This window comes from Oncorhynchus keta, chromosome 21 (assembly GCF_023373465.1).
Source record: "Oncorhynchus keta strain PuntledgeMale-10-30-2019 chromosome 21, Oket_V2, whole genome shotgun sequence".
NCBI lineage: Eukaryota > Metazoa > Chordata > Actinopteri > Salmoniformes > Salmonidae > Oncorhynchus > Oncorhynchus keta.
The window spans coordinates 38,641,938-38,763,833 of record NC_068441.1 but is presented as its reverse complement, the minus strand read 5'-3'; the positions used below and the strand labels follow the sequence as shown (position 1 = coordinate 38,763,833).

Sequence of the window (121,896 nt, the reverse complement as noted above, 5' to 3'; positions counted from 1 at the left end):
ATTAAACTTTGACATAACATTACTGACATAGGCTGTAGATTAGTGAATCACAGCCTACGTTTGGCATGATATAGGCGTAGGCTACTACATAATGAATACATTATGCTGCAAAAATAATAGTAATAAAACAAATAAATAAAATATACTATTTATTTTGTGTATTTTTTATTTTATTTTTTGGGGAAAAAATGTATTTCCAAGCATCCAATAGCCTTAATAATTACAGGCCTATTGATAATATTCGGTTATTCTTGCAATATGTTTCTCAACAGGTCAACACAGAGTCACGTCCTCAAAGGTGTCTGTAATGATCTGTTGCTCTTGGATTAAATCCCCCCTTTGAAATGTTGACTGCATTCGTATTTACCGTCATCACCTAGTTTATGTCGCCACATTGTGCTGTGTGAGTGCTCAGAGCGCGTACGGTTTGCACACAAAACCAGTCGGTCGCGAAGCGCAGCGCGGATTGGTGGGCTCTGCTCGAGCACCTTTGGGTGCACGAGCTCTGTGCAATACTCATGCAATGACTTCTTTTACCAGTGATGAAAGAAGACTTTGGGCGGGTTTAGGGTCGTGTTGAGCTCCTCATCACACCTGTTTCTACATCCCATGAAGAAGAGCTTGAACGTGTTGCTGTGCAGAAATACATTAAAATGGTCCAAAAGTGGATGCAGACACTTGTTTTACTGTTCTTTTGTCAAGGTAAATCAGACTTTTTCATATTACTATACTGTAGTACGTTTATTCCCTTCAGATTACCTTTTTTAAGTAATCGATTTGATGTTGCCAGAATACTTGAACTCTCACAGGCCTACTTCATACAGTGTCGTTATATAGGCTTGCCTTATAGCATTTTATATTCTATTTTAATTTCAATTTGAATGGTAATTTATTTGTTGTCCAAATTAATTCAGTGTTGTAGTTGTCTGGAGTGTATTTTTAAAGTAAAAGTTATTGTTTAGGCTATAGCCTGGTAAACCATCATAAAATATATCACATTCAGCAATTTCACTTTTAATTAATGACACAGTGAAGCAACATATATAGGCACAGACACATGTATACACACGATAACATACACATGTACAGGTAGATTTGGTACTGTATATATGTGGTAGCGGTGGAGTAGGGGCCTGAGGGCACACAGTCTGTGAATGTATTGTAATGTTTTTAAAATTGTATAAACTGCCTTAATTTTGCTGGACCCCAGGAAGAGTCGCAGCAGCTAATGGGGATCCATAATATACAGTGGGGTGAAAAAGTATTTAGTCAGCCACCAATTGTGCAAGTTCTCCCACTTAAAAAGATGAGAGAGGCCTGTAATTTTCATCATAGGTACACTTCAACTATGACAGACAAAATTAGGAGAAAAAAATCCCGAAAATCACATTGTAGGATTTTTAATGAATTTATTTGCAAATTATGGTGGAAAATAAGTATTTGGTCACCTACAAACAAGAAAGATTTCTGGCTCTCACAGACCTGTAACTTCTTATTTAAGAGGCTCCTCTGCCCTCCACTCGTTACCTGTATTAATGGCACCTGTTTGAACTAGTTATCAGTATTAAAGACACCTGTCCACAACCTCAAACAGTCACACTCCAAACTCCACTATGGCCAAGACCAAAGAGCTGTCAAAGGACACCAGAAACAAAATTGTAGACCTGCACCAGGCTGGGAAGACTGAATCTGCAATAGGTAAGCAGCTTGGTTTGAAGAAATCAACTGTGGGAGCAATTATTAGGAAATGGAAGACATACAAGTCCACTGATAATCTCCCTCGATCTGGGGCTCCACGCAAGATCTCACCCCGTGGGGTCAAAATGATCACAAGAACGGTGAGCAAAAATCCCAGAACCACACGGGGGACCTAGTGAATGACCTGCAGAGAGCTGGGACCAAAGTAACAAAGCCTACCATCAGTAACACACTACGCCGCCAGGGACTCAAATCCTGCAGTGCCAGACGTGTCCCCCTGCTTAAGCCAGTACATGTCCAGGCCCGTCTGAAGTTTGCTAGAGAGCATTTGGATGATCCAGAAGAAGATTGGGAGAATGTCATATGGTCAGATGAAACCGAAATATAACTTTTTGGTAAAAACTCAACTTGTCGTGTTTGGAGGACAAAGAATGCTGATTTGCATCCAAAGAACACCATACCTACTGTGAGGCATGGGGGTGGAAACATCATGCTTTGGGGCTGTTTTTCTGCAAAGGGACCAGGACGACTGATCCGTGTAAAGGAAAGAATGAATGGGGCCATGTATCGTGAGATTTTGAGTGAAAACCTCCTTCCATCAGCAAGGGCATTTTTTTTTTTTTTAACCAGGCAAGTCAGTTAAGAACACATTCTTATTTTCAATGACGGCCTGGGAACAGTGGGTTAACTGCCTGTTCAGGGGCAGAATGACAGATTTGTACCTTGTCAGCTCAGGGGTTTGAACTCACAACCTTCCGGTTACTAGTCCAACACTCTAACCACTAGGCTACACTGCATTGAAGATGAAACGTGGCTGTGTCTTTCAGCATGACAATGCTCCCAAACACACCGCCCGGGCAACGAAGGAGTGGCTTCGGAAGAAGCATTTCAAGGTCCTGGAGTGGCCTAGCCAGTCTCCAGATCTCAACCCCATAGAAAATCTTTGGAGGGAGTTGAAAGTGTTGCCCAGCAACAGCCCCAAAACATCACTGCTCTAGGGGATATCTGCATGGAGGAATGGGCCAAAATACCAGCAACAGTGTGTGAAAACCTTGTGAAGACTTACAGAAAACGTTTGACCTCTGTCATTGCCAACAAAGGGTATATAACAAAGTATTGAGATAAACTTTTGTTATTGACCAAATACTTATTTTCCACCATAATTTGCAAATAGATTCATTAAAAATCCTACAATGTGATTTTCTTGATTTTTTTCTCATTTTGTCTGTCATAGTTGAAGAGTACCTATCATGAACATTACAGGCCTCTCTCTTTTTAAGTGGGAGAACTTGTACAATTGGTGGCTGACTAAATACTTTTTTGCCCCACTGTATGCAAATATAAATTAATAAGACATCTTCAATAAGAAATAAAGTAGTTAGTAATTTATTGAATCTCTAATTTGTACTTTATTTCACAAACAATATCAGAAACTCTCCAACGGAATGATCTAACAGAGAAAAGGGATGGTGACCATGCACCTTGCTTGGCCAGGTGAGTAGGCTAGCTTGGTACATTACATAAATCAATTGTATCAGAATAATAAAGTTCTAAACATCAATGTTTTTTTAAATCAGAGGTTCTTTATAGCCTATTAACAGTCTGAAAGTTATCCATGCTAACACATTGACTTTTTAGCCCCCATGACAACAACAACCACAATTACTGCACCAATGACCACAACCATAGAGCTAACCAACTACAACTGCCAAGTCGTGCAAAGGTAGAATATTTGACATCGTCAAGATCACAACTATTCTTATCATTATATAAATGCCCTCATATCTTTGACAGGGTTTATTTGGATAATCAAAGTTGAATTTTCCATTATTGAATGGGGTTGAACATTGTAAATAATTTATCCCAAATGTATTCCGTGTTTGACTTGTGTTTTTTGCAGTGGGAAAGGTGGAACCTAGTGCTCCTGTGATTGTTTGAGCCCCATTTGGCTGCTGGCTGTGGCCTCCTCTTCAACATCACCGTATCCCATTGCAACCCTGAGTCCTGCATTCACTCACCAATATAGCCCCATGTACCCATGAAACACACACCCAACAAACAAAACAAGAGTATTGAACCAACTGATGTAAATATGCTGCCTTAATTTTTCTGTTAGAATGTACACTCTATGACCAAAATAATGTGGACAGCTGGTCGTTGAACATCTCATTTCAAAATCATGGGGATTAATATGGAGTCGGTCCCCCCCTTTGCTGCTACTCTTCTGGGAAAGCTTTCCGCTAGATGTTGGAACATTGCTGCGGGGACTTGCTTACATTCAGCCACAAGAGCCTTAGTGAGGTCAGGCACTGATGTTGTGCGATTAGGCCTGGCTGTAGCGTTAAGATTTCCCTTCACTGGAACTAAGGGGCCTAGTCCGAACCATGAAAAACAGCCCCGGATCATAATTTCTCCAACACCAAACATTACAGTTGGCACTATGCATTGGGGCAGGTAGCGTTCTCCTGGCATCTGACAAACCCAGTTTAGTCCGGTGGACTGCCAGATGATTAAACGTGATTCATGTGCTTCCACTGCTCCAAAGTCCAGCGGTGGTGAGCTTTCATATAATTTCCACCACTCCAGCTGATGCTTGGCATTGGGCATGGTGATATTAGGCTTGTGTGGGGCTGCTCGGCCATGGAAACCCATTTTTGGAAGCTCCCCACGAACATTTATTGTGCTGACGTTGCTTCCAGAGGCCGTTTGGAACTTGGAAGTGAGTTTTGCAGAAATGTTGCAACACTCACAGAAGTGTTTCAGAAATGTGACAAACTTACTTTTTGGAAAGGTGGCATCCGATGACAGTGCCACGGTGAAAGTCACTGAGCTCTTAACGCCATTCTACTGCCAATGTTGGTCAAATGAGATTGCATGGCTATACACCTGTCATCAACGGGTGTGGCTGAAATAGCCAAATCCACTCATTTGAAGGGGTGTTCACATACCTTTGTATATATAGTGTATTAACATTTTCATATACATTTCCATATTTACATTTTAAATTAATTATAAAAAATATTAAATCTGTAATATTAAGTCTGTAAATTAAACCAAAGACAAAAGCTCTGCAGTGAAACTTCAATAAAACCAAGGTAACATTTTCTAACTCAAATGTCGTATTCAGTTTCTTCCTAGACTTCTATGAATGTTTGGTAGAAATGTGCCATATAAAGCAATATTTTTGAATATTTGAATTATTGAACCATAGTGTACGTAATTGTGTGTGTTCTTGTTACTGTAGGACCATGTTAGAGTGAACCTCTATCTTACTCTTACTCTCTCTTATCTCTATTAGTAACCTCTTACAAATCTGAAAAAAAAGACAGAAATGGTGAAACCACATCGATTTTTATTATGTTTTATTTACGACACTCAAATTCTACTCCTCAGGCACAAACAAAAGACACAAAAAGAAGACTTGAGTCGAGGTTGAACACACATTCCAAAACTCAAGGTTGAAGGAGCTTTGTAAAATCAAATTAAAAACACCTGCGCTGCTTTGTACAAGCGAAAGATGGTCCTAATATTACATGTGAAAATATTTCTAAAATAGTATAACTTTCTTCCCTTTAACTGCAACACAGATATACAGTAAGTTCCCTATACCGAAAGACCCTCTTACACAAATGTATTATAATACTGTCATGTCTTGTTATAGGCATTCATTTATTTATTGGCAATGTACATTTTAGGTTACCCCACGTTAGCTACAAAAAGTATTTTTCTGTTTTCGATTGTTGAGGGTGGCACAAGGAGTTACTCCAGACACATGAATGCTGAATACATACAATACAATTATTATTTGTATTTATTTAATTAGAATTCCCATTTCCAAAATATCTCTCAAGTTTTAAGTTTGAGACCTGCACCTAAATATGTATAATTCTGTGATACCATGTTGGGGAAATAATCCACAAAGCGTTGGACTTTTTGACTAGAAGTGATAGCCCTTTAGACTGTGTAAATGACAGTGTCCTCATATCTAGAGCAAGTCTTTACAGTATACAAACAAAGACAGTTTACAGACATAGTGACTGCCTAAATTAACTTCTGTGTCCACTTTCTGAAACCAATAAATGCTTTTATAAGGTAAAGTTCACACATATATAAACCCTTCTTAATAGATATTGCTTTACAGAAAGTAAATGTATAGAATTGCTCACAGATGCATCCATATCAAGCAGATAATTTCCTGTAAATCCTTTTATATGTTTCAATATTGAGCAGACTGTGCTGTACACTAGTGTATTATGGTGGGTGTCCACTTAAGAGAAAACTCACTCTTCTGTGTACATCAATATTGGACAGACATCCCAATCCTACATAACCCCTATATACTGTTCCTAAACACATAACACTCACTATTACCCCCAACGCTGTAGCAATGTTGCAGCAACATCACTGCAACGTTGGGGCAATGCAGACAGTTAGCTAGGATGGACAGTCAGTCAGACCACTTGAAAGGCAAAGCCTAGATTTAATTTTCCTTACAGGATTGGACAGATTCTCTGTTCAATCCTGGGAAATAAGTCAGGACAAACTCCCTCCCTCGCTCGCTCTCGTTCCCTCTCTTTATTTTGCTCTCCTCGTCTCAAATGAAAGAAACCAAAACTAGTACAATCTTCTGTCATGTGCGAAACCAAGCAGGAAAGACGTTGCACACTGTGGTGCGTGTGTGTGTGTACATGCGCATGTGTGTAAGTGTGTGGTCATGTTTGTTTTTATAATCCAGTATATGTTCTCCACCATTTAGAAAAATAGAATCATTCACAGCAGCTCCCTCGAGTGGCGCCACCGTGTGGCAGGGGACATGTAGTGCGCTAGAAACCTGCAATATATCAGAAACGTACATCAGTCAATGTCACAGGAGAAGAATCAAAAATCTGTCATAATAAGTATGCCAGGCCAGTAGATTCAGACTAAAAAGTATGTATGCAGTACTTTAGGGAATAAGAGACATGCAAGCATGGATTACAGTCACATTGTCTCCCAAGTGGCGCAGCGGTCTAAGGCACTGCATCTCCGCTAGATGCGTCACTACAGACAACCTGGTTTGAATACAGACGGTATCACAACCGCCTGTGATTGGGAGTCCCATAGGGGGCGGCGCACAATTGACCCAGCGTCGTCTGAGTTTGGCCGGTGTAGGCTGTCATTGTAAATAAGAATGTGTTCTTAACTGACTTGCCTAGTTAAATAAAGTTTTAAAAATAAATAAAAACTGTTTCAATAAAAATGGTTGAGTCTTGTAGTCCTTACATAGATGTCTAGCTCTTGCCATCCTTATTTGTGGATGCTGACACTACATCTGAACTCAGCTGTCCAGACAGATGGTCTATGGATGACGGATCCTCCTTCCTTTGTTTCTGAGGCAAAAGTTCAAGTCAATTAGAGGACATTGATATCAAATCACATGTATCTCAAATTATTATTAGGATCTAATTTCATTCATGTTTTCTATAGTATCCTTACCTTTGACTTTGACCTTGACTTGCTCTGCAACAAACAAAGTTGAGACCTTGGTCAGAGTGGTTTTAACTTCAGGGGGCACCATGGTCATATGTGATATGGGAGACTTGTAAGAAGTCTGGTTAACACTAGAGGGCGCTGTAAGACAATCAACAACGACTGTCTCTATAACCAAATAATCAATGGTTAGACTAGGTTTCAATTAAATCGAGGGTTATAAGCAATGTATTTTAAATGCAATGTCTGATTGAGCTGACATAAGCAGCTTTTGCCATGAATGCAATCGCGACCGCAGGAACATTGCCTTTTAAAGCTGAATTGCCTATAACCCGCAATTGGATTAAATCTCGCCCTTCGTTTGCTTTTCCTAAACTAGGAGTCTGCATTAGAAAAATGTGTTAATGTTTTGAGACATAACTAATATGAAAGCCACGGAGACATACAACTACAATGGTAAAATGTTACAATTTTGACATAATTATTCTAATGAGACCATGTTGCTGCTAGATACCCTCCTCACCTTTGGCTTGTCTCCCTTGGATTTGAACTCGGGGGTGTCTGGGAGCAGGGTGCCTGCCAGGTCATCCAGGACAGGGGCAGACATGGGCTGGACAGAGAAACACAAACAGCCAGTCAATTCATTAACCTGCCTACCAACAGAACATCTCAGGGTCTGTATTCAAAAAGCGTCTCAGCGTAGGAGTACTGATTTAGGATTAGGTCTCACCCCTGTCTATATAATCTTATTCATTATGATCTAAAAGGCTAAACTGATCCTAAATCAGCCCTCCTACTCTGAGACTCACTTTAGTGGTCTGTTAGGTTGTTAGTGTGCAGTAGAGTAGGTAAGTACCTCCAGTCGGGGCTGTCTCTGCTCTGTTGTCACGACTACTGAGGCTGCAGCTGGACCAGTTGAGGAAGACAAGTCTCTAGACAAGAGGTCAAGGGCCTCGCTGTCATCCATTGACGGCTGTAAAGAGAGAGGAAGATGGTCACTTATGTACTGTACATCTGGTTTACATGACTTAAACATGACCTTTATGAGTTGCAACACAGTATGACATGGAATATGACTTATCTGTGCATTTATAGATACAATTGGACAGAAACCTCACCTGCTTGGGTCTAACATCAGCCTGGACTTTGGCCTCTGCCATTGCCTTTGAGAATAAAAGAAACATAACCTTATACAGCCTTGTTTACACCCTATATCCACCTCACATAACTTATTGGCACAGGGTAAACGGTTTTTTATTATTTAGTCCAAAAGTGATCTGAATGGTAGAGTACTATTTATGGTTTATTGCAAAATGTTCTGGGTGTGTAGTGGAGTGTAAATTCACAAAGGTTGTTTACCCATTTATTTACACACCTATTAGCATTTATGTTAACATTAGCACATTAGATTAGCATGTTCAGGATTCTCCATTTTATTTCCTACTACAACTTTGGACATGTTACCTTTCGGTCTTTCTCTGTGGGCCGGTACTCAGCTGGAAGGCTGTCATCCCTCTCCCCCACTTTGGTAAGCTTCTCCTCTATAACCTTTTTCTCCTAGGATGAGCAGAGAGCAGACTGATGTCAAATAGCCAATATGAGCTAATGCTATCTGTTACAGGTTTAGTTGCATTGCGGTAAAGCTTCTATTTTGACCAAGGAATAATCTCGAAAATGCAGATTATTTAACCTTTGTGCAACAAAACTGCCTAAGGCAATTTTCCGTCACACTTTAAACTAAGTATATCTTATGTAGGCTTAATGAAGCATGCATAAACCCTTTATAAAACCTAAGTACCTTGACGATGTCTCTGACTGAGACAGGAGCAGGCTCTGGGATAGGAGCCTTGTCCATCAGGGAGTCTGACAAGGTATCCAGAGCATCTACTGTCCCTCTAGATAGCTACACACACATACACTGACAAGTTACAATGGGAATCTGACTGACCCGATATCTTGGACGTGAATGAAGCATAAAACAACAATGATGTCACATGAAGTGTGTCTCAGTACCTGGCGGTCAACAGCAGATTTGACTGCAGGAGCAACAGCTGGGGCTACAAAGTCCCCTGCCAGGGCATCCAAGGCAAAGTCATCTGAGGCCTGGAGTCAAAAGAGAGAGAAATGAAAAAACAAGAACACTGCATGTACATGTTAATTAAGCTGTTATACTACTGATAATGAAAAAAATGAAGAGACGTAAGCAGCTAGACATAAAAACACATATTGGATGATCATAGATCTATACAGAGCAGACCAATCAGTGGATGGTTTTATAAGTGAACGATCAATCTTAGAGAGTGTTGTTCACCTGTGTGGGAGGAGCTGGGGGGCAGAGGACAGGAGCATGGACAGCTGGAGCCACACAGGAAGACATGAAGTCACCTGACAAGATCTCCAGAGCCTCACCAGAGTCCATGGAGGGCTGGGGGGAGAGAGAGAGAGAGAGATTCCCTCGCTTCAAAAATTCCTGGTTCTCTTTAGTGCTGGTTCCTTCTGGTTCTTCTAAAAGTGATACAGAATGTGTCCTCTTATCTCCCAATGACTTGCATTCTGCCAATATGAGACTCACCTCTGGCTTCAGAGGAGGCAGGTCTTTGACTTTGTTTTCTGTGAACCTGTACTTTGGTGGGAGTGTGTCATCTCGCTCACCCACAAAAACTCCCTTCTTCGATGTGAGTTTGCCCTCCTGAAGAGCAGAAATTAACACAAAATAATGTCACACACAAGTTTCGCACCTGTGGCCATACGAGATACCACATTAACTCTATCTGTCACAGCAGGAGTTTCTGTCATCTTCAGGCTAAACAATTCAGCTATGAGCCCCATAAATAAAGAATAAAGAAAGGGAATACAAGTCCGTGTGAGTATACCGTGACTATGTCCTCATGTCTGATCTTGGGAGGTTCAGGTGCTGGTTCTGGAGCAGGCAGAGAGTCTCTCAGAGCACTGAGAGCATCCAGGGACATGGAGCCACCCTGGAGACACACAGACAGAGGGGGGCAGAGGGGACAGAGAGAGAGACACACAGACAGAGGGGGGGCAGAGGGGACAGAGAGAGAGACACACAGACAGAGAAAGGAACACAGAGGCAGAGAGGGGGGAAGTGGGACATAGGGAGGGAGATTAGATCATGTGATCAACAGTACACTGGATGGTGCATAGAACATGAACAACTGCAATGCATCTCTACTGGTCTTCCGTAAAATACTAGTATTTCATTGGTTGTTAGATAGAAACTTTAGCCCTCAAATGACAAACCCCATCTGTCTTGGGCTTGGTGGCCAGTGGGGAGTCCAATCCTGACATCAGAGAGAACACAGCAAACTGGAACACAAACACAAGTTAATAGATAACAGCTTCACAACCCGACATAAGTATAACATAGAATAGTTGAAGAGTTTGTTGTCTATTTGCATGAATATAGCATTTTTGATGACAAAGTACTCAACACAACAGTAGCACAGCATCAGCTGCAACATTGGACATCCCAGTTTAACACGGGACATAAGCGTTTGTCACTGTTTATTGTGTATTATGCATGGCTTATGTTATGTAGTCATGCAGGATGTAGGACCTTTGGTGTTATTTACCTTTTCCACATTAGCTTTCTTGTCAACAGGGGGAGCAGGACACTTGGTCACAGGTGCAGACTTAAACTCTTCAGCTTTCTAGAAAAAGAGAAAGATTATTTGGTTTGTTAAATACTGTTTCTTAGGTTCTAGTTGAGAGGAACAGGGGACAGCTAATTTCAAGCTTTCACTAGAAAGCAGTCTTTACAGAACGTTAGCATGACATATCAGTTGTCATAAGCTATTACAGCTCACACTGTGTTAAAATTATATGTCATGGTCATCTTGTATGTATCATAAATACAACATGGCATTAGCATTAGCAGTAGGTGGCTAGCAAGTTCGCTGTCCAACAAGATAGGCTACATTGTACTGTGTCATTATGACTGTGCTATGTCAGTTGACATTGGTTCTCATAACAGTTTACCATCTCATGCTAATGACAGTTCTACGATGAAGGGTTGAGGAACAATAATTATCAGTCTTTCTTTACCTTGATGGGAGCGGGTGGAGGTGGAGCAAAGTTTGAAAAGCCAGCAGACAAGGCATCAACGGCAGCCAAATCCTCAACTTTCTGTCAATAGATGAAATATTATCGAGTTATAATCACATCTCACTTTAGGGCTGGGCGATACATTAAATTCATTCGATTTTTTGTTCTTGCGCGATATTCCAAATGCCTGTACCGCAAGAATCGAGGTTATTTATCTTTTTTTAAGAGCGTTTACATCCGCTTGTTCTCGTGTTGTATTTTTGGTCTCGTCTCTTTCGCTCTTTCTGTGCGGTGTGCATCTCCCCATTTACACGAGAGGTCTATATATAATGAAGAGATGCACGTCTCTGCCTTAACAAGCTTAGGTCCAGAATAAACCCATAGAAACGCATTGATTTGGCTTATATTGGACAGATTTGATCAAGAGCGAACCCTTTCGCTTTGCCTCTCTCTCTATGATTTACACACCTGTCCTCTCACGCCAACAAAGTTGAGAGATCACATCTTCCTCTCTGACAGGCGGTTTCAACTCCCTATTTGCATTTTAGTTTTGGTGCAATAGAATCGGTCATATGGACACCAAAACACATTGAAACATTATTTTACTGTCATAGGGGATAAGTTAACTTTTCTAATGATATCCTTTTATGTCTCAACTACTCAAATTGCGCGCAGAGCCGACACTTCTAAAACTAGAGTATGAAAGAAATGGATTGAGCTCACGCATTGGGTACCGCTAGCAGCATTTTAGCCACATTCTGTGGTCTCGCCAGTGTTTTATAAATGTGCAATAAGCAAAACAAACTATTATATTGGCCATTCCTTCTCATTCTGAGAAATAAGGTAGACCACCTGAATTCAACATCTGAACAAAGTGGACAGGCTAACATGCTTTTAAAAAGGTTGGAGACAGACAAAAGGGTGTGTTCATAACAATTAAACTGTTCAACCTTGTTACCTAGCAAATAGATCCAAGCTGGCTAAACTTGAAATATAAAAGATTAGCTAAATATTAGATATTGAGACATGTGCTCATTTTATATAGCCTAATGCCTACTACAAGAAGTTAGTCATTATTAGTGAATGTGCATTATGCTTGGTTCTACTTACATTTGTAACAAAAAAGGGCATTTTCACAGACAGACTTGAAAGCCAGAACAGTAATTATAGCAAAAAAAGCAGGTTAAACTATTTTGATAAAATAATTAAATGATTAATTGGTCTTATGGTTGTGGAAGGCTTATATACTATATACAGTGCATTCGGAAAGAATTCAGACCCTTTGCCTTCTTCCACATTTTGTTAAATTACAGCCTTATTCTAAAATGGATTACATAATTTCTCCCCTTATTAATCTACACACAATACCCCATAATGACAAAGTGAAAACAGGTTGTTTTTTTTGTTGCTAATTTCTAAAAATCAAATACCGTATTTACATAAAAATGTAAAATGGTACAGTAGACATCCTTCACTGCGTCCAATGTACTTTGAGTCTCTGTTACTGTGCCCATCTGTTAATTCATGATCTTGGATACATTGTGTGATAACAGCGAAAAAATTACAATGACACAAACAAGTGATCAATGATAGCCCCCTAACCCCAGGGATAGCCCCACCCTCAAGAGCCTTGTACTTCCTTCTGTAGCTCAGTTGGTAGAGCATGGCGCTTGTAACGCCAGGGTAGTGGGTTCGATCCCCGGGACCACCCATACGTAGAATGTATGCACACATGGATAAAAGCGTCTGCTAAATGGCATATATTATTATATTATATTATTATTATTAATATTATTGTACTGTAGCGTGGTTAATACACCAAAGTAAACTGGAGTCTACCTTAGTCTGTGGCCCCTTCAGAGAGGCATCTCCAGCCGCAGCAGCTGGTGCAGCAACAGCCGTAACCAACTTAGCAGGATCCTTTTTAGCCATGTCAACTTTGCTTGATGTGGTGGGCACACTCTATAAACGCATATGGTTCAAGCCATTAGACGAGGTGCAGAGAAGAGTTCAGAGTGCTGCGCATAATTTCACAGTCAGTTTACTGCAGTGATAGGATGATTATTAGCAGCCTGTCTGTTATTGGTAATGTAAAGGAAAGGAGCCATGAGAAGAGAAGTGCCTGACCAGAATTTGTTTTCGCAGTTTAGTTGAGTAAAAGGAAGGTAAACAAACCGCATCAACCTAAACCAGGTAAACAAACCCTGTCAACCAAAACCAGGAAAACAAACCCAGAAGTAATATTAGATATGGTGTGCTGCAACCAGAAGAAAAAGGAAAAGTGGAAATATACTGTGGCTTCTCTGTGGTGACAATAGATGTGACAGACATGGTTTGTCTTGACGTGTTGAGCGCAACAAAGTGTGGGCATGCTGGGAAGACTCAGTCATAGAGCTTAAAAGTAAAAGTGCCTGTTCACTTCCCACTTAGACACACAGACACCTTCTAGGCCAGAAGTAAAGAAGCCCAAATCAGAGATATGTTTTGAAATATATCGGCAGAGAGAAGAGGGAGATAGAATACCATATAAAGGGGTGGAAGAACGACTAAAACCTCAAGATCACGGGAGAGATGAGGAAGACATAACACATGGAATAATGACCCAGGAAGAGTGTGTTGAATGGGGAAGTGAGCGTAAAGAGAGCCAGGTCGGGTAAAGAATAAAGATCCAAAGAGAGAGGCCCCACACTCCTCGACTGTCTGCCATCTACCTTGGCTGTCTGTTCCGGAGACTCTTGAAGCTTTGGTACTTCAGCTTTCCATGGAGTTGCTGCCTCCACTACAATATTGCCTCCTCCCGTGGTAAGAGGTGTAGCTTTGGCTGGGTGCATGGGTGCTGGCTACAATCAAGGATGAGTTAATACTCAATGTATACAACAGAAAAAGAGCAAATTCAATGTATTGACACCCTGTAACAACGGTTAATGTAATAACTTATCGAAATGTAATAAATAAAGAGGTTTAATGTAATAAAATTGGTACATTTAATAACGAATAATAGAGAGAAAAGCGAGAGATGTTTTACCTCTTTGGCTGCCTTAGCTCCTGGGGGAACTACTTCCACCTGTACCTGTAACCCAGAGCAGGAGAGGTTAGTGAATACAACACTAGGCTACTATCTGTGATACTGCTCAGCTCCTATACCCAACTGAGCTTCTGGATGGCTGTGGGCTCAATTCAACCAAACCTACATAGGTAGAACTCATGCTGGAACAAGAGCACCCTCTTTCTAATGTAGTCAAAAAAATTGCAGAATGGTAAATCAGGTGGCAGGTAGCCGAGCGGTTAAGAGCTTTGTGGCAACTAACCGAAAGGTCGCTGATTCGAATCCCTGAGCCGACTAGGTGAACAATCTGTCGATATGCCCTTGAGCAAGGTACTTAACTCTAATTGCTCCTGTATGTCCCTCTGGATAAGAGCGTCTGATAAATGGCTAAAATGTAAAATGATACAGTAGACATCCTTCACTCTTTCCAAGATCTGTGAGTCTCTATTACTGTGCCACTCTGTTAATTCATGATCTTGGCTACATTGTGTGAAAACAGCGAAAGAATGACAAGGAAACAAACATGTGATCAATGATAGCCCCCTAACCCCAGGGATAGCCCCACCCTCAAGAGCCTTGTACTGTAGTGTGGTTAATACACCAAAGTAAACTGGAGTCTACCTTAGTCTGTGGCCCCTTCAGAGAGGCATCTCCAGCGGCGGCAGCTGGCGCAGCAACAGCCGTAACCAACTTAGCAAATCAAATCAAATGTATTTATTAAGCCCTTCTTACATCAGCTGATTTCTCAAAGTGCTGTACAGAAACCCAGCCTAAAACCCCAAACAGCAAGCAATGCAGGTGTAGAAGCACAGTGTCTAGGAAAAACTCCCTAGAAAGTCCAAAACCTAGGAAGAAACCGAGAGAGGAACCAGGCTATGAGGGGTGGCCAGTCCTCTTCTGGCTGTGCCGGGTGGAGTATCTCTTTGGCTCTACCACTCCTGCTGTCTCTAGAGAGTTGAAAGCAGCATGTCTGGGACTCCAGTTTACTAGAGTGATAGGATGATTGTGAGCAGCTTGTCTGTCATTGGTAATGGAAAGGAAAGGCGACGTGAGAAGAGAAGTATCTGACCAGAATGTGTAGTCACAGTGTAGTAGAATAATAGGAAGGTAAACAAACCCCATCAACCTAAACCAGGTAAACAATCCCAGAAGCAATACTATATCTGGTGTGATGCAACCAGAAGAAAAAGTGGAAATATATTGTGGCTTTTCTGTGGTGACAACAGATGTGACAGACATGGTTTGTCTTGACCTGTTGAGCGTACCACAAATGTGGGCATGCTGGGAAGACTCTTAAAAGTAAGCATAAGAGTGTCTGTTCACTTCCCACTTAGACATACAGACACCTTCTAGGCCAGAAGTAAGGAAGTCCAAGAGCTTTGGGCAAGTAACCGAAAGGTTGCTGATTCGAATCCCTGAGCTGACTAGGTGAACAATCTGTCGATATGCCCTTGAGCAAGGTACTTAACTCTAATTGCTCCTGTAAGTCCCTCTGGATAAGAGCGTCTGATAAATGGCTAAAATGGTTCAGTAGACATCCTTCACTGCATCCAATGCACTGTGAGTCTCTGTTACTGTGTCACTGTTAATTCATGATCTTGGCTACATTGTGTGAAAACAGCGAAAAAATGACAAGGAAACGAACAAGTGATCAATGATAGCCCCCTAACCCCAGGGATAGCCCCACCCTCAAGAGCCTTGAACTGTAGCGTGGTTAATACACCAAAGTAAACTGGAGTCTACCTTAGTCTGTGGCCCCTTCAGAGAGGCATCTCCAGCCGCAGCAGCTGGTGCAGCAACAGCCATAACCAACTTAGCAGGATCCTTTTTAGCCATGTCAACTTTGCTTGATGTGGTGGGCACACTCTATAAACGCATATGGTTCAAGCCATTAGACGAGATGCAGAGAAGAGTTCAGAGAGCTGAGCATAATCTCACAGTCAACTTACTGGAGTGATAGGATGATTGTTAGCAGCCTGTCTGTTATTGGTAATGTAAAGGAAAGGAGCCATGAGAAGACCTCAGTCTCACCCAAAAGACTATGGGACAAATAATCATTCTGTAACCTTATGCATGTTTTAGGGAACAGGGCTCTAATTGATTTATAAGTGATTATAACCTGTTAATAGTGCAAAGTCTCACCTTCTCCTGTTTCTGAGGGATGGGAGGCATAGAGGTTGTGAACCCAAAGGACAGGGAGTCCAGAGCCTCATCGGTGCTCATAGGTTTCTGATATACAAGTAAACAAACAAGCAAACAAATAACCTCAGTTATACACAAAGCATTACAGTAACAGTTTTGTCTTCAACTGCACCACTAGAGGGCGAGTCAAAATAACTCCAACCATTTAAAAGAGACCAGGAGCAAAAGAACCGACACACCCACCAATCACATTTCCTAGAATCTAAATCACAACAAAGCATTCCGCAAAGGACTCTGTGCAGAATCTCTTTACAAAACATCAGATTTGGCAGGAAGCCTAGTGGTTAAGAGCATTGGGCTAGTAGGTTTTAAAAAAAACGCTTCATAACCAAACGGGCAACTTTAGACAACTCACTTTTATTTTTTTTGACAACTCACACAACATACTTCAGGGGTAAAAGAGAGTGCCTTCTGTCCTAACAAGCTCTTAGAAGCAGAGGTATACTACACAGAGTACTGCAGTACAAAACAAGGTGTGGCCCAGAGGGTGAATGTGTGTGCAAGTGTATATAAGTGAATAGGTGTGGAGTAATGAGTGATTGTGTGTTGACTATTTATCTGTTGTTAGTGTGTGGGTGTGTTTATAAAGGATGGGTTTAGCAGAACTAGAGCCAGCTGGTTGAGGTGGGTCTAATGTTGTTTGCAAATCCAACACCCCACAGTGCAATGCAACATTCCACACTGTAGGAGGTACCCAAAACTGTCAGCAGAGACCATGGGATGGCCTATGGTTTGTTTAGTGTGTGTGTGTGTGCACGCACATGCATTAGTATGTGGGTATGTGACAAAGATTGAGAGGAGAAAGTCAATATCTCAATATTTCTCCCCAGCATACAGTGTATTCCCTAGCAGTAAATACAATGACTTACCGGGACATCTTTTGGCTTGACATCTGCAACTGGGGACTATTAAAAGTAAAATATACATTTTAATTCAATATAATAAAAGTTCATTAATGACATATTTTAATTGAGTAAGCCTAGATTTAAGTAAAAGCTGACCATTTTCTCAAAATAATATTAAAGAGTGGTAACTATATACAGGCCTAGTCCAGAAACAAACTCTAGTCCAAACCCTCTAGGGTTAAAGCCTTATTCTGAAATTGATTAAATAATTTTTTCCCCTAATCAATCTACACACAATACCCCATAATGACAAAGTGAAGATGTTTTTAGATTTTTTTGCGAATGAAAAAAACCCAGAAGTACCTTATTTACAAAAGTATTCAGACACTTTACTTTAAGACCCGAAATTGAGCACAGGTACATCCTATTTCCATTGATCCTCCTTGAGATGTTTCTACAACTTGATTGGAGTCCACCTGTGGTAAATTCAATGGATTGGACATGATTTGGAAAGGCGCACACCTTTCTATATAAGGTCCCACAGTTGACAGTGCATGTCAGAGCAAAAACCAAGCTATGAAGTCAAAGGAATTGTCTGTAGAGCTCCGAGACAGGATTGTGTCGAGGCACAGATCTGGAGAAGGGTACCAAAACATTTATGCAGCATTGAAGGTCGCCAAGACCACAGTGACCGCCATCATTCTTAAAATGGAAGAAGTTTGGAACCACCAAGACCCTTCCTAGAGCTGGCCGCCCGGCCAAACTGAGCAATCGGGGTGAGAAGGGCCTTGGTCAGGGAGGTGACCAAGAACCCAATGGTCACTCTAACAGAGATCCAGAGTTCCTCTGTGGAGAAGGGAGAACTTTCCAGAAGGACAAGCATCTCTGCAGCACTCCACTAATCAGGCCTTTATGGTAGTGGCCAGACAGAAGCTACTCCTCAGTACAAGGCACATGACAGCCCGGTTGGAGTTTGACAAAGGGAACCTAAAGGACTCTCAAACCATGAGAAACAACATTCTCCGGTCTGATGAAACCAAGACTGAACTCTTTGGCCTGAATGCCAAGAATCACACCTGGAGGAAACCTGGCACCATCCCTATGGTGAAGCATGGTGGAGGCAGCATGCTGTGGAGATGCTTCTCAGCTGCAGGGACTGAGAGACTAGTCAGGATCGAGGGAAAGATAAACGGAGCCACGTACAGAGAGATCCTTGATGAAAACCTGCTCCAGAGCACTCAGGACCTCAGACTGGGGCAAAGGTTCACCTTCAAATAGAACAACAACCCTTAGGACACAGCCAAGACAATGCAAGAGTGGCTTTGGGACAAGTCTCTAAGTGGCCCTGCCAGAGCATGGACTTCTACCCGATCAAACATATCTGGAGAGACCTGAAAATAGCTGTGCAGCGACGCTCCCCATCCAACCTGAGAGAGCTCGAGAGAATCTGCAGAGAGTGGGAGAAACACCCAAAATACAGGTGTGCCAAGCTTGTAGCATCATACCCAAGAAGATGGTCAAGGCTGTAATCGCTGTCAAAGGGGCATCAACAAAGTACTGAGTAAAGGGTCTGAATACTTATGTAAATGTAATATTTCTTTTGAAATGTTCAAACATGTTTAAAAAACTGTTTTTTCTTTCTCATTATGGAGTATTGTGTGTAGATTAATGAGGGGGAAAAACAATTTAATCAATTTTAGAATAAGGATGTAACGTAACAAAATGTGGAAAAAGTCAAGGTTTCTGAATACTTTCCAAATGCACGGTATCTCTCTATTAGAAGACCTGATAACCAAGGGGTTCCAGTCAAATGTCTCATGTCAAAGGGAGTACTGCAGTACAAAGCTAAAGATACATGCAAACTCAAAGCTCTCGAACAGCAGAAGGCTGAGGGTTGGATTAAGATGCAGAAGTGATGATGATGATGATGATGATGATGAGGAAGAAGAACACTGGAGGGGGAGGGTGATTTAAAGACTGACCATGTCTTCAAATCGGTATCCTGGGGGCAGTGGGCAGTCGTTCCCCCCACAGATCACTCCCTTCTTTGAGGATAATCCATGCTGTGAGACATATACAACAACACACACTGTTTTACATGGTGACCGGGTGCACACACACAACCCAATCCAAATTGCACTGTGCACACACACACACTCTGTGAAGGTTCTGTACCTCTATCACCTCTGGCCCGGTGTATACATGGGCTGCAGGGGCGAAAGACTCTGATGAGGGTAAGGAATCAGCCAGGGCATCAAACGGGTCCACAGCAAGCTCCTACACATGATGCAACAAAACTCAAACACAAGCAATGCAACTCCATGCCAATCAATTTAGTGCAAAATCAAACCCACATACAAAAGATACATGGATGTTTTACCTCTTTGGCTGCCTTAGCTCCTGGGGGAACTACTTCCACCTGTACCTGTAACCCAGAGTAGGAGAGGTTAGTGAATACAACACTAGGCTACTATCTGTGAAACTGCTCAGCTCCTATACCCAACTGAGCTTCTGGATGGCTGTGGGCTCAATTCAACCAAACCTACATAGGTAGAACTCATGCAGGAACAAGAGCACCCTCTTTCTAATGTAGTCAAAAAAAATTGCAGAATGGTAAATCAGGTGGCAGGTAGCCGAGCGGTTAAGAGCTTTGGGCAAGTAACCGAAAGGTTGCTGATTCGAATCCCTGAGCCGACAAGGTGAACAATCTGTCGATGTGCCCTTGAGCAAGGTAACTCTAATTGCTCCTGTAAGTCCCTCTGGATAAAAGCATCTGCAAAATGGCTAAAATGGTTCAGTAGACATCCTTCACTGCATCCAATGCACTGTGAGTCTCTGTTACTGTGTCACTGTTAATTCATGATCTTGGCTACATTGTGTGAAAACAGCGAAAGAATGACAAGGAAACGAACTAGTGATCAATGATAGCCCCCTAACCCCAGGGATAGCCCCACCCTCAAGAGCCTTGTACTGTAGCGTGGTTAATACACCAAAGTAAACTGGAGTCTACCTTAGTCTGTGGCCCCTTCAGAGAGGCATCTCCAGCCGCAGCAGCTGGTGCAGCAACAGCCGTAACCAACTTAGCAGGATCCTTTTTAGCCATGTCAACTTTGCTTGATGTGGTGGGCACACTCTATAAACGCATATGGTTCAAGCCATTAGACGAGGTGCAGAGAAGAGTTCAGAGTGCTGCGCATAATCTCACAGTCAGTTTACTGGAGTGATAGGATGATTGTTAGCAGCTTGTCTGTCATTGGTAATGGAAAGGAAAGGTGCCGAGAGAAGAGAAGTACCTGACCAGAATTTGTTTTCGCAGTTTAGTTGAGGAATAGGAAGGTAAACAAACTGCATCAACCTAAACCAGGTAAACAAACCCTGTCAACCTAAACCAGGTAAACAAACCCTGTCAACCTAAACCAGGAAAACAAACCCAGAAGTAATACTAGATATGGTGTGCTGCAACCAGAAGAAAAAGTAAAAGTGGAAATATATTGTGGCTTCTCTGTGGTTACAACAGATGTGACAGACATGGTTTGTCTTGACGTGTTGAGCGCAACAAAGTGTGGGCATGCTGGGAAGACTCAGTCATAGAGCTTAAAAGTAAAAGTGCCTGTTCACTTCCCACTTAGACACACAGACACCTTCTAGGCCAGAAATAAGGAAGTCCAAAGCAGAGATATGTTTTGAAATATATCGGCAGAGAGAAGAGGGAGATAGAATACCATATAAAGGGGTGGAAGAACGACTAAAACCTCAAGATCACGGGAGAGATGAGGAAGACATAACACATGGAATAATGACCCAGGAAGAGTGTGTTGAATGGGGAAGTGAGCGTAAAGAGAGCCAGGTCGGGTAAAGAATAAAGATCCAAAGAGAGAGGCCCCACACTCCTCGACTGTCTGCCATCTACCATGGCTGTCTGTTTCGGAGACTCTTGCAGCTTTGGTACTTCAGCTTTCCATGGAGTTGCTGCCTCCACTACAATATTGCCTCCTCCCGTGGTAAGAGGTGTAGCTTTGGCTGGGTGCATGGGTGCTGGCTACAATCAAGGATGAGTTAATACTCAATGTATACAACAGAAAAAGAGCAAATTCAATGTATTGACACCCTGTAACAACGGTTAATGCAATAACACTGTAATGTAATATGTAATGTAATAACTTATCTAAATCTAATAAATATAGATGTTTAATGTAATATAATTGGTCAATGTAATAACTAATAATAGAGAGAAAGGCAAGAGATGTTTTACCTCTTTGGCTGCCTTAGCTCCTGGGGGAACTACTTCCACCTGTACCTGTAACCCAGAGTAGGAGAGGTAGGTGAATACAACACTAGGCTACTATCATATCAAATCAAATTTTATTTGTCATATACACATGGTTAGCAGATGTTAATGCGAGTGTAGCGAAATGCTTGTGCTTCTAGTTCCGACAATGCAGTAATAACCAACAAGTAATCTAGCTAACAATTCCAAAACTACTACCTTATAAACACAAGTGTAAGGGGATAAAGAATATTACATAAAGATATATGAATGAGTGATGGTACAGAGCGGTATAGGCAAGATACAGTAGATGGTATTGAGTACAGTATATACATATGAGATGAGTATGTAAACAAAGTGGCATAGTTAAAGTGCCTAGTGATACATGTATTACATAAGGATGCAGTAGATGATATAGAGTACAGTATATACGTATACATATGAGATGAATAATGTAGGGTATGTAAACATTATATTAGGTAGCATTGTTTAAAGTGGCTAGTGATATATTTTACATAATTTCCCATCAATTCCCATTATTAAAGTGGCTGGAGTTGAGTCAGTGTGTTGGCAGCAGCCACTCAATGTTGGTGGTGGCTGTTTAACAGTCTGATGGCCTTGAGATAGAAGCTGTTTTTCAGTCTCTCGGTCCCAGCTTTGATGCACCTGTACTGACCTCGCCTTCTGGATGACAGCGCGGTGAACAGGCAGTGGCTCGGGTGGTTGTTGTCCTTGATGATCTTTATGGCCTTCCTGTGACATCGGGTGGTGTAGGTGTCATGGAGGGCAGGTAGTTTGCCCCCGGTGATGCGTTGTGGAGACCTCACTACCCTCTGGAGAGCCTTACGGTTATGGGCCGAGCAGTTGCCGTACCAGTCGGTGATACAGCCCGACAGGATGCTCTCGATTGTGCATCTGTAGAAGTTTGTGAGTGCTTTTGGTGACAAGACAAATTTCTTCAGCCTCCTGAGGTTGAAGAGGCGCTGCTGCGCCTTCTTCACGATGCTGTCTGTGTTGGTGGACCAATTCAGTTTGTCTGTGATGTGTACGCCGAGGAACTTAAAACTTACTACCCTCTCCACTACTGTTCCATCGATGTGGATAGGGGGGTGTTCCCTCTGCTGTTTCCTGAAGTCCACAATCATCTCCTTAGTTTTGTTGACGTTGAGTGTGAGGTTATTTTCCTGACACCACACTCAGAGGGCCCTCACCTCCTCCCTGTAGGCCGTCTTGTCGTTGTTGGTAATCAAGCCTACCACTGTTGTGTCGTCCGCAAACATGATGATTGAGTTGGAGGCTTGCGTGGCCACGCAGTCGTGGGTGAACAGGGAGTACAGGAGAGGGCTCAGAACGCACCCTTGTGGGACCCCAGTGTTGAGGATCAGCGGGGTGGAGATGTTGTTGCCTACCCTCACCACCTGGGGGCGGCCCGTCAGGAAGTCCAGTACTCAGTTGCACAGGGCGGGGTCGAGACCCAGGGTCTTGAGCTTGATGACGAGCTTGGAGGGCACTATGGTGTTAAATGCCGAGCTGTAGTCGATGAACAGCATTCTCACATAGGTATTCCTCTTGTCCAGATGGGTTAGGGCAGTGTGCAGTGTGGTTGAGATTGCATCGTCTGTGGACCTATTTGGGCGGTAAGCAAATTGGAGTGGGTCTAGGGTGTCAGGTAGGGTGGAGGTGATATGGTCCTTGACTAGTCTCTCAAAGCACTTCATGATGATGGAAGTGAGTGCTACGGGGCGGTAGTCGTTTAGCTCAGTTACCTTAGCTTTCTTGGGAACAGGAACAATGGTGGCCCTCTTGAAGCATGTGGGAACAACAGACTGGGATAGGGATTGATTGAATATGTCCGTAAACACACCAGCTAGCTGGTCTGCGCATGCTCTGAGGGCGCGGCTGGGGATGCCGTCTGGGCCTGCAGCCTTGCGAGGGTTGACACGTTTAAATGTTTTCCTCACGTCGGCTGCAGTGAAGGAGAGTCCGCATGTTTTAGTTGCGGGCCGTGTCAGTGGCACTTTATTGTCCTCAAAGCGGGCAAAAAAGTTATTTAGTCTGCCTGGGAGCAAGACATCCTGGTCCGTGACGGGGCTGGTTTTCTTTTTGTAATCCGTGATTGACTGTAGACCCTGCCACATACCTCTTGTGTCTGAGTCATTGAATTGAGATTCTACTTTCTCTCTATACTGACGCTTAGCTTGTTTGATTGCCTTGCGGAGGGAATAGTTACACTGTTTGTATTCGGTCACCTTGCCCTGATTAAAAGCAGTGGTTCGTGCTTTCAGTTTCACGCGAGTGCTGCCATCAATCCACGGTTTCTGGTTTGGGAATGTTTTAATCGTTGCTTATGGGAACGACATCTTCAACGCACGTTCTAATGAACTCGCTCACCTAATCAGCGTATTCGTCAATGTTGTTGTCTGACGCAATACGGAACATATCCCAGTCCACGTGATGGAAGCAGTCTTGGATTGTGGAATCAGATTGGTCGGACCAGCGTTGAACAGACCTCAGCGTGGGAGCTTCTTGTTTTAGTTTCTGTCTGTAGGCAGGGATCAACAAAATGGAGTCGTGGTCAGCTTTTCAGAAAGGAGAGCAGGGCAGGGCCTTATATGCGTTGCAGAAGTTGGAATAGCAATGATCCAAGGTTTTTCCAGCCCTGGTTGCGCAATCGATATGCTGATAAAATTTAGGGAGTCTTGTTTTCAGATTAACCTTGTTAAAATCCCCAGCTACAACGAATGCAGCCTCCGGATATATGGATTCCAGTTTGCAAAGAGTCAAATAAAGTTTATTCAGAGCCATCGATGTGTCTGCTTGGGGGGGAATATATACGGCTGTGATTATAATCGAAGAGAATTCCCTTGGTAGATAATGCGGTCGACATTTGATTGTGAGGAATTCTAAATCAGGTGAACAGAAGGACTTGAGTTCCTGTATGTTGTTGTGGCAACACCACGTCACGTTAACCATGAAGCATACGCCCCCGCCCCTCTTCTTACCAGAAAGATGTTTGTTACTGTCAGCGCGATGCGTGGAGAATCCAGCTGGCTGCACCGACTCCGATAGCGACTCTCCAGTAAGCCATGTTTCCGTGAAGCAAAGAACGTTACAGTCTCTGATGTCCCTCTGGAATGCTACCCTTGCTCGGATTTCATCAACCTTGTTGTCAAGAGACTGGACATTGGCAAGAAGAATGCTAGGGAGTGGTGCGCGATGTGCCCGTCTCCGGAGTCTGACCAGAAGACCGCTTCGTTTTCCCCTTTTACGAAGTCGTTTTTTGGGGTCGCCGGCTGGGATCCATTCCGCTGTCCTGGGTGAAAGGCAGAACACAGGATCCGCTTCGCGAAAGTCATATTCTTGGTCGTACTGATGGTGAGTTGACGCTGCTCTTATGTTCAGTAGTTTTTCTCGACTGTATGTAATGAAACCTAAGATGACCTGGGGAACCAATGTAAGAAATAACATAACGTAAAAAAACAAAAAACTGCATAGTTTCCTAGGAACGCGAAGCGAGGCGGCCATCTCTGTCGGCGCCGGAATGTATCTGTGATATCAAATCAAATCAAATTTATTTATATAGCCCTTCGTACATCAGCTGATATCTCAAAGTGCTGTACAGAAACCCAGCCTAAAACCCCAAACAGCAAGCAATGCAGGTGTAGAAGCACGGTGGCTAGGAAAAACTCCCTAGAAAGGCCAAAACCTAGGAAGAAACCTAGAGAGGAACCAGGCTATGTGGGGTGGCCAGTCCTCTTCTGGCTGTGCCGGGTGGAGATTATAACAGAACATGGCCAAGATGTTCAAATAATACTACTGTGATACTACTCAGCTCCTATACCCAACTGAGCTTCTGGATTGCTGTGGGCTCAATTCAACCAAACCTACATAGGTAGAACTCATGCAGGAACAAGAGCACCCTCTTTCTAATGTAGTCAAATAAAATTGCAGAATGGTAAATCAGGTGGCAGGTAGCTTATCGGTTAAGAGCTTTGGGGAAGTAACCGAAAGGTTGCTGATTCGAATCCCTGAGCCGACTAGGTGAACAATCTGTCGATATGCCCTTGAGCAAGGTACTTAACTCTAATTGCTCCTGTAAGTCCCTCTGGATAAGAGCGTCTGATAAATGGCTAAAATGGTTCAGTAGACATCCTTCACTGCGTCCAATGCACTGTGAGTCTCTGTTACTGTGTCACTGTTAATTCATGATCTTGGCTACATTGTGTGAAAACAGCGAAAGAATGACAAGGAAACGAACAAGTGATCAATGATAGCCCCCTAACCCCAGGGATAGCCCCACCCTCAAGAGCCTTGTACTGTAGCGTGGTTAATACACCAAAGTAAACTGGAGTCTACCTTAGTCTGTGGCCCCTTCAGAGAGGCATCTCCAGCCGCAGCAGCTGGTGCAGCAACAGCCGTAACCAACTTAGCAGGATCCTTTTTAGCCATGTCAACTTTGCTTGATGTGGTGGGCACACTCTATAAACGCATATGGTTCAAGCCATTAGACGAGGTGCAGAGAAGAGTTCAGAGTGCTGCGCATAATCTCACAGTCAGTTTACAGGAGTGATAGGTTGATTGTTAGCAGCTTGTCTGTTATTGGTAATGGAAAGGAAAGGTGTCGTGAGAAGAGAAGTACCTGACCAGAATTTGTAGTCACAGTTTAGCAGAGTAAAAGGAAAGTAAACAAACCCCATCAACCAAAACCAGGTAAACAAACCCCATCAACATAAACCAGGTAAACAAACCCCATCAACCAAAACCAGGTAAACAAACCCCATCAACATAAACCAGGTAAACAATCCCAGAAGCTACTATATATGGTGTGATGCAGCCAGAAGAAAAAATTGAAATATATTCTGGCTTTTCTGTGGTGACAACAGATGTGACAAACATGGTTTGTCTTGATGTGTTGAGCGTACCACAAATGTGGGCATGCTGGAAAGACTTAAAAGTAAGCATAAGAGTGTCTGTCCAATTCCCACTTAGACACACAGACACCTTCTAGGCCAGAAGTAAGGAAGTCCAAAGCAGAGATATGTTTTGAAATATATCAGCAGAGATAAGAGGAAGATAGAATACCATATAAAGGGGTGGAAGAACGACTAAAACCTCAAGATCACGGGAGAGATGAGGAAGACATAACACATGGAATAATGACCCAGGAAGAGTGTGTTGAATGGGGAAGTGAGCGTAAAGAGAGCCAGGTCGGGTAAAGAATAAATATCCAAAGAGAGAGGCCCCACACTCCTCGACTGTCTGCCATCTACCTTGGCTGTCTGTTCCGGAGACTCCTGCAGCTTTGGTACTTCAGCTTTCCATGGAGTTGCTGCCTCCACTACAATATTGCCTCCTCCCGTGGTAAGAGGTGTGGCTTTGGCTGGGTGCATGGGTGCTGGCTACAATCAAGGATGAGTTAATACTCAATGTATACAACAGAAAAAGAGCAAATTCAATGTATTGACACCCTGTAACAACGGTTAATGCAATTACACTGGTTAATGTAATAACTTATAGAAATGTAATAAATATAGATGTTTAATGTAATAAAATTGGTACATTTAATAACGAATAATAGAGAGAAAAGCGAGAGATGTTTTACCTCTTTGGCTGCCTTAGCTCCTGGGGGAACTACTTCCACCTGTACCTGTAACCCAGAGCAGGAGAGGTTAGTGAATACAACACTAGGCTACTATCTGTGATACTGCTCAGCTCCTATACCCAACTGAGCTTCTGGATGGCTGTGGTCTCAATTCAACCAAACCTACATAGGTAGAACTCATGCAGGAACAAGAGCACCCTCTTTCTAATGTAGTAAAAAAAAAATTGCAGAACGGTAAAGCAGATGGCAGGTAGCTTATCGGTTAAGAGCTTTGGGCCAGTAACCGAAAGGTTGCTGATTCGAATCCCTGAGCTGACTCGGTGAACAATCTGTCGATGTGCCCTTGAGCAAGGTAACTCTAATTGCTCCTGTAAGTCTCTCTGGATAAGAGTGTCTGCTAAATGGCTAAAATGGTACAGTAGAAATCCTTCACTGCATCCAATGCACTGTGAGTCTCTGTTACTCTGCCACTCTGTTAATTCATGATCTTGGATACATTGTGTGAAAACAGAGAAAAAATGACAATGTCACAGTTTAGTAGAGTAATAGGAATGTAAACAAAACCCATCAACCTAAACCAGTTAAACAAACCCCATCATCATAAAGCAGATAAACAAACCCCATCAACCTAGAAACTGAAGCCCTCATATGACAAACCTGTTTCTTAGGTTCTAGTTAAGAGGAACAGGGGAACGTTCATTTGAAGGCTTCACTAGAAAGCTGTCTTCACAGAACATTACAATTACATCACAGTTGTGATAAACTATTACAGCTGACACTGTCAAAATGATATGACATGGTCATCTTGTAAGCATCATTAATATGTCATGACATGATAAGCAGTAGGTGGCAAGGAAGTTAGCAGTCCAACAAGGTAGCATACATTGTGCTGTGTCATTATGACTGTGTTATGTCAGTTGACACAACTTGATATTGGTTCTCATAACAGTTTACCATCTCATGCTAATAACAGTTTTACAATGAAGGGGTGAAGAAAAATATGATCAGTCTTTGTTTACCTTGATGGGAGCGGGTGGAGGTGGAGAAAAGTTTGAGAAGCCAGCAGATATGGCATCAATGGCAGCCAAGTCTTCCACTTTCTGTCAACAGATGAAATATCATTGAGTTATAATGACACCTCACTTCTTATTTACAGTATCACTGGTCAGGACCTCAGTCTCACTCAAAAGACTATGGGACTAATAATCATTCTATAACCATATGCATTGTTTAGGGAACAGGGCTCTAATGGATTTATAAGTGATTATAACCTGTTAATAGTGCAAAGTCTCACCTTCTCCTGTTTCTGAGGGATGGGAGGCATAGAGGTTGTGAACCCAAAGGACAGGGAGTCCAGAGCCTCATCGGTGCTCATAGGTTTCTGATATACAAGTAAACAAACAAGCAAACAAATAACCTCAGTTATACACAAAGCATTACAGTAACAGTTTTGTCTTCAACTGCACCACTAGAGGGCGAGTCAAAATAACTCCAACCATTTAAAACAGACCAGGAGCAAAAGAACCGACACACCCACCAATGAAGAAGAGTTTGTTGTCCATTTGCATGAATATAGCATTTTTGATGACAAAGTACTCAACACAACAGTAGCACAGCATCAGCTGCAACATTGGACATAAGCGTTTGTCACTGTTTATTGTGTATTATGCATGGCTTATGTTATGTAGTCATGCAGGATGTAGGACCTTTGGTGTTATTTACCTTTTCCACATTAGCTTTCTTGTCAACAGGGGGAGCAGGACACTTGGTCACAGGTGCAGACTTAAACTCTTCAGCTTTCTAGAAAAAGAGAAAGATTATTTGGTTTGTTAAATACTGTTTCTTAGGTTCTAGTTGAGAGGAACAGGGGACAGCTAATTTCAAGCTTTCACTAGAAAGCAGTCTTTACAGAACGTTAGCATGACATATCAGTTGTCATAAGCTATTACAGCTCACACTGTGTTAAAATTATATGTCATGGTCATCTTGTATGTATCATAAATACAACATGGCATTAGCATTATCAGTAGGTGGCTAGCAAGTTCGCTGTCCAACAAGATAGGCTACATTGTACTGTGTCATTATGACTGTGCTATGTCAGTTGACATTGGTTCTCATAACAGTTTACCATCTCATGCTAATGACAGTTCTACGATGAAGGGTTGAGGAACAATAATTATCAGTCTTTCTTTACCTTGATGGGAGCGGGTGGAGGTGGAGCAAAGTTTGAAAAGCCAGCAGACAAGGCATCAACGGCAGCCAAATCCTCAACTTTCTGTCAATAGATGAAATATTATCGAGTTATAATCACATCTCACTTTAGGGCTGGGCGATACATTAAATTCATTCGATTTTTTGTTCTTGCGCGATATTCCAAATGCCTGTACCGCAAGAATCGAGGTTATTTATCTTTTTTTAAGAGCGTTTACATCCGCTTGTTCTCGTGTTGTATTTTTGGTCTCGTCTCTTTCGCTCTTTCTGTGCGGTGTGCATCTCCCCATTTACACGAGAGGTCTATATATAATGAAGAGATGCACGTCTCTGCCTTAACAAGCTTAGGTCCAAAATAAACCCATAGAAACGCATTGATTTGGCTTATATTGGACAGATTTGATCAAGAGCGAACCCTTTCGCTTTGCCTCTCTCTCTATGATTTACACACCTGTCCTCTCACGCCAACAAAGTTGAGAGATCACATCTTCCTCTCTGACAGGCGGTTTCAACTCGCTATTTGCATTTTAGTTTTGGTGCAATAGAATCGGTCATATGGACACCAAAACACATTGAAACATTATTTTACTGTCATAGGGGATAAGTGAACTTTTCTAATGATATCCTTTTTATGTCTCAACTACTCAAATTGCGCGCACAGCCGACACTTCTAAAACTAGAGTATGAAAGAAATGGATTGAGCTCACGCATTGGGTACCGCTAGCAGCATTTTAGCCACATTCTGTGGTCTCGCCAGTGTTTTATAAATGTGCAATAAGCAAAACAAACTATTATATTGGCCATTCCTTCTCATTCTGAGAAATAAGGTAGACCACCTGAATTCAACATCTGAACAAAGTGGACAGGCTAACATGCTTTTAAAAAAGGTTGGAGACAGACAAAAGGGTGTGTTCATAACAATTAAACTGTTCAACCTTGTTACCTAGCAAATAGATCCAAGCTGGCTAAACTTGAAATATAAAAGATTAGCTAAATATTAGATATTGAGACATGTGCTCATTTTATATAGCCTAATGCCTACTACAAGAAGTTAGTCATTATTAGTGAATGTGCATTATGCTTGGTTCTACTTACATTTGTAACAAAAAAGAGAATTTTCACAGACAGACTTGAAAGCCAGAACAGTAATTATAGCAAAAAAAGCAGGTTAAACTATTTTGATAAAATAATTAAATTATTAATTGGTCTTATGGTTGTGGAAGGCTTATATACTATATACAGTGCATTCGGAAAGAATTCAGACCCTTTGCCTTCTTCCACATTTTGTTAAATTACAGCCTTATTCTAAAATGGATTACATAATTTCTCCCCTTATTAATCTACACACAATACCCCATAATGACAAAGTGAAAACAGGTTGTTTTTTTTGTTGCTAATTTCTAAAAAAGAAATACCGTATTTACATAAAAATGTAAAATGGTACAGTAGACATCCTTCACTGCGTCCAATGTACTTTGAGTCTCTGTTACTGTGCCCATCTGTTAATTCATGATCTTGGATACATTGTGTGATAACAGCGAAAAAATTACAATGACACAAACAAGTGATCAATGGTAGCCCCCTAACCCCAGGGATAGCCCCACCCTCAAGAGCCTTGTACTGTAGCGTGGTTAATACACCAAAGTAAACTGGAGTCTACCTTAGTCTGTGGCCCCTTCAGAGAGGCATCTCCAGCCGCGGCAGCTGGTGCAGCAACAGCCGTAACCAACTTAGCAGGATCCTTTTTAGCCATGTCAACTTTGCTTGATGTGGTGGCCACACTCTATAAACGCATATGGTTCAAGCCATTAGACGAGGTGCAGAGAAGAGTTCAGAGTGCTGCGCATAATCTCACAGTCAATTTACTGGAGTGATAGGATGATTATTAGCAGCCTGTCTGTTATTGGTAATGTAAAGGAAAGGAGCCATGAGAAGAGAAGTACCTGACCAGAATTTGTTGTCAGTTTAGTAAAGTAATAGGAAGGTAAACAAACCCAATCAACCTAAACCAGGTTTTAAAAAACCATGTCAACCTAAACCAGATAAACAAACCCTGTCAACCTAAACCAACCTAAACCATCAACCTAGAAACTGTAGCCCTCATATGACAAACCTCATCTGTCTTGGGCTTGGTGGCCAGTGGGGAGTCCAATCCTGACATCAGAGAGAAGTCATCAGCAAACTGGAACACAAAGTCAATAGATAACAGCTTCACAACCCGACATAAGTATAACATAGAATAGTTGAAGAGTTTGTTGTCTATTTGAATGGATATAGCATTTTTGATGACAAAGTACTCAACACAACAGTAGCACAGCATCAGCTGCAACATTGGACATAAGCGTTTGTCACTGTTTATTGTGTATTATGCATGGCTTATGTTATGTAGTCATGCAGGATGTAGGACCTTTGGTGTTATTTACCTTTTCCACATTAGCTTTCTTGTCAACGGGGGGAGCAGGAGACTTGGTCACAGGTGCAGACTTAAACTCTTCAGCTTTCTGGAAGAAGAAGAGAGATTATTTGGTTTGTTAAATACTGTTTCTTAGGTTCTAGTTAAGAGGAACAGGGGAACGTTCATTTGAAGGCTTCACTAGAAAGCTGTCTTTACAGAACATTAAAATTACATCACAGTTGTGATAAACTATTACAGCTGACACTGTCAAAATGATATGACATGGTCATCTTGTAAGCATCATTAATATGTCATGACATGATAAGCAGTAGGTGGCTAGGCAGTTAGCAGTCCAACAAGGTAGCCTACATTGTGCTATTGTAACAGTATAACTTTAGACCGTCCCCTTGCCCTTACCCGGGCGCGAACCAGGGACCCTCTGCACACATCAACAACTGACACCGACGAAGCATCGTTACCCATCGCTCCACAAAAGCCGCGGCCCTTGCAGAGCAAGAACTACTACTTCAAGGTCTCAGAGCAAGTGACGTCACCGATTGAAAAGCTATTTTGCGCAAACACCGCTATCTAGCTAGCCATTTCACATCCGTGACACTATGTGTCATTATGACTGTGTTATGTCAGTTGGCACAACTTGATATTGGTTCTCATAACATTTTACCATCTCATGCTAATAACAGTTCTACAATGAAGGGTTGAAGAAAAATATTATCAGTCCTTGTTTACCTTGATGGGAGCGGGTGGAAGTGGAGCAAAGTTTGAGAAGCCAGCAGACAAGGCATCAATGGCAGCCAAGTCTTCCACTTTCTGTCAACAGGTGAAATATAATTTGGTTATAATGACACCTCACTTCTTATTTACAGTATCACTGGTCAGGACCTCAGTCTCACCCAAAAGAATATGGGACTAATAATCATTCTGTAACCTTATGCATGTTTTAGGGAACAGGGCTCTAATAGATTTATAAGTGATTATAACCTGTTAATAGTGCAAAGTCTCACCTTCTCCTGTTTCTGAGGGATGGGAGGCATAGAGGTTGTGAACCCAAAGGACAGGGAGTCCAGAGCCTCATCGGTGCTCATAGGTTTCTGATATACAAGTAAACAAACAAGCAAACAAATAACCTCAGTTATACACAAAGCATTACAGTAACAGTTTTGTCTTCAACTGCATCACTAGAGGGCGAGTCAAAATAACTCCAACCATTTAAAAGAGACCAGGAGCAAAAGAACCCCGACACACCCACCAATCACATTTCCTAGAATCTAAATCACAACAAAGCATTCCGCAAAGGACTCTGTGCAGAATCTCTTTACAAAACATCAGATTTGGCAGGAAGCCTAGTGGTTAAGAGCATTGGGCTAATAGGTTGCTGGTTCAAATCCCTGAAGTGGACTAAAATGTAACTGTAATAAAATAAAAAATGCTTTATAACCAAACGGGCAACTTTAGACAACTCACTTTTATTTTTTTTGACAACTCACACAACATACTTCAGGTGTAAAATAGTTTGCCTTCTGTCCTAACAAGCTCTTAGAAGCAGAGGTATACTACACAGTGAACTGCAGTACAAAACAAGGTGTGGCCCAGAGGATGAATGTGTGTGCAAGTGTATATAAGTGAATAGGTGTGGAGTAATGAGTGATTGTGTGTTGGCTATTTATCTGTTGTTAGTGTGTGGGTGTGTTTATAAAGGATGGGTTTAGCAGAACTAGAGCCAGCTGGTTGAGGTGGGTCTAATGCTGTTTGCAGAGCCAACACCCCACAGCGCAAAGCAACATTCCACACTGTAGGAGGTACCCAAAACTGTCAGAAGAGACCATGGGATGACCTATGGTTTGTTTAGTACCTTTAGTGTGTGTGTGTGTGTGTGTGTGTGTGTGTGTGTGTGTGTGTGTGTGTGTGTGTGTGTGTGTGTGTGTGTGTGTGTGTGTGTGCGTGTGTGTGTGTGTGTACGCACATGCATTAGTATGTGGGTATGTGAGAAAGATTGAGAGGAGAAAGTCAATATCTCAATATTTCTCCCCAGCATACAGTGTATTCCCTAGCAGTAAATACAATGACTTACCGGGACATCTTTTGGCTTGACATCTGCAACTGGGGCCTATGAAAACGTGATTTAACATTGTAATTCAATGTAATAAAAGTACATTAATGATATATTCTAATTGAGTAAGCCTAGATTTAAATTATACATTAACATGTTCTGACAAAAGAATGACAAAATAATATTAAAGTGTGGTAACTATATACATGCTTTTTTGGCAAAGTCCAGAAACAAACCCTAGTCCATCATATAAACCCGAAATAAATGGATAGATATGGTAGTAACTTCATCTTGTCATCTGATCAGCTTGGGCCCATATTGCTAAAACCTATCCATTCGTCTCAGATTAACACAAGTGTCCAGGGGATAGGACATGGTCTAGGGCACATATGTCAGAGTCAAGGCCCGCGGGCCACATCCGGCCCGCGAGAAGGTTTTTTACGGCCCCTGGGATGATCTTGATTTATTATTAGAACCGGCCCGCAGACCGCAGCAAGCCGGCAGCCCGCAGATCTTTTACACGCACCAATACTACATTTCCCACAATGCAACGGTGACGCACCGAGCAGTAGGCTGCTTCATTTCAATATTTATTGGCACAGCAGTTGTCAGCATCACAGTAAAATTAACTTTCAGATACCCATCAAAAATGGCAAAACGGAAGGTGGACACTGAGAACCGGGGTTTCAAACAAGGTGGGAGTCGGAGTATTTGTTCACGGAGGTAGCTGGAAAACCTGTGTGTCTTCTGTGTGGAGAAAGTGTGGCGGTACTGAAAGAGTATAATCTGAGACGACATTATGAAACGAAACACGCGGACAAAAACAAGAATATGGACATGGAACAAAGGCTACAAAAGGCAGAGGAATTAAAAACGAGGCCTCAAATCTCGACAGGCTCTGTTCAAAAAAGCCAAATCACAAGGCCAGGCTGCTGTCAAGGCCAGTTTTATTTTGGCAGAAGAGATCGCTAAATCAGCCCGGCCATTTACGGAGGGGGATTTCATCAAAAACTGCATGATTAAAGTTTGTGACGAAGTTTGCCCAGAAAAAAGGCAACTCTTTTTAAATGTGAGTCTGAGCAGAAACACCATTGCCGAGAGAGTAGACCAGTTGTCCATCAATCTAAAAGAGCAGCTTGTGAAAAAGGGAAAAGATTTCATTGCATATTCCTTGGCTGTGGATGAGAGCACCGACATTTCTGACATTGCCCAGTTGTCAATTTTCATCCGCGGAGTGGACTCCAGCCTAAGCGTGACAGAGGAGTTTTTGGCTTTACGTCCTATGCATGGCACAACTACGGGGCATGATTTGTATGAAGAGGTGTCAAGATGTGTAAATGAGATGGAGCTGCCTTGGGAAAAACTCGTGGGTTTGACAACCGACGGAGCACCTGCGATGTGTGGACACAGGAGCGGACTGGTGGCGAAGATACGGGAAAAGATGCAAGAGGAAAACGCGACAGGTGAGCTGACAGCTTATCATTGTATCATACACCAGGAAGCGTTGTGCGGTAAAGCCTTGAAAATGGAGCATGTAATGAGCATCATCACGCGCACAGTTAACTTTATCAGAGCCAAAGGTTTGAATCACCGCCAGTTCAAGGCATTTCTGACGGAGTTAGAAACGGAGCATGGTGATTTGCCTTATCACACAGAGGTGCGATGGCTAAGCCAGGGAAAGGTGCTTCAAAGATGTTTCGAGCTTCGTGAGGAGATTTGTCTGTTCTTGGACAGCAAATGGAAAGACACAACACAACTCCGAGACGAAATGTTTCTGTGTGAAATGGCTTTTCTGTGTGACATTACGAGTCATCTGAATGCAATGAACTTGCAGCTGCAGGGTCGGGATCGTGTCATCTCTGATATGTACAGTACAGTGAAGGCATTTAAAACCAAACTGACTCTGTGGGAGACGCAGATGCGGAAAGAAAATTTGAGCCACTTTCCCAGCTGCCAGACCATGAAAGAGAAGCTCTCTACCAGTGCGTTCCCGAGCGCACAGTTGGCTGATAAAATAGGTATGCTTGCCGCTGACTTTCGACGCCGATTTGCTGACTTTGAAGCACAAAAAGCAGGTTGGAACTGCTCGGTAACCCATTTGCTGTTGACGTGGAAAGCTCACCACCAAACCTCCAAATGGAGTTGATTGACCTCCAATGCAATGATGCACTGAGGGCAAAATATGCGGCAGTGGGTGCTGCGGAGTTCGCCCGTTTCCTCCCCGACACAATGCCCCAGCTGCGCATCCAGGCTGCTCAAACGTTGTCTATGTTTGGCAGCACATACCTGTGTGAACAACTGTTTTCTTTGATGAACTTGAACAAAACATCACACAGAAGTCGACTTACTGCTGAACACCTCCACTCAATTCTGAGGATTTCCTCAGCTCAGAGCCTTACCCCGAACATTGATGAACTTGTGGAAAAGATGGGACACCACCAAGTATCACCCTCAACCTCAAACAAGTGAACATTACTGTGCAATCACATATTTAGAGTTTTTACTCAGTTCAAGTTTAAAAGTTAAAGTTTAATATTTGTTTTCACTGCATGTTACTTCTCCTTAAACAAAGTGTTGTTTTTGATTAATAGATTTTTGCACTTTATTTTATTGTATTTCAATCCAATTATATTTTTAAAATATTTCAGTTGAGTGGATGATAGAAAATTGCTATTATTGTTTTTTTCTTTGAAGTAAATTTAGCCCACTTTTGCTAAAATAGAAAATATAGGCTACTGATGGTGCCTTGAATACCGGTTTCTTTCATTTAATGTTCATGTTATGGGGATTTTTATATAAAGGAAATTTGTCTTTTGTGTCTGTTGAAAATTAAAGATTACTGACAGAGCCATAAGAAAATATTGCTTTATTTATCTGATCATATTGGAATATATTTGTTAGGTTTTCAGTAGGTTCAATTAGGTTCACTAGACTATATGCGTCATTTAAAAATTTTTCAATGAACATTCGAACAGTCCGGCCCTCGGCTTGTAGCTAAATTTTTTATTTGGCCCTCCGTCCATTTGACTTTGACACCCCTGGTCTAGGGGCTGTTTCTGGATGGGGCGTATCTCTCTGTTGGAAGACCTGATAACCAAGGGGTTCCAGTCAAATGTCTCATGTCAAAGGGAGTACTGTAGTACAAAGCTAAAGATACATGCAAACTCAAAGCTCTCTAACAGCAGAAGGCTGAGGGTTGGATTAAGATGCAGAAGTGATGATGATGATGAGGAAGAAGAACACTGGAGGGGGAGGGTGATTTAAAGACTGACCATGTCTTCAAATCGGTATCCTGGGGGCAGTGGGCAGTCGTTCCCCCCACAGATCACTCCCTTCTTTGAGGATAATCCATGCTGTGAGACATATACAACAACACACACTGTTTTACATGGTGACCGGGTGCACACACACAACCCAATCCAAATTGCACTGTGCACACACACACACTCTGTGAAGGTTCTGTACCTCTATCACCTCTGGCCCGGTGTATACATGGGCTGCAGGGGCGAAAGACTCTGATGAGGGTAAGGAATCAGCCAGGGCATCAAACGGGTCCACAGCAAGCTCCTACACATGATGCAACAAAACTCAAACACAAGCAATGCAACTCCATGCCAATCAATTTAGTGCAAAATCAAACCCACATAGAGAAAAGATACATGGATGTTTTACCTCTTTGGCTGCCTTAGCTCCTGGGGGAACTACTTCCACCTGTACCTGTAACCCAGAGTAGGAGAGGTTAGTGAATACAACACTAGGCTACTATCTGTGAAACTGCTCAGCTCCTATACCCAACTGAGCTTCTGGATGGCTGTGGGCTCAATTCAACCAAACCTACATAGGTAGAACTCATGCAGGAACAAGAGCACCCTCTTTCTAATGTAGTCAAAAAAAATTGCAGAATGGTAAATCAGGTGGCAGGTAGCCGAGCGGTTAAGAGCTTTGGGCAAGTAACCGAAAGGTTGCTGATTCGAATCCCTGAGCCGACAAGGTGAACAATCTGTCGATGTGCCCTTGAGCAAGGTAACTCTAATTGCTCCTGTAAGTCCCTCTGGATAAAAGCGTCTGCAAAATGGCTAAAATGGTACAGTAAATCAAATCAAATCAAAATTATTTATATAGCCCTTCGTACATCAGCTGATATCTCAAAGTGCTGTACAGAAACCCAGCCTAAAACCCCAAACAGCAAACAATGCAGGTGTAAAAGCACGGTGGCTAGGAAAAACTCCCTAGAAAGGCCAAAACCTAGGAAGAAACCTAGAGAGGAACCGGGCTATGTGGGGTGGCCAGTCCTCTTCTGGCTGTGCCGGGTAGAGATTATAACAGAACATGACCAAGATGTTCAAATGTTCATAAATGACCAGCATGGTCGAATAATAATAAGGCAGAACAGTTGAAACTGGAGCAGCAGCACAGTCAGGTGGACTGGGGCATTGTGTCAGGTAGTCCTGGGGCACGGTCCTAGGGCTCAGGTCCTCCGAGAGAGAGAAAGAAAGAGAGAATTAGAGAGAGCATATGTGGGGTGGCCAGTCCTCTTCTGGCTGTGCCGGGTGGAGATTATAACAGAACGTGGCCAAGATGTTCAAATGTTCATAAATGACCAGCATGGTTGAATAATAGTAAGGCAGAACAGTTGAAACTGGAGCAGGAGCATGGCCAGGTGGACTGGGGACAGCAAGGAGTCCTCATGTCAGGTAGTCCTGGGACATGGTCCTAGGGCCCAGGCCAGTTGAAACTGGAGCAGCAGCATGGCCAGGTGGACTGGGGACAGCAAGGAGTCATCATGTCAGGTAGTCCTGGGGCATGGTCCTAGGGCTCAGGTCCTCCGAGAGAGAGAAAGAAAGAGAGAAGGAGAGAATTAGAGAACGCACACTTAAGATTCACACAGGACACCGAATAGGACAGGAGAAGTACTCCAGATATAACAAACTGACCCTAGCCCCCGACACATAAACTACTGCAGCATAAATACTGGAGGCTGAGACAGGAGGGGTCAGGAGACACTGTGGCCCCATCCGAGGACACCCCGGACAGGGCCAAACAGTTAGGATATAACCCCACCCACTTTGCCAAAGCACAGTCCCCACACCACTAGAGGGATATCTTCAACCACCAACTTACCATCCTGAGACAAGGCCGAGTATAGCCCACAAAGATCTCCGCCACGGTACAACCCAAGGGGGGGCAACCCAGACAGGCCGACCACAACAGTGAATCAACCCACCCAGGTGACGCACCCCCAGGGACGGCACGAGAGAGCCCCAGCAAGCCAGTGACTCAGCCCCGTAACAGGGTTAGAGGCAGAGAATCCCAGTGGAAAGAGGGGAACCGGCCAGGCAGAGACAGCAAGGGCGGTTCGTTGCTCCAGAGCCTTTCCGTTCACCTTCCCACTCCTGGGCCAGACTACACTCAATCATATGACCCACTGAAGAGATGAGTCTTCAGTAAAGACTTAAAGGTTGAGACCGAGTTTGCGTCTCTGACATGGGTAGGCAGACCGTTCCATAGAAATGGAGCTCTATAGGAGAAAGCCCTGCCTCCAGCTGTTTGCTTAGAAATTCTAGGGACAATTAGGAGGCCTGCGTCTTGTGACCGTAGCGTACGTGTAGGTATGTACGGCAGGACCAAATCAGAGAGGTAGGTAGGAGCAAGCCCATGTAATGCTTTGTAGGTTAGCAGTAAAACCTTGAAATCAGCCCTTGCTTTGACAGGAAGCCAGTGTAGAGAGGCTAGCACTGGAGTAATATGATCACATTTTTTGGTTCTAGTCAGGATTCTAGCAGCCGTATTTAGCACTAACTGAAGTTTATTTAGTGCTTTATCCGGGTAGCCGGAAAATAGAGCATTGCAGTAGTCTAACCTAGAAGTGACAAAAGCATGGATTAATTTTTCTGCATCATTTTTGGACAGAAAGTTTCTGATTTTTGCAATGTTACGTAGATGGAAAAAAGCTGTCCTCGAAATGGTCTTGATATGTTCTTCAAGAGAGATCAGGGTCCAGAGTAACGCCGAGGTCCTTCACAGTTTTATTTGAGACGACTGTACAACCATTAAGATTAATTGTCAGATTCAACAGAAGATCTCTTTGTTTCTTGGGACCTAGAACAAGCATCTCTGTTTTGTCCGAGTTTAATAGTAGAAAGTTTGCAGCCATCCACTTCCTTATGTCTGAAACACATGCTTCTAGCGAGGGCAATTTTGGGGCTTCACCATGTTTCATTGAAATGTACAGCTGTGTGTCATCCGCATAGCAGTGAAAGTTTACATTATGTTTTCGAATAACATCCCCAAGAGGTAAAATATATAGTGAAAACAAGTGGTCCTAAAACAGAACCTTGAGGAACACCGAAATGTACAGTTGATTTGTCAGAGGACAAACCATTCACAGAGACAAACTGATATCTTTCCGACAGATAAGACCTAAACCAGGCCAGAACATGTCCGTGTAGACCAATTTGGGTTTCCAATCTCTCCAAAAGAATGTGGTGATCGATGGTATCAAAAGCAGCACTAAGGTCTAGGAGCACGAGGACAGATGCAGAGCCTCGGTCCGATGCCATTAAAATGTCATTTACCACCTTCACAAGTGCCGTCTCAGTGCTATGATGGGGTCTAAAACCAGACTGAAGCATTTCGTATACATTGTTTGTCTTCAGGAAGGCAGTGAGTTGCTGCGCAACAGCCTTCTCTAAAATCTTTGAGAGGAATGGAAGATTCGATATAGGCCGATAGTTTTTTATATTTTCTGGGTCAAGGTTTGGCTTTTTTTCAAGAGAGGCTTTATTACTGCCACTTTTAGTGAGTTTGGTACACATCCAGTGGATAGAGAGCCGTTTATTATGTTCAACATAGGAGGGCCAAGCACAGGAAGCAGCTCTTTCAGTAGTTTAGTTGGAATAGGGTCCAGTATACAGCTTGAAGGTTTAGAGGCCATGATTATTTTCATCATTGTGTCAAGAGATATAGTACTAAAACACTTGAGCGTCTCTCTTGATCCTAGGTCCTGGCAGAGTTGTGCAGACTCAGGACAACTGAGGTTTGGAGGAATACGCAGGTTTAAAGAGGAGTCCGTAATTTGCTTTCTAATAATCATAATCTTTTCCTCAAAGAAGTTCATGAATTTATCACTGCTAAAGTGAAAGTCATCCTCTCTTGGGGAATGCTGCTTTTTAGTTAGCTTTGCCACAGTATCAAAAAGGAATTTCGGATTGTTCTTATTTTCCTCAATTAAGTTAGAAAAATAGGACGATCGAGCAGCAGTAAGGGCTCTTCGGTACTGCACGGTACCGTCCTTCCAAGCTAGTCGGAAGACTTCCAGTTTGGTGTGGCGCCATTTCCGTTCCAATTTTCTGGAAGCTTGCTTCAGAGCTCGGGTATTTTCTGTGTACCAGGGAGCTAGTTTCTTATGAGACATTTTTTAGTTTTTAGGGGTGCAACTGCATCTAGGGTATTGCGCAAGGTTAAATTGAGATCCTCAGTTAGGTGGTTAACGGATTTTTGTCCTCTGGCGTCCTTGGGTAGGCAGAGGGAGTCTGGAAGGGCATCAAGGAATCTTTGTGTTGTCTGTGAATTTATAGCACGACTTTTGATGTTCCTTGGTTGGGGTCTGAGCAGATTATTTGTTGCAATTGCAAACGTAATAAAATGGTGGTCCGATAGTCCAGGATTATGAGGAAAAACATTAAGATCCACAACATTTATTCCATGGGACAAAACTAGGTCCAGCGTATGACTGTGACAGTGAGTGGGTCCAGAGACATGTTGGACAAAACCCACTGAGTCGATGATGGCTCCAAAAGCCTCTTGGAGTTGGTCTGTGGACTTTTCCATGTGAATATTAAAGTCACCAAAGATTAGAATATTATCTGCAATGACTACAAGGTCTGATAGGAATTCAGGGAACTCAGTGAGAAACGCTGTATATGGCCCAGGAGGCCTGTAAACAGTAGCTATAAAAAGTGATTGAGTAGGCTGCATAGATTTCATGACTAGAAGCTCAAAAGACGAAAACGTCATTTTTTTTTTTGTAAATTGAAATTTGCTATCGTAAATGTTAGCAACACCTCCGCCTTTGCGGGATGCACGGGGGATATGGTCACTAGTGTAGCCAGGAGGTGAGGCCTCATTTAACACAGTAAGCCATGTTTCAGTCAGGCCAATCACATCAAGATTATGATCAGTGATTAGTTCATTGACTATAATTGCCTTTGAAGTAAGGGATCTAACATTAAGTAGCCCTATTTTGAGATGTGAGGTATCATGATCTCTTTCAGTAATGACAGGAATGGAGGTGGTCTTTATCCTAGTGAGATTGCTAAGGCGAACACCGCCATGTTTAGTTTTGCCCAACCTAGGTCGAGGCACAGACACGGTCTCAATGGTGATAGCTGAGCTGACTACACTGACTATGCTAGTGGCAGACTCCACTATGCTGGCAGGCTGGCTAATAGCCTGCTGCCTGGCCTGCACCCTATTTCATTGTGGAGCTAGAGGAGTTAGAGCCCTGTCTATGTTGGCAGATAAGATGAGAGCACCCCTCCAGCTAGGATGGAGTCCGTCACTCCTCAGCAGGTCAGGCTTGGTCCTGTTTGTGGGTGAGTCCCAGAAAGAGGGCCAATTATCTACAAATTCTATCTTTTGGGAGGGGCAGAAAACAGTTTTCAACCAGCGATTGAGTTGTGAGACTCTGCTGTAGAGCTCATCACTCCCCTAACTGGGAGGGGGCCAGAGACAATTACTCGATGCCGACACATCTTTCTAGCTGATATGCACGCAGAAGCTATGTTGCGCTTGGTGATCTCTGACTGTTTCATCCTAACATCGTTGGTGCCGACGTGGATAACAATATCTCTATACTCTCTACACTCGCCAGTTTTAGCTTTAGCCAGCAACATCTTCAGATTAGCCTTAACGTCGGTAGCCCTGCCCCCGGGTAAACAGTGTATGATCGCTGGATGATTCGCTTTAAGTCTAATACTGCGGGTAATGGAGTCGCCAATGACTAGAGTTTTCAATTTGTCAGAGCTAATGGTGGGAAGCTTCGGCGTCTCAGACCCCGTAACGGGAGGAGTAGAGACCAGAGAAGACTCGGCCTCTGACACCGACCCGCTGCTTAATGGGGAGAACCGGTTGAAAGTTTCTGTCTGCTGAATGAGCGACACCGGTTGAGCGTTCCTACAGCATTTCCTTCCAGAAACCGTGAGAAAGTCGTCCGGCTGCGGGGACTGTGCCAGGGATTTATACTACTATCTGTACTTACTGGTGGCACAGACGCTGTTTCATCCTTTCCTACACTGAAATTACCCTTGCCTAACGATTGCGTCTGAAGCTGGGCTTGCAGTACAGCTATCCTCCCCGTAAGGCGAGCACAGCGGCTGCAATTAGAAGGCATCCCAAACAAGGGCACTGCGTTCATCCACCTCTGGCCTGCTCGCCTCCCTACCACTGAGGAAGTACAGTTCCGCTCAGCCCAGTCAAAACTGTTCGCTGCTCTGGCCCCCAATGGTGGAACAAACTCCCTCACGACGCCAGGACAGCGGAGTCAATCACCACCTTCCGGAGACACCTGAAACCCCACCTCTTCAAGGAATACCGGGTAAGTAATCCTTCTCACCCCCCCAACAAGATTTAGATGCAAGGCATCATGTTAATGTTAAAACTACTTAGCTTCGGCTGTTGGAGGTCCTGACGAATCGTGTCCAGATAAAGCGTCCGGAGTGAAAAAGTTGAGGAAAAAATAAATAAATATATGAACGGTAATTAAAAAGTGAAACCCGTAAAGTTGTCAGGTAGCAAAATAGGTTGGCAACAAAACGCACAGCAATTCGAAAACAAGCCTGCAAGTTGTGACCGGAAAATAGTAGACATCCTTCACTGCATCCAATGCACTGTGAGTCTCTGTTACTGTGTCACTGTTAATAAATGAGCTTGGATACATTGTGTGAAAACAGCGAAAGAATGACAAGGAAACGAACAAGTGATCAATGATAGCCCCCTAACCCCAGGGATAGCCCCACCCTCAAGAGCCTTGTACTGTAGTGTGGTTAATACACCAAAGTAAACTGGAGTCTACCTTAGTCTGTGGCCCCTTCAGAGAGGCATCTCCAGCCGCAGCAGCTGGTGCAGCAACAGCCGTAACCAACTTAGCAGGATCCTTTTTAGCCATGTCAACTTTGCTTGATGTGGTGGGCACACTCTATAAACGCATATGGTTCAAGCCATTAGACGAGGTGCAGAGAAGAGTTCAGAGTGCTGCGCATAATCTCACAGTCAGTTTACAGGAGTGATAGGATGATTGTTAGCAGCTTGTCTGTTATTGGTAATGGAAAGGAAAGGTGCCGTGAGAAGAGAAGTACCTGACCAGAATTTGTAGTCACAGTTTAGCAGAGTAAAAGGAAGTAAACAAACCCCATCAACCAAAACCAGGTAAACAAACCCCATCAACCAAAACCAGGTAAACAAACCCCATCAACATAAACCAGGTAAACAAACCCCATCAACATAAACCAGGTAAACAAACCCCATCAACATAAACCAGGTAAACAAACCCCATCAACATAAACCGGGTAAACAAACCCCATCAACCAAAACCAGGTAAACAAACCCCATCAACCAAAACCAGGTAAACAAACCCCATCAACATAAACCAGGTAAACAAACCCCATCAACATAAACCAGGTAAACAAACCCCATCAACATAAACCAGGTAAACAAACCCCATCAACATAAACCAGGTAAACAAACCCCATCAACATAAACCGGGTAAACAAACCCCATCAACCAAAACCAGGTAAACAAACCCCATCAACCAAAACCAGGTAAACAAACCCCATCAACCAAAACCAGGTAAAAAAAAAACATCAACCAAAACCAGGTAAACAAACCCCATCAACCAAAACCAGGTAAACACACCCCATCAACCAAAACCAGTTAAACAAACCCCATCAACATAAACCAGGTAAACAAACCCCATCAACATAAACCGGATAAACAAACCCCATCAACCAAAACCAGGTAAACAAACCCCATCAACCAAAACCAGGTAAACAAACCCCATCAACCAAAACCAGGTAAAAAAAAACATCAACCAAAACCAGGTAAACAAACCCCATCAACCAAAACCAGGTAAACACACCCCATCAACCAAAACCAGGTAAACAAACCCCATCAACCAAAACCAGGTAAACAAACCCCATCAACCAAAACCAGGTAAACAAACCCCATCAACATAAACCAGGTAAACAAACCCCGTCAACATAAACCAGGTAAACAATCCCAGAAGCAATACTATATATGGTGTGATGCAACCAGAAGAAAACATGGAAATATATTGTGGCTTTTCTGTGGTGACAACAGATGTGACAGACATGGTTTGTCTTGATGTGTTGAGCGTACCACAAATGTGGGCATGCTGGAAAGACTTAAAAGTAAGCATAAGAGTGTCTGTCCACTTCCCACTTAGACATAAAGACACCTTAGTTTAGTAAGCTAATAAGAAGGTAAACAAACCCCATCAACCTAAACCAGGTAAACAAATCCTGTCAACCTAAACCAGGTAAACAAACACTATCAACCTAAACCAGGTAAACATACCCAGAAGCAATACTATATATGGTGTGAAGCTAGCAGAAGAAAAAGTGGAAATGTATTGTGGCTTTTCTGTGGTGACAACAGATGTGACAGACATGGCTTGTCTTGACGTGTTGAGCGTACCACAAGTGTGGGCATGCTGGGAAGACTCTTAAAGAGTAAGCTTAAGAGTAAGAGTGTCTGTCCACTTCCCACTTAGACACACAGACACCTTCTAGGCCAGAAGTAAGGAAGTCCAAAGCAGAGATATGTTTTGAAATATATCAGCAGAGATAAGAGGAAGATAGAATACCATATAAAGGGGTGGAAGAACGACTAAAACCTCAAGATCACGGGAGAGATGAGGAAGACATAACACATGGAATAATGACCCAGGAAGAGTGTGTTGAATGGGGAAGTGAGCGTAAAGAGAGCCAGGTCGGGTAAAGAATAAAGATCCAAAGAGAGAGGCCCCACACTCCTCGACTGTCTGCCATCTACCTTGGCTGTCTGTTCCGGAGACTCTTGCAGCTTTGGTACTTCAGCTTTCCATGGCGTTGTAACCTCCCCTACAATATTGCCTCCTCCCGTGGTAAGAGGTGTAGCTTTGGCTGGGTGCATGGGTGCCGGCTACAATCAAGGATGAGTTAATACTCAATGTATACAACAGAAAAAGAGCAAATTCAATGTATTGACACCCTGTAACAACGGTTAATGCAATTACACTGGTTAATGTAATAACTTATAGAAATGTAATAAATATAGATGTTTAATGTAATAAAATTGGTACATTTAATAACGAATAATAGAGAGAAAAGCGAGAAATGTTTTACCTCTTTGGCTGCCTTAGCTCCTGGGGAACTACTTCCACCTGTACCTGTAACCCAGAGCAGGAGAGGTTAGTGAATACAACACTAGGCTACTATCTGTGATACTGCTCAGCTCCTATACCCAACTGAGCTTCTGGATGGCTGTGGTCTCAATTCAACCAAACCTACATAGGTAGAACTCATGCAGGAACAAGAGCACCCTCTTCCTCATGTAGTCAAATCTCAAAAGGCACTTGCACATCTCAGCTATCTTTGTTGCAGGTGCATTGTAACAATTGAATAACATGAGAAAAATAAGAAACCCGCACACTGCTCTTCATAGAATCACTGCTCTTTATTAAGCTTTTAAGCATCTGCCTCAAGGCCTTCGTCAGAGCAGTATGCAGGTTTCTTCTTTATTCTCCTGTAGTCAAAAAAATTGCAGAATGGTAAAGCAGGTGGCAGGTAGCCGAGCGGTTAAGAGCTTTGGACCAGTAACCGAAAGGTTTCTGATTCGAATCCTTGAGTCGACAAGGTGAACAGTCTGTCGATGTGCCCTTGAGCAAGGTACTTAACTCTAATTGATCCTGTAAGTCCGTCTGGATAAGAGCGTTTGCAAAATGGCTAAATTGTAAAATGGTACAGTAGAAATCCTTCACTGCGTCAATGCACTGTGAGTCTCTGTTAGTGTGCCGCTCTGTCAATTCATGATCTTGGATACATTGTGTGAAAACAGCGAAAGAATGATAAGGAAATTAACAATGATCAATGATAGCCCCCTAACCCCAGGGATAGCCCCACCCTCAAGAGCCTTGTACTGTAGCGTGGTTAATACACCAAAGTAAACTGGAGTCTACCTTAGTCTGTGGCCCCTTCATAGAGGCATCTCCAGCCGCTGCAGCTTGTGCAGCAACAGCCGTAACCAACTTAGCAGGATCCTTTTTAGCCATGTCAACTTTGCTTGATGTGGTGGGCACACTCTATAAACGCATATGGTTCAAGCCATTAGACGAGGTGCAGAGAAGAGTTCAGAGTGCTGCGCATAACCTCACAGTCACAGTCTAGTAGAGTGATAGGAAGAAAGTTAGCAGTTTGTCTGTTATTGGTAATGTAAAGGAAAGGTGCCGTGAGAAGAGAAGTACCTGACCAGAATTTGTTGTCACAGTTTAGTAAGCTAATAAGAAGGTAAACAAACCCCATCAACCTAAACCAGGTAAACAAATCCTGTCAACCTAAACCAGGTAAACAAACACTATCAACCTAAACCAGGTAAACATACCCAGAAGCAATACTATATATGGTGTGAAGCTAGCAGAAGAAAAAGTGGAAATGTATTGTAGCTTTTCTGTGGTGACAACAGATGTGACAGACATGGCTTGTCTTGACGTGTTGAGCGTACCACAAGTGTGGGCATGCTGGGAAGACTCTTAAAGAGTAAGCTTAAGAGTAAGAGTGTCTGTCCACTTCCCACTTAGACACACAGACACCTTCTAGGCCAGAAGTAAGGAAGTCCAAAGCAGAGATATGTTTTGAAATATATCAGCAGAGATAAGAGGAAGATAGAATACCATATAAAGGGGTGGAAGAACGACTAAAACCTCAAGATCACGGGAGAGATGAGGAAGACATAACACATGGAATAATGACCCAGGAAGAGTGTGTTGAATGGGGAAGTGAGCGTAAAGAGAGCCAGGTCGGGTAAAGAATAAAGATCCAAAGAGAGGCCCCACACTCCTCGACTGTCTGCCATCTACCTTGGCTGTCTGTTTCGAGACTCTTGCAGCTTTGGTACTTCAGCTTTCCATGGCGTTGTAACCTCCCCTACAATATTGCCTCCTCCCGTGGTAAGAGGTGTAGCTTTGGCTGGGTGCATGGGTGCCGGCTACAATCAAGGATGAGTTAATACTCAATGTATACAACAGAAAAGAGCAAATTCAATGTATTGACACCCTGTAACAACGGTTAATGCAATTACACTGGTTAATGTAATAACTTATAGAAATGTAATAAATATAGATGTTTAATGTAATAAAATTGGTACATTTAATAACGAATAATAGAGAGAAAAGCGAGAAATGTTTTACCTCTTTGGCTGCCTTAGCTCCTGGGGGAACTACTTCCACCTGTACCTGTAACCCAGAGCAGGAGAGGTTAGTGAATACAACACTAGGCTACTATCTGTGATACTGCTCAGCTCCTATACCCAACTGAGCTTCTGGATGGCTGTGGTCTCAATTCAACCAAACCTACATAGGTAGAACTCATGCAGGAACAAGAGCACCCTCTTCCTCATGTAGTCAAATCTCAAAAGGCACTTGCACATCTCAGCTATCTTTGTTGCAGGTGCATTGTAACAATTGAATAACATGAGAAAAAATAAGAAACCCGCACACTGCTCTTCATAGAATCACTGCTCTTTATTAAGCTTTTAAGCATCTGCCTCAAGGCCTTCGTCAGAGCAGTATGCAGGTTTCTTCTTTATTCTCCTGTAGTCAAAAAAAATTGCAGAATGGTAAAGCAGGTGGCAGGTAGCCGGCGGTTAAGAGCTTTGGGCCAGTAACCGAAAGGTTTCTGATTCGAATCCTTGAGTCGACAAGGTGAACAGTCTGTCGATGTGCCCTTGAGCAAGGTACTTAACTCTAATTGATCCTGTAAGTCCGTCTGGATAAGAGCGTTTGCAAAATGGCTAAATTGTAAAATGGTACAGTAGAAATCCTTCACTGCGTCAATGCACTGTGAGTCTCTGTTAGTGTGCCGCTCTGTCAATTCATGATCTTGGATACATTGTGTGAAAACAGCGAAAGAATGATAAGGAAATTAACAATGATCAATGATAGCCCCCTAACCCCAGGGATAGCCCCACCCTCAAGAGCCTTGTACTGTAGCGTGGTTAATACACCAAAGTAAACTGGAGTCTACCTTAGTCTGTGGCCCCTTCATAGAGGCATCTCCAGCCGCTGCAGCTTGTGCAGCAACAGCCGTAACCAACTTAGCAGGATCCTTTTTAGCCATGTCAACTTTGCTTGATGTGGTGGGCACACTCTATAAACGCATATGGTTCAAGCCATTAGACGAGGTGCAGAGAAGAGTTCAGAGTGCTGCGCATAACCTCACAGTCACAGTCTAGTAGAGTGATAGGAAGAAAGTTAGCAGTTTGTCTGTTATTGGTAATGTAAAGGAAAGGTGCCGTGAGAAGAGAAGTACCTGACCAGAATTTGTTGTCACAGTTTAGTAAGCTAATAAGAAGGTAAACAAACCCCATCAACCTAAACCAGGTAAACAAATCCTGTCAACCTAAACCAGGTAAACAAACACTATCAACCTAAACCAGGTAAACATACCCAGAAGCAATACTATATATGGTGTGAAGCTAGCAGAAGAAAAAGTGGAAATGTATTGTGGCTTTTCTGTGGTGACAACAGATGTGACAGACATGGCTTGTCTTGACGTGTTGAGCGTACCACAAGTGTGGGCATGCTGGGAAGACTCTTAAAGAGTAAGCTTAAGAGTAAGAGTGTCTGTCCACTTCCCACTTAGACACACAGACACCTTCTAGGCCAGAAGTAAGGAAGTCCAAAGCAGAGATATGTTTTGAAATATATCAGCAGAGATAAGAGGAAGATAGAATACCATATAAAGGGGTGGAAGAACGACTAAAACCTCAAGATCACGGGAGAGATGAGGAAGACATAACACATGGAATAATGACCCAGGAAGAGTGTGTTGAATGGGGAAGTGAGCGTAAAGAGAGCCAGGTCGGGTAAAGAATAAAGATCCAAAGAGAGAGGCCCCACACTCCTCGACTGTCTGCCATCTACCTTGGCTGTCTGTTCCGGAGACTCTTGCAGCTTTGGTACTTCAGCTTTCCATGGCGTTGTAACCTCCCCTACAATATTGCCTCCTCCCGTGGTAAGAGGTGTAGCTTTGGCTGGGTGCATGGGTGCCGGCTACAATCAAGGATGAGTTAATACTCAATGTATACAACAGAAAAAGAGCAAATTCAATGTATTGACACCCTGTAACAACGGTTAATGCAATTACACTGGTTAATGTAATAACTTATAGAAATGTAATAAATATAGATGTTTAATGTAATAAAATTGGTACATTTAATAACGAATAATAGAGAGAAAAGCGAGAAATGTTTTACCTCTTTGGCTGCCTTAGCTCCTGGGGGAACTACTTCCACCTGTACCTGTAACCCAGAGCAGGAGAGGTTAGTGAATACAACACTAGGCTACTATCTGTGATACTGCTCAGCTCCTATACCCAACTGAGCTTCTGGATGGCTGTGGTCTCAATTCAACCAAACCTACATAGGTAGAACTCATGCAGGAACAAGAGCACCCTCTTCCTCATGTAGTCAAATCTCAAAAGGCACTTGCACATCTCAGCTATCTTTGTTGCAGGTGCATTGTAACAATTGAATAACATGAGAAAAAATAAGAAACCCGCACACTGCTCTTCATAGAATCACTGCTCTTTATTAAGCTTTTAAGCATCTGCCTCAAGGCCTTCGTCAGAGCAGTATGCAGGTTTCTTCTTTATTCTCCTGTAGTCAAAAAAAATTGCAGAATGGTAAAGCAGGTGGCAGGTAGCCGAGCGGTTAAGAGCTTTGGGCCAGTAACCGAAAGGTTTCTGATTCGAATCCTTGAGTCGACAAGGTGAACAGTCTGTCGATGTGCCCTTGAGCAAGGTACTTAACTCTAATTGATCCTGTAAGTCCGTCTGGATAAGAGCGTTTGCAAAATGGCTAAATTGTAAAATGGTACAGTAGAAATCCTTCACTGCGTCAATGCACTGTGAGTCTCTGTTAGTGTGCCGCTCTGTCAATTCATGATCTTGGATACATTGTGTGAAAACAGCGAAAGAATGATAAGGAAATTAACAATGATCAATGATAGCCCCCTAACCCCAGGGATAGCCCCACCCTCAAGAGCCTTGTACTGTAGCGTGGTTAATACACCAAAGTAAACTGGAGTCTACCTTAGTCTGTGGCCCCTTCATAGAGGCATCTCCAGCCGCTGCAGCTTGTGCAGCAACAGCCGTAACCAACTTAGCAGGATCCTTTTTAGCCATGTCAACTTTGCTTGATGTGGTGGGCACACTCTATAAACGCATATGGTTCAAGCCATTAGACGAGGTGCAGAGAAGAGTTCAGAGTGCTGCGCATAACCTCACAGTCACAGTCTAGTAGAGTGATAGGAAGAAAGTTAGCAGTTTGTCTGTTATTGGTAATGTAAAGGAAAGGTGCCGTGGAGAAGAGAAGTACCTGACCAGAATTTGTTGTCACAGTTTAGTAAGCTAATAAGAAGGTAAACAAACCCCATCAACCTAAACCAGGTAAACAAATCCTGTCAACCTAAACCAGGTAAACATACCCAGAACGAAGCAATACTATATATGGTGTGAAGCTAGCAGAAGAAAAAGTGGAAATGTATTGTAGCTTTTCTGTGGTGACAACAGATGTGACAGACATGGCTTGTCTTGACGTGTTGAGCGTACCACAAGTGTGGGCATGCTGGGAAGACTCTTAAAGAGTAAGCTTAAGAGTAAGAGTGTCTGTCCACTTCCCACTTAGACACACAGACACCTTCTAGGCCAGAAGTAAGGAAGTCCAAAGCAGAGATATGTTTTGAAATATATCAGCAGAGATAAGAGGAAGATAGAATACCATATAAAGGGGTGGAAGAACGACTAAAACCTCAAGATCACGGGAGAGATGAGGAAGACATAACACATGGAATAATGACCCAGGAAGAGTGTGTTGAATGGGGAAGTGAGCGTAAAGAGAGCCAGGTCGGGTAAAGAATAAAGATCCAAAGAGAGAGGCCCCACACTCCTCGACTGTCTGCCATCTACCTTGGCTGTCTGTTTCGGAGACTCTTGCAGCTTTGGTACTTCAGCTTTCCATGGAGTTGCTGCCTCCCCTACAATATTGCCACCTCCCGTGGTAAGAGGTGTAGCTTTGGCCGGGTGCATGGGTGCCGGCTACAATCAAGGATGAGTTAAAACTCAATGTATTCAACAGTATTCAATGTATTGACATACTGGAACAACGGTTAACGTAATAACACTGATTAATGTAATAACTTCACATTCAGTATATCACATAGAACAAGTTTTTAAAAACATACAGTCAATAATACAAACATACAGTCAATAATCCAGTAGAAAAATAAGTATATATACAATTTGAACAAATGAGGTGAGATAAGGGAGGTAAAGGCAAAAGAAAAGGCCATGGTGGTGAAGTAAATACAATATAGCAAGTAAAACACTGGAACGGTAGATTTGCAGTGGAGGAATGTGCAAAGTAGAGATAGAAATAATGGGGTGCAAAGGAGAAAAATAAATAAATACAGTAGGGTGTAGAGGTAGTTGGATGGGCTAAATTCGAGATGGGCTATGTACAGGTGCAGTAATCTGTGAGCTGCTCTAACAGCTGGTGCTTAAAGCTAGTGAAGGAGATAAGTGTTTCCAATTTCAGACATTTTTGTAGTTCGTTCCAGTCATTGGCAGCAGAGAACTGGAAGGAGAGGCGGCCAAAGGAAGAATTGGTTTTGGTGATGACCAGAGAGATATACCAGCTGGAGCGCGTGCTACAGGTGGGTGCTGCTATGGTGACCAGCGAGCTGAGATAAGGGGGGACTTTACCTAGCAGGGTCTTGTAGATGACCTGGAGCCAGTGGGTTTGGCGACGAGTATGAAGCGAGGGCCAGCCAACGAGAGCGTACAGGTCGCAGTGGTGGGTAGTATATGGGGCTTTGGTGACAAAACGGATGGCACTGTGATAGACTGCATCCAATTTATTGAGTAGGGTATTGGAGGCCATTTTGTAAATGACATTGCTGAAGTCGAGGATCGGTAGGATGGTCAGTTTTACAAGGGTATGTTTGGCAGCATGAGTGAAGGATGCTTTGTTTGCGAAATAGGAAGCCAATTATAGATGCAATTTTGGATTGGAGATGCTTGATGTGAGTCTGGAAGGAGAGTTTACAGTCTAACCAGACACCTAGGTATTTGTAGTTGTCCACATATTCTAAGTCAGAACCACCCAGAGTAGTGATGTTGGACGGGCGGGCAGGTGCAGGCAGCAATCGGTTGAAGAGCATGCATTTAGTTTTACTTGTATTTAAGAGCAATTGGAGGCCACGGAAGGAGAGTTGTATGGCATTGAAGCTTGCCTGGAGAGTTGTTAACACAAAGAAGGGCCAGAAGTATACAGAATGGTGTCGTCTGCGTAGAGGTGGATCAGAGACTCACCAGCAGCAAGAGTGACATCATTGATGTATACAGAGAAGAGAGTCGGTCCAAGAATTGAACTCTGTGGCACCCCCATAGAGACTGCCAGAGGCCTGGACAACAGGCCCTCCGATTTGACACACTGAACTCTATCAAAGAAGTAGTTGGTGAACCAGGCGAGGCAATCATTTGAGAAGCCAAGGCTATCGAGTCTGCCGATGAGGATGTGGTGATTGACAGAGTCGAAAACCTTGGCCAGGTCAATGAATACGGCTGCACAGTATTGTTTCTTATCGATGGCGGTTAAGATATCGTTTAGGACCTTGAGCGTGGCTGAGGTGCACCTATGACCAGCTCTGAAACCAGATTGCATAGCGGAGAAGGTATGGTGGCATTCGAATTGGTCGGTAATCTGTTTGTTGACTTGGCTTTCAAATACATCAGAAAGGCAGGGTAGGATAGATATAGGTCTGTAGCAGTTTGGGTCAAGAGTGTGTCCCCCTTTGAAGAGGGGGATGACCGCAGCTGCTTTCCAATCTTTGGGAAACTCAGACGACACGAAAGAGAGGTGTGGGTGTATGTGGTGTGGGCACATTTCAATGTATGCTTGTGAGGGTGACTGTATGATGTGCATGAGTTTGTCGGTGTTTGTAATTGCCGGTGGTTGGCGGTTTGTGCATCGAATTAAGGGAAGTCAATCAAAACATTGATTTTGGTATGTTATTACATGATTATTGAAGTTATTCATTAAAAAAAGTTGACTCACCTGAGTGTAATAACCACCGTATAACCTAATAATTTATTAGACTAAAAAAACTTTTTTTTTTACGTTATCCAGCAAGTTATTACATTAACCGGCTTCATTACATGAAAAAAAAATAATTAACCGGTGTTTAACATTCCTTAAATTCAATTATGTAAAGGTGAAAGGGGTCCAGTGAGGGTGAGGTGCAGGGGTTGTAAAAATGTAAAGTAGGGTCAAGTTGGCCCTGGACACTGATCTAGGATAATTTTTGCATTTCCTTCTCCTAAGATTAAAATTACTTTATTGGTCAATTGCACATGAGGTCCAATCGAAATTTGACTTCTGCTTTTAACCCTACCACTCCAAAAGAGACACATACATACAAATACAGTTTGCGATTTTGTATTTTTTGTAGCTTATCTTTATTTCTTTTGTACATAATGTTTCCACTATTGCTTCCAATTACCGAAAAAGAGCTTCTGGACATCAAAACAGCGATCACTAACCTCGATTTGGATGAGGCTTTCTACTTCAATTAATAGGAGGTAAAGGACATACTGCTCATCCCAGACCAGGCCCAAATCCCCCAACACTCGGAAGAGGAGGCGTCATAGAGGCCGGCGTGAGGGATACTTGACGAGACTACGTCGGTGACTGGTAAACCGCGTCTACCATCCGTTCTATTAGTGAACAAGCAATCACTGAAGAATAAACTGGATGAGCTCTTTTCGAGACTATCCTATCAATGTGATATGAAGAACTGTAATATCCTACGTTTCACTGAGTCGTGGTTGAACAAGGACATGGAAAATATAAATCAAGCTGATAGGCAGGACAGAACAGCAGCGCCGCCGGGTAAGCTCGGGGGTGGTTAACAACAGCTGGTGTGCATTCTCTAATATTAAGGAAGTCTCAAGGTTCTGCTCCCCTGAGTTAGAATACCTCATGATAAGCTGTAGACCATGGTATTTACCAAGAGTTTTTATCTATATTTTTCTTACCTGTCTATTTACCACCACAAACCAATGCTGGTACTAAGTCCGCAATCAACGAGCTGTATTGGGCCATAAGAAAACAAGAAAATTCTCACCCAGAGGAAGCGCACTTAGTGGCCAATGATTTTAATGCAGGGAAACTGAAATCTGTCTTCAAAATTTCTACCAGCATGTCACCTGTGCAACTAGAGGCGAATAAAAACTTTAGATCAACTTTACGCCACACAGAGATGCATACAAAGCTCTCCATCGCCCTCCATTTGGTAAATCTGAAAATAACTCCTCTGGATTCCTGTTGACAAGCAAAAACAGGAAGTACCAGTCACACACTCAATACGGAAGTGGACCGACGAGGCATGTTAAACTACAGGACTGTTTCACTAGCAGACTGGAATATATTCCAGTATTCAACAGATAGCATTGAGGAATTTACCACATCAGTCACTGGCTTCACTAAGAAGTGACAATGTCGTCCCCACAGTGATCGTTTTCATCCTCTCCCTGATCCAGTCTGTAATACCTACATGTTTCAAGCAGACCACCATAGACCCACAAGGTAACCTGTCTAAATGACTATCACCCCGTAGCACTCACATCTGTAGCCATGAAACACTTTGATAGGCTGGTCATGGCTCACATCAACACCAGCATCCCAGACACCCTGGATCAATTCCAATTCGCGTATTCCATGACGCAATCTCTAATTACACTCCACACTGCCCTTACCCACCTGGACAAAAGGAACACCTCTGTGAGGAGGCTGTTCGTTGACTACAGCTCAGCCACAGCGGCCTACAAGCTCATCAACAAACTAAGGACCCTGGGATTAACACATCTGCCATGCTGAACCCTCAACACGGGGGCCACTCAGGGGTGCGTGCTTAGTCCTCTCCTGTACTCCCTGTTCACCCATGACTGAGTGGCAACGCACAACTCCAACATTAAGTTTGCCGACGACACAATGGTGGTACGCCTGATCACCGATGACGATGAGACAGCCTACAGGGAGGTCAGACACCTGGCAGTGTGGTGCCAGGACAACAACCTCTCCCTCAATTTGAGAAGACAAAGGAGCTGATCGTGGACTACAAGAAACGTAGCGCCAAGGAAACCCCCATTTACATTGACAGGGCTATAGTGGAGCAGGTTGAAATCTTCAAGTTCCTCTGTCTCCACATTTCAAGGGACCTATCATGGTCCCAACACACCAACACAGTTGTGAAGAGGAAATGGCAATGCTTGTTCTCCATCATGAGGCCAATTTTTTTGGGGCATGGGCCCTCAGATTCTCAAAAAGTTATACAGCTGCACCATTGAGAGCATCTCCACTTGGTATGGCAACTGCTTGGCATCCGACCGCATGGCGCTACTGAGGATAGTGAGTAAGGCCCAGTACATCGCTGTGGCCGAGCTTCCTGCCATCCAGAACCTCTATACCAGGCGGTGTCAGAGGAAGGCCCAACAAATTGTCAAAAGACTCTAGTCACCCAAGTCATAGACTGTTCTCTGTGCTACCGCACAGCAAGCGTTACCAGAGCGACAAGTCTGGGACCAAAAGGATCCTGAACAACGTCTACCCCTAAGCCATAAGGCTGCTGAACAGTTAATCAAATGGCTACCTGAACTACTTGCATCGACCAGCTTTAAAAAAAACTGACTCCCTTGCATTGGCCCTATGCACACTCACTGGACTACCCACACGCTCACACAAACTACGCTCACGCACAAACTACGCTCACGCACAAACTACGCTCACGCACAAACTACGCTCACGCACAAACTACGCTCACGCACATACTACGCTCACGCACATACTACGCTCACGCACATACTACACTCACACACATACTACACTCACACACATACTACACTCACACACAGAGTACCACTCAAAAGTATGGACACACCTACTCATTCAAGGGTTTTTCTTTATTTTTATTATTTTCTACATTGTAGAATAAGAGTGAAGACAACACTACTATGAAATAACACATATGGAATTATGTAGTAACTAAAAAAGTGTTGAACAAATGTTATATTTGAGGTTCTTCAAAGTAGCTACCCGATGACAGCCCCGATGACAGCTTTGCACACTCTTGCCATTATCTCAACCAGCTTCATGAGGTAGTCACCTGGAATGCATTTCAATTAACAGCTGTGCCTTCTTAAAAATTAATTTATGTAATTTATTTCCTTCTTAATGAGTTTGAGCCAATCAGTTGTGTTGTGACAAGGTAGGGGTGGTATACAGAAGATAGCCCTATTTGGTAAAATACCAAGTACATATTATGGCAAGAACAGCTCAAATAAGCTAAGTGAAATTACATTCCATCATTACTTTAAGGCATGAAGTTCAGTAAATGTGGAAAAGTTCAAGAACTTTGACAGTTTCTTCAAGTGCTGTCATCAAGCGCTAAGATAAAACTGGCTCTTATGAGGACCGCCACAGGAAAGGAAGACCCAGAGTTACCTCTGCAGCAGGGGATAAGTTAACAGCCGCAGGAATTGCAGCCCAAATAAATGCTTCAATGAGTTCAAGTAACAGACACATCTCAACATAAACTGTTCAGAGGAGACTGTGTGAATCAGGACTTCATGGTCAAATTGCTGCAAAGAAACCACTACTAAAGGACACCAATAATAAGAAGAGTATTGCTTGGGCCAAGAAGCACGAGCAATGGACATTCGACCAGTGGAAATATGTCTTTTGGTCTGATGAGTCCAAATTTTAGATTTTTGGATCCAACCGCCGTGTCTTTGTGGGAAAAAAAGGTAGGTGAACGGATGATCTGCACATGTGTAGTTCCCACCGTGAAGCATGGAGGAGGTGGTGTGATGGTGTGGGGGTTACTTTACCATACACTTAACCAGTATGGCTACCACAGCATTCTGCAGTAATATGCTATCCCATCTGGTTTGCGCTTAGTGGGACTATCATTTGTTTTTCAACAGGACAGTGACCCAACACACCTCCAGGCTGTGTAAGGTCTATTTGACCAAGAAGGAGAGTGATGGAGTGCTGCATCAGATGACCTGGCCTCCACAATCAACCAACCTCAATCCAATTGAGATGGTTTGGGATGAGTTGGACCACAGAGTGAAGGAAAGGCAGCCAACAATTGCTCAGCACATGTGGGAACTCCTCATAGACTGTTGGAAAAGCATTCCAGGTGAAGCTGTTTGAGAGAAAGCCAAGTGTGTCCAAAGCTGTCATCAAGGCAACGGGTGGCTACTTTGAAGAATCTAAAATATCAAATATATTTTGATAGGTTTAATATTTTTGGGGGTTACTACATGATTCCATGTTTTATTTCATAGTTTTGATGTCTTCACTATTATTCTAAAATGTAGAACATAGTAAAAATAAAGAAAAACCCTAGAATGAGTAGTTGTCCAAACTTTTGACTGGTACTATATATTGGTGCCACACACCCACTCACACTTTCACACTCTTCACACACGCTGTTGCTATTCTGTTTATTATCTTTCCTGATTGCCTTATCATTTTTACCCCTACCTACATGTACATATTATCTCAATCACATCGTAACCCAGCCCATTAACTTGGTACCAGTACTCCCTGTATATCGCCTCGTTATTATCTTATTGTGTTACAATTTCCTTTTTTCCCAGCACATTTTCTTACTTTCTAACTCTGCATTGTTTGGAAAGGGCTCGTAAGTTCACGGTTCACCCATTGTATTCGGCGCATGCAACACATAAAATTCTATTTGATTTGGATTGCTTTGACAGATTTTGGAGAGGTGCGGGGAGCTGCCACACACGCCTCAATTTGCCAGCTCACTTCCCGCCAGATTTTTCCCCTCGCCCACGGCAGTTAAGGTTAAATTAGGCATGTGAGGAAAGTAAGTTGATCCTAGATATGTGTATACGGGAAACATCTACCCGTAACTTAAAACCCAACAGCCATTCAAATCAAATCACATTTTATTGGTCACATACACATGGTTAGCAAATGTTAATAGACTGTAGTGAAATGCTTGTGCTTCTAGTTCCGACAGTGCGGTAATATCTAACAAGTAATCTAACAATTCCACAACAACTACCTAATGCACACACATCTAAAGGGATAAAATAAGAATATGTACATATAAATATATGGATGAGTAATAACCGAGCGGCTTAGGCAAGATGCAATAGATGGTATAAAATACAGTATATACATATAAGATGAGTAATGTAAGATATGTAAACATTAATTAAGTACCATTATTTAAAGTGACCCATTTATTAAAATGGCCAATGATTCGAGTCTGTATGTAGGCAGCATCTTCTCTGTGTTAGTGATTCAGAAGATACATACACAATAGGATTCAGAGGATGAAACCATGAACTATATTTAGGGGAGGGGTGTTTTGAGTTACCTTTGGGGTGTCTTTAGGGCTGCCTTTGGTCCCAGGTGTTGGTATGTCAATAATAGTAGCACCTGCTGGAGAGACGAATGCCGTCTACAAACCAAGAAGCAGGCGCAGAACATATTATGGAAATGTGGTTGAGAAAGCGAGGCAACAACACATTTATGCACCATTCCAATGGACAGTGAAGAGTCCTAATCCCATTGTCCAGCATGTAAAATAGCATAATCAATAAGCTCTTTGCGGTCATGGTGAATGTTGAAGTAAGCATATCTGAATGCACCATAGGTAAGGCTGAGAAGAAGTCAATGGTAGAGAGCCCAAGCAGCTGCAGACTTTGTGAATGAAGTGTTTCAGAAGATGAAACTGAGCATGAAGAGAAGAGAGGGATAAGAGAGATTCCATGTAACAGAGTACACTACACCCATGTTAATGAGGAAAGGGGGTTAAGAACATCAGAATGCGCCAAGGTTGTCCCAAAGGAATCTCCAAAGACCCAGCTAAGTCAGTCTACCTCTGGCATCGCCACTTTGGCCGTTCCTCTTTGTGTTGTCCCTGCTGTAGTAGGACTTCCTCCCGCTGTGGCATCACTTGCTGTGGCACCACCCATTGTCACGGACACCGCCCCTGGCTTTGTAGCCATGGTGGAGGCGGCAGATGCACTCTGTAATGCAACGAAGCTCGGTTACATTTGATTACTTTCAGCTTGCCTTATCCAATTGCTTCCCGATTTCATTCTGTGCCTTGTGATCGAACAACAAACGACTGATCATCAAGTCTGTACAGATGCATACGGTACTATACATAATCGTGTGCGTACAGATGTAGGATCTTAATTTGAACCAGTTTGCTACAGCAGGATAATAATCCTGCGGCAACAGAAACTTTGAATTATAATGTGGATTCCAATACATTTTTGGAGGGGTTGATCCGAAAAATGTTAGGGAAAATCAAGCCAGAAATGTAAAAGTAGAAATTACAAACTTCAGAACCCTTTTTAAACCTCAAATACACGACAAGTCTTAAATGTTCTGCATTGCAGAAAAGTTAACCTGCAACAGGGTGATCAAATTAAGATCCTACATCTGCAGATACAGTGGGGCGAAAAAGTATTTAGTCAGCCACCAATTGTGCAAGTTCTCCCACTTAAAAAGATGAGAGAGGCCTGTAATTTTCATCATAGGTACACTTCAACTATGACAGACAAAATGAGAAGAAAAAAAATCCAGAAAATCAAATTGTAGGATTTTTAATTAATTTATTTGCAAATTATGGTGGAAAATAAGTATTTGGTCACCTACAAACAAGAAAGATTTCTGGCTCTCACAGACCTGTAACTTCTTCTTTAAGAGGCTCCTCTGCCCTCCACTCGTTACCTGTCTTAATGGCACCTGTTTGAACTTGTTATCAGTATAAAAGACACCTGTCCACAACCTCAAACTGTCACACTCCAAACTACACTATGACCAAGACCAAAGAGCTGTCAAATGACACCAGAAACAAAATTGTAGACCTGCACCAGGCTGGGAAGACTGAATCTGCAATAGGTAAGCAGGTTGGTTTGAAGAAATCAACTGTGGGAGCAATTATTAGGAAATGGTAGACATACAAGACCACTAATAATCTCCCTCGATCTGGGGCTCCACGCAAGATCTCACCCCGTGGGGTCAAAATGATCACAAGAACGGTGAGCAAAAATCCCACTAATGAATGACCTGCAGAGAGCTGGGACCAAAGTAACAAAGCCTACCATCAGTAACACAGTACGCCGCCAGGGACTCAAATCCTGCAGTGCCAGATGTGTCCCCCTGCTTAAGCCAGTACATGTCCAGGCCCATCTGAAGTTTGCTAGAGAGCATTTGGATGATCCAGAAGAAGATTGGGAGAATGTCATATGGTCAGATCAAACCAAAATAGAACTTTTTGGTAAAAACTCATCTCGTCGTGTTTCGAGGACAAAGAATGCTGAGTTGCATCCAAAGAACACCATACCTACTGTGAAGCAAGGGGATGGAAACATCATGCTTTGGGGCTGTTTTTCTGCAAAGGGACCAGGACGACTGATCCGTGTGAAGGAAAGAATGAATGGGGCCATGTATCGTGAGATTTTGAGTGAAAACCTCCTTCCATCAGCAAGGGCATTGAAGATGAAACGTGGCTGGGTCTTTCAGCATGACAATGATCCCAAACACACCGCCCGGGCAACGAAGGAGTGGCTTCGTAAGAAGCATTTCAAGGTCCTGGAGTGGCCTAGCCAGTCTCCAGATCTCAACCCCATAGAATATCTTTGGAGGGAGTTGAAAGTCCGTGTTGCCCAGCAACAGCCCCAAAACATCACTGCTCTAGAGGAGATATGCATGGAGGAATGGGCCAAAATACCAGCAACAGTGTGTGAAAACCTTGTGAAGACTTACAGAAAACGTTTGACCTCTGTCATTTCCAACAAAGGGTATATAATAAAGTATTGAGATAAACTTTTGTTATTGACCAAATACTTATTTTCCACCAAATAAATTCATAAAAAATCATACAATGTGATTTTCTGGATTTTTTTTTCTCATTTTGCCTGTCATAGTTGAAGTATACCTATGATGAAAATTACAGGCCTCTCTCATCTTTTTAAGTGGGAGAACTTGCACAATTGGTGGCTGACTAAATACTTTTTTGCCCCACTGTAGGTATGCAGTGCATGCCTGTGTATGATACAAGTGAAACCTGATTAGCTCAGTAGGTCAAGCCAAAGGAATTGAGTAGCTCGAGCCAAAGGTATTTTAAGGGCACCTCAAGGTCAAGTTCTTATAAGGGGTAACTATAAAAGCTCTAGTCTAGGGGTACGGTATTCGACTCAAATAACCTTAAAACACCCTATTCAATCAGCATTATCCCATACACTCAATAATGTATGTCAGCTTAGGTGACATAACTATCATGGTTAAATGTGACTATGTTGACATAACATACCACACTGAAGCACATAGTCTGCTTTGAAAAATAGCTTTGCATGTTCAACCAAAGCCTCTCCCTGGGTTACACGCAGAGGCAGAAACCAGGATAAGTGACATTTTATGTTGCATTGTCATGGAAAAGGCCCAAAAGGGTAGTTGAGCGACACATGAATACGCCACCACAGGTTGGCATCTCTACCCTGTGCCGTCACCATGGCATTGTCTGGGCATAGAAGAGAGAACATTTAACATTTGGAATAAATTCAGGGAAGAGATTCAGGCAACTGACAACATCTCTGGGGAAACCAGTTCTGCAATCCCTTTGTCCCGAGTGGTCAACGATACAACGGACACCTAAACCCATGTTGAAATGTTGGTTGCACTTCGATTAAAACCCATTTATAAGAATATGTTCAGTCCTCCCACAGCTCAACCAATTACCACAACAACAAAAACATTCAACCAAAAGAACAGTTTGTCCAATCTGTTTCGACCCTATAAATATTCTTATTGTTATTATTATCACTATTATTATTATAAATATTGGGCTGGATACCAGTTAAAGAAGGTGCAGTTGAATGTGTGCAGACTAGAGGCGTTCTCTGTCCTTAATCTTTCTATTTTCTGGAGCAAGACCAACTAGCAGAAAGTTCTACAGTGTTTAGAGTGGAGCTTTTGCACTGACAGAAGTTGGGATCAGATTGACACATACAACAGTCAATCTAAGCTGGACCTAATAATAGAACCAATTAACCTCGTGATTTGTACAGTATGTCATTTTTTTTGTTAACAACCCATTTCTTAACAACCTCTGTCTAGAGGTCAACACATTTTATAGAGCCACGGAAGTGCTGCATGTTTTCCCTCAATAAAACCAAGCACATAACAATACCAAGCCTACAGGCACATTACCAAGCCTCCTGAACATATATAACGTATAGAGTATAGAAGGTGTAGAACATAAAGAACATAGAACGTATAGAATATAGAAAATGTCATTCTTAAACCATTGTTCTACTTAGGGATGCACGATATATTGGGGAACAGATCGGAATCGGACGATATTAGCTAAAAATGCCAACATCGGTATAGGCCGATGTCTAGCTTAACGCTGACGTGCAACATTGATGTCAAAGCTGACGTGCATACCTGTATAACGTAGGTACATGACGTAATGACCCCACGTAAGATTTTGCGCTACATGTGCAACACACCATTCCTAAGCTAACCCACAATATCTGCTGTATGGATCGAGCAGTCAACAAGTAGAGCGGTCAATTGAAAGAATAAGAACATTTCAGCGAGACAACTCATAGGCGAAATCCATTGAAGCCAACATAATGGAATTCATTGCCCTTGACAATCAACCGTTCTCTGTCGTGGGTGATGTTGGCTTTCACCGACTGGTTGAGCACCGGTACACACTACAGAGTGCGCTATTTTTCAGATGTTGCCCTACTGGAGTTACACAGCAATAGCATCACTGCTATTAGCTTCACGACATACATACTATGGAATGCCGATTGTGTCTTTGCGTGTCAAAAAAAGATACAGTAGCACTGTCAAATCTGTACAAAAAAGTCTGGAAACAAGCGAACAGCGGCCACGAACGATGTGTTTCCAATACCACGCAGGTAATAAAGCATAATTTGTCTGACCTCAACTTCTGGGGTAGCTAGCTTTAGCTTGGTACCTAGCTAGCATCAGTACAACCAGCCTGAAAACAATAACCAGTAGAAACTGCAGTCATTTTCATTATTCTTAGCCAAGATTTAGGAATCCTTGTGAGTAAGTATTAGCTAGGTAGCCACTTGTTGTTCGCCTATTGAAATTGAACTTCAGTTCATGAAAATAAATAGCTAGCCAGTTTCTCTGTATATATCAATGATGTCGTTCTTGCTGCTGGTGATTCTCTGATCCACCTCTACGCAGACGACACCATTCTGTATACATATGGCCCTTCTTTGGACACTGTGCTAACAAACCTCCAAACGAGCTTCAACGCCATACAACACTCCTTCAGTGACCTCCAACTGCTTTTAAATGCTAGTAAAACTAAATGCATGCTCTTCAACCTATTGCTGCCTGCACCCTCCCGCCCGACTAGCATCACTACTCTGACCTAGAATATGGGCGGTTCTGACCTAGAATATGTGGACAACTACAAATACCTAGGTGTCTGGTTAGACTGTAAACTCTCATTCCAGACTCACATTAAGCATCTCCAATCCAAAATTAAATCTATAAATCGGTTTCCTATTTCGCAACAAAGCCTCTTTCAGTCATGCCTCCAAACATACCCTCGTAAAACTGACTATCCTACCGATCCTTGACTTCGGCGATGTCATTCACAAAATAGCCTCCAACACTCTACTCAGCAAACTGGATGCAGTCGATCACAATGCCATCTGTTTTATCACCAAAGCACCATATACTACCCACCACTGCGACCTGTATGCTCTCGTTGGCTGGCCCTCACTATATATCCGTTGACAAACCCACTGGCTCCAGGTCATCTATAAGTCTTTGCTAGGTAAAGCCCCGCCTTATCTCAGCTCACTGTTCACCAAAGCAACACCCACCCGTAGCACACACACTAGCAGGTATATTGCACTGGTCATCCCCAAAGCCAACACCTCCTTTGGCCGCCTTTCCTTCCAGTTCTCTGCTGCCAATGATTGGAACAAATTGCAAAAATCTATGAAGCCGGAGTCTTATATCTCCTTCTCTAACTTTAAGCATCACCTGTCAGAGCAGCTTACCGATCACTGTACATGTACACAGCCAATCTGTAAATAGCACACCAGACTACCTCATCACCATATTATTACTTACACTCTTGCGCTTTTGCACCCCAGTATATCTACTTGCACATCATCATCTGTACATCTATCACTCCAGTATTAATGTTACATTGTAATTATTTTTGCCTCTACGGCCTATTTATTGCCAACTCTTCTACATTTGCACACACTGCACTTTTGTGTTATTGACTGTATGTTTGTTTATGTGTAACTCTGTTGTTGTTTTTGTCACACTGCTTTGCTTTATCTTGGCCAGGTCGCAGTTGTAAATGAGAACTTGTTCTCAACTGGCCTACCTGGTTAAATAAACGTGAAGTATATAAATAAATCAAACTAAACACTGTTGCCCAAAGCTAACATTATAAGCAGCCAGCTAGCTTAATCTGGCTAGTGAGGCTGGAACGGACCAGGTTGTGTTGTGAAGCTAGCCAAAATAAGGATTAGGCACAATAGTGGAATTTGTGGTTTGTCTTCTAAATAAAAGTATGTAATTGACAGTGATGCAAATGAATAAAAGTAGTAGAATTATGCAATACTTTTATCTTGAAGGCTAACTGCAAAGTCCAGTATCGTCGCTAATCCTTATTGTGGCTAGCTTCACATAGATGGGTCCGACCACCATTAATCAAATAAGAGTGGTCTTATAAATTAGGGTTATTTAAGAGCTATATAGTAGCTAACTATAGATACTGAAACGTGTCGTTTTGCTATGTTTTTGGGGAAGAACATTGTTTGCAACCATGAGCTAGCTATCTTTTTTTTATGACCAGCAAGCACTGTAGGTGCACGAGACAACTTTACCATCATCATTGCATACGTATCGATGAATCGTTGAGACATATGAAATACGAGTGATTGTGTAATCAATGCGTAATAACTACGTAAAAAATTAATGAACGCGTTAAATTATTATGTGACGTGCAGTCATATTCAGGTCCTGGTTGGTCAACAAGCTAATTTGACACGTCAAATAGTGTTACTTGCCTAGTGGTTAGAGCGCTGGGCCAGTAACCGAGAGGTTGATAGATCAAATCCCCGAGCTGACAAGGTAAAAATCTGTCGTACTGCCCCTGAAAAAGGAAGTTAACCCACTGTTCCTAGGTCGTCATTGTAAATAAGAATGTGTTCTTAACTGACTTGCCTAGTTAAATAAAGGTAAAATAAAAAATTCTAAGTGTTATTTGAGGTGTATCTTTTTTGACATGCAAAGACCCAAACGGCATTCTATAGCAAAGACCCAAACGGCATTCTATAGCAAAGACCCAAACGGCATTCTATAGCAAAGACCCAAACGGCATTCTATAGCAAAGACCCAAACGGCATTCTATAGCAAAGACCCAAACGGCATTCTATAGCAAAGACCCAAACGGCATTCTATAGCAAAGACCCAAACGGCATTCTATAGCAAAGACCCAAACGGCATTCCATAGAAATCCTGGTTGAGAATAAAACGACTAAACAAACAAACAAAAAAGCACAGCAAGTAAGTGAAACAAATAGGTTTTGATGATGTTTTATTGGTAATGGGGACATACGTCAATGCCAACTAAATACCTTTTGTGTGTGTGTGCTTGTAGCTTTTATTGAACTAAGCAAGTCAGTTAAGAAAAAAAATCTTATTTACAATGACGGCCTACCTCGACCAAACCCCGGACGACGCTGGGCCAATCGTGCGCCGCCCTATGTGACTCCCAATCATGGCCGGATGTGATACAGCCTGGATTCAAACCAGGGACTTTAGTGACGCTTCTTGCGCTGCGATGCATTGCCTTAGACTGCTGCGTCCATGTGTGTGTTAACTATTTAACTGTACTAGAAAGCTTAAAAAGGCCACAAAAAAATGTAATATCTGTTATCAGTATCATTTGTTGGCAAGGAAAATATTGGATATTGGTATCGGCCAAAAATATAATATCGGTGCCTCACAAGTTCCACTCCCTGCAGATTTGGGTGTGACCAATCCTTTGCCTGATTAGGCCACACTGAACAACACTACTCTGTTGAAACAGGAAAGACATTAACAGTACCAAATATCGCCCAAAGAAGGGGTCAAATAGACAAGAAGCCAGATTGGACTAAGACCTATCCCAAAGAAAAGGTGACTGCAGGCTATGGACTGAGCAAAGGAAGAGGTGTGTATGTGTGTGTTGAAGTTACCTCAAATTGTGCTGGATTCACAGCCACCTGTGCCACTGAAGTGGGTGAATACTGTCTAGGCTGCGACTGGAGAGAGAGAAAAAAAAACACAATTAACAGGAATCGTTGTCACTCATAGCAGAAAACACAGACTTGATCATTGTCAGAATCATTGATACCATAATGCATAATCCTGGCTTGAAATAACTCTGAGCAAAACAAAACAAAAAGCATTCCATGCTGCTCAAATGTCTGGAGAAAATAATGAATGATGCAGTACTATTTCTTCAAACACATTCTCCATGACAAGAGAAACATCACATGAAGCAATCCTGTTCCATTGATAAACTGACCAATGATTCTACGTACAGTATATTCACTAGCGGTGGGCCACCGATGCTAAATGAATAAGGGAAACACTGGTGTGTGTGTGTGTGTGTGCCATATAATTTGATCAAAACAGTTTGTTTAAGGACTTCTATACAGCTGTTTCTCATAATATTACATAACCAGGTGGATCCCATTTCCCACTGTGTTTTGTATATGGAATGTACACATTGTGACTGAAGCAGTGATAGTTAGTTACAAACATTGCAGGTTTAAGAAATGCAATAAACAAGGTGGAATATGTTAAACAGTTCCCTTTCAGTGGTGGTGAACCACAGGGCAAGAAGCCTACATCCTCTCCACCCATACTGGCTAGCAGAATGTATTTCTTATTCCCAAGAATGTGTGTGAGTTTGTCATGCCCTGAAAAGTACTGTATCTTTAAGTTTCAGAGCCAACCAACCAGTCATGCCGGCTCAGAATAATTCTACATGTTACAGAGAGATGGCTGGGAGATAAAGACAGACAGAGAGACAGATTGAGAGAGAGAGAGTAAGTGTGACAGAGAGGTTGTGGCCTTACTAGTCAAACTGCATACTAGTGAAATTCTGTACTGTAGTATTCAGACAAACTTTATTTTGCCATACTACACTACTTGGAGACGATTACTGTTGTTCACTCTGACGATATTACTTAATCTATGTCCAGTGGGAGGACAGTGGTGTTGACACACTTGACAAAAACCTTGTTGAAACGTAGTTAAGAGCTTTAGCAAGGCTGTGACCTTGCCCTTCAGCCAATACTAAGCTAAATTAGGCCTAGGCCAAGTTCAAATACCTTATAAGTGCTTTCCTCCCTCCTTTTCCTTGAGGCAATCACTGATTTGTTCAGGATTAAATAAGTGAAATCATGATTAACAGCCTGCTGTTTTTCACCAGCCCAATCGTGTGTTGATAAGTTAGTGATGATCAGTAATGAACATCAAAGAAGGAAGGAAAGAAGGAAGGAAAGAAGGAAGGATGCATGTTTAAAATATTGGAACAAGTCCCCACCGGGTTTGGAGAAAGTAGCAAAGGAGGGGCGGAAAGTAGGCTGACGAGTCACGCTGCCCTCCTTTCTGATAAATATTTGGGCGCTAGGCAACACACCAGAATCCGCAGGCAAATTAAAGGATAGACAAAGAAAGAGTGGTGTTTTGGTGTGGCACATGGGCATACTGACTGGCTCATCTTTTGGAAACCAAAGAGATAATACTAATTCTATCTGTGTCTATCTCTATGTTGACTAAATATCCCAGAGACCTCTATTTAAATGCTGTTGAAATATTACCCATGTTTACTTTAAATTGAATTGCAGACTATGGTTGATAAAAACAAATACTTTGTTGAGGTGGAAAACAAACACAAAACAAAGGTTTTTTATGAAAGGCATTTGGCTGCACTTGAAGTCATTTGATCATGGCAGCCAAGGAACATGGCAGTCTCAATGCCAGCTTTCTCCTCATCTTTCAACCAACAGCACAACACAGGAAGTGTTTTTTGTGTAAAAACAAACCACACTTCTCATTTCTAATGTAACACAAACTCTTTATTTAGTATCAAAAAGTACACGCTCAAAATACATATTTGTCAAGTCAAGTGAAAGATCAGTTGGACTCAATAAACAACGGTAATGATGGAACAGCATTTAGGTTTTATTTATTTCCCCAAGACAAAACAAGATTATTATTATTGTTTACATTGCACACTTGGCCAATATCCATGCCTTTTCACCTCTGGTGAGCGAACTATCAATCAATCAAATGTATTTATAAAGCCCTTTTTACATCAGCAGATGTCACAAAGCAATATACAGAAACCCTGCCTAAAATCCCAAACAGCAGACAATGTAGATGTAGAAGCAGTGGCTAGGAAAAACTAGGAACCTAGGAAGAAACCTAGAGAGGAACCAGGCTCTGAGGGGTAACTACTAGCTAGACAGGTTAGGCTAGCTCACCTAACTACCCAGACACTATATTAGAGGCAGATAGATTAACAACAATCAATCTTACAACACACACCCATGAAGAACCACGCAATGCATTGGGAGGGTAGAGAATACAGGGCAGGTACCAGTCAGCATGAGAGCATGCACTCAGGCATCGTCTCCGTGACAACCGGGACAGTGCAGATGAAACCAGCCAACCACATCAATGCAACTATCAGACTCCAACCTAAACAGTGTCATAACATGCCAGTAGCAGTCACTTTTACTGCTGATGGTGATAGGAGACTGAGTCTAAACTATTGAAGGTAGGCATACTTCATTAGACTAACCCAGTATTGACATTTTTACTGACTATACATTGTTGTTACTGCTGCTAAAACACTACTAACGTTAAAGGCCAAACATTGTTACCATACCAAAAGTGGCAAAACTTCTGTATTACTGCTTATCAGTTAGTAGAAAAATACGACTATTGTTTAGCAATGAGCTAACCAGACATTATTCCATCAAAACAAATAGTAGCAAAACCGCTATCATTGCTAATCAGACAATACCAAAACACTGTTACTGAAGTCCAACCAATCCAAAACGGCATAACCTTATCTGAGGGTAAAACATGGTTTATTTTGCTCACCAGATTCTGATCAAGAGTTCCTCCAGCTCACAACTGAGACTCGCCAAAAGTCTCAGTGTTAATCTATCTATCTGCGTCAGAGAACGACCAAGCTCCTTTTCGGTCTGATATTGGCCTTTTCTAATCTATCAGCCCACTACATAGCAAAACTACTGGTATGCCGGCCACCACTCACTGCCTGAGCATTACACAATGCAGAATGTCTAGCTGGGAAAATCAACAGCAAGCTAGCTTATTCTCAAAAAGTATTGCACCACATGCACCATTTTTGGCAACGAGCCATTTGACTTGAGGTGTAACGCTAGATATACTGGAGTGCTGACCTGGCCAGCAGCAACTGTATCCGTAAATTGAAAGTTTATTGTCGGAATATATATAGGCAATAGGTTTAGCTATCTAAGAATCTTCCTGTATGTTTATGGACCAAGAAAGCTATAGATCAGCGTGAATGTGTGCGTTTTTACTTCTCAAACTATGTTTGGGCAGATTTGAGTCATTCAGCTAGAACGTGCATCGTCGTTTCATCTTTTTTTAGAATAAAAAAATATATACGATCACGAAAAACAAAAAAATACTACTTTCAGAAGCATCCGTGATCACAAGTCATGTAGTTATGTTGGACTCATTTGCATTGAATTGGTGTTCTTTTATATTCTCAAACTAACCGCAGTGCCTATACAGTATGATGTCATACAGGCGTGACATGTTGGAGTGAAGTTTCTATGCAAATGTGTATTTATTTATTTATTTCACCTTTATTTAACCAGGTAGACTAGTTGAGAACAAGTTCTCATTTACAATTGCGACCTGGCCAAGATAAAGCAAAGCAGTTCGACACATACAACGACACATGGAGAGTTACATATGGAGTAAAACTAACATACAGTCAATAATACAGTAGAAAGAAGTCTATATACGATGTGAGCAAAATGTTGTTGATCAGTAGGCTAATATAAGTCCCAATGGAAGGCAAACAGATTGTTTATCACCAAGCACCATAGACTCAATACCTAAATGCATGCACACACTCCTATTGAATATACACCCACCTGTATTGTGAGTAGGCCTATGCCATCTTAATTGACCCAGTTAATCAAGAGTTTACCATTCAAATAAAAGTACTAACATTATGTTATGCAGTTAGATTACATTTTACTTTGATAAAAACATTGTTTGATTTTAAAATTGGTGCATTAATGCATACATGGCCGTCGCTGGGAAAGTGTAACTAATATATATATATATATATATATATATATATATATATATATATATATATATATATATATATATATATATATATATATATAATGATGTTGCTGATGATCCAGGTCTAATGCTTTATAACTTGTGTATGAGCCTTTGTAATGTGTAATAACAAGGTTGTATATGTCATTATAATTGCTCAAATGTCTCAAACTGGCTGTTATTTTGTCCAGGTCATTATGAGATGCTTATATGACATTATAAAGGGGTCATGACAAGTTATAATGCATTACACCTGGATGCACAAGTCTTACCATGATTTCTTCTCAAGAACTCCTGCGCTGCTGGGTTTTTCACACTCAACAGTTTGCGTGTAGATCAAGAATGGTCCACCACCTAAACGAAATCCAGCCAACTTGACAACTGTGGGAAGCACTGGAGTCAACATGGGCCAGTATCCCCGTGGAATACTTTCGACACTTTGCAGAGCAGCAATACTCAACTGGTGGGTCACGGGAGGTTTTGACTGGGCTGCGTGAGTTATTAGTAGTGTTATTTAGTGGATTTGGTTGATTTTCTGGTATCAAACCAGTGCGCTTAACATTCTTCATCAAGAATATGGGCAAAATGTAATTATTATTGACAATGAAAAGGTGGGACTGTTGTTCCCTTGTCATATGATTGGTAAATGTACTATCAACATAGCATTAAAAATAATTTTCCAGATTCCATTTTGGCAAATACAAAAAATCTTGAATATTGGATCACGACCTAGACAACCTGGTTAAATTTGGGTACTGAGGCAAAACCAGTTGAGAACCACAGTTGTTGAGTCCATTCCCCAAAGAACTGAGGCTGTTATGAGGGCAGGGGGTAATGTATAATTACTGTTTAAGTACATACATACGTACATACTAGTGATGCGCAGGTGGACTCAACCTGGAGTCTGCGCCGGCGGGTTTAGGGTCATGAAATATTGTGTGAATGAAGGGCGGACGGTTGGCGGCTTGGTTGAATAAAGAGAAAACAATGCATTGAAAATCCATAAGTGTATAATTCCTATCTATAGGCTACTTTGAAGATTTTCTTTCATTATTTTTATCTGGTGTCAGTGTATAAGCCTAAGCTTTAGGGCCTAACTGTACGCGCAGCAAATACACGCCAAATGCTTTTGGGAACTTGGGCAGAAAAAATGTACGTTGATCCACGGAGGCAAAAAAGTACAATGTTGGAGTTTAATTCAATATGTGAAAATCTGCAAAATGGAGTTGAAAATAAAGAAAAGGTGGCCAGAACAGTAGCCTAATGTTGGATAAAGACATTGTGTGATGATTGTGAGGCGCTGTACAAATTTGACAGTCACAAGATGGGACGTCAATGGTACACTAAATTTCAGATTGGTTAAATGGAACAGTAACTAACAAATGCACACTGACTGTTTGTCTATAACGTCTCACATAGCCTTAATATTAACTCCTGCAGAATTAAGCATTTCTTGCAGTAAAATTATACACCAAATGTACATTTGGACTCGGGAACAGGAGTGAACAAATATTATTTATTTTTTCAGCATCAATGAGAGAATTAATGCGCGGTGAGGGATCAAATGTAAAGATCGTGGTGCTATCTATATCAGCATCATAAAAGCTGATAGTATTTCAACCACATAAAATATGCATCCAGGCCGAATGGAAATCTTATCAGAAACATGTTGGGTCGTTTACACAGCTTTTAATTCCCCTCAAACTGCCATCTGGAATTTTTGTACAGAAAACCTTTCCGTTTCTTTTGTTATTGCATTTTCTCCCTGGTCCCTAAACGTTTTTGCTGTGTGAGAGAAGCAGAGATGAAAGAGAACTTCATTGATGTCAACTAAATTCAAACAATAATTATATTGATGTATGTACATTGATGAACATATTATCTGGTGAGCAAGGATTTATTTTGTCTTCTAGGGCAATAAGTAGGCCAATAACAGAAGAGAAGCTGCATGTATGTAATTCACAGGAGGCTGCTGAGGGGAGGAGGGCTCATAATAATGGCTGGAATGGAATGGAATGGTAAAAACCACCTGGAAACCATGTGTTTGATGTGTTCAATACCATTCCATTTATTCCGTTACACCCACCCATCCTCCCCAATTATGGTGCCACCGGCCACCTGTGATCGAATTATAGACAAGTTGACTACCAAATAGCCTACCAAATGTCAGACATTATGAACAGAAACATAGTCTTATCTAAATTAGGCTTAAAAAAAGAAATAATCCCACACCCCGTCAAAAAATTGTTCCAGCACCTGACTGTACAGCTCATTTTCTATTTTAGCGGGCCTCAGAATTTCACTTTAAATCACATATAGTCGGGCGATTGCGGGCAGGTGCGGGTGAACAAACAGATGAACAAGTACACACACACACACACACACCAGTGAACCGCAGTGTAAAGCTAAGGGTTATAGTTACTGTGGATAGCAGTAACAACAAGCATACAGTTCCAGCTGATAACTAGACACCAATATCAGCGAATAGAGATAGTTATAGGACGTAACATTGTACCATTATGGCTTGTGTGAGAGCCTGGGCAGCAACATTGAGGCCATCTCCATTTTGAGGTAGTCATTTTCTTCTTCTATTTGTATGGTCTTGGTAAACAAACTGAAAGGGTGCATACTGCCACCTGGTGTGTAGTCATAAGTCAAATGTTTGCAATAGAAACTATTTACTCAAAACTGAAAATATTTGTGACCCATTTCAGGAAGCTAGGCATATGTCGCATGTCACTACTTCACAGGAGATGCATTTTTGGGCAGAAATGTCTTCTCTGAACTTTCATGTGTCTTAATAACAAACTTGTATTTAATCTGTAAATACAAATGCAATTGTTAAAGTACAAGACTAGTTGTTTTAGCCACAGAAAAAGTCAGGAACCTTCCGCTAGCAATGATTGGCTGAGATAATGTATGAGCTGGACATCCAGGGAGCTGAGTTTGGATTGGTCTGCCATGTAGCATGCTTTTGCCTATAATGTGAGCTGCTCAGTATGTATTGATAATCCTTTCTACCGCAGCTTTTTTGAAAGATATAACGTTAGCCATCTAGAACTACAAAAGGTTTTACTACTTCTCTCAACTACATTGATGCCCTGAATTTAGCAGGTGCTATCGACAACAAATCAGTTGGAAAAAGTTGTGATGGGTTACTTTCTGCACAAGCCACGGTCAGTGTGAACCAGTGTGACTTGACACAATGCTTTCCAAATAAGCTGTAGCTAGAAACAAAACTGTGTTAAATGGTTCCAGTCTGCCGTGAAGCGTTCATCCATGTATATGGGCATTATACGTTTCAAATTTGGTCAGAAAGTTGTTTTCATTGCAAGTTAAAATGTACTGATAGCTAGCTAGCGAATGTTAGTTTGCTTGTTCGCTAGCTGACATTACATGTATGATCTATGTAGTAATATTATTCAAATCAGAAATCCATTTGCATTGCTAGTTATAACCTAATGTTAGCTAGCTAGCTAACATTGAACCAAGTTGGTTAGCTTTAGCTACCTGCAGTTTGACAATCAGTTTTTATTGGTAGTAGTATGAGTTGGGTTAATGCCTGGTCATTGTTTAGCTAGCTAGCTACATGACTAAACAAAATACTCTACTTTGCCAGATGATTACATGACCCATCAAGTTAGCCTGGTGTGTTTAATATTAGGACAGTTGAGAAATAAATATATTAGGCCTAGCCTATAGAAAGCTGATGGGCTCCATCTCTTTTTAATAGAGGTAATCACTCTTATCTTGCACAATTGCATAGCCTATAGAAATGTGCAACATGAGCTCAAGAAGTGTTTAATTCGATTTTTGAACTACATTTGCATTCATGTCAGAGTGATTAGGGACAATAGAGTGCTGAGTACCAGGCAGTTAGCAAGTATGGTAGGCTACTAATGACCATCAACAGTATCAGAGCTTGGAGAAGCCTAATTACCATGACTAAATGGTCACATGGAATTTCACTGCCTTCATGACTGGTGACCGCCGGTGTGGCGGTAATATCGTCACCGCAACAGCCCTAGTGTACCAAAACAAAAACGGGGTTGCAAGTTTATCAACTTTCAAAGCAGAATGACTTTCCCATTGTTCCTCAACTGCATGACTTTCCCATTGTTCCTCAACTGCAGTGTATGATGTACAATTTTCTAGCTCTGAGTTGCTACTTTTATGCAATGTAAAAAAAAACATTTTAAAGGTTGGTACATTGGACCGAATCCTGGTGGTGGGTCACATTTTGCAACGGAAACGAGAGTTTCTATTGGACAAATTCAGGTAGGTCCCTCCCCGTTTTGTTCCGTTTGGTTATTTTTGTTCCTAATGAATACACCACTGGAGTGTATTGTTTGAACAGGTATAAAGCCAAGGTTGCCAATTTACTGCCACCTGCAGTTATGGAATGTTTGCTCACAAGTATAATTCATTGACCGATCCTTCCGGAATTATGCGATCCTTCCTCAACCCACAGGAAGTCCCACCCAACAGACTTTCGGGCACTAGAGTGCTCGATCTCCATGGTTTAATTGGAGCTTATTCAACAATAGGCTTGTTCCTCCTAGGGGTTTAATAAGAGCTTATTCAACAATAGGGTTGAAAGAGGTTGTCTTTGCTCTACTGAGCTGAGTTATGAAAACTGATTACTAATACTGGGCCCCACCCAACAGAACGATACGTGAAAAAGGCTGGGTTTGGCAATGCGGCTAGCTGGGCTCCCGAGTGGCGCAGCGTTGTAAGGCACTGCATCTCCGTGCAAGAAGCATCACTACAGTCCCTGGTACGAATCCAGGCTGTATCACATCCAGTCGTGATGGGGAGTCCCATAGGGCGGCCCACAATTGGCCCAGCGTCGTCCGGGGTATGACGTCATTGTAAATAAGAATTTGTTCTTAACTGACTTTCCAAGTTTTAAATAAAGGTTACATTTACACTTACAATTCCAAAGCAGTTGGCTAACCTGGTCACAATGTATGTCATTACTTTGAAATTGACCCAAACCCTAATCACAACTAGGCTAGCTGCTACAGTGACCTCAAAGGAGTTGGCTAACCAGCGTAGGCTACAAAGTACTGAACTCGCTAAATTATTTAGGGACAATGACGTCTAGTTGTGTCATATACTAGTTTGGTTGGTGTTATAGCTATAGTGCAGTAAATTGGAAAATAGACATCAATGGCTAGAATGCACTCCAAAGGTCACATGCATTCAACATGAGAGACCTCATGACATGGCCTATGACAGTAGAACTTTAGACCGTCCCCTCGCAGATACCCAGGCGCTAACCAGGGACCCTCTGCATCAACAACAGCCACCCACGAAGCATCGTTACCCATCGCTCCACAAAAGCCCGGCCCTTGCTGAGCAAGGGGAACTACTACTTCAAGGTCTCAGAGCAAGTGACGTCACCGATTGAAACGCTATTTAGCGCACACCGCTAACTAAGCTAGCCGTTTCACATCCGTTACATCTGGACGTATGCTTTGTCTTGCAAATATGTCATTGAGTAATATTTGACTCTGTCAAACACCGCATACTTCCTGGGGTGGGTATAATTTGTGTTACATTCCAACACGAATGTTCCAAAAAACTTCGTAAATAACAAGGATGCCAGCAAACATCGCATACAAAGTAACATGATCAATTCACCTAGCTAACTACCTGCCGAATAGGCATCAACTCACCACGTTGCTTATTCTTAATGTTTGTCCATAGGCTACCAGAGTGAGGACAGACAATTTTCGGAATAAACGCGGTGAGTGAAAAACTTAACAAAATTGCCCACTCCCAACCCGGTATCTAATTCTGCCGCTATACAACTTTGTATGCGTTGTTTGTTGGCAACCTTGTTATTTACGAGGTTTTTGGAACATATTCCGGTTATAACGTTTCACAGATTATAACCACCCTACTTCCTGTTGTCATAAGCATAATTAATGTTAATGTTTTTTACAATGGATCGTCTCGTACTTCAAAATGTCACATCAGCAATATGGTAATTGACTCAGGCAGAATGTGTGTGTGTAAATAAAATTATGTTCGCTCTTAGTTTCAAAGGCTCCAGTTGTCTCTGCCCTGTCTGAATTTCTAGAATCTGTGAATGTTGAGAATGTTTTTGAGTGTAAATAAAATCTACACCTTCAGTAGTACTCTGATGACAGCTAGTCTAATTGAATGACTAGGCAATTTGCCTCCAAGCAATGCATACAAGTCTCTGTATTTTCCCCATGGTCACCTACAGCTGTATTGAGCTCTTTGCCAAGTTTCATCGATAACATGTAAAGGACATGTACAGATCAGAAGCCCCATGGTCTCGTCTGAGTGATTTAAGTGGCATATGTGGTGGATATGTCTGCTCATGAAAGATAAAACAGAACGTCACTCATCAGAAGTGGCTGCCACTTCGGTGATATTACAAACCCTCAAACTAAATCGATAGGGCTGGCACCAAGAGAGAAAACTACAACACACACACAGAAAAACTGTGTTTAGGTACATACCATAGATTTGAGTGTATCCTGTATTTATCTGGGTAATCCCAAACTGTCCCGAGGACAGGTTAATTTAGATTCACTTTGGATTAAGTATACGATTGACACACAAAACACAGACTAGAGAAAAAAAAACTTCTGCTCCTCCGACTAGGATAAACTAGACAGGTCAATTCTGTTCAATCCCCTCCCCCTTTTCCAACAAGGAAGTGACGCTCCCTGAAAGTGACGCAGCCTGGACCTGATTGGTCGAAAGAGGACACTGCCCTCCTTTCACAAGGATAGCCAGGAAAAACAAGCAAGACCCGTCAATTTCCATTTGTAAGGGAAAGTTTGGGTTGAGTCTTCTGACTGAGTGTGTGTGCGTATATGGAGGTAGGCGCGGCAGCACAAAAATACAGATACAACAGCCTACATGTAGAAACAAGTAATGAGGTCACTTCCAGGTAAAAGGTCCCATGAGCAGCAACGTGAAGTTCATGGGAGCATGTCAAATTGGGTGTCAAATGAGAGCTAAGAGTCTATTTCTTTATTTCTAATTGAAGCATATATATATATATATATATATATATATATATAAATAAACCATTTTCCTTCCTAAAAATAAGGGACAGCAAAGGCTTTGATTTTGGGTCAGATTTAAAAGGGGTCTTAGAAAACATCTATCAGAAAAAAAGTGTTAAGGTTTTAGAAATACATCAAAACACGATAATGTTGAAAGACCCCTGCCAACTAATATCAACACTTATATTTAGTTTTGGATAAATGTTTTTGCCTTCTGTAAGTGAAACATTGTCTTGTGCCTTGAAATTCCGTTACCAAAAACCCATATCTTACAGATATTTTCTCATGTCTCTCATGAGGGAGGATAATGAAAGTTCACAGTAGTAACAAGTAAAGGTAAACCTAGCAATTAATTAGTGTTTTTACTGATATCAATTTTGTTTAGGAATTTTTAACTGATTAAAGACTCAATTCGTTAACAATTTTTTTGAAAAATAGGTTACGGAATTTCTGCAATTGAATTGGCTACAATGGGAAATCATAGTAATCACAACAGTCGGGTTAACAAGTTTGGACAGCAGAGTTCAGTAAAGAAAAGTAGAGTATAGTACACAGTAGAGCACATGAGCTGAGTACACTATAAGGTACTGTATTGTACTGAACTATGCTCTACTTTACTGTATTGTACTGTACTTTACTAAACTCTACTGTACTATACTCTACTGTAATCTACTGTACTGAACTCTAATCTACTTTACTGTTATATGCTGTGATGTACTCTACTGAACAAATTTCGGTTACCAAACTTTGCACCTAAACACTTCTTCCAGTAAATGTGCTTTTGTAAAATGTTCTGTGTATTGTTAAAAGTAGTCATTGTGTGTAGAGTTGTATGCTTTGTTAAACTTTGATGATAAAGTAATAAAATATGATATGCTATTTAGCTGACGCTTTTATCCAAAGCAGTCTTACATGCATACATATTTCATATAGGTTGCCTAAGCAGGAACTGAACCGACGACCCTGGTGTTGCCAGGCCATGCTCTACCAACTAAGCTACAGAGGACCAAATCTTATGTGGAGTGAAGGTAATCAACATATAGTTGATGGTGATAGAGATGGGTGTAGCCAAAGCAGTCTGGGCAGAGGTGGTTTGCTGCAAGGTCTGTCTGTCTGGCAGCAGTAGGGTGTGTCTGATACACTCACTGCTTAGGAATCAGAACTGCAGTGTCTAAAAAACAGCCAGAGCGAGAAAAGTGGGAGAAAGTGAGAGAACATAATGAGGGAGAAAAGAGAGGCATATCAATACAGACAGAAAGATATAAAGAACGAGACAAAGGGAGAGAGAAAGAGGGAGTGAAAGAGAGAGAGAGGGAGCATCGCATGCAGCCTCTAGCACAAACTGCACCCTTTTTACAGAGAAGCAATGGTTTGGGGGAGAGAGAAAGAACAGAGCTAAGTGTATGCTAAGGAAAAGAGGGAGGAGGCAGGAAGGGGAAAGAGAGCAAGGGGACTGGAGGGGGGATGAGAGAGAGGACATTTTAGAAAATAATGGAGACCCAAACACAAGCACAGCCACGCTGTCTCTCTATGCAAAACAATTGTCAAAGACCTTATTGTAACTACTATGAAAACACACAGAAAAATGTAGCAATGGGACATTAGCCAAGCCTTAAGTAAGAGTGTGGAACAACATGTTTACACACTACCATGTCATATGAGCTTTGATTTAATTAATTAATAAACATATTGCAAAACTCGTTTGCTTGACTCCTCAGATAGAAGGCAACTTCTTAAACAATGTATTTTCTAAGATGAGGAACCACTATATGTAAAAGTGTTAAACTGAATAGAGCCTGTCTAGCAGAGTGGCTCCCCCTAGCGTCCAGACACAGTATGGCACCTGGGCAAAATGAGTGGAAGTTATTGTAAACTACAGATCTGAGTGTGTTTTAAAGTGAACAAATTCTATTTCATTCTAAGGGGAAATCCTCAGAACCATTGTAGTGTGACACCCCTTGAATGCACCTTATCCCTTCAGGCTTAATTTGGGTAGCCTAGTGGTTAGAGCGTCTGCTAAATGGCATATATTATATTATTATAGAGCGTTGGACTAGTGGTTAGAGTGTTGGACTTGTAACCGAAAGGTTCCAAGTTCAAATCCCCGAGCTGACAAGGTGCAAATCTGTCGTTCTGTCCCTGAACAGGCAGTTAACCCACTGTTCCTAGGCCATCATTGAAAATAAGAATTTGTTCTTAACTGACTTGCCTAGTAAAATAAATAAATACAATTGTTACTTTGTATCTGTGAAGGTGTTTTAATGACAATTATACAACGGGTGGGTCTAATCCTAAATGCTGATTGGTTAAAACCACATTCCAGACAGAGTCTATTCTACAAGTTACCACGAGCTAAAAAATCTATGATGTTAAAATGCCTATTTACTCTGTTCCATCTGACCAATATATCCTCCAAACACCAGCTTCTCGGGCATTTTCACTTAAAGATATAATCTAAAGTACAATACATGTAATGTTCTCAGCCAACGTTTGTTGACAACGAAACATGGAAGATAGAAAGGGCTAGATGAAAATGGACAGATCAGGCAGAACTTGTTTTGGGTGGTCCACGTTGCTCTGGGCGGTTTTATGATGACGCAGCTACAGACAGGGGAGCTGATGAAAGGTTCCACCCAAGTAAAGCTCACACCCTGATGAGTTGTTGTTTGCTGTTGCCATGCCTTTCACTTGTTTTATGTAATAACATCATGTAATACCTATGCAGTGTTCCCCAGACGTTTGTCCTGGATCTGAAGGCTCTGCATTGTGTCTGTATTCCTCCAACCGGATTAGATCTAAAAAAAACTTCCTTAAAAGGAAAACCGAACGAACCACTGAACTCTCTTCTTGCTATGTAGTCGCTGCCCTTAGCATTTATTTGTGTTTTATTTGTGTTGAGGGATCTGAGGAAAAATCGCCTCGCCTCCATCTTTATCTTCCCTACTGACTCTAGCGTTGTACACAGTCCGTGCATTTCCACTAGTGTGTGTGCATGCGTGCATGTGTGTAGGCGTGGCATGCTTACACTGGGATGGAACAACTCGGGTGGGAACGACTCACTCGGTAACTCTTGGTAACCTTTGGGCGCTTTCTTAAAGCATTGACAGCAGTCAAAAGCAGGCTGTTGCAGTCAAGGGAGAAACAAAAAGTTGCTGGTTAGTTGTATTCTAACACAACATGGCAGTGGTAATATGCTTCCATTGTTTCTAAGAGTATTTTGTTAGAATGTCAAAATAAACTCTAACCTCCATATTATCCTTACACACTCACAAACTGGAAATCCCAATGGTTGGCGAGAGAGCTTTCTTATTTGAATGTGTCATAACTTGTAAATCTCACTAGAAGATTTGCTCCGTTTCAGTCACATCCACATGAGTCGAGCAAACCCCCTAGTTATTGGTAGACAATTGTGTTCGAGAGCATAAAATTAATGATGGATACATGAGTCAATCCGCAGTCGACCTCGACTATGGCCATTATGTAAGCGATGGATGCATGGTGCTGTTGATGAGGAACAACTGCAGAAACTGGCAGCAAACATAACAAACTGCATGACCCTCGATCACGTGGTTCTTGTAACGCTCATGCAGATGTAGTTCAATAACTTTTATCCTCATAATGCAACACACATTGAAAGTTGCTGATTAGCGACTGCACAATATTGATGCTCTCCAATGCACCCCTTATCTCTTTTGACAACTGAGTGGTTGGCCAAAGTATGGCCCACCCATCCCAGGGGAGTAGACAAATCAGATTACTTGGCCTGCATCAGGAACAAATCAGTGCAGGTGAGAGGGTCCTTGTCGATAAGGCTTTGTTTCTAGGGAGACACTAGGCAAACAGTGTGTACTCAGCAACGTTATACCCTAGCTAACAATCATGGGCCAGAACAAAGCACAGTCAATGAGGGTCTAAACAGAATAAAATACAACAAAACACAGAATAAACTACAATATATGTATAACATATCTAATATATGTATCTCTACAGGTCAAAATGTGTGTTTCATTTGGAACAAAGGGATGAGCCTTCTCATAGAGAAAACTGGAAGTTACTCAAACTGTTCAGGAGACCAGCCTTCTTCAACAATAGATACAAGCTGTCCTATATCCCTCTCCTACAGTACAGAGTACAGCCAGTCAGGCCACTATATGCGGCTCATGTACGTTCAACACCATAAATAACAATAAGTATGTTGTCTGTCAGGTAGTGCCACCCTAAATACACACAAGGAATCCCAATTTCACGATGGAGACACATATACTTTCAAACAGATAAGTACACATAAGTATACTTTTTATTGAATAATATCACAAAATACACACAAGTAAACACACAAATGTGTGTTGGGGCAGCAGGTAGCCTAGTGGTTAGTGTTGGGCCAGTAACCGAAAGGTTGCTAGATTGAATCCCTGAGCTGACAAGGTACAAATATGTTGTTCTGCCTCTGAACAAAGCAGTAAACCCACTGTTCCTAGGCCGTCATTGTAAATAAGAATTTGTTCTTAACTGACTTGCCTAGTTTTTAAATAAAGGTTAAAAAAATGTACACACACTAGTCAGTCTTCACATGTTGTCACAGCTGTCAAGTCATTTATCTCTGATACGTAAATAAAACACAGATGTGTAGTTCTGTCTGTCTGTCTGTCTGTCTGTCTGTCTGTCTGTCTGTCTGTCTGTCTGTCTGTCTGTCTGTCTGTCTGTATATATGTATGTATCGTGTCTTTGGAATCCTTAATTTGAAGACTGTTATTTTTATCAAATCAATTCTCTGTAATTATTATTACGTGATTAAACTAATCATGTATATGTAATTAAGTAGGAAGTCGGGGCACCAAGGAAAATCTTCAGATTGCCAAGTTCGAATTTTCCTAATATAACTTTTCAGATATTTTAATATCTGATCAATTAGTCTTCTAATTAATGAATTATTCTTTACCTCACGTTAGTCTCATTCCAAACGTCGTAAATTGTTGGTTATCTGCACGAACCCAGCCTTTACTATGAATCATCCATACATCAATTGTCTTAATAATTTATTTACTTAACTAAATAATCACAGAAATGCATAAACAAACAAGTTATGGTTACAAGGAAATGATAGGGGAGGTTTCCTAGTGGGCTAAGCCGATATGGTGGCTTGGTGGACAAAGGGAAGTGGGTGTGCACTGAGAAGGGCGGGAATTACAAGAGTCACTACACAGTTGATAATTATTAATTGAAATGCTAATCCTTTGCACATGAACGCTCACTTATTCGGGAATAATTGCAATCAATATATATTTACGTTCAGTGTGTCGTCGTGATCCCTGTTGGAATCGTCCGTCTTTCTGTTGGAAAGTTCATCTGATCGTCTCTGCTCCCATGAAGTCTCTCGTGATATCGATAGTCTCAGAGTTGAACCATTTCCAACCGTGTAGCCAATGCTCCACGTGGTTTGGTTAGGGATTCAACAACCATTACAACCATAGCTTATATTGAGGTTTTTGGTGGTCTCTACTCAAACCTTCGCTCCCTCAGCTGACCGAGAGTATGCATGGCCTAAAGAGGATTTTTTCAGGTGGGGTTTTTATTTGGAACAGTAGAAAAGGGCTTTCCCATGAGCCAGATCATGTCTGTGCTCACAGGTGCGGGCCAATGACTTCGTTAAACTTTGAAGGGAATACAATTCTCTTACATTAATGGTTCAACATCACCATACATCATTTCACAAATAGTTTAATCTTTACTCATTCATTTTATACAATAATTAGATGCAAACCTCATAACGGAGGGTCCTGTATAAACAGAGTTATGGTAATGTGGCTGTATTGTCTTTCAATGAGGACACAACATGAAACAAAACGGACCGGTCGTAGCTGGCTTCTCCACCGAACATTTACACATTCACCAAAACATGGATATTGTTCAGTTCTCAAGTTCTGTGATGTAGAAGAAGTTCCTTTGTTCTACTGTGAAACTCTCTCTCTATATATACTGCCTGGCAATGAGGAGAGAGTCTCCTCTAGGAATTTAGACCTGAGATAACAGAACCTGGGTGTAGGGGGAAGAGAGAGTTGGTGAGAGAGAGGGGGATGGTACTCGCTATACTCATGATATATGTATGTATGTCTCTCTATGTCTGTCTGTCTGTCTGTCTGTCTGTCTGTCTGTCTGTCTGTCTGTCTGTCTGTCTGTCTGTCTGTCTGTCTGTCTGTCTGTCTTAATTTAATACAGGGTTAGCAGTGTGGTTAAGTTTAAAATCAGATTTTATGACTTTGTGGCTGTGCCAGCTAGTGACCACTCCACAGAGCTGCCTCCAGTGCATGAGTAATTTCAATAAATGCCAACCTGCATTACCTCAACACTTTACAGGGCGTGTGATTACTCAGGACATTGCCTGTCCATTCCTGTTAAACTAAAATATATCTGGTACCAGCAAATAGAGCTGTCCTTTTGCTAAGATCACCTATCAGTGGCAATGAAGGAAAGGAACAAGGGAAGGATGCGAAAGGACGCAAGGAAAGGAAGTTATCTTAGAGTATTGGGACAGAGCCAGGGTTTGCCTCAACCATAATAGATGGAAATAGACAGGAGAACAAACGAGCAAGTGAAGTCAAATGCCATGTTGTTCAACGCCCTGGTAAACAGCACATTCTCAGGTAAGCCCAAAGGCTTGGAAACCCTCCCAGAGGTGCTTTTATACAACCAGAGCATGAGAGAGCCACTGAGCATGTCATTATTGGATCATCAGTCAGGCTCAAGCCAAACTGACAGTGGAACGAGAAATCTAAAGGCTGGACTGTCTTTCTGATGCACACAGAAACACATAGTACTGAATGTATTCAAAGGGAAACACAAAAAAACACACACACACACCGCAGGATATCACAGATATTTCCACATGCTAGAATACAGATCCCTCCCCTCTTTACAGCTCTGGTCAACACAACAGACACATCCACACATTGCCACAAAACGGGCCTTTACTTAACTGGATCTGTAATAGGCCTTTACATTTTTGGTGTGAATATCTTCCTATATTCATTGTGTAACATGACTTGAGATCCATGTAAACAATACTGTGTCGATATATTAGATGTTAGAGAAGCAACAGATTTAAATACATACAGCATATATTGTGAAAAGCATGTTTTGTACAGCTTAAAGTTATATAGTTACATGCTGAATGTGTGATTAGGAAATGTATTGGGTATGTGTATCACAGATACATTTCCCCTGTGGCTGTTTCCTGTGTGTGTGATGAAAGCAGCAGATGATTCTGAGCCTGAATGGCAGAGGGCACAGTCAGTATGTTGACAACAAAAGTCTGGGAAAGTACCCCAACTAGCCCAAAGCAGAGCCAAGAATCCCCCCCAAAACACAAGAAACAGAGCAAGCAAATAGTCAAATGCCATGTTGTTCAATGCCCTGGTAAACAGCACATTCTTAGGTAAGCCCAAAGGCTTGGAAACCCTCCCAGAGGTGCTTTTATACAACCAGAGCATAAGAGAGCCACTGAGCATGTCATTATTGCAAATTTATAACACAAAACTGATACTTGTGTTATCATACAAATACTACCAGAACACATGCACAAATACAAACATACCCAACTCATAAGCAACTGTAACTCAACAAAAGAAACATGGGAACTATTATCAAAAACATGCCTGAACATATTCCACTATTAGAATTATACACATGTAACAGGGTTGGTCATGTTTCCACTCCCCACTGCAGAAATATGTATTCAATGTTCATGTATTTCTATTGGTTAATGTGTCTATCATCATAAACACCTATTCAATGTTGCACCATGACAAATAAACAAACATTAAGGAATAGAACATTAGCTGCTCATACTGGCCCTTAAGTCACAAGGTAAACCCATAATGCATGACCAGGTCATTTATTTATATTTGACCTTTATTTAACTAGGCAAGTCAGTTAAGAACAAATTCTTATTTGCAATGACGGCCTAGGAACGGTGGGTTAACTGCCTTGTTCAGGGGCAGAACAACAGATTTTTACCTTGTCAGCTTGGGGATTTGATCTAGCAACCTTCCCGTTACTACTCCAACACCCTAACCGCTAGGCTACCTGCCACCCCAATAATAATAATGTATGACCAGGTAATGTATTACCAGGTAATAATCTATCTGCAGGTAATAATGTATGTCCAGGTAATAATGTATGACCAGGTAATAGTGTATGACCAGATAATGGTGTATGACCAGGTAATAATGCATGAGCAGGTAATAATGTATATCCAGATAATAGTGTATGACCAGGTAATAATGTATGTCCAGGTAATAATGTATGATCAGGTAATAATGTATGTCCAGATAATATTGTATGACCAGGTAATAATGTATGTCCAGATAATGGTGTATGACCAGGTAATAATGTATGTCCAGGTAATAGTGTATGTCCAGATAATGGTGTATGACCAGGTAATAATGTATGTCCAGGTAATAATGTATGTCCAGATAATGGTGTATGACCAGGTAATAATGTATGTCCAGATAATAGTGTATGACCAGGTAATAATGTATGTCCAGGTAATAATGTATGTCCAGGTAATAATGTACGTCCAGATAATGGTGTATGTCCAGGTAATAATGTATGTCCAGATAATGGTGTATGACCAGGTAATAATGTATGTCCAGATATAATGTATGACCAGATAATGGTGTATGACCAGGTAATAATGTATGTCCAGATATAATGTATGACCAGATAATGGTGCATGACCAGGTAATAATGTATGTCCAAATATAATGTATGACCAGATAATGGTGCATGACCAGGTAATAATGTATGTCCAGATAATGGTGTATGACCAGGTAATGGTGCATGACCAGGTAATAATGTATGTCCAGATATAATGTATGACCAGATAATGGTGTATGACCAGGTAATAATTTATGATCAGGTAATAGTAATAATGATGGTAAAAATAGTTAAATATATTTGATTGGTTGATTGTATCATACCCTAACCAACACACACACACACACAAAACAATGGGCAAATGAATAAACTACAGAGACTGACACATTGACATAACTGGAAGCAACACACTTTGCTGGGCCATGTGAAGAGCACAGACCTTGTCTTCGCCTTGGTGCAATATCCTCTATTCATGACAACAGTACAGACTGTACTGTTCTTCTGTTCAGAGGTTGACAGACTTCAACTACCATTACTTTCAATGCTTCAGACATAGACACACTGACACAACTGGAAGCAACACATACTTTTGCTGGTGCTATGTGAAGAGCACAGCAAAGCTTTTGTCTTCGTCTCAGTTTAATATAATACAGACTGTTCTGTATTCCAACGCCACTTCTCTTCCCTCCTCCTCCTCCTCCTCTAAGCTCGAGCAGGGTGTATTCATTAAGTCTTTCAACAGAAACCTTTTACCATTTAATTAAGAACCAAATGGAAGCAAATAGAGAAAACGTAACAAAACGGGGAGGGACTTACCTGAATTTATCCAATAGAAACTCCTGTTTTAGTTGCAAAACATTTTCCATTCGGAGTAAACGGTTTCTGTTGCAAAATGTTTAATGAATACACCCCAGGGAAAGATGTCTGACTTGGATTAATGCCAGCAAAACTTTTTTTCTGACTTGCCTTCCCATATAGGCCCGCTACTAAACATACAAAACAACACACACACACACACACACACACACACACACACACACACACACACACACACACACACACACACACACACACACACACACACACACACACACACACACACACACACACACACACACACACACACTAAAGAGCTCTCATTCACAAATACAGACACGCACGCATCCATGGACACCTTTTCACGGACTCAAACTTTCTTTATGCTAAAAACACACTCGCTCCAACTTGTGCACACACACACACAGACACCTCTCTAACCTGTGAGCAGAGTTGCATTATGAAAGCTCACCTGTTGTTCCACGGCCACATCCTGTAAGGCTTGATTGTCCCGAGGAGCTCGGATCCAGCTGAGTAACTGGCCCATGTTCACCGTCTGTCTGTGTGAGTGTATGTGTCTGACTGTTCCTACTCTGTACCTACTCTGTGAACTGCAGCATGGTTCCCAGCCTTGATCAGGGAAGGGGAGGGAACAGGGAGAAGGGGCAGGGAGCAGAACAGGGGTAAGGGGAAGGGGAGGGAACAGGGAGAAAAGGGGAGGGACAGGGAGCAGAGCAGGGGTAAAGGGAAGGCACACATAGCACTCAGTAAGACCTGGGTTCAAATAATTTCAAATAATTTTTCTATCCTTTTTTTTAATAGCTTGCATGGTTTAAAGAACCAATGTAAAAAAGTCAGGCGGCAAACCCTGCCCATCTGGCACTCAGGTAGACAAAAGGAAACGCTCAAAAGTATTTAAAAGATGACAGATAGTATTTGAACCCAGGTCTGCATTCAGTAGAGCTTGAGCTATAAAGAGAAAGATTCTGATAGAGGAGTGACACCGCCTGACAACCGGCCACATCTGAGTACCTTCTCAGAGAAGACCGACATGTGTGAGCACACACATACACCAATAAATAAAAATGCACATACATGAACACACCCAAACACACAAATGTGCATACACGCACTGTGCTAAAATGCACTGACAGGAAAGAAACCCATAAAACCGTAAATTCACACATAAACCTATACAGCAAACAGCCTTATCCACAGAGGAAAAGCACACGCCCTCTTCCACTTAGAATACAACTCATACAATCACTAAGCAACAAGAGATAAGTTGTGCAAACAACAGGCAAGCTCATTACGTGGAGGAGGAAGGGGCATTTTTTCTATCAAAATATGGCCAAGTTCAACTTGGACTTTCTAGACTGTGTTATCATAACCACCAATGGTTAGAGGCTCCTGGAAGAGGATAGCATTCCACTGTCGGGAGACTAGCACACAGAATCAAAACAAAGAAGTCACATAGCTTCTATTGCAGCTTCTCAGTAGCTATGCTTAGTTCTTGGGTGTGCAAAGATCTGCCACAAATAGCTCTGTGAGGACTGAAGGTATGGGTGTTACCTTTACCTGCCTTCATTCGACTCGCTTGTCTTAAAGAAACAACTTTTAATTTGATGTGAGTCCTCAATGTGACACCTATTCACAAAATTTGAATAGTTTGTATGTCAGAAACATGGTGTTTGTCCATAGTCCTGGTCTATATACAATGCAATGTGCTTTGAGTGGACTGTAGATAAAGGGAACGCAAACAAGTTCGACATAAATGTAAATATCCACCTGCCTTGCATGCAGGTATTGCACGTGAAGGCATCCGTATCTATTATCTTTCCCTCATGCCAAAAACAGAATTTAAGACAAGATTGTGGTGTAATTATAAACTGCTGAGAGTGCACAGAACAATCCCCTCACTCCATTTTATCGCAGATAAATATACCTAATCCATGACCTCACTATGTTCCTGTGGGTAATCTTTGGGTGGGGTGGGTAGACAATGCAGTCTTTGAGTGAGTCATTGTGATAGAATGACAGACCACTTGATCTGTGACCTTCGTCCCTCAGAAGTGAATTACCAGCTGTAGTCTCTGTATTAAACTACTAGCTAGGCGTAGTCTCAGTATTAAACTACTAGCTGGGTGTAGTCTCAGTATTAAACTACTAGCTAGATGTAGTCTCAGTATTAAACTACTAGCTAGGTGTAGTCTCTGTATTAAACGACTAGCTAGGTGTAGTCTCCGTATTTAACTACTAGCTAGGTGTAGTCTCCGTATTAAACTACTAGCAAGGTGTAGTCTCTGTATTAAACTACTAGCTTGGTGTAGTATTAAACTCTAGCTAGGTGTAGTCTCAGTATTAAACTACTAGCTGGGTGTAGTCTCAGTATTAAACTACTAGCTAGGTGGAGTCTCAGTATTAAACTACTAGCTAGGTGTAGTCTCAGTATTAAACTACTAGCTAGGTGGAGTCTCAGTATTAAACTACTAGCTAGGTGTAGTCTCAGTATTAAACTACTAGCTAGGTGTAGTCTCAGTATTAAACTACTAGCTAGATGTAGTCTCAGTATTAAACTACTAGCTAGGTGGAGTCTCTGTATTAAACGACTAGCTAGGTGTAGTCTCCGTATTTAACTACTAGCTAGGTGTAGTCTCTGTATTAAACGACTAGCTAGGTGTAGTCTCCGTATTAAACTACTAGCTAGGTGTAGTCTCAGTATTAAACTACTAGCTAGGTGGAGTCTCAGTATTAAACTACTAGCTAGGTGTAGTCTCAGTATTAAACTACTAGCTAGGTGTAGTCTCAGTATTAAACTACTAGCTAGATGTAGTCTCAGTATTAAACTACTAGCTAGGTGTAGTCTCTGTATTAAACGACTAGCTAGGTGTAGTCTCCGTATTTAACTACTAGCTAGGTGTAGTCTCCGTATTAAACTACTAGCAAGGTGTAGTCTCTGTATTAAACTACTAGCTTGGTGTAGTCTCCGTATTAAACTACTAGCTAGGTGTAGTCTCAGTATTAAACTACTAGCTGGGTGTAGTCTCAGTATTAAACTACTAGCTAGGTGGAGTCTCAGTATTAAACTACTAGCTAGGTGTAGTCTCAGTATTAAACTACTAGCTAGGTGGAGTCTCAGTATTAAACTACTAGCTAGGTGTAGTCTCAGTATTAAACTACTAGCTAGGTGTAGTCTCAGTATTAAACTACTAGCTAGATGTAGTCTCAGTATTAAACTGCTAGCTAGGTGTAGTCTCTGTATTAAACGACTAGCTAGGTGTAGTCTCCGTATTTAACTACTAGCTAGGTGTAGTCTCAGTATTAAACTACTAGCTAGGTGGAGTCTCAGTATTAAACTACTAGCTAGGTGTAGTCTCAGTATTTAACTACTAGCTAGGTGGAGTCTCAGTATTTAACTATTAGCTAGGTGTAGTCTCAGTATTAAACTACTAGCTAGGTGTAGTCTCAGTATTAAACTACTAGCTAGGTGGAGTCTCAGTATTAAACTACTAGCTAGGTGGAGTCTCAGTATTTAACTACTAGCTAGGTGTAGTCTCTGTATTAAAACTACTAGCTAGGTAGATGTAGTCTCAGTATTAAACTACTAGCTAGGTGGAGTCTCTGTATTAAACGACTAGCTAGGTGTAGTCTCCGTATTAAACTACTAGCTAGGTGTAGTCTCAGTATTAAACTACTAGCTAGTGTAGTCTCAGTCTAGGTGGAGTCTCAGTATTAAACTACTAGCTAGGTGTAGTCTCAGTATTAAACTACTAGCTAGGTGTAGTCTCAGTATTAAACTACTAGCTAGATGTAGTCTCAGTATTAAACTACTAGCTAGGTGTAGTCTCTGTATTCTAGCTAGGTGTAGTCTCCGTATTTAACTACTAGCTAGGTGTAGTCTCCGTATTAAACTACTAGCAAGGTGTAGTCTCTGTATTAAACTACTAGCTTGGTGTAGTCTCCGTATTAAACTACTAGCTAGGTGTAGTCTCAGTATTAAACTACTAGCTGGGTGTAGTCTCAGTATTAAACTACTAGCTAGGTGGAGTCTCAGTATTAAACTACTAGCTAGGTGTAGTCTCAGTATTAAACTACTAGCTAGGTGAGTCTCAGTATTAAACTACTACTAGGTGTAGTCTCAGTATTAAACTACTAGCTAGGTGTAGTCTCAGTATTAAACTACTAGCTAGATGTAGTCTCAGTATTAAACTGCTAGCTAGGTGTAGTCTCTGTATTAAACGACTAGCTAGGTGTAGTCTCCGTATTTAACTACTAGCTAGGTGTAGTCTCAGTATTAAACTACTAGCTAGGTGGAGTCTCAGTATTAAACTACTAGCTAGGTGTAGTCTCAGTATTTAACTACTAGCTAGGTGGAGTCTCAGTATTTAACTATTAGCTAGGTGTAGTCTCAGTATTAAACTACTAGCTAGGTGGAGTCTCAGTATTAAACTACTAGCTAGGTGGAGTCTCAGTATTTAACTACTAGCTAGGTGTAGTCTCTGTATTAAACGACTAGCTAGGTGTAGTCTCCGTATTAAACTACTAGCTAGGTGTAGTCTCAGTATTAAACTACTAGCTAGGTGGAGTCTCAGTATTAAACTACTAGCTAGGTGTAGTCTCAGTATTAAACTACTAGCTAGGTGTAGTCTCAGTATTAAACTACTAGCTAGATGTAGTCTCAGTATTAAACTACTAGCTAGGTGTAGTCTCTAAACGACTAGCTAGGTGTAAACTACTAGCTAGGTGTAGTCTCCGTATTAAACTACTAGCAAGGTGTAGTCTCTGTATTAAACTACTAGCTTGGTGTAGTCTTAAACTACTAGCTAGGTGTAGTCTCAGTATTAAACTACTAGCTGGGTGTAGTCTCAGTATTAAACTACTAGCTAGGTGGAGTCTCAGTATTAAACTACTAGCTAGGTGTAGTCTCAGTATTAAACTACTAGCTAGGTGTAGTCTCAGTATTAAACTACTAGCTAGATGTAGTCTCAGTATTAAACTACTAGCTAGGTGTAGTCTCTGTATTAAACGACTAGCTAGGTGTAGTCTCCGTATTTAACTACTAGCTAGGTGTAGTCTCCGTATTAAACTACTAGCAAGGTGTAGTCTCTGTATTAAACTACTAGCTTGGTGTAGTCTCCGTATTAAACTACTAGCTAGGTGTAGTTTCCGTATTAAACTACTAGCTAGGTGTAGTCTATGTATTAAACGACTAGCTAGGTGTAGTCTCAGAATTAAACTACCAGGTGTAGTCTCCGTATTAAACTACTAGCAAGGTGTAGTCTCAGTATTAAACTACTAGTGGGGTGTAGTCTCCGTATTAAACTACCAGGTGTAGTGTCAGTATTAAACTACTAGCTAGGTGTAGTCTCCGTATTAAACTACTAGCTAGGTGTAGTCTCAGTATTAAACTACTAGCTAGGTGTAGTCTCCGTATTAAACTACTAGCTAGGTGTAGTCTCAGTATTAAACTACTAGCTAGGTGTAGTCTCTGTATTAAACTACTAGCTCGGTGTAGTCTCCGTATTAAACTACTAGCTAGGTGTAGTCTCCATATTAAACTACTAGCTAGGTGTAGTCTATGCATTAAACGACTAGCTAGGTGTAGGCTCAGTATTAAACTACTAGCTCGGTGTAGTCTCCGTATTAAACTACTAGCTAGGTGTAGTCTCCGTATTAAACTACTAGCTAGGTGTAGTCTCTGTATTAAACTACTAGCTAGGTGTAGTCTCTGTATTAAACTACTAGCTAGGTGTAGTCTCCGTATTAAACTACTAGCAAGGTGTAGTCTCAGTATTAAACTACTAGCTAGGTGTAGTCTCTGTATTAAACTACTAGCTTGGTGTAGTCTCTGTATTAAACTACTAGCTAGGTGTAGTCTCTGTATTAAACTACTAGCTAGGTGTAGTCTCTGTCTTAAACTACTAGCTAGGTGTAGTCTCTGTATTAAACTACTAGCAAGGTGTAGTCTCAGTATTAAAGGTGTAGTCTCCGTATTAAACTACTAGCTAGGTGTAGTCTCTGTATTAAACTACTAGCTAGGTGTAGTCTCTGTATTAAACTACTAGCTAGGTGTAGTCTCTGTATTAAACTACTAGCTAGGTGTAGTCTCTGTATTAAACTACTAGCTAGGTGTAGTCTCTGTATTAAACTACTAGCTAGGTGTAGTCTCTGTATTAAACTACTAGCTAGGTGTAGTCTCTGTAATAAACTACTAGCAAGATGTAGTCTCAGTATTAAACTACTAGCTAGGTGTAGTCTCCGTATTAAACTACTAGCTAGGTGTAGTCTCTGTATTAAACTACTAGCTAGGTGTAGTCTCTGTATTAAACTACTAGCTAGGTGTAGTCTCCGTATTAAACTACTAGCAAGGTGTAGTCTCAGTATTAAACTACTAGCTAGGTGTAGTCTCTGTATTAAACTACTAGCTTGGTGTAGTCTCTGTATTAAACTACTAGCTAGGTGTAGTCTCTGTATTAAACTACTAGCTAGGTGTAGTCTCTGTATTAAACTACTAGCTAGGTGTAGTCTCTGTATTAAACTACTAGCAAGGTGTAGTCTCAGTATTAAAGGTGTAGTCTCTGTATTAAACTACTAGCTAGGTGTAGTCTCTGTATTAAACTACTAGCTAGGTGTAGTCTCTGTATTAAACTACTAGCTAGGTGTAGTCTCTGTAATAAACTACTAGCAAGATGTAGTCTCAGTATTAAACTACTAGCTAGGTGTAGTCTCAGTATTAAACTACCAGGTGTAGTCTCAGTATTAAACTACTAGCTAGGTGTAGTCTCAGTATTAAACTACTAGCTAGGTGTAGTCTCCTAATTAAACTACTAGCTAGGTGTAGTCTCAGTATTAAACTACCAGGTGTAGTCTCAGTATTAAACTTCTAGCTAGGTGTAGTCTCAGTATTAAACTACTAGCTAGGTGTAGTCTCAGTATTAAACTACCAGGTGTAGTCTCAGTATTAAACTACTAGGAGCAGTTCTAATACTGACCACGAGGCACCTTAGTCAATAGGTACCTCGAACCCACGCCACTCCCATTGCACCATATACCTAAGGACACTGAGTGTGAGAAACGGAGTAAGACCAGATGACTGAGATTGTGAAAGAACTCTATGGTACCTGTAAAATGATATTGAACGAACCAAGCAGTGAATTATATCTTCAGTGCATTGGTCAGGTAATAGAAACAGTATGCAAACACACAGGCTGGGTTTAGACCAATGATGTATATCAACCCTGAATAGTATGCATTGGCCATTGAGAGGAATGAATGGAATTCTACAGTATTTAAATTACATTTTTCAAAGATAAATGTACCTGTATTTTTGTTGTTGTCATGGGGACAGTAACATTAGTACTCTCAACAACAAAAATACTTTAGCTCACATAATATAATTTAAAAGTGTGCATTACGGTGTCTAACGAATGTAGACGAATGTAAATGCATTTCTATAGCTTTCAAAATATTTTTTTTACAATTGAGGAGTGCTAATATCACTGTGTGGTGGCTTCAATACAGCGCCCCCTGTCAGTCATCCAGGGTTTTATACACAATAGTTTTTATTACCAATAATTGGTATTTTGACCAATAACATCAGATAATTTCACATCAGATCATTTTCATAGCTGATCTAAGTGGTCAAAAGACCAATTAGTGAAAGAAAGATCAGAAGTGGGATGCCTGTCTAAATGCAGCCAGAGTAACCATTTTAGAACCTGGAGGCACCTGTTGCTATTGCAGATCCCACTTCTGCCACCAGTTGCATCTAAATGTGGCCTCACTACTCTTACAGCTTACATATTCAAACATACATAGATAGACACTGAGACACACAAACACACATTCCAGACTTGTCTTGTCCACACATCATCAAGCACACTCACGCTTTCAGACACACCTTTAAACATTTGTTGTGTAAGATCACCAAGCCTGTAAAACCAGCTGTTGCACCTATGGGAACAACATAGACATACTGGAACCTGTTTTGTTTTTACTTTATTTTCCCTTTATTTAAGCAGGGAGTCACCATTGAGACCAGGGTCTCTGTCACAAGAGAGCCTTGCCTACACAATTTCTTATACAAAAAGTAAAATCAAATACAATATAAAACAATTAAAATACATCACAACACAAATATTCAACAAAAACAATTACATTCCTTAATTAGAAGGTCCCCAATCTATATTTTAAATTGTCAGAGTGGCACCAGAACATCCAATTTAAATGTATTTTTTAGTTGGTTCCAGAAATGAGGTGCTTTAAAACAGATTTACCTCGTTCAGTGGAGACCCGAGGAACCTCAAGAGTTATACCAAATCCGTTCACAAGGTTGGTTCTTTTATATCTTAACAGAGAAGTTAGGTAAGTCGGAAGCTTGTGTAGTCGAGTTCTGTAAACAAAAAGGGAATAATGAAGTGATCTACGAGACTTTATTGAGGACCAGCCAACCTTTTAATACAGGATGCAGGGTTGAGTATTAAAACTGTCACCTGTGATAAAGTGAAGGGCGCTATGGCAGATGGATTCCAAAGGTTTAAGGCTGCTGCAATCTGATAAATGGTGTCACTATAGTCAAGAACTAGCAGGAAAGTTGACTGTAAATTTTGCTTCCTGCTATTTAGGGACAGAGATCTCTTTAAAAAGAGATTATTAACTAGCACAACTGTATTTGTGTTTTTACATAAAGTCTGTCAATCCAAATGCCGAGATACAGTGCCTTGCGAAAGTATTCGGCCCCCTTGAACTTTGCGACCTTTTGCCACATTTCAGGCTTCAAACATAAAGATATAAAACTGTATTTTTTTGTGAAGAATCAACAACAAGTGGGACACAATCATGAAGTGGAACGACATTTATTGGATATTTCAAACTTTTTTAACAAATCAAAAACTGAAAGATTGAGCGTGCAAAATTATTCAGCCCCCTTAAGTTAATACTTTGTAGCTCCACCTTTTGCTGCGATTACAGCTGTAAGTCGCTTGGGGTATGTCTCTATCAGTTTTGCACATCGAGAGACTGACATTTTTTCCCATTCCTCCTTGCAAAACAGCTCGAGCTCAGTGAGGTTGGATGGAGAGCATTTGTGAACAGCAGTTTTCAGTTCTTTCCACAGATTCTCGATTGGATTCAGGTCTGGACTTTGACTTGGCCATTCTAACACCTGGATATGTTTATTTTTGAACCATTCCATTGTAGATTTTGCTTTATGTTTTGGATCATTGTCTTGTTGGAAGACAAATCTCCGTCCCAGTCTCAGGTCTTTTGCAGACTCCATCAGGTTTTCTTCCAGAATGGTCCTGTATTTGGCTCCATCCATCTTCCCATCAATTTTAATCATCTTCCCTGTCCCTGCTGAAGAAAAGCAGGCCCAAACCATGATGCTGCCACCACCATGTTTGACAGTGGGGATGGTGTGTTCAGGGTGATGAGCTGTGTTGCTTTTACGCCAAACATAACATTTTGCATTGTTGCCAAAAAGCTCAATTTTGGTTTCATCTGACCAGAGCACCTTCTTCCACATGTTTGGTGTGTCTCCCAGGTGGCTTGTGGCAAACTTTAAACAACACTTTTTATGGATATCTTTAAGAAATGGCTTTCTTCTTGCCACTCTTCCATAAAGGCCAGATTTGTGCAATATACGACTGATTGTTGTCCTATGGACAGAGTCTCCCACCTCAGCTGTAGATCTCTGCAGTTCATCCAGAGTGATCATGGGCCTCTTGGCTGCATCTCTGATCAATCTTCTCCTTGTATGAGCTGAAAGTTTAGAGGGACGGCCAGGTCTTGGTAGATTTGCAGTGGTCTGATACTCCTTCCATTTCAATATTATCGCTTGCACAGTGCTCCTTGGGATGTTTAAAGCTTGGGAAATATTTTTGTATCCAAATCCGGCTTTAAACTTCTTCACAACAGTATCTCGGACCTGCCTGGTGTGTTCCTTGTTCTTCATGATGCTCTCTGCGCTTTTAACGGACCTCTGAGACTATCACAGTGCAGGTGCATTTATACGGAGACTTGATTACACACAGGTGGATTGTATTTATCATCATTAGTCATTTAGGTCAACATTGGATCATTCAGAGATCCTCACTGAACTTTTGGAGAGAGTTTGCTGCACTGAAAGTAAAGGGGCTGAATAATTTTGCACGCCCAATTTTTCAGTTTTTGATTTGTTAAACAAGTTTGAAATATCCAATAAATGTCGTTCCACTTCATGATTGTGTCCCACTTGTTGTTGATTCTTCACAAAAAAGTACAGTTTTATATCTTTATGTTTGAAGCCTGAAATGTGGCAAAAGGTCGGAAAGTTCAAGGGGGCCGAATACTTTCGCAAGGCATTGTATTTATCGGCGGGAACCCAATCGATGGAAAAACCATCTAATGAATAAATATGTAGTACATTTGAAACATTTTTGCAAGAATTACAGAACAATGTGTTTTTAGTCTTGCCCGCATTAAATACAACTTCTAAACCAACCAGGGCTTTCTGTACGGCAACAAAGTCAGATTGCAGCTCTAACATTTTTTTTCTCTTCACATTTTCAAACAGTCCATTTATATTATCCAACGGTGCTATACATTTGGGTGAGGTTTTTTTCTTGCCTGAGTAGCCTCATTTCACTGCCAAAAATAAAATTAAACCATCTAGTGTTTAGCGAAATAACAACACAATGTCAAATACAGGGGGCCTAGTCAAATAATTAACATCCAATCACATTAACCTTTACTCTTTCGCAGGAATTCCACGAACAGTCTGTATGTAGTCAAACGTAGCTGCTGCTCATGTGGGTATCTGTACTGATGGCGCAAAAGCCAAGACAGGGAGACATAGTGGAGTGGTAACGCGCGTGCAAGCAAATCCACCGAGAGGCTCTTGCTGCCAAGGGAATGCCTGACAGCTTGAAAGACGTTTTGGACACTACAGTGAAATTTTTTAACTTTATTAAAGCAAGGCCCCTGAATTCTCTTGTATTTTCTGCACTATGCAATGATATGGGCAGCGACCACGTACCGCTGTTACAACATACAGAAGTGCGCTGGTTATCAAGTGGCAAAGTATTGACACGTTTTTTGGGGGAATTGAGAGACGAGCTTTAAGTTTTTTTTACTGACCATAATTTTTACTTGTCTGACTGCTTGCATGATGATGAGTTTCTCATACAACTGGCCTATCTGGGTGATGTTTTTTCTCGCCTGAATGATCTGAATCTAGGATTACAGGGACTTTCCGCAACTATATTCAACGCGCGGGACAAAATTGAGGCTATGATTAAGAAGTTGGAGCTCTTCTCTGTCTGCATTAACAAGGACAACACACAGGTCTTTCCATCATTGTATGATTTTTTGTGTGCAAATGAACTCAACCTTACGGACAATGTCAAATGTGATAAAGTGAAGCACCTTAGTGAGTTGTGTGCGCAATTACACAGGTACTTTCCCAAAACGGCTGACACAAACAACTAGATTTGTTATCCCTTTCATGCCCTGCCTCCAGTCCACTTACCGATATCTGAACAAGAGAGCCTCATCGAAATTGCAACAAGTTCTGTGAAAATTTAATCAGAAGCCACTGCCAGATTTCTGGATTGGGCTGCGCTCAAAGTATCCTGCCTTGGCAAATTGCGCTGTTAAGACACTGATCCCCTTTGCAATCATGTACCTATGTGAGAGTGGATTCTCGGCCCTCACTAGAATGAAAACTAAATACAGGCACAGACTGTGTGGAAAATTATTTAAGACAGACTTTTTCCAATACAACCCAACATTGCAGAGTTATGTACATCCTTTAAAGCACACCCTTTTCATTAACCTGTGGTGATTTATTCACAATTTGGGTTTTATGTAAGATGGTTAAATAAAGAGCAAAATTATTGATTATTATTTGTGTGCTGGTCCTATAAGAACTCTTTGTCACTTCCCACAAGCCGGGTTGTGACAAAAACACACTCATTCTTATGTTTAATAAATGTATAGCATAGTGTGTGTGGCAGGCTTACAATGATGGCAAAAAAACATTTAAGTGCGGGCTGACCCTAGTGCTAGAGGGGGTACGCAGCTGGAGGTTGAATGTTTGAAGGGGTACGGGACTATAAAAAGTTTGGGAACCACTGATCTAGAACAAGCGTAGCAGCTGGAACTATGCAATGTCCAGGTCTAAATCCAGACTGGTGAACATTTAGAATAGAATGAGAAGTTTAAAGTTATTAGCTGAGAGTTGGCCAAGGATTCTAAAACTTTGGAAAAGCAAGTTAACTAACGTCCAATTTCCGTACGTCAGAATGATCTCTTCCTTTGTGTAGGGGGGAGGACATGAGCCGTTTCCTAAATCTTAGGGATAACACCAGAAACAATTGTCAAGTTAATATAGGTTAATTATTCTGCAATAAGTAGGGATCAAGATAATCATTGATTTTTGCAAGGCGCTTAGTACATTATATACATAAAATGGTTCAAATGAAACTAGAGAATGTGTATCTGCGATTGCATAATTGAATATAGTCTGTTGAGGTAAATAAGGTACTCCCAGAAACTATTATTTCAAATTGATGGCCAGCTGAGGCAAAATGGTCATTTAAAAACACCAAATGGTGGCGTTTTGTTTCAGAGATTTGACTACTTTTGTCCACCAAGTGTCGGTAATAATCATTGTGAACTAGCTCGATTTGAATCACTTGATAAGATATATTTAAATTAAAGTCAATAACATGAAGCAAATCTAAATTCTCTGAAGGGAATTAGTGTGCACATATTTGAATGTTGTGCATGTATGTACTTTTGCATGCGCCCTCCATGCATGTCTGGGTGCGTTATTGAAAGCTAGAAGATTGTGACAGTCTGCTCTGGGGCAGGTTAGTGTCCACCCTGGTTCTATAAGGGCACAAGGTGAGACCCAGATGCAAACACGGGAGGCAGATGGTTAGAGTCTTTGTAGTTTATTTATAATCCAAAAGGAGTAGGCAAGAGAATGGTCGTGGACAGGCAAAAGGTCAAAACCAGATTCTGAGTCCAAGAGGTAAATAGTGGAAGACAGGCTCAATGTCAGGGTAGGCAGGTTGGTATGGTGTCCAGGAAAACAGGCAAGGGTCAAAACCGGGAAGACAAGAAAAAGAGAATAGAAAACATGCTGGTTGACATGAAAACATACAAGACGAACTGGCATAGAGAGACAGTAAACACAGGAATAAATACACTCTGGAAAATAAGCAACACCTGGAGGAGGTGGAGACAATCACAAGAACAGGTGAAACAGATCCGTGCGTGACAGTACCCCCCTCCCCCTTTAGGGACGCCACCTGGCATCCTACTTGGACACATACCTGGCTGACCAGGGTGTCGGTGGCGAGGGGAGAATTTTTAAAAATGTTTAATATTGGCAATGAAGGCCAGGTCCAGGATGTCTTTAGCAAGAACCCAGCACCTCTCCTCAGGACCATAAACCTCCCAGTCATCCAGGTACTAGAAACCCCTGCCCTGTGGTCGAACCCTCAGGAGGCGTCTCACCGTATATGCCTGCTGGCCATCGATGACTCAGGGGAGAGATGGGCCTAGAAAACGGAAGACAGAGGACTGTGAGACAAGGGCTTAATCCTGGACACATGAAGTAGGGTGAACACGGAGGGGACGGGGCAACAGCAGATGGACAGCAGTGGGACGAATGACTCTCGAAATGGGGAAAGGACCAATGAAACGGGGGAAAGTTTACAGGATTCTGCCCGAAGGGGTAGGTCCCGGGTGCACAACCATACCCTCGGCCCGACAGCGAGGAGCCAGAGTCCGGTGGCGATCTGCATGTCAACGATACCTGGAGGTTGTCTTGAGAAGAGCCACCCGAGCTCTTTTCCAGGTACGCCGAACATCTGGGCTGAAGGTACGTATGTTGACCTCCACTTATTGCTCTGGAAAGAGCAGGGGCTGATATCCAACGGAGCATTCGAAGGGGGACAGTCCAGTAGCCGAGCAGGGGAGAGTGTTCCTGGCATATTCCACCCAGACCAGTTGCTGACTTGAGGTGGTGGGGTTACTGGCAACAAGACACCGGAGTACCATCTTCATATCTTGATTAGCTCGCGCCGACTGGCCGTTGGACTGGGGATGAAACCCGGAGGACTTGCTGGCTGACAACCTGATAAGGGTGCAGAACGCCATCCAGAACCGGGACGAAAACTGAGGACCCCGATCTGAGACAATGTCGACCGGAAGTCCATGGATTCGGAAGACGTTGAGCTGGGCAGTCTCCTTGGCGAAAGGTAATTTAGGAAGAGGGATAAAATGGGTGGCCTTGGAGAACCTGTCAACCACCATCAGGATTGGGGTGTTACCATCTGACGGAGGAAGCCCGGTAACAAAATCCAGGGAAATATGGGACCGGGGGCGATGGAGAGAGACCAGACAGAGCTTAACATGTAGTCTTGCTTTGGGAACCCACCATGCATGCAGCGACAAAGGCCGAGACATCAGGAGCCATGGTGGGCCACCAGAAGTGCTGTCGGAGAAAAGCCAGGGTACGACGAGTACCAGGACGACAGTTAAGCCTGGAGGAGTGAGCCGATTCCAGGACTTGGGACCGAATCAGGAACGAACATCCGGTTAGCCAGGCCTCCCCAGAGTCCGGCTGGGAATGTTGTGCTTTGCGAAACAGAGCCTCAATACCCCAGACAACCGCAGCCGCCAAACATGAGACATTTTACCAGCTGATTAACTGATGTTGTCGCACCCGTTGTTTTCTTAGTTAACTCTCCAAATCAACACCTGTGATTACTTTATGCCTCGCTGTATGTCTCTCTCCTATGTCAATATGCCTTGTATACTGTTGTTTAGGTTAGTTATCATTGTTTTAGTTTACAATGGAGCCCCTAGATCCACTCATTATACCTCTGATACCTCCTTTGTTCCACCTCCCACACATGCGGTGACCTCACGCATTATAACCAGCTTATCCAGAGATACAACCTCTCTTATCATCACTCAGTGTCTGGGCTTACCTCCGCTGTACCCATACCCCACCATACCCCTGTCTGCACATTATGCCCTGAATCTATTCTACCACGCACAGAAATCTGCTCCTTTAATTCTTTGTCCCCAACGGACCTCTGGCAGTCGCTTTGGGGGTACCACAGGGTTAAATTCTTGGCCCGACTCTTTTCTCTGTATATATCAATGATGTCGCTCTTGCTGTGGGCGATTCCCTGATCCACCTCTACGCAGACGACACCATTCTGTATACTTCTGGCCCTTCCTTGGACACTGTGCTAACTAACCTCCAAACGAGCTTCAATGCCATACAACACTCCTTCCGTGGCCTCCAACTGCTCTTGAACGCTAGTAAAACCAAATGCATGCTTTTCAACCGTTCGCTGCCCGCACCCGCCCGCCCGACTAGCATCACCACCCTGGATGGTTCCGACCTAGAATATGTGGACAACTATAACTACCTAGGTGTCTGGCTAGACTGTAAACCCTCCTTCCAGACTCATATTAAACATCTCCAATCAAATATATTACCCCCTTATATTTATTTTCAGTATATGTTTAATGCAAGCAATAAGCAGAATACATTATTGGTGGCCTCAGTGGCGGTGTGGTTCAGCACACATATGCCAGAGTCAGCATGGGTTCCAATCTAAGATCAACAAAATCGTTTTTGGATAAGCTCAAATGCACAAATATCTTGACAGCTTTATAAAATTAATTATTAAATCCTCATAATATAGGCTTACATTCCACAAGGATGACATCAAATGCCGGCATCAAACTGAAAGTACAGCAGTCAATCACCTGATGGCCCAAATCAGCTCATCAACTCGGCCAGGGAAACACAAACAGTAGCCTGTTATTGTTTTTCACACCTTTCATTGTTTGACAAAGGATAGGCTAATGGCTGGCCTACAGAATGTATTGGAATATGATCTAATAACAAAGGGGATATTGCAACCATCGATGGCACTAGATTAACGCCAGCTGATGTCTTGTTAAACCATCAATACATGATAAATTCACCGGCACAGCTGATCTCAAGTGCAAACATTATTGGTCACCTCATTCCAGATCCCTAAAAGATGCTGTCGGTGTTAGTCTAGCTTGCAACCACAGTCTTTCAAGATATGTTCGCCCTCTGGTTGGTTTTATCATCGGAGTGTAGCCTACTGTTATTATTTTATTTGTGTCCTATACATGTTATCCATTAAATACAACTGTCTTTAAAATAAAAGTGTCTGGTATGGTCATTTCTTATCAAGATCGGGGTAAAATATCCCTGTACTGTCCATATTTTAAATGTGTAACTAAGTCAAGTCAATTTAGTTATTTTTCAAAGCAACTCTTTCATGCGGCATTGCGCTCCATTCCATAGGCTACCTCACTATTCTCAATGTCATCTTGTTTTACATCTGATATTATAGGCCTGTGTGTCATTTGTTTTGATAGGCTAGGGTAGCCTAGAGTTTAGGTGTAGCCTGCTGTACGGCTGCATTTTGGATAAACTTGACATCTGTATGTCGTAGTGGAGACCAATATCTATCTTGTGTTATTTAGCTATATGAAACGCCACATGTTAATATGTATGGATGCATTTCAGATACATTTGTGTAGATCGGAATATTGTTGTAACATGACCTACAGGCCAGCAATAGCAGTAGAACATGTATTAATAATCTGTCTTGTGCTTTTTTTAACCAGCTCGCACTGGTCCGAGTGACTCGACTGCCCCTGCACGGAAAGAAAACTGTAGGTTTTCAAAGCTCATTTGAATTTCATGATGCGCAGAAAAATATCTGTGACAAAAGATGATCAAATTAAGACCCAACATCTGTACTGGGCTGTTTTCCCTTGGCCTGGGCTGCGTGTTTCTGTCTGTGTAACTGGAGTCTCGGGTGAAGTGGGGCTCCTCACTATATTTAGATACATGTCGTTCATTACAGTCCCATACTGCTCAAATCCCACCAGACCTGGAACCACTGCCAAACGCTATGTCATAAGTCCCCTGGTCCCCTCATAAGTCCCTTCAGCTAGAAATGAATACAGATCTAATCAGTAGTATTTCTGTCTGTAATAAAGCCCTTTTGTAGGGAAAAACTCATTCTGATTGGCTGGGCCTGGCTCCTCAGTGGGTCATCCTATGCCATCCCAGGCCCACCCATGCCCAGTCATGTGAAATCCATAGATTAGGGCCTCATTTATTTATTTAGATTGACTGATTTCCTTATATGTACTGTAACTCAACAAAATCTTTAAAATGTAGACTAAAAACTTGTACAGAAGTAAGAACCAAAAAAACAAAGTCCCAGAGAGCCTTGTGAACCCAAATCACTGAGATGGCTAATGAAAGGGATCCCATCAAGTGGATGGTGAAATTAGCAGCCTGCATGACCACCTGTTGCACCACTCATTCCTGTAACTGAGCACATGCCTCTTTACCCCACTCGAGGGCGATAAAGTCTCCAGAGTGAAAGTCTGGCTGTTGACTCCCAGGCTAACACAGTTCTGTGAAAAAGTATTTGCCCCTTTTCTAATTTTATCTACTTTTGCATATTTTTAATACTGAAATTCAAATCTTCAACCAAAACCTAATATCAAGGGAGCCTGAGTGAACAAATAACACAACAATTGCATAATTATTTCATTTATTTCATAAACAAAGATATGCAACACCCAATGCCCCTGTGTGAAAAAGTAATTGCCCCCTTACACTCAATAACTGGTTGTGCCACTTTTAGCTCCAACCAAAAGCTTCCTGTAGTTGTTGATCCGTCTCTCACGTCGCTGTGGAGGATTTTGTCCGACTCATCCATGCAGAACTGCTTTAACTCAGTGATATTTGTGAGTTTCCAAGCATTTGACTAGGCCATTCCAAAGCTTAAAATTTGTTGTACTTTTTGTTCATGGTCCCCCATTTTAGAAGAGCAAAAGTATTGGGACTAATTCAACTACGTGTATTAAAATAGTTAAAATTAAAGTATTTGGTCCCATAAATTTACAGCCAAAAGGACAGAAAATGCTTCACTGTCCTGTCACATCTGCTCCTGCAATGCCCTCTAGTGCTCATCCTGTGTCTCCTTGACCTGCCACCACTCCCCCAGTGCTCTCTCCCTCTGTGTGTGTGTGTGTGGGGGGGGGTGCAACCGGTTCCCTAATCAAGACCTCTGCATATACTCAGTCCTGCCTCTTCCACACTGCCAGATCGTAATCTCTGCTCAGTCAGTCCATGTTTCTAGCCGGTTGTTCCTGGTTTCCCCTTGCCTGACGCTGTTTTCCGCTCTGCTACAGTTCTGTCCGCTCTGACTCTGGTCCCTGTCTCCAGTCCAACTTCCTGTCAGTCCTGCTACTTTGTCCTGGATTCCCCACTCTACGGCTCCCTTGGATTCCACTCCGGACCTGCTTACTGTGGTCCTACACCTCTCGCTCCAGCCTCAGCCTCCGCACCTGGTTTCCTGCAACCCGCCTTAGCTTCCCTTGGCCTGCACTCAATCTTTCCCCTGTGTTTCAATAAATACCTTGGTTACCTCATCCCAGTCTCCGCATCGGAGTCTGCTCTTGGGTTCACCTGTTCTGCTCCGCGTGACAACTTTTTCACGACACTGTAGGTCTTTACTTCTCAGTCAGTTATTCATCACATAAGTGTAGTTGAGTGCACCACATCTGCACTAACAGTGGTAATTGGCATGCACCATGATGTGAACATTGTTTAGAAGGGTCTTACCTGAGCTTTAGAGGCTGCAGCAGCTTGAGTATTATAGGGCCTGTCATCCACCTGCTGCTCTCCAAGTGTGGTACTAGAGGCTGTTCTCTGCTGCAAAAGACACACACATGTCCCTGTTCAGAAAGCTATACTGGAAATATATAAATACTAGTTTAAATTATTTAAAACAAATCCCTAAAATACATTTTTTGATACTAAGTGCATTAATTATATGGGAAGTGGGAATTGTACAAATATTGAATTCAATTGAATTTCACAGATTACATGTTTTTACAATTCCATTCAAACAGTCCAAACAATTTAATTCCAATTAAATTCCAATTCTGTGAAGATTGTTGAAATTCAAATTGAAATACAATAACTAACTGTACCCTTGGAAAGTTCTACGGTCTGCTCTTGTTGTTGGCTATCTACCCGAGCATTCCGTTACAGCCACAGAAAACAACCTGGGTCTGGGAAGGAAGTGGTCATCTCCACCTATTGTTGTCTGATAGGTTACTAGCATTGTTTTGGATATTACAGTAAAGTCCCTAACTTTCAGTAAAGCCATAATTGTTATGAAGCCAATGAAGTAATGCTCCATTTTCTTTGAAAGCCAGGATCGTCGGTTTGATTCCTGATGGGGCCACCCATACAAAAAAATCTATGCACGCATGACTAAGTCTGTTTGGATAAAAGCATCTGCTAAATGCCATTTATTATTAATATTATTATACCCATTTATTATATTCTAAGAGTGACATTTACGTGTCATAACAGCCAACTTCAAGCCAACTAACATAACCCTGTCAAATTATACTGTAAAAAGTTCAATCAAAATTCAGATGGTGGTATGTAACTGCCATATTGGTGTCACAAATTTTTTTTTTTTAACCTTTATTAACAAAAATTATCTCCTTATGTGCCAATATGTGCAAGTGAAGATGTAAATAACAAATAATGAATCTGTCTCAACTTGAACTTGCACACTCAGGAGATGTTCAGAGACTGGATATACTGTAATGTTTTATCCAAATAAGAGTTAAAGGTAATGAGTGATCAACACCAATGTCTCTCCATACATGTAAAATTCCAAGCAATGGTGCCTGCAGCTGAATGTGTATTTTATCATATCTAAAGTTAAAACAGTCACACACCCTACTAAATTATGTTCTAGCCTGCCAAGAAATGTGTCCCAACCCTTTTTTATGCTACATAACATGTGATTCATTTCACATCACAGCTTCTTGTGTATTCTACTACTCATTGTAAACTAATAAATCAACTTTACCAAGACAATAGTTGGAATGGCTGTTTTGTTTCCAACAGTGGAAGTATTTTAAGTGTCTAAAATAATGCTGCTTCACATGCCCAGATATATTACTGCCTGAAGGATGTTATGTTAATTTAGACGTTGAATGAGAAATAGCTGGCTAATAGCCATATACTCACAAGGCAGCATCCAATAGGCAGCATACGCCATGGGAAAAACGGTGAGAAGCAGTTAAGATGAGAAGAATCGACTATAGCCTACGGATACCTCTGTCCGAACATGTGTAGCCTCTAGTCTAGCCTGTTTCTCGTGTCTTTTTTAAGCAGAATTATTTCCCATACGTTTCGGGAACATAACGATCTTACCCTAAACGAAGTGTCTATATGGGGCGGTTGTGGTGATGTCAAGTGACTGCTAGGTTTGCATTCTACGGCATATTGCTTTGTCTTTTTAGATACGTTTAACCGACGAGTCTATCGTTTCCGCAAAACCAATTGACAGTCGAGTGTAGAACTGCATTCACAGCCTTTCATCCAAAACCATAATACGTGTTTTGGGTTGCGCAATTCGTGCGTAATGCAAAAACACGTTTTTTTTAAAGCCCCAAACAAAGCCAGATTCTTGTAATATAGCCTATTCCTTTATCCATAAGGATATCAGCAAATCGTTTCTTAAAGTTTGTCACAAAAAGTACGACATCTACCTGGCTACGAGTTAGATGACGCCAATTGAGGCAAAACTCGCGCTTACTCTTCGGACATTCCTGCATCCAAACGCATGCATGTGTTGGAACGTTGCTTTATCGATTGCACAGTTATGGCCACCTCTAGGTCTAGGTCTCTTAATTTTAAAAAGTTGACTGAAAAAGTAGCCTAAACTGCAAAAATAATTTTAAACGGAAAACTCACCTCCTGTGACTTTTTATGATGGCCATGGGCATGGCTTCTCTTTTTGTGCGGCATTGCTGGAACGCTAATATCTTATTTTCTATTGCCAAATGTTAACGGTGGCCCAACAGATATACTTCTGTGAACAGAATGAGTCAAATCTGCCCCTCTGGTGGGAAAGTACTTGCCCCTCCCGCCAATAACTATTTCTTCACCTATGTTTTTGCTACGTTGCCTATGACAAAATCTGCTCAAATGAAATCAGTGTGTGTGTGTGTGTGATATAAATGCCTCATGAGTTTAGTTCGACTGTAGTACCCCATCGAAACCCCAAATATACGCTTGTTTTACTTCAATGCTTGTAAACAAAGTAAATGTAAACAAACACTACATAGCCTCAAAACATGGTTACGTTTGCTATCATGGATCGTCAGATTGCATCCATAGCTCTGTCTATGAATTTGAGATTAGTTACATTTCTCCGGCCCCATTCCCCAGTTTTTTACCGAAACAGGCTTCAACTGCTGATTAACGCTTTACGAAACTGAGGCTTTTGTATTTAGTTTCTTATCAGATATTACCACTCCTTGCTGTAGTTCCCCAGTAACTGTAATAGATCAACAAACCACCCATAACACGTACACAGTAGCCTAATTTGAAACCACATCCCAATCATGTTTTTAGTGGAGTAAAAATGTAAGACGGGGAAGGGTCAAAGCCAAATCCTCAAGCATAGGTTACATTTGGTATCCTGAGTGGCGCAGCGGTTAATACACTGCATCTCAGTGCTTCAATTATCACTACTGACACCCTGGTTCAAATCCAGGCTGTATCACAATTGGTTTGGCTGGTATAGGCCGTCATTGTAAATACGAATTTGTTCTTAACTGACTTGCCAGAATAAATCAATAAAATAAAAAATCTATATAGGAACATATATCTGATCTATCAAATCAATCAAATCAAATGTATTTATATAGCCCTTTGTACATCAGCTGATATCTCAAAGTGCTGTACAGAAACCCAGCCTAAAAACCCCAAACAGCAAGCAATGCAGGTGTAGAAGCACGGTGGCAAGGAAAAACTCCCTAGAAAGGCCAAAACCTAGGAAGAAACCTAGAGAGGAACCAGGCTATGTGGGGTGGCCAGTCCTCTTCTGGCTGTGCCGGGTGGAGATTTTAACAGAACATGGCCAAGATGTTCAAATGTTCATAAATGACCAGCGCATGGTCCAATAATAATAAGGCAGAACAGTTGAAACTGGAGCAGCAGCACGGCCAGGTGGACTGGGGACAGCAAGGAGTCATCATGTCAGGTAGTCCTGAGGCATGGTCCTAGGGCTCAGGTCCTCCGAGAGAAAGAGAGAATTAGAGAGAGCACACTTAAATTCACACAGGACACCGAATAGGACAGGAGAAGTACTCCAGATATAACAAACTGACCCTAGCCCCCGACACATAAACTACTGCAGCATAAATACTGGAGGCTGAGACAGGAGGGTTCAGGAGACACTGTGGCCCCATCCGAGGACACCACCGGACAGGGCCAAACAGGAAGGATATAACCCCACCCACTTTGCCAAAGCACAGCCCCCACACCACTAGAGGGATATATTCAACCACCAACTTACCATCCTGAGACAAGGCTGAGTATAGCCACAAAGATCTCCGCCACGGCATTGATGACAGCTTCACTAGTGTATTGTTGGTCTAATAGTCAGCTGTCTTTTTATCTAGATTGTGGAATTTTCTTTCTTTCGCTTAGGCTACTAAATGGAAAGAGATGTTCTCTCGGTTGTAAACATACTCTTGGAGCTTTCACAGTCTTTCAGACCAGAGTGAGAAGCCACACCCCGTAATTACAGAGAACGTAGTCACCACCACGATTGTTTTGATTACGATCCCAGTAGGAGTTCTATCGGTTATGCCACCTGGTGGTATTCAATGATACTGGTTGGCGCGGGGATGTTTCGTCGTGGATATTCCCACACATTTGATCTAAATTCACAAATGAATCATTATATTCTCAACACAAACACCTGCGATAAAGCTTCCTCAAAAACGGAAGCGTTTTTAGGTTTAAAGTCCGTAAGGGGTGTTGTCTTATGTACGACTTCATTTGGGTAGCCAACAAAATACTTTTCCACAAATATAACTTTGAATCCACAACTCAACAACATCCTTGGTGTAATTAATGGCTAAGATGTTAGACTGACAGTCCTAGGTATACGGATAAAATACAGTAATTGGTTGCAGGTATAGTGATGCTTCCACAGGCAGCAGCATGGGAGTTTTGTCCAGGGGGTGGTGCAATTTGACAATTTAACTGTTCGACTTTTATTTGTTTCAACGCTAATATTCTTACCATTTTCCCCCAAAACACTGTTTAGGTCTTAATTTGGCCAATTGCTGGTGTTACTGATTTAACCATACAGACATTTCATAGCGTTTGTCCATTTGCTTAAATGCTCCTAATTTGGAACATGGAAAAAATGCTTATACATTTCTATATAATATCAGTAAAAGATGAAAAATCACACGAGCATATGGTGCTCAATATAAAACAACATTTGTAGCACAGGTTACTTCCAATGTAATATGTGGAACGTGTTGAGGGCATTTCATCAGAAGGGTTGGGTTTGGGAATGAAGCAGTGAAGCCCACCGCCCCACCCCCTGGTGTTCAGACAAAAGAGAGAAACATGCGTCACCAGCGAGTGTGTGAACATCAATGTGTGACCCAGGGATCAGATGTGTGTGTCTGTGTGTGCACGCGAGCTTGCAGGAGAAAATATGACGATGAATCTCTTTTTTATTTTTCATTTAACTTTTATTTAACTAGGCAAGTCAGTTAAGAACAAATGATTATTTACAATGACGGCCTAGGAACAGTGGGTTAACTGCCTGTTCAGGGGCAGAACGACAGATTTTGACCTTGCCAGCGCAGGGATTCAATTCCACCAACCTTTCGGTTAATGGCCCAACACTCTAACCACTAGGCACCTGCCGGCCTCAAATCTCTTTTCACCTGAGGGATACCGTCTGTAAGATATGGTTGCTCTTCAGAACTCACTGTTCCTTCACAGTCCTGTCATAAGAATGGCACAACCTCTGTTATAACTTGTTATAATATCGTGTCAGTTAATGACAACACATAAATTACTTGTGGCTGTACACATCCTTCGGATGAAATGTCCAACCGAGGTATTACAGAGTATGAATTTTCTGGTCACGTTCTTAGCTGACTACATTGCAGACACATTTGTATTTGTTTGTCAGTTAGTCAGATGCTCTTATCCAGAGCGACTTACAGTAGTGAGAGCCTACATTTTCATACTTTTTTCCTGACACATGCCAGATGTCACAACGCCTGGATAGGTGTTTAACATGTCAGATAACCACATATGATATAGCAATCTGAGGCCCGACTACCCATTCAATAACGTGGCACATAACCATTGGTTGATGCAATGCATGTAGTCGGCCAGGAACGCAACCTCTATCTTGACCATCTAATCATCCACTGCTTCCTTACTGGCATGATTCACTCCCCACCTCTGTGATAGTTTATGTGTGGTGAGCTTTCTGGCTGTGAAGGAAGTGCTCTTAGCGGAGAAGGTTTCAGTGATAAGCAGGGAGGTGCTCTTAGCGGAGAAGGTTTCAGTGATAAGCAGGGAGGTGCTCTTAGCGGAGAAGGTTTCAGTGATAAGCAGGGAGGTGCTCTTAGCGGAGAAGGTTTCAGTGATAAGCAGGGAGGTGCTCTTAGCGGAGAGTGAACAATAGTTCACAACAAACATGATATGGACTGTACAGGTAAACTGAAAGTAAAGCAAATAATAAGTTGAGCTCATAACAACCAGGCCTCAATAAGGACTAAACTAGACCAGCAGTATGCCAACCTTATGGTGCTTTCAAGACAACTCGGAAACTCGGAACCTCCAAGTAAAAATGTGCGTACGTTTTTTGTGTAGAGCTTCCTGTTGGTCGATTCTGATATTTTTCAAGTGGTAAACTCTGAGTTCATCTTGCTAAAACACATTTCCAAGTCAGAAATTTCAGAGTTTCTGAATTGTCTTGAACGCAGCATTATTTAAATAGCTAGGAACATCCCACCTGGACCATACCATTTACAACCAATCATCAATTAAAGGCCTATTTCTTAAGGCATGAAATAATGTAACATATTCTCATTTACTATTACATCTGCTCCTGCCACGCCCTTTACTGCTCATCCTGTGTCTCCTTGACCTGCTGACACACCTCCAGTGCTCTCTCCCTCTCTCTGTGTGTGTGATTGTGTGGGCGGAGACAGGTGTACTGGAGTCAGAGCAGATCCCCACCAGCTGCAACCTGTTCCATAATCAAGACCTCTACAAATACTGCCACTTCCACGCTGCCAGATTGTTGCCTCTGCCCAGTTAGTCTGCGTTTTAGTCATTGGCTCATGCATAGAGCCTGGTTGCCTTTGCCTGACGCTGGTTTCTCTCTGCTACAGTTTCGTCCGCTCTGGTCCCTGTGTCCAGCCCCACGTCTCTTCAGTTCTGTCACCCTGCCCAGAACACCCACTCCACTGCTTCCTTGGATTCCGCTCTGGACGTACTTACCCAGCCCCAACTCCCCTTGCTCCAGCATCAGCCTCAGAACCTGGCTTCCTGCAACCCACCCAAGCTTCCCCTGGCCTGCACCCCATCTTTCCCTTGCTTTTCAATCAATAACCTTGGATACCTTATCCCAATCTCATCGTCTGAGTCTGCTCTTGGGTATTTGGTCATGCCTTTTGGTCTCACTAACGATCCTGCTGTTTTCCAGAGCCTGGTTAATGACGTTCTGAAGGATGTGATTGGACTTTTTTTTGTCTACGTGGATGACATTCTGATTTCTTTAAAAGGACCCTGAGGCTCACCAGCAACACTTTCTCCAACAGCTGTTAACTCTGAATGCTGATTGGCTGACAGCCTTGGTATATGAGACGTTAGCCACTGTATATTGGCCATATACACCACACCTCCTAGTGCATTATTGCTTAAGTATAGGCTATGGATTGTTTGATTGAGACCACACTAGGCGCACTTGATATTGCGCATCCAGGGATGAGGGGCAGCATCGGGCAAACATCGAGATATAACAAGCAACTCATTCTCAAACACTGAACAATATGACATTCAGGCCTCTATTTCTGTCTGGCGTTAAGACGGCGCTTGTGTCAAACCCCCGTTAGTTCGTCATTTCGACCTGTTAAAGCCAGTGCTAACTGATAGGCATATTTAAGACTAACCAAAACCTGGTTTTAGCGGTAATGCGGTTGCTTATGGCAGGAATTTTGACAGCACAAACGCAGCTTATCCAGCCATGACGCACTTTGCCCATATGCGCATGGAACAAGAGTAGTGTGCTTTTGGTGCCTGTATACCTCATATTTAGAAACATAAAAAACAAATGTTTTTACCATTTAGTTTTATTTTATTAAAATAACAAGCCTAGCCTCCCCTCTCAATGAAGGCCATTTTCTTTTTGTCCTGCCCCAATGCAATCAAGTAGGCTAGTCAATAACGTCGATAAAGGGGTTGGTTCGTTACACCACTTGGAAATAAATCTTAATCACCAGCTTTATTAAAATATCAAGTTTGAGAGGAGCAAAACAGTGAGCTGACATGTCCTTTTTATCTACAGTATGTATTGTTGGTAGGCCTATATTACATGCATTGGAGGTACTTAAAACCCCCTCCATGATGTAGGCTACATGTTTCCATGCCCATCATGAAACTAAATGAGAACCTTGGTGAATACCGGTAAACCTAGTATTTAGAAGATATTTTCCTGTAACAATTGCTTGTTTCCCAGTTCCCATTTTTCGGAACCAAATCCCTCCATAGGCTACCCTTACCCTAGGCCAACTATAAAGAAGGCTGGTTCAATTGTAATGGGTTTTCTTTTTATCCTGGTGATTTTATGATATAGCTGTGCCCTGGACACAATATGTGAGTTGATTGCACCCCATCTATCTTCAGAGCTTGTACTGTTAGGTGACCTAAACTGGGACATGCTTAACATCGAGGCAGTCCTACAATCTAAACTAGATGCCCTCAATCTCACACAAATGATCAATGAACCTACCAGGTACAACCCCAAATCAATGTGAGTCTGTGAAGGAAAAGCAACCAACAAGTGCTCAGCATATGTGGGAACCCCTTAAAGACTGTTGTAAAAGCATTCCAGGTGAATCTGATTGAGAGAATGCCAAGAGTCTGCAAAGCTGTCATCAAGGCAGATATTGGCTTCCTTGAAGAATCTAAAATATAACAAATATTTTTGATTCGTTTAACACTTTTTTGCTTACTGCATGATTCCATATGTGTTATTTCACTATTATTCTACAATCTAGAAAATAGTAAAAATAAAGAAAAACCCTTGAATGAGTAGACGTGTCCAAACTTTTGTCTAGTACTGTATATATTTCTACATTGAAGCCATGCAAATACTTAGAACAATGTTGACTTCAAACTGGTTCAAGTTAACATATTTAGGCAAGATGGGATGGGTGTACATTTTGTAAATTGTTTAACAAACTATAACATTGGAGTTGATTCCAAGGCAACACATAAAAACTAGAAATACACAATTTGAAGCAACCACATATTTAGCCATGGACCACGTTCTGATTGGCCAGTGAGGGGCCAAGCCTCGACACACCCACAACAGGTTTATTCATGAAAACCCAGCGTTAGGTTTGTTTTATTTTTTTATTTTTTATTATTTCACCTGTATTTAACCAGGTAGGCTAGTTGAGAACAAGTTCTCATTTACAACTGCGACCTGGCCAAGATAAAGCAAAGCAGTGCGACACAAACAACAACACAGAGTTACACATGGAATAAACAAACCTACAGTCAATAACACAATAGAAAAAGTTTATATACGGTGTGTGCAAATGAGGTAAGATAAAGGAGGTAAGGTAATAAATAGGCCATCGTGGCTATGTAATTACAATTTAGCAATTAAACACTGGAGTGATAGATGTGCAGAAGATGAATGTGCAAATAGAGATACTGGAGTGCAATGTAGCAAAAAAATAAAAAAGTATGGGGATGAGGTAGTTGGATGAGCTTTTTACAGATGAGCTATGTACAGGTGTGAATTGATTACAAATTATATGACCCTCCTCTGGACTAAAAAAATAAATAAATACTAAACCCTCTCCCTGACTGACATTTAAAAAGCATGGCCCTCCATCTTCCTCCAGGTAGCAATTGTGTAAATTTCGACCACTCCCTTAGGCCTATTTAATAAGGCAGGTCAGCCTATAAGGCATGGACTGACACCAGTCACGAGCGTCAAATGATTTAGACACAGCAAAATGTGCACAGCTTATCCTAGGCAATAGCTACACAACATGTTTAGGCAATAAGCATGAGCAAAATATGAAATCGTCTCAAGCTACTTCAAGCTACGCAAAGCAGCGAAGTAGCTAGGCTATGTTGAAAGGAAAGGCCATGCATATTAAGGATTTTAATGGATTTGAATGGATGGAAAAGAAAGGCACGAATACCCGGTCGCATTTACTGAGGTTTTGATGCAATTGTACAACATTTAGAGATAAAAACAACCAGAATCATTGAGAAAAAAACATTAGATAACAAGAAAGAATGGCAATGTCTTATATAATGGCTTTCTCTTTTGTCTTCCTGAATTAGGTTTTCTTGTTTGCTGATGAGACCAATGATTTATATACATACTAGATGACTAATATAGGTGGCTCTGTTTTGAAGCCACCGGGCCTCCATCTTGGCACTCCCCCACTGGTGTAATTTTTTGGGGGGAAGCTTTAGAAATGCGTTTATTAATGTCTACATTTGTTTTGCCATATTTATTCTATTACAGACACCTTAATGCATACTTAAATTATACTTAACAAAAATATACATGCAACATGCAACAATTTCAAAGATTTTACTGAGTTACAGTTCATATAAAGAAATCAGACAATTGAAATTAATTCATTAGGCCCTAATCCATGGGTTTCACATGACTGGGAATGCAGATATGCATCTGTTGGTCACAGATACCTTTTTTAAAAAGTAGGGGCGTGGATCAGAAAACCAGTCAGTATCTGGTGTGACTACCATTTGCCTCATGCATCGCGACACAACTCCTTCGCATTGAGTTGATCAGGCTGTTGATTGTGGCCTGTGGAATGTTGTCCCATTCCTCTTCAATGGCTATGCAAAATGGCTGCATGTTGGTGGGAACTGGAATGCGTTGTCGTTTACATCGATCCTGAACATCCCAAACATGCTCAATGGGTGACATGTCTGGTGAGTATGCAGGCCAACTTCCAGGAATTGTGTACAGATCATTGTGACATGGGGTTGTGCGTTATCATGCTGAAACATGAGGTGGCGGATGAATGGCACGACAATGGGCCTCAGGATCTCATCACTGTATCTCTGTTCATTTAAATTAGCATCGATAAAATGCAATTGTGTTCGCTGTCCGAAGCTTATGCCTGCCCATACAATAACCCCACCGCCACCATGGGGGCACTTTGTTCACAATGTTGACATCAGCAACCTCTCGCCCACAGGCAGATGAGCTTCCCTGAGATGGTTTCTGACAGTTTATGCAGAAATGCTTCAGTTGAGCAAACCCACAGTTTTGTCAGCTGTCAGGGTGGCTGGTCTCAGACGATCCCACAGGTAAAGACGCCGGATGTGGAGGCCCTGGGCTGGTGTGGTTACACGTCATCTGTGAGGCCGGTTGGATATACTGCCAAATTCTCTGAAACTGTGTAAAAGGCAGGTTATGGTAGAGAAATGAACATTAAATTATCTGGCAACAGCTCTGGTGGACATTCCTGTAGTCAGCATGTCAATTGCATGCTCCCTCAAAAATGTAGACATCTGTGGCATTGTGTTGTGTGACAAAACTGCACATTTTAGAGTGGCCTTTTATTGCCCCCAGCACAAGGTGAATGAACCTGTGTAATGATCAAGATGTTTAATCATCTTCTTGATATGCTACACCTGTCAGGTGTATGGATTATCTTGGCAAAGGAGAAATGCTCACTAACAGGGATGTAAACCAAATTGTGCACAACATTTTAGAGAAATGGAAAATGTCTGGGATCTTTTAATTCAGCTCATGAAACATTGGACCAACACTTTACATGTTGAGTTTATATTATTGTTCAGTATACATCATTGGATGAGACCTTGTGAGAATGTTGGATTGGGGGAATGCTGAGATTGAGCCTTGTGGTGCTTTCAAGACAACTGGGGACTCAAGGTCAAATCATGACGTCATTGATCTTCAGGTCGGAAAGTAGGAGCTCTAGAAAGACGCCAGAGTTTCCGACTTCCGATTCCGAGTTGGACGATCATTCAAAATTATTTTTCCCATCGAGCTAGTTTTTTTTCAAGTTCCCAGTTGTCTTGAACGCACTGAAGTTGGAAGTCGGAGAATTACCAGGTCCCAGTTTCCAATTGTTTTGAATGCAGCATATAGGCCAATGGGAAAGTGGGTTCTGTCTTAACTGAGCTCAGAACTATAACACTAACCACTCGCTAGAATTGTTTACTGTAGATCCGCTCCTTCAAAAGTTAATTTTCAAATATGTGTGTTGTTTGTCAAGAAGCCTTGGTATCAACACTTGTTGGAAAAAGTAATGGAAGAACACAGTTGCAAAGCTCATATTACCCCAGGCTCACATGCCAATACACCTTTCTAAAAGGGCTGTAGCGCTGCTGACACTTTTTGTGAAGAAAGAACACTATTTATTTATTTTTACACTTTTTGAATTCATTTTTTTGTTGTTGCTCTGAAGTTAAATATATTAACTAAGCAGCTTCTGTAAAAGCTGAAGCCAATAGTACATTTATATAACATTCACTCTTAGTTGTAAAAGAGTTACCAATGATATCATGGCCACCAGCCCTCTTTAAAATGGCAGGACCCATTGCAACCCAGCTCACCTCCCAGTGTCTGCCCATCAGCACTCAGCACCAACACTCAGCACCATGTTCGTGTTCCTCTGTATCGTCTCTCTCCTCACCCTGGCGTTGAATGCTGAACAGGACTTTACTGTGACAAACCAGGAGGAAGAGCTATCTCAAAAATCCTGCGACGTGGGATGGTACCGCTTTAGCGGACGCTGCTACAAGTACGTTGCTTCACAATTGGATTGGGCTGAATCCTCCTGTGTGGCTCAGGGAGCAAACCTGGCCTCAGTGCATAGTGAGAATGAACACAAGTTTATCCAGAAGCTGGTCAAGAGTCAAGACCCTACAGAGAGGTACACCTGGATCGGGCTGTATGGGACTGACAAGGAGGGCAGGTGGATGTGGTCTGATGGGTCCAAGATGGACTTAATAATGAAGACTGTGAAGAGAAACTCTGACCAACACAAGCTGTGGAATGATTACATGGGTTCAATGCGCAAAATAAATATTGGTTTTCAATAATAAAGAAACACATTTTATTGAAAATATTGTTATTTTATTGTAATTATTTTAAAAAATATACATTTTCTGAAGAAAATGTGTGTGCTTGCCTCAGTTGTCTTGGTAGTTGAAGTTGTTGTGGTACCCTTAAAGTGGAAATCTGGGGTTGGTATGCATTTTCTTTACTTTTAAAGTAGCCATTTGTAGCCATTTATTCTTGAGGAATATAACTTATAAATCCCTCATGGGTTTAATGCAACTAACTGTCTCACCCCATCAGAGCCCAAAATATAAACTGGTTTAACTCCAATGTTTGTAAACAGTGTAATTGTAAACTAAACATGGTTAAGATCATTTTGATCTCACGGGTGGTCAGTCCTTGCATCCATAACTTGAATCTATGAATTTGAGAGTGGTTACATTTCTCCAGCCCTATCTCTCAGCTGTTTACCAAAAAAGTGGCGATTGCCCTGATGAGATGAGGGTTTTTGAGAGTATTGGCAACGGTCCAAATTTACTCTGTCTTGATTTGGTCCTCTTGAGCACGAGTCTATAGTGTCTAACAGTGGCCATTGATAGTTTATTCCCATAAAGATACAGATGCACCACTTATATACACCTGGTTTGTTAGCTTAGCTTGTTGGATGTCTCAAATGTAGGCAGCTTTTTCGTAGCCTACATATTTTCAAAACAATGAGTGACAGGGATCATTTTAGATGCTGCCAACTAGGAGATTCTGGGAAGCAGAAAGGCTCAGACATGATTATGTCATTTGTTGAAGTGCCTCTCTTTCCAGGTAATGAAAAGTACTTCATAATAATTGCCATGAAATCCCTATTGTCTTCAATTAGATTATGCGTTTTTATTAAGAGAACTTCATCCACCTGTTGAGTAATCTACATCTATATGGTAGCAGGTAGCTTTTTTGTGATCTTGTTTTTTAAGCATACTTGATTAGGTTCTGTTGTGTAGGTTTTATTTGGGATCAAAGAATGTGCCTAGTGAGATAACTCACTGTCTAGTTTGATTCGATTTGGAAAGGAAGGCAACATTCTTGCTTACACTTCCAGTCTACTGGTAGATCTAAGCTATTGGAGGTCAAGAAATCCGCATCAATGGACTAAATACATATAAATCTATACATCCAAATATAATTTAATTGGAATACTGTTTGGCATTAGGGGAGACTGGGGGCAATTGTAACAGTTTTAGTATTTTACCTTGTCGCTCAGGGACCACTTGAACTAGGACAGACATTTTTTTATATAAGAAACTGATATGTCTCCTAATCATTCATACCATGTACATAAGATGGTCAGATCACAATATTGCTTTTAATCTGGTCGTTACATTTGCCCCTGTGCAATTGTAACAGTAGTTGGGGTCAATACATCCACTTAAAGGAAAACTCCACCCAAAAACTATATTTTGGTATTCATTTCATTAGTCCATTGTTGACATAGTCCCACATTGTTTTGCTTGTAAGCAATCATGTTTTCAAGACATGTAACTTTCAAAATACAGAAATCATCCCTGTATGATGCATTTAGCACCATATGATGCAAGTAACAGTTTGTGACAGTTTGTCTTTTACTGTATAACATGATAGACAAATGTAATGATTTTGCAAGAAATATTAGTATTTCTTTGTACATAACCAATAATTACAGTAACACCCATGTTTGTGCATGGCCATACATAACATCTGAACAGTCTGATGGTGCCCAGGTTATATCTGATTACAACTTATTTGGCACTCTACAGGACCTCAAGATTATCTAAACTTAGTATTTGTATAATTCATGTATAATTTATACAATCTTAATTATCACTTGTTTTCATAATTTGGCTACTTAGCTCAGGGTCATTTTAACGTCTTAAATTGCCCCGAACCCAGCAACCATGACAAGACTACAAGTGCCTATGTAAGGGATTTCCTCCTCTTCGGAAGAAGAGGCGAAAAGGATCAGAGGACCAATATGCGGCGTGGTAAGTATCCATGGTTCTTTTAATGTGAAAATGAACACATGAACAACTGAATACAAAACAATAAACGTGGAATGAACGAAACCCAAAACAGTACTGTGTGGTGAAAAACACAGACACGGAAACAAACACCCACCAACAAACAGTGAAACCCAGGCTACCTAAGTATGATTCTCAATCAGAGACAACTAATGACACCTGCCTCTGATTGAGAACCATACTAGGCCGAAACATAGAAATACCCAAATCATAGAAAAACAAACATAGACTGCCCACCCCAACTCACCCTGACCATACTAAATAATGACAAAACAAAGGAAATACAGGTCAGAACGTGACAGCCTAGCAAGAAACAACAATAGTGACACGTCATTCATGTCCATGTTTAGCCAACATATAGTGAAGACAATTATACTAGTTTGAATTATTGG

At 41.8% G+C, this 121,896-nt stretch overlaps 1 protein-coding gene and 2 long non-coding RNA genes across 52 annotated transcripts; 2 read left to right on the top strand and 1 right to left on the bottom strand.

The window, feature by feature from the left end:
* The first annotated feature begins 494 nt into the window (after positions 1-494).
* LOC118376208 (uncharacterized) lies at positions 495-4,886 on the top strand. The gene is made up of 4 exons (XR_004823993.2): positions 495-702; positions 3,129-3,192; positions 3,337-3,421; positions 3,599-4,886. It is a non-coding gene; the product is annotated as an uncharacterized LOC118376208 (long non-coding RNA).
* A 144-nt stretch (positions 4,887-5,030) lies between these two features.
* Positions 5,031-109,219, bottom strand: cast (calpastatin). 50 transcript variants are annotated; one of them, XM_052473872.1, is made up of 58 exons: positions 109,067-109,218; positions 106,907-106,996; positions 81,764-81,859; positions 67,513-67,578; positions 60,121-60,270; positions 59,616-59,699; positions 52,108-52,236; positions 51,232-51,354; positions 50,396-50,440; positions 50,064-50,192; positions 49,165-49,287; positions 48,330-48,374; positions 45,938-46,066; positions 43,941-44,063; positions 37,541-37,585; positions 37,334-37,435; positions 37,141-37,221; positions 33,890-33,925; positions 32,823-32,909; positions 32,548-32,628; positions 31,829-31,906; positions 31,519-31,587; positions 31,066-31,188; positions 29,389-29,469; positions 28,917-28,994; positions 28,489-28,575; positions 28,214-28,294; positions 27,195-27,239; positions 26,863-26,991; positions 25,949-26,071; positions 21,578-21,622; positions 21,236-21,364; positions 20,336-20,458; positions 19,706-19,750; positions 19,501-19,602; positions 19,308-19,388; positions 17,350-17,385; positions 16,421-16,507; positions 16,022-16,144; positions 14,900-14,968; positions 14,258-14,302; positions 13,944-14,072; positions 13,072-13,194; positions 11,233-11,313; positions 10,761-10,838; positions 10,429-10,494; positions 10,041-10,145; positions 9,740-9,856; positions 9,479-9,592; positions 9,181-9,270; positions 8,966-9,070; positions 8,632-8,724; positions 8,286-8,330; positions 8,024-8,140; positions 7,691-7,777; positions 7,174-7,197; positions 6,961-7,067; positions 5,031-6,529 (listed from the first exon to the last, which is right to left on the bottom strand). In XM_052473872.1, the coding sequence occupies exons 1-57, from the start codon at positions 109,118-109,120 to the stop codon at positions 6,969-6,971; spliced, it is 5,070 nt and encodes a 1,689-aa protein (XP_052329832.1). In that variant the 5' UTR covers positions 109,121-109,218; the 3' UTR covers positions 5,031-6,529; positions 6,961-6,968. The 50 variants fall into 50 exon arrangements, with proteins under 50 accessions (XP_052329832.1, XP_052329833.1, XP_052329834.1 ...); XM_052473873.1 differs by having other exon boundaries at positions 106,907-106,993; positions 109,067-109,135; XM_052473874.1 differs by lacking the exon at positions 109,067-109,218 and adding an exon at positions 108,338-108,376.
* On the top strand, positions 19,757-38,040 carry LOC127910368 (uncharacterized). Its single transcript, XR_008074553.1, has 3 exons — positions 19,757-19,994; positions 25,604-25,665; positions 37,892-38,040. It is a non-coding gene; the product is annotated as an uncharacterized LOC127910368 (long non-coding RNA).
* Positions 109,220-121,896: the final 12,677 nt, after the last annotated feature.

What these genes read in the sequence shown, in the direction of transcription:
- cast (XM_052473872.1), bottom strand. Translation starts at nt 109,120, where the DNA reads ATGCCGCACAAAAAGAGAAGCCATGCCCATGGCCATCATAAAAAGTCA. An exon ending in TGAAGGGGCCACAGACTAAG is followed by an intron (nt 48,375 to 49,164) that starts GTAGACTCCAGT and finishes TCTGGGTTACAG; the next exon opens with GTACAGGTGGAAGTAGTTCC. An exon ending in GATACCGATTTGAAGACATG is followed by an intron (nt 33,926 to 37,140) that starts GTCAGTCTTTAA and finishes ACGTTTTCATAG; the next exon opens with GCCCCAGTTGCAGATGTCAA.